This window comes from Mya arenaria, chromosome 17 (genome assembly GCF_026914265.1).
Source record: "Mya arenaria isolate MELC-2E11 chromosome 17, ASM2691426v1".
Lineage (NCBI taxonomy): Eukaryota > Metazoa > Mollusca > Bivalvia > Myida > Myidae > Mya > Mya arenaria.
In genome coordinates, this window is record NC_069138.1 from 9,305,433 (window position 1) to 9,449,611 (window position 144,179).

A 144,179-nucleotide genomic window follows, 5' to 3' on the forward strand; every position below is an offset into this window, starting at 1 on the left:
TATCAATACTGGGCTCTGATTAGCCATTATATATACCATCACAGTACATAGTCAAATAATATCACACACATTTACAAATACGAATTCAACAAGTCACATAATATAAACCTTAGCCTCATCAGTGGACGAGTGTTAAGCCAAAACGATTAATTAAGGTAGAAAAAGCGGTGTACCAATGATGATTGGCATCTTAAACATACACAAACGAGAGGAGAAAAGAAATAGAGTTCACCTTGGATTAAATTAGAGGCTCTGTACACGTCACCTTGGTTCATGTTGCTTGATGCAACATTATCATTATCAACCGCCTCCAATGCCTAGCGGTTAGGGCTTCCCTCTATGGAGCGGGAGATCGACGGTTCGTTTTCTGGTATGGCCGTTGTTGATGGATACCGATAAACTTCCTGCCAGGCGCCCGGCATATATAGGATGGGAAAAGGGAGTAAAGATGTTTATTGATCAAGGCCAGAGGGCTGGCCCTAAATTAAGATGGGTAACTATTGTAACGTGCCAGCTGTATGTTCAATCGGTGTCGTAGAGCCTATATGGATCGCTCTTATATAAATTTTCTCAGGCTACTTTGCCTTATGATTAAAACAAATGATTCGAAAAATGATTGGTAAGTGAAAACATAATCAACCAAATAATCAGGGTTCAAAGATTATGCATTGGTTTATATAAAGTTCAGTCACTTGATGAATGGCTTTCTCTTACGGGAGCTTAATTAATTGCGATGCAAAATACCTTAACCTTTGTCAGCGCGCAGATCGCAATGTTCTGTGGCCAACGCAGATGTCAGGTATGAGGCTTACTTGACTTTCTAGTCACCAGCTCCGTTCACCAGACTAGATCGCAATGCTCTATGTATCTGGCTACTAGATAATCCTATAGATGTCAAGTTCCTGGTGCCTTTTTATCCCACAGATCGCAATGCTCTGTCTTCAATAATAAACAGCCAGAAGGTCAAGACTCTAATTATTTGCCTTCAAAAGACTATTTCCGGTTTACTGTTCGATGTTACCTCGACGGCGGTCAAACACCGTATGAAACTTTCAGCTGAGCGACGCAATTATATTCTCCCCGGGCGGACGAGTTCATTATTAACATGTGTAAAACGGGTATATTCCACTTTGCGAAAACTTGAAGGGAGACAGCTTTAATTTTACTAATACGCTTTATTAAAACAACTCCCGATTAATAAATAACGTTTAACATATTTCCTTGTCGCTAATAAAACATTTGTATGGAATAAATAAGTCTAAAATATAAAACTAATCTTTGAAAAACACCGCGAAACATTTAACTTTGTTAAAGCAAATGGCCAATTTATAACAAAGGGCAGTAATCGTGCAAATATGCGGTTACGCTACACTTACAATAAATAAACTCTTAACTTACTTATTATAACATAGATAGGGTAAGGCTCCGAGCCTTTTTTTGATAATGTTTCTATGATTTCAACATTGTCAAGTGTACTCTCTATAAATACGCTAATATGTTCAATGTTGTTGCTTTAATTCAACCTGAATGTTTTAAGAAATGTGCTTTGAGTTTGTATACGATTTTGTCAATGTTTATGAATACAAACACTTATATTGTCCATCCGGAAATTTAAGATTACGACGGAGCCACTGAGGTGTGTATGTAACCAAACCTTAATGTTTGTCATGCGATCTTTTCAATTTTTTTTAAAAAGAATATTAACATAAATAATTAAAATGACCATTAATGTACATTATATCGAGGATGGTACTCACACAGAATGCAGAAATGTATTTTCTTATATGAATTGCTTTCTATTCAAAGTATCTGATGCTATTTTAATATCACCTAAAAGGGCTTGATATGTGAAAAAAAATATTTTAAGTTATAAATGTATATAACTATATATGAAACACATGCATTTTGATGATTAAAGATTGCAAATCAATTCATTGCCACGTCCATTACTAGTTGATATTCCGAACCAAAAATAAGAATAACTACGAAATACGAAAATTGTCATGATTTAGAGACCATTAACTGCCTTGAAAATGCAAAACTCTGACCTCAATCCGTAAACACATTACTACGGAACTAATACGGAAATTGAGTCCTAACGGCTAGTCGATAACGCTAGTATTATCGAGAAAAAATATAAACAAGCGCCCAGAACACTTTGACGAATCGAGCGTTTGCTGAACCGAACGATCATCACATATTTTGCATATTTTACTAAAATTGGCAATTTTAGCTATGTTTGTTTCCGACACAAATATTTTTCCCTCGTCAGCTTTGAAAATCCGTATATCTTGTCCCGACGGGACTGATATATTTGCAAGTTTCCTCCCGGAATCAACTGTGGACAATCTTAAAGTTGCCATTCTTGGCAATATTTTACAAGATTCAGCGCTAAGCTTGAAGGAATCACTGTATTACAAAGTTGTGTTGGTGAGAACATTGAGGTCTTTAGAAGATGACAAGACTCTTCTTGAACAAGGAGTGGAAGACAATGGTACATAACAATTTTGTAGCCGTTGTCTGTGAAATATTGCTTTGTCCGCACTGGTCATTGACATTTGTCAGCATCATAGTACCACTTAGAGTTAAAAACATCGCATAAATGTGCAAATGCTTGTTATGCACCAGTCAATTACAACCACGGCCACCCTGCCCCAGGTTCGGTAGGAAATAGCGGGGGAAATGGGCTGTGTTTTTACCTTCAAGGTGGCCGCATAGTCTAAAATTAGTCTAAAATAATAGACGTGTTATACGGGATTCTTCCAATACCTAACGTCTAAACGGGAATGTGCAAAAAACGGGGGTGTTTTAAAAATATTGAAATTGATTTAAGTGAAGTATTTTATGGTTGAAATTGATCATAAAGAGTTAAATTCATATTTTACCATGTAAGTGAAATGTTATTTTGCACTAAACAAGCATTTAATGCATTAAAACAAGTTGTTTACCTTTCCAATAAAACGAAAGTTGACTGACACAGACAACAATTATGCGAAGGGGAACAACTCAATACAATCGTAATAACTCGGCCTCCTCCGACAAAGCTTCGAGATAGACCTCATTATACAATCGTAACAACTCGGCCATGACGGAAATGTTCCAAGCGATTTAAAACTGTGCCCTGAAGCCTTGCAGGTGCCCTTCATGTATATGTTTTGACAGAATGAAATGAAGAAAAGCCGTCAAACTCATAATTATAAGTTGGATATTTATTTTTTGTGTACGGAACTATTACCAGATAATGTTATTTTATATTAGTTCCGTACACAAAAAATAACATTATCTGGTAATATTTCTTGTTTTTATGATATTTTATAGACGCTATATGCTTTAACCCGGAATCCTGATCGGAACAACTACCCACTTTTGATACTAAACAATTTGTACATGAAGGATTTGCCATATCAAAAATCTAAAAAAAATCTGCAACGTACAATTATTTGGACTAGGTGGCCGCACAGTGCCAAGTGAATACAATGGGTTTTTTTTCGTGCCAAAAATAGCAGTGAATACCAAGGGCAGTAATGTCAGGTGCGTCCATGCTTCCCGGTTCATTGTTTTGAGTGATAAACGTCCTCAATTCGGTGAGTATTACCACTGTTTTTTATATGTTTCAAGAAACGACCTTGTGCACCGAATGAAGCTCTTACTAGGCTTCCCGACTCACTCAATGCATTTTTTGCTTCAAAACAACTATTTAATATCGTTCTCTTGCGTACAAACCAAACCTGATGCTTTGTTTTGGACAATAACAGTATTGCTATTGTTTTCCGAATGCAGTCAGCCAATTTTGGAGATAAATCGGCTCATTTACGAAATTGCTTGCTGGTTCATTCTGTACTATTTTAGAACCTAGGTTCATCCCAAATCTTGAAGATCTATGGCACATTAAAATGACGAATAAAAGGCGTCGATTGTTTTAAAATTCATGTATATGTTCTAAAGCACGTCTAAGAAGGGTAATTTTGTACAGGCAGTGTGTGTATACCTCGTGATAAATTATGTCATATATGCTACGTCGGAAGGCAACTTTTTGCTTAAAATGAAGACTTAAATCGAAGATAACTTTTCAATCACTACACCATTCTAAATGAAACAAAGGGCAGCCTTCGTTGTTTTACCGGAGTTTGATAAGGTGATTAGTTTCAACAAACCGTGACTTCGACAAACCTGTTTCCAAAATAATGTTTTGACAGTGCTCCGTCAGACGGCCGTATTGTGAAAAGTTTTGTTGAAGTGTTTTAAGAAACTAAACTCTCAATCAAACACTGGTAAACGACCGAAGGCCGGGCTCCGTTAGCGGCGTAGACTGGCAGTCACTGCTTTATATTTCATTTATATTGGTGAAGAAATAGGAAAGTTATCTTTATTTAAAGTCTTCATTCGAGGAAAATTTTTGTTTTCAGACGTAGCGTTTATGACATCATTTATCACGCGTTACACACACTCTGACAGGGCCGTCTACTTAGAGTAGAACTGTCATTAATTTTGGAGGTTATATAGTAAGTCGAGACACGAAGTTTTAAGACCTTAAATTGTTGACTGTTTCCTGCAGGTTGTCTCCCTTTTTATTTGGATTGCCAAAGTAAACATATAGCACACTATTTTAGGTAAACTCTTAGTTCCTTTTCATTACTATTTCCTAAAATGGTAGTTTGAAATAATCCACAATTTTACCTTACATAATTACATAAGCTATTTTTAAAGGGGCTGTACTCCGTATGGTGAAATAGCGAAAAAGAGAGAAAATTGTCGAAACCTGACATAAACTTTGTATCGATTTGTACAATGCATTGAAACTTACTAACCGAAGTACCACATTGTTCAAAAATAAGTTATTTTTTTACAGTTTTTTTCGTATTTTTTTATTAAAAAAGATTATTAGGTATGTCTTCCTAGTGGAATTAATTCCTGTAATGCGTGATTCACTTGTCGATGTCATCACGTGATATAACCAAGTTAGGTACATGTATTTAGCTTTAATATTCCAACCATTTTGGGTAAGCCTTCGTAGCACAGAGGATACCGCAATGGATTGCAATTTTGGCGACACCGGTTCCAACCCGGTCTCCGACTCAATTTGTTTTTCTGCATTAATGATATGAAAGAGTAAAACACATTTTTAAATACTTGTCATGAATTTCTTTACAGAAAAACAACAACCTTTTTTGGTGCCAATCTGGTGTATAGTGCCTTTAATATATAAAGAACCTCTATTTTTATTTTATCATCAAGTATGCAGAGTTCATTTATAATGTCGTTTATATGGGCTACCTTAAAGCGTCTTGTTTTTTGTCTATTTAGATTCAGGTTTGATATCTTCTTTCGTTTCATCTTTTATTCCTTGGAAATATAAATCATATATCTGTACACCCTCTTATTAATAAGATAATTAACAAAATTAATATTTTTGAAAAACTAAAACAAAACGACTGGTAATTCGGGTAAATACAGTGTGCCATCTTCCAGATTTGGGATGAACCTAGGTTCTAAAAATGTACAGAATGAACCAGCAAGCATTTTCGTAAATGAGCCGATTTATCTCCAAAATTGGCTGTCTGCATTCGGAAAACAATAGCAATACTGTTATTGTCCAAAACAAAGCATCGGGTTTGGTTTGTACGCAAGAGAACGATATTAAATAGTTGTTTTGAAGCAAAAAATGCATTGAGTGAGTCGGGAAGCCTAGTAAGAACGTGCATTGTTTTCACGAGATATTTTAAAACAGACATTATTTTGATCTAAAACAAACATTCGGTGCACAAGGGCGTTTCTAAAAAATATCGTTGAAACATATAGAAAACAGTGGTAATACTCACTTAATCGAGGACGTTTATCACTCAAAACAATGAACAGGGAAGCATGGACGCACCTGACATTACTGCCCTTGAATACAATGGGGTTTTTTTCGTGCCAAAAATAGCAGGTATGGGCCTTACCTAGGATGTCCTTGGAATGCGGGGGCAGCAGTCTGTCCTCACAGGGCTGTCATTTTACCAGGCACCTGGGGGGTGGGGGGGGGGGCATAATTACAATTGACTGGTGCATTACATAGAAAAAACACTCATGTTGAATTTTGGAAGGTAATATCAGTAATAAAAAAATCAACTTGCAATGTCCAACTGTCCAACATGCTTTTGTGTACACTGATAATATCTATATGTAACTAAAAATAAAAATTGGTTTCCACCCAATTACTTGTATAGAGTTGATGGATAGTGAAGAAAGTTGGTTGTGTAGAAAGCTTGTGTGAATAGATTGCTTGGGATTGCCTTTGAATGGGAAGGGTAAAGGTCACTGTTACTAAAGATGGAAAAATAGTTTCCAACCAATAACTAGTTAAATTTGATGGATAAATTAATTGGCTATAATTTTTGATTGCTCATATGAAAAAATTGGTTTCGTTGCATTGTGTCGTTTCTAGTTTGTATATTATGTGTGAGGGATATGCCTATTTCGTACTGGTTTCATCTGTTTTTACGAATTTAAGTTGGCATTGCTGATTAGAGGTTCTGTGAAAGGGTGGAATGTTACCCATACTCCATTAATTTCTCGGGCCTTAGATTACTTCAGTTTCTGGTCTTTTGCTGCCCATCTCACGGGTCAGAATATCTTACCCTCCAACCAAAAGCCAAATGTATGTTTTTTCCCTATATTTAAAAAAAACAACCCCAAATAAGATGAAATTGCTTTCACGAAAAGTCTGGCTCGTCAACGTTCTCCTTGCCCCCTTAGCCCGCGTTATAGCCAGGAACAATTCATTCGGAACAATTGTTTATTTACAATTATAAATGCATTTACCAGCACTTTTGAGTGACATTCATACTTATTTTCACTAATTTTAAGTGTTGATGTAGTAATATTTCCCAAAAGCCCTTTGTAAAAGCCGGCTGCCCTGTATTAGACTTTTTTACTTAATGCATGTACATTGTATCTCTCTTTCAGATGAAGTTATTCTGCTGAAAAGAAGGTTGATGCCATCTCAGTTCGAAAAGGGGGGAGATAAAAATGTAAGTAAATGGTAATGAGTGTTGGATAATCAGACGAGTTACATGCATGTAATCAATATTCAAATAAAAAATGACAATTATAATCAATAACATTCTCGTACACCAGAGTGATGATTTATCTTTATCAAACCTCTGATAATGGAGAATGAATCGATAATTGAATTATTATTTTTTTTATTTATTTTTTTTAAATTGTATATTTTTTCATTTATAGTACATGTTTGGACATATGTTGGTATGTTTTATGAAGAAAGGGTTTTCAAATGTTAATGCTGTTAACTGCTATTAAATTCTTGTTTATTATACCCCCGACAAACGATGTTTGAAGGGAGTATATTGGAGTCACCCTGTGGTCGGTCGGTCGGTCGGTCCATCGGTTTGTCGGTCGGTCCATTGCAATTTACCTTGTCTGGAGTATAACTTAAAAACTAAAGGATGGAATTGGATTAAACTTCATACAATGGTAGAGCATAATGAGAGGAAGTGCAGTGTACAATAACCATAACTCTATTCTTGCTTCTTACTGAGTTATTGCCCTTTGTTACTTTTTTTTGTCCGGAGTATAACTTGAAAAGTACTGGATGGAATTCATTGAAACTTCATACAATAGTAAATCACAATGAGAGGAAGTGCAGTGTTCAAGAACCATAACTCTACTTGAGCTTATTACTGAGTTATTGCCCTTTATTTGTTTTTTTTGCTGTCAATTTTTTTTCCAGACATTAACTTGCATTAACTACTAGATGGAATTTACTAAAACTTCATACAATGGTAAAGCACAATGAGAGGAAGTGCAGTGCACAAGAACCATAACTCTATTTCAGCTTATTACAGAGTTACTGCCCTTTGTTACTTTTTTCTTGTCCGGAGCATAACTTGAAAACTATTGGATGGAATTTAATAAAACTTTATACAGTGATAGATCATAATGAGAGGGAGTGCAGTGTACAGGAACCGCAATTCTATTTCAGCTAATTACAGAGTTACTGCCCTTTGTTACTTTTTCTTGTCCGGAGCATAACTTGAAAACTATTGGATGGAATTTAATAAAACTTCATACAGTGATAGATCATAATGAGAGAAAGTGTAGTGTACAGGAACCACAATTCTTTTCAGCCAATTACTGAGTTATTGCCCTTTGTTTCTTTTTTCTTGTCCGGAGCATAACTTGAAAACTACCAGATGAAATGTAATAAAACTTTATAAAATGGTACAGCACAATGAGAAGGAGTTCAGTGTATATGAATCACTACACTATTTTAGCAAATTACAGAGTTATTGCCTTTTTCTGTGTTTTTTTTTTGTCAAAGATTTGTCCGGACAGTAACTTGAAAACTACTAGATGGAATAGCATAAAACTTCATACAATGATAAATCATAATGAGAGGTGGCGTTCGGGGTATTAATAGCCTTCAGTGATAGCTCTAGTTTAATCTAGTTTTAGCTGATCCCACCATTTATCTAATGTTTCAGAAAATCGAGGAAGGCAGGAAGGGTCCTACTTCTTCTGAAATACTGGCAGCAACATCCACCATGCCATTCAAAGACCGGCTTGGTGGCAGTGAGGCGGCTGTCTCCAATTCTGTAGATGTGGGTAATCTTCTTATGTTGTTTTCTTATCTGATTGACATGTTCCCTTAAGCAGTAAAGAACAGTTGCTCCATGCCCATATTAAGCTCAGTTATTTGCTTAGTTCAGTACAGAGTACAGACATGTAGCTGGCTCCATACCAATATTCAGTATAGTTATGTTGTAACTTCCATGCCTACATTCAGGTTTCATGCAGGTCAGTCAAATACCATTTGATTCTTTTATACTATAGGCTGGTTAACCAACTAGTGTTTACTAGTTTGCGTCTAGGCTAGTTAGAAAATAGTTTACGATCAGAAAAATAATAATCAATAATGGTCATCTAAGAACCAGTTAACCTTCATTTTATGGTAAAAACGTTTTAATTCCCTAAAATATGAATGAGCCTTTGGGTGTACGAAAATTAGATACGCAAAATGAATTAACTTTGAAAATAATTATGTTTGTCCGAATTATGAGTGTCAAAACTTTTCGGCTTTTTTTTGTTTTTATTTAGAGGGGGGGGTTGGGATGCTGGTGCGATATGCGCCCAGACAGATTGAGGTTTAACACTTTTAGAACCTCTGGTTCAATGCCTATAATAAGTAGACTGGTGTGGTTGGTTCCATGCCTATTTTCAATACAGCTGTGTGTTTAGTTCCAGGCAGAGCTTCGTAAGATTCTGATCTCCCTGATTGACGTCTCCCAGAAGCTGTTGTGTTTGAACCCAGAGGCCAGCAAGATTTTCCAACAGGCAGAAGGTAAGCAATAATATTAATATGTATGAAAGATTTTTTTTTAAAGATATGACATCTTCAAGAAGTTAGATCTTCCAAGGCTTACTGATCTCAATATCATTTTAAGCTTGTCTGTTTTTGTAAGAAAAAAAGGTCTTTGTAGTGTCATATCATTTGTGTTCTTGCTAAAAGGGCTAAAAATTTAACCTCGGCCATTGCTCAAAACTGTTCAAGATATTAAAACAAAGCTTTGTGCACATGTTGCCGATTAAGTGTTTAGGGAAAGTTGGTATTTTGACTTATAATTCCAATACCCTTCATTCAATTCACCTAATATTTTACACAATTATTGACAAACATCTTACAGTTAGGCCACATAACACCATTTCATCCTAAATACAAAGTATGGCCCCTGATTGACCAAGGAACTTCGGTTAAAGTTTTATGGTCACATTGTTTGCATTGCAATTTGGGATTTTCATTTTTTACTTCTGTACCTTTCATTCAATTGACTTGATACTACACACAGTTGGTTACTGCCAACATACATTACTCCATAGTTCAAATAAAACCAAAATACTAGTTGTTGACCTTGATTGACTTTTTATGCCCCCCTTCGAAGAAGAGGGGTATATTGCTTTGCACAGGCATGTCGGTATGTCGGTCGGTCCGTTGGTAGACCAAAGCTTGTCCAGGTGATAACTCAACAATTCCTGGACGTTTGGTCATCAAACTTCACATGAAGGTTGGGCCTGACCAGTAGATGAACCCTATTGATTTTGGGGGTCATCGGGTCAAAGGTCAAGGTCACAGTGACCTTTAATGGTAAAATAATTTTAAAGCTTGTCCGAGTGATGCCTGCACCCATGGCCCTCAAACTTGACATGGAGGTTGGGCCTGACCAGTAGATGACCCCTATTGTTTTTGGGGATCATCAGGCTAAAGGTCAAGGTCACAGTGACCTTGAATGGTAAAAGGTTGTCCGAGTGATAACGTGGCAATGCCTGCACCCATGGCCCTCAAACTTGACTTGGAGGTTGGGCCTGACCAGTAGCTGACCCCTATTGATTTTAGGGGTCAAAGGTCAAGGTCACAGTGACCTTGAAAGCAAACTCAACAATTCTTGGACCTATGGTCATCAAACTTGACATGAAGGTTGGGCCTGCCCAGTAGATGACCCCTATCGACTTTGGGGGTCATCAGGCCAAGGTCAATGTCACAGTAACCTTTAACGCAAAAAGTTATCAAATCTCCCCCCACTGATATCTCAACAATGCCTGAACCTATGATCATTAAACTTGACATGGATGTTAAGCCTGACCAGTAGATCACCCTTATTGATTTTAGGATTCAAAGAGCCAAAGGTCAAGGTCACAGTGATCTTGAATGGGAAAGGTTGTCTGAGTGATAACTCAACAATGCCTGAACCCATGGCCTTCAAACTTGACTTGGAGTTGCATCTGACTTGTAGATGACCCCTTATGATTTAAGGGGTCATTGGGTCAAAGGTCAAGGTCACAGTGACCTTGAACGGAAAAAACTTGTCTTGTGATAACTTGACAATGCCTGCACCCATGGGCCTTAAACTTGACATTTAGGTTTCAGGTGACCAGCTGATGACTCTGGATTTTGAGTTCATAGAGTCAAAGGTCATGACGGTCATAACACACTTTATCCTCACACTTTAATGGTCATAATCTTAATACAGCAACAAAACAGCTGTCATTTCGGTCCATGCATATTTCATTCAATTGTCCATATAATCCTGACAACATGGCGCTCAGGGGGGGGGGGGGGGGCATAATGTTTGACAAACATCTCTTTTTTAATTACTTTTTTATTGCTTTTGACAGGCACTTTTTTTTATAATTTGACCATATTTTAAACTAAAGAGAAACCTGGTTATTAGAAAGTTAGGGCGGGCCAGCAAACTCACTTACAGTATCGAATACTTTCAGTTAGGTTTGACATATGGTGACCAAACTTGGTATATAGGAAGAATAAATGGTGACATTTCATGGGATGTTGTTTGGGGTTCCTAGGGTCAAGGTCAGGGACAATGTTACTAAAAATAGATAACCGTTTTGGTTTGATACTGAATAACTTTAAGTAGGGTTGACAAATTGTGACCAAACTTGGCTGGATTTATGGATGACTTCTGTGGGATTGCATTTGGGGCCCTAGGGTCAAGATCAAGGTCACTGTTACTAAAAATAGAAAAAGATCCAGTTAAAACTGAATCTCACATTGAAGGTTTTTTTTTTAAGGCGCTTAAGTTCTCCTGACAATCATTGAAAACCTGGTTTCGACGCATTGCGGTGTTTCTCATGTACTTTTTAATTTGTCCTTTTTTATTGCTTATGACAGGCTCATACTTACATCATTATTGTATTCATTTCTAAGACAGTGCAGCACATATACGAGCTTGCAGTCTTGTTTAATTACATTCTGCTAAGGGTGTTTTCGCAGTATTACTCTGTGTCACATAGAGGTTACACTTAACAGGTGTGCTGAAAAACAGAGACAGCCTTGCTTAGAAGTTGATGTTTATTTTATAAGTCCAAAAGCATGAATGATCATAATTACAAACAAGAAACAGTAATAAATCAAATCGTGTATAGACAACAGAGATATGTAATGAATTTCAGGCCCCGATTTCTTGAAACTTCTTAAGTCCCTTATAACAGGATTAAGCTAAGCACACTAATACTGGTTATCATTTAATTGCGTAATGTTAACTTCTTTAAGATTTTTTATACTTTAAATCGGAATAATGATCATCAGAATATACAATTTTTCATTTAACAAAATTCTATTTAAGTATGTATTTTGGCTAATTGAAATAAGCTACTTATGCCTATTAAGCTTATGAAGTTTCGAGAAATTGGGGCCAGATGTTTAAGTACTATTCAAATCAACAATATTTTGGGAATACTCACTTGCAAGTGATAGGTTCAATATAATTTTAAAGTCCAACATAATGAAAGCACAGACATATCTTTCTAAATTGTCTTCTTTAGAAATACTGAAATTGCGAATAGAATGCTACATTAATTTTGTCACATACCATCTTTAAGTAACAAGTTTAGAGAAACATAAACATGGATTTTAGTAATTTACATAACACTAAAGTTATTATTAATAATAATCCTATTATAAAACCCTACACAAGTTATTTGATCATTAGGGTCACTCAAATACAATTGCTATATTTGGACTCTACATTTCAAGACAATTAATTTGATACTAAATTTGACAATATTGCATAAAAAATCACTGGTAACAAAAATAGACTTTGATGATGCTGAAATTATATGATCCTTCATCAAGATTACTCAATAATGAGTAATAGTTAATAATGAAAAAGTAGGATCATAATGCTTATATGAAGATCAATTTATCAGAAAATATACAACAGTTCTAAATTACTACCGGTACTATGGATTTTTTTTTATAGCAAAACTATTTCATAAACCTACAATTTTTATATCTAAACATATCATATTTCATTAAGTGTTACTGGGCTAACCGGAGCTTGACTTTACATTTCAGTTTTAAAACATAGATAAAAGTTTGACATGTATCATAGCAACTCAAAACAAAGTCACCTGCCATAATGTCAAAATTTGCAACAGCCTACACTAGGCCTAAAAAACGATTTGGTTTGGGTTACCCGACCTTACCTATGAAATAGTCGCAGACCGAACTTTATTATAGTCAGTTGGTGAAGAAAGAACTATTTAAAAATGTTGTGTGTTTTATAATGTAGTTAAAACCTTAAAAGCTTTATACAGAATATTACTTAGACACAGTTCTCCTATGATGGCAATAACGTTCTCACATAATGCCATTTATAAAAATAAAGTGAAGAAATAAAAGTCTACCATACATTTATTGAAAATGATGTTACTAACCCTAACAAAATTAATCATGTTTGCCCTACTTGTATACATGAACATGTATGTCTATAACAGTGCATAATAAATTTTTCTTTCCACTATATCTAAAATACCCTCTTTCTGGTACAGTCTCCACAATGGCCAGACTGTGTCATACATCCTCTCTGTCACAGTGATAAAGTATGGATCTTTCTTTAGCAGCTGCTTCCCATCCTCATCCTTATTTGTTACTATGTTTTGCCACTCCAGCCACAGCTTTTCAAGCTTGTCCCTCCAATGGCCTTTCTTTGTCAGCTCAGTTGGAGACATATTATACAGGGCTTCAAGGACTTTAGGACATCTCAGTATTACACGGGGACCTTCCTGTATCAGCGCATCCAGCTTAGCAATTAGCTGCTGTTGTTGTAGCTGGTTGATTCTTTCTATCAGCAGGTTCCTGCCAGGGATCATGTAGTAAGGAAGATGATTATCCCTGATTGCTTGTTGTAGCATTTGCAGACAAGAAAGGAGATGTTCAATCATATTTTCTTTGGAAAATAACTCTTGCTGAGTTGATTCAATAAACCAAAATACGATATTCTTTACAATGTAGGATGACATTTCATCACAGATTGACTTTAGTTCTTCTTTCATAAGAAATTTGAAAATGATGTACAGTTTATACTGGCATTCTGTAAAACTGCTTGTGAGTTTCTGTTCACCTATAAAGCACACTCTCCACTCCATGTGTTTGTTTTTACTGTTCTTACAGCCAACTGGAACAAGGTAGGCTGGTAGCTCGGAAATTTCCTGTATAAGTTCAGGGGATGGCCAGTTGTGGAGCCTTAGTCTGCTGGTCCACTCTGAGAGCATTTGTTGTTGAATGGGAAGAGCAATCACAGTGTCTGAGCTAAGCTATTGACAGGTGTATGTTACAGCTGGACCTGATACTGAGGTAGTGTGTTTAGTTTGGTTTTGTATTTCTTTCAATTTCTGACTTGAGAGATAAGCTTTTCCATTGGTATGAACAAACAAAGTAGCTTTAATATTAGTCTCTTCTACTGTTCCCAAGTGGTCGAGTTCAAGCCAGAAGTGTCCTGGGTGGCAGTGTTCGCCATCCATGATGCAAACAGTGTTGATGTCCGGTAGTTGCAGGCTGGCATATCCAGGTATTCTACACAGGATTGTTTTCATAAGGAAAAGAAAGTCAATGTCACTCTCATAAGGGGTAGATAAACCCTCGCCTTTACTGCCAGTAACGATCATGTTCAGCTCTGAAAAATCATTGTTTCTGTAACTCTCCTGTCGGTATCTGACCATGGCGTCACTGTAGCCTATCTTGTCCATAACCTCACACACGTGCACAGACACAGCATAGATATCTTCTGGTAGCCCTGAATTTTTAATTTTTAATCTGTACATAACCATGAGATAATACAAAATACACATATCGATCAATTTAAGGTATGTTTTCGCATTATGATTAGAAAATAATGCTTTTTCATATTCCAAATGTGAGGTGCCGTTAATTGTGTGAAATCAACCTTGAATATATTATTGAGAATGGAATAAATCAAGTGTTGATTGTTGAGCAAGTTTGACATGGAAGTAATTATGAACATATTTATTTTATCAAACATCATTGCATATAATACGATTACATTGCACTGAATGCACATTTCGTTGTTTCAAGGAAGGGGGGCCTATTAACCCTCGTCTTGACCATGCAGGTGCACAATGTTGCATAAGACTGTATATTTGTTTGTAATATTTCCCTGGATTTGTCACAAGTGACTAAAATTTAGAACAATTAATCATTCTCACCTGACTGATGAACCACACGACTATCATTGCCCGGGTCAGATGATAATGTTTCCTGTAGCGGTTGGCCTTGTTTGGGTCGGGTTTCAGGCTGTGCTGGGGGTAAATTTTCAGTGGTATATTCATTGTCTGGTTGAGATGTTTTTAAAGAAGATTCTCTCGAGGGTTCAGGTGCTGCCATGTTCTGGAGTAGAGGATACAGGAAACTCAAAATGAAATGTCTCATAGATTCAGATTTCATAAAATACAACCATGATACTCCAAGAAAGAGCGTTAAATATAACACCATACAATGTTGTCTGTTTTTAAGAGAATGTTAGGTACTGTTATGGTGCTTGTGCTGTAGTCTATTGCTAAGCTACCCAAACTATAACATTTAATTGATAACTCAGTGAAACCACTGAGTTGATATGAGATGACAGTGCTCCAGCTAGGCCTGAATAGCAGGGTGGGGCACCCCTCTACCCTTTTCCTGCACCCTCTACCCTTTTCCTGCACCCTTATGCCCTTTTCCTGCACCCTCTACCCTTTTCCTGAACCCTTCTGCCCTTTCCTGCACCCTCTGCCCTTTTTCTGCACCCTCTACCCTTTTCCTGCACCCTTCTACCTTTTTCCTGCACCCTCTACCCTTTTCCTGCACCCTTCTGCCCTTTTCCTGCACCCTTCTGCCCTTTTCCTGCACCCTCTACCCTTTTCCTGCACCCTTCTGCCCTTTTCCTGCACCCTCTACCCTTTTCCTGCACCCTCTACCCTTTACCTGCACCCTTCTGCCTTTTTACTACACCCCCTTGTCCTCTCTTGTTTGACAGGGTCAATTTTCAGAAATCAGTTTAAAAAAAATATATTTACATAATTTTGACACTTAAGACAGTACAGTAAATATAAGGGCTAAGGAATACATAACAAACTATTAGTATTGAACCTTGACCTTTGCAAGTGCCCAATTAAGGCTCATTCAATGCAAATCAAAAGTGCCCTTTCTAACCTGGCTCCTTGTCATTCTATAATGCCGTCTAGGTTTTTTATGTTTAATGATGGTTAGCCTGGATGGTCCGGGCTGAACGTCATTTAAAAAGAAGCCCGGACGGCATTTTGAAAGACTAATCTAGCACCCTGCCCTTGTCAAATCCTGTATAGGGCACTGGATGACTTATGCTGATCTCTTTATATATGAAAGTATATTGAAAAATGTGATAACCGCTTTTGACCATCTGAGTTCTCAAGTTTACCTATATCTAATTACATGTATAATGCAATGAACAATAAACTAAATGGCACATTTTTCTTCAATACGTGAGCTTACAAACAGCTATGAACTCCTGATCAAACTCCACTTAACAGAAAAAATCATATGAACTCAAGACACTTTCCATTTGTAATAAAATGATATTGTTACAGTACATGGCACCGTCCAATGTTGTTGTGTTTTTTTAAATGATAAATCCAATGGCACATATACGATGACATTGAATACATGGGAAGCAGGGTGTTTTGTTTTGACACACCCCTATGACCACACCCCTCCCAATTTATTTTAAAATAAAATCACAGGATTATTAATGATAATGGGGTGGGTGGGGGGAGAAGATAATACTTATAAATGTAAACAGAAAATAAAAACATTCAAATGAAACTGCCCACTACATAAATGTTTAAATAAGTCAAAGAAAACTGCATTACACATTTTGCAAAAGTAAGATTAATCCTACCTTTAACGTTGAGTGTTTTATATTTCCCTCCATCTTACCACACGACAGTCATTTTTTGTTCCATGTTCTATTAAAGAATTGGAAAACCCATGGAAATTCCAGTTTATAGAGACAATGCTTTAACAATGCTTACATTGTATTTGGTTTATAAATTTGGAGCTTTCCTTTAAGTAGACATGGTTAACTATTTGAATGAAATATGTATATTGATTGTGTACCTTTACTTAAAACTTTTAAAATCAATAATTGATTCAATTGGCCATATTATTCTAAAAATAACTGCATGCTTTGGCTTACTACGTTTTATAGAATGTCAGCATGTAATCTATTCTGTTTTCATATTTCTGAAAAATGTTATAAAGTGAATACTACATGTAAGACATTGTATAGATTAAAACGTTTAAATGATAAACATGTATACAATATCTGTTTAGTTTAAGGAAAGTCCACAATTGATGACAATATTATTAGTCATTTTAAATAGGGATAGCAACGAGTAGTAAAATTGGTACTCAAGTACTCGGACAATCTTTTGATCGAGTACTCTGGTACTCGATTACTCGGAAAAAATGATTTTGTTTTTGGGAAAGACAAGATCATGTATACATGTATCGTTCATGGCGTATATTATGCGTTGGTCGTATTATTGGTCATTTTCATCTTTAAATTAGACTTTCATTATTTACTTTAACAGGAAATTAAATAAAAGGAAAACAAATGCTGTTTCATGTTTTAATTTTGTCGCTTTTTTCATTTCACTTTAATGATTTTACATATAAGTATGCACTGCAAATTAGCTACAATAAAGCTGGATTTTATTTGAGTGTCTAGATAGTTGAGATTTATACTGAACATCAATCAGAATTACAATAAACGAAAATTAATAGCTTACATAAAAAATAAAGAACGAATAACTTTGTACTGTATTATTGTTGTTTACCTCATTAATATTCATAATTCTTGATTTAAGATATCAACCAATCAATTGTGATAATCTTTGCAAAAATAGTTAAAATACGCCCATTAAGAAATCAATGCTCGTAACGGTCACTACTCGTTTGCTTGTAAGCGTCCATTGTAGTGAACAGACTCTAATTGGTAAACAATAGAATTGTGTAGGTGAAAGTTCTATAAAAACTTCGCTAATTGACATCAGTGCTAATTGAAAATAGGGGCCCTTTGCTGACAGTTTGCAACTCTCAACTAATTTATTAGGGTCAATTGTGTACACTGTGGGGATTAGAGGGACCGTAAATTGTCCTCTTGGCAACTAACCAGATCCATTACTTTGTCTGTTAATCGTCAAACAATGGATTAAGATGAGGCAAATGTGAACCATTTAACATTTAAGAAAACAAGATTCCAACTACGCTCACCTAAATTTCTTGCCCATAATAAGCGGAACTCAGTACCTTTAAAGCTGCACTGTCACAAATTTACTGTTTAAACAACTTTTTTTTTGTCTTGGAACATGCCATTTTTGCGTATATATCTGAAAACCGGTGATATGAGACTGCTGACAAAAGATCAGATTGCAGATTTTCACATTTCTTTTAAAAAAAATTAAATTAATGTTTTTGGCTAAAAGCGTTACTAATGGTTAAAGAAAAATGCATAAAACTTCAATTTTAAGCAGGATTTAGACCCACAGCAGGGTTAAGGGGTTTAGCCACCTGTTGAAATTGTTTCGAAAGTTATTAAATTGATGCTAATATCATAGTACTCCTTACTTGTTCTTATGCAAATGTCCATCAAAAAGTTTTAACAATTACAATAGTCTCAAATTATAGGCTCTCAATTCTGAATTCAGAAATTATCCTGAACTTTAAATACCCTGACTGAGCATTGCACACAAGAGCTGTCTTATTTGATGGCACCACCATAGTTCAAGATTCCCTTCCCCTTTCAAGAATTACAAAGTACACATGTAACTAGTGTCCCGACAAAGGTCTGGTCTATTCAATATAACTTCCCTATTTGAATTTACATGCCCCCGAAGGTGGGCATATTAAAATCGCACTGTCCGTCCGTCCGTCCGTCTGTCTGAGCGTCCGTCCGTCCGTCTCTGTAACTTTCCCTTGTATGGACAGATTTTAAAATAACTTGCCACATGTGTTCCACATACCAAGACAACGTGTCGCGTGCAAGACCCGTGTCCCTACCTCAAAAGTCAAGGTCACACTTAGTGTTTATTCACAATGGAGTGCTGCATATAAGGACATAGAGTATAGGTTGTCGTGTCCGGGCTGTAACTTTCCCTTGTATGGACAGATTTTAAAATAACTTGCCACATGTGTTTCACATACCAAGACGACGTGTCGCGTGCAAAACCCGTGTCCCTACCTCAAAGGTCAAGGTCACACTTAGTGTTTATTCACAATGGAGTGCTGCATATAAGGACTTAGAGTATAGGTTGTCGTGTCAGGGCTGTAACTTTCTCTTGTATGGACATATTTTAAAATAACTTGCCACATGTGTTCCACATACCAAGACAATGTGTCGCGTGCAAGACCCGTGTCCCTACCTCAAAGGTCAAGGTCACACTTAGTGTTTATTTACAATGGAGTGCTGCATATAAGGACATAGAGTATAGGTTGTCGTGTCCGGGCTGTAACTTTCCCTTGTATGGACAGATTTAAAAATAACTTGCCACATGTGTTCCACATACCAAGACGACGTGTCGCCTGCAAGACCCGTGTCCCTACCTTAAAGGTCAAGGTCACACTTAGTGTTTATTCACAATGGAGTGCTGCATATAAGGACATAGAGTACAAGTTGTCGTGTCCGGGCTGTAACATTCCCTTGTATGGACAGATTTTAAAATAATTTGCCACATGTGTTCCACATACCAAGACGACGTGTCGCGTGCAAGACCCGTGTCCCTGCCTCAAAGGTCAAGGTCACACATAGTGTTTATTCACAATGGAGTGCTGCATATAAGGACATAGAGTATAGGTTGTCGTGTCCGGGCTGTAACTTTCCCTTGTATGGACAGATTTTAAAATAACTTGCCACATGTGTTCCACATACCAAGACAACGTGTCGCGTGCAAGACCCGTGTCCCTACCTCAAAAGTCAAGGTCACACTTAGTGTTTATTCACAATGGAGTGCTGCATATAAGGACATAGAGTATAGGTTGTCGTTGTGTTCCACATACGAAGACGACGTCGTGTGCAAGACCCATGTCCCTACCTCTAAGGTGAAAGATACACTAAGTGTTTATTCACAAGGGAATTCTGAAGATAAGGACATAACAGTGTAGGTTGTCAAGTATGGGTGGTATTTTTTTATGTTCAGAGGCAATTTAAAATAACTTGCCATATGTATTTGACACGTAAAGGAAAGATCAACTTTTCATGTACTGACCTTGTTCGTAGGTCAATGTCACATTCGGGGGCATTCGTCACATACTGTGACAGCTCTTGTTTTTTTTCAATATCAAAAAGTGTGTTTCAAACTGTTTTAGTTCAAAGGCAATATAATTAGTTTTAATAAATTTAAAAAACATCATTAGCATCCTTTGAAATTCTACAATTATCAAAGGTTTTTTCAACGTTTACTTTAACACTCTAACATATTAAAGGCTGTAAATAATCCGTAAACAAGGTGTAAACAACATAATACCAATTGACTTTTCATAGGCACGCCTCCTTTCAAAAGTAGGCGGAAAAGGACTAGTCTGATTTGGACAAGACAAGAATAGGTAATTGGGCCGAGTTGACCCGACATCGGTTACAGAACACCATTTCATCCGAAATACAAATTATTACCACTGATTGACCAAGGAACTTAGGTAAAAGTTTCATGGCATATTGTATTCAGTTAAAATTAAAGGGCAATTTGGGATTTTCATTTTTTACTTCTGTACATTTCATTCAATTGACTTGATACTTCACACAGTTGGTAACTGCCAACATACATAACTCCATAGTTCATATTAACCAAATTTTAAACCAAAGTGAAACCTGGTCACTAGAATGTTAGGGGCAGGCCAGCAATGAGGGCGGCGTCAAATGCACTTATGGTATCAAATTATTTTAGTTAGGTTTGACATGGTGACCAAACTTTGTACACTGAGAAATATATATAGGAAAAATAAATGGTGACATTTCATGGGATTTTGTTTGGAGTTCCTAGGGTCAAGGTCAAGGTCAATGTTACTAAAAATAGATAACCGTTTGGCACTGAATAACGTTATGTAGGGTTGTCATATTGTGACCAAACTTGGCATGAATGAATAGTTGATGGAGGACTTCCTTGGGATTGCATTTGGGGCCACTAGGGTCAAGGTCAAGGTCAATGTTACTAAAAATAGATAACCGTTTGGCACTGAATAACGTTATGTAGGGTTGACATATTGTGACCAAACTTGGAATGAATGAATAGTTTATGGAGGACTTCCTTGGGATTGCATTTGGGGCCACTAGGGTCAAGATCAAGGTCACTGTTACTAAGAATAGAAGAAAAAGATAAAACAGAATTTCACAATGAAGGCTTTTTTAAGGCGCTTAAGTTCTCCTGACAATCATTGAAAACTTGGTTTCAACCCATTGTGGTGGTTCTCGTGTACTTTTTAATTTGTCCATTTTTATTGCTTTGGACAGGCACATTCTACATCATTATTGTATTCATTTCTAAGACAGAGCGGCACACATTTGAGCCTGCAGTCCTACGATAGCTCTTGTTTAATTACATTCTACAAAATTAATTTATTTATTTGGATCTAGTGAATTAGTACATGTAGTTAATGGCATCTTGAAGAACAAATTAAAGAATATTTTGTTACTTGTTTTATATTTGGCTGACGCAACCCAGAAACTGTGAAAGCGTACACCAAGGACCAGGCGTTCTATATATCGGAACTGTTGAGGATGTTTTTACAGTATTACATTGTGTCGCATAGAGGTTACGCTTAACATGTGTGCTAAAAAAACAGAGTCAAGCTTGTTAAAAAGTTGATGTTTATTTTAAAAGTCCAAAAGCATGAATGATCATAATTACAAACAAGAAACAACAATAATAAATCAAATCGTGTATAGACAACAGGGATATGTAATGACTTTCAGATGTTTAAGTTCTATTCAAATCAAAATATTTGGGGAATACTCGTTTGCAATGAGAGGTACAATATATATAATTTTAAAGTACAACATAATGAAAGCACAGATTCATCTTTCTAAATTGTCTTCTTTTGAAATACTGAAATTGTGAATAGAATGCTACATTAATTTAGTCAGTGAGTGAGTCACATACCATCTTTAAGTAGTCAATTTAGAGAAACATATAAAGATTGATTTGAGTAATTTACATAACACTGAAGTAATTATCAATTATAAGCCTATTATAAAACCCTACACAAGTAATCATATTTCACATTGAAATGCAGCACATCTTGTTCCTAAGCTTTTAACAATAATAGCATTTATTCATATAAAGATACCAGTAGTCAAAATATCTTATGTGAAGAAACAATCTTACAAAATCAATAAGAAATAAAGAATACGCTTGGATATGTTAATTATATTAATGCAATCAAGAAATTACTTGAACATTATAACAAAAGTCATGAACTTGTTAACTATTGAAAAGTGATTATAAGTCACATACCAGGAAAACTGTGAAAAGCTTATTAAATAGTTGATGTTTATTTTAAAAGTCCAAAATCATGAATGATTCTTGGACTTGTTGTTTATTTGAGTTTATCAAGGTCTGCCTGCGCCCATTGGCTGCATTATGGCTTGACCCCGCCGTGACGCCATCACGACTTAAATTGTGTTTTTAAATGCCATAAGTGACATGAGATAGAAGTGACAGCAATTCGCAGTCAAATCCAGACATTGGAAGACTTGAAGAAACGGAGCGAGATACAAGAGATCCGGGTGCGATACCCTAGCTCTTTGCGAAGAGATCTCTTGGTTCTTTAACGTGCTCGGTGTAAAGCACCGATACACGGGATACAACTTTCCTGGGTTGAACCAGTACTGAGTAGACCACTTTTCCAAGCTTTTCGATATGATGCGACCCGGGATCGAACCCACGACCTCCCGCTCCGTAGGCGGACGCTTAACCACAAGGCCACGGAGACGGTATGATGCTTGGACACTGAAAACAAAAGTCTAAATTGTCCCTGATTGCAGAGGTGGACCTTACTGACAAGCTATTGGTCAACCTGGAATTTGAGGGTGGCCATGCCAAACAAACTTCCAGACAGTTTCAGTTGCTCAATCTTTGAAATGTTATAGCCTGAAGCTTAATTTTTCATATCTTGTCAGCCTACAAAGATACAATGCTGTTATACAGATACTTAACTAACCTAATGTGTTTTGATTAAGAATTTAAATCTGCACTCTCATAGATTTGCTGTTTTTACAACTTTTTTTGTTTTGGAATGAGCCAATTTTTGCATAATTATCTGCAAACCAGTGATAAAAGACTGTTGACAAAAAATAAGATCCCAGATGTTTTTAAAATTTTGTTTGAAAATAATATTTTATGGCTAAAAGCGTTACTAACAGTTTAAGAAACATGCATAAAACATCAATTTTTGAACTTAAATATAAAAATCTCTGATCTAATTTTAGTCAGCAGTCTTATGTGACTGGTTTACTTGCATTCTTGCATAAATTGGCTCGTTCCAAGACCAAAAAAATCAAAACTTTTCATCTGTGCGAGTGCATCTTTAATAACAAGATGTTGAATTTGCACCATTTTCAAAAATATTATAGGTACTACAGGGCTCGAATTTAACTTTTTTTCTACTTGCAATTTTTCACAAGTGGGTTAATTTTTTACTCACATTTTCAAAAAGTTACTTGCTTTTTTACCAAACTAGGATAATTTAGTATATTTTTTATGAGGTCGCTATCCGAAAAACTGACTCGCATTTAGCGAGTATGCATGCTTAAATTCGAGCCCTGTACTAAAATTGAGTGAGTATTGAAATGAATTTACAGTCACTCAAATAAATTGCTATATTTGGACATTTCAAGACAAGTAATTTGATACTAAATTTGATATTATTGCATAAACAATTAACAAAAATAGACTTTGATGGTGCTGAAATTATGATCCTTAAGCAAGATTACCCAATAATGAGTAATATTTAAAAATGAAAAAGAATGATCATAATAATTTTCTGATAAGAACAATTTATCAGAAAATATACTACAGTTTTAAATTACTACTGATACTGTCATACATGGATTTTCTAATAGCAGAACTATTTCATAAACCTACAGTGATAACTCAACAATGCCTGCACCCATGGCCCTCAAACTTGACCTGAAGGTCAAAGGTCAAGGTCACAGTGACCCATGGTCCTCAAACTTGACTTTGGTTGTGTCTGACCTGTAGATGACCCCTTATGATTTTAGGTATCATTGGATCAAAGGTCAAAGTCACAGTGACCTTGAATGAAAAAAGCTTGTCTGTGTGATAACTTGACAATGCCTGCACCCATGGTCCTCAAACTTGACAGTTTAGGTTCTTGGTAACCAGCTGATGACTTATGGATTTTGAGATCATAGAGTCAAAGGTCATGGTTATAACACACTCTATCCTCACACTTAGAATGGTCATAATAGTACAACTGCCTCAACAGCATCCAATGTCAGTGATACATTAGCTGTCATTTTGGTCCATGCATATTTCATTCAATTGTCCATATAATCCTGACAACTTGGTGCCCAGGGGGCATTATGTTTGACAAACATCTCTTGTTATTAAAGTGTTGCTGGGCTAACCCGATGCTGGACTTAACATTTCAGTTTTAAAGCAAAATATCCAAGTTTGACATGCATCCAATTAACACATAACAAAGTCACCTGCCCAGGCTACATAATTCAGTTAATCTTTCATTATGGCAATCTGTATCAAAATAAGCATCAGTCTACATTCGGCATAAAAAATTATTTGGTTTAGGTTACCCCACCCTACATGTATACGGAATAGGCTTCGTTCCTACTGTTTTTAGTGTCAGTTGCTAAAGAAAGAAATATTTAAAAACAGTTGTGTGCTTTAAGTTGTAGTTTAAACACTTCAGGCAGAAGATTTCTTTAACAATTCCCCAATGATGACAATAACTTTGAACATAAAGCTTTATAAAAAAAAATACCCTACGTTTTTTTAATGATGTAACCCTAACCAAATCATTTCTTTGGGCCTTCTTGTATACATGTACATTTGTGTCTATGACAGTGCATCCTTATTTTTTTTGTTCAATATTTTAAAAATTCTCTCAAATGGATACAGCCTCCACAATGGCCAGAGTATGTCAAAAATCCTCTCTTTCACAGTGATTATGTCTGGATCTTTCTCTTCCTGCTGCCACCCATCCTTAAGATCTATGTACTTCATCATTATGTACCTCCACTCCAGGCCCAGCTTTTCAATCTCCTCCCTCCTTTGGCTTTTTTCTGTCAGCTCAGTTGGAGACATATTATACAGGGCTTCTAGCACTTTAGGGCATCTCAGTATCACACGGGGACCTTCCTGTATCAGCTCATTTAGCTTAGCAATTAGCTGCTGTTGTTGTGACTGGTTGATTCTTCCTATCAGCAGGTTCCTGCCAGGGAACATATAGTAAGAAAGATGATGATCCATGATTGCTTGTTGTAGCATTTGAAGACAAGAAAGGAGACATTTAAACATAGTTTCTTTGTAAAATAACTCTTGCTGAGTTGATTCAATAAACCAAAATACGATATTTTTTACAATGTAAGATGACATTTCATTACAAATTGGCTTTAGTTCTTCTTTCATAAGAAATTTCAGAATGATGTACAGTTTAAACTGGCACTCTGTAAAACTGTTTGTGAGTTTCTGTTCACCTAAAAAGCACAATCTCCACTCCATGTGTTTGGTTTCACTGCCCTTACAGCCAACTGGAACAAGGTAGGCTTGTAGCTTAGAAATTTCCTGTATAAGTTCAGGGGAAGGCCAGCTGTGGTGCCTTGGTCTACTGATCCACTCCGAGAGCATTGCTTGTTGAATGGGAAGGGCAACCACAGAGTCCATCCTTTCCGATTCAAATTCATGTTTTACAGCTGGACCTGATACTGTATAAGTTGGACCTGGTACTGACTGTACAATTTCTTTGAGTCTTTCAGTAAGTTTCTGACTTGAGAAATAAGTTTTTCCATTGGTATGAACAAACAAAGGAGCTGTAATATTAGCATTTCCCAAGTGGTCGAGTTCAAGCCAGAAGTGTCCCGGGTGGCAGTGTTCGCCATCCATGATGAAAACAGTGATGATGTCTGGTAGTTGCAGGCTGGCATGTCCAGGTAGTTTACACAGGATGTTTTTCTTAAGTAATAGGACGTCAGTATCACTCTCACAGGGGGAAGATAAACCCTCGCCTTTACTGCCAGTGGTTACCCATTTCAGCCTAATATCACGTTTTCTGTATGCCTCCTGTCGGTATCTGACCATGGCCTCACTGTAGCCTAGCTTGTCCATAACCTCACACACGTGCACAGATGCGGCATGGACATCTTCTGGTAGCCCTGAATTTTTAATTTAATCTGTACTTAACCATGAGAATGATAGAATGGACACACATTGATCAGTTTAATAAGGTATGTTTTCATATTATTATTAGAAAATAATGCTTAACTTTTTTTGATATTCCAAATTTGAAGTGCTGTTGATTGTGTGAAATCAACCTTGAATATGTTATTGAGAATTGAATAAATCAAGTATTGATTGTTGAGAAAGTTAGAAATGGAAGTAATTATGTCTCCCCCTCTCTGGGGGAGACATATTGTTTTTGCCCTGTCCGTCAGTCCGGTAGTCCGTCAGTCCGTCAGTCCGTCCGTACGTCACACTTCGTTTCCGATCGATAACTGGAAAACCGCATGACCTAGGATCACCAAACTTGGTAGGGAGGTTGGTCGTGAGGTGTAGAGGATCCCTATTGTTTTTGGGGTCACTAGGTCAAAGGTCAAGGTCGCGGCGACCCCCAATATAAAAAACATTTCTGCTCAAAATCTTGAGAACGGTTTGACCTAGGTTCACCAAACTTGGTAGGGAGGTTGGTCATGAGGTGTAGAAGATCCCTATTGTTTTTGGGGTCACTAGGTCAAAGGTCAAGGTCGCGGCGACCCCCAATGTAAAAAACATTTCCGCTCAATATCTTGAGAATGGTTTGACCTAGGTTCACCAAACTTGGAAGGGAGGTTGATCATGAGGTTTAGAAAACTCCTATATTTTGGGGGGTCACAAGGTCAAAGGTCAACGTCGCTGTGACCTCTAATGTAAAAAAATATTTCTGTGCAATATCAGGAGAATGCTTTGATCTAGGTTCACCAAACTTTGAAGTGAGGTTGGTCATGATGTCTAGATGATCCCAATTGTTTTGGGGGTAACAAGGTCAATAGTCAAGGTCGTGGTGACCTTCCATGTAAAAATCATTTGCGTGTAATATCTTTATGTCTCCCCCATTCATGGGGAGACATATTGTTTTTGCCCTGTCCGTCAGTCAGTCCATCAGTCTGTCAGTCAGTCAGTCAGTACGTCACACTTCGTTTCCGCCCAATAACTATAGAACTCTTAGACCCAGGAACTTCATACTTGGTATGCTAGTTGGTCATGACAAGTGGATGACCCTTATTGAATTTGGGGTCACTAGGTCAAAGATCAGGGTCAACGTGACCTTGAGGTGAAGAAACGGTTTCCACTCAATAACTAAAGATCCTTTGGGTCCAGGAACTTCATACTTGGTATGCTAGTTGTTCATGACTATTAGATGACTCCTATTGATTTTGAGATCAAAAGGTCAAAGGTCAAGGTTACCTTCAGGTAAAAAATGTTATGTTGGCAGTGACCTTAAGCTTAAAAATGGTTTCTGCTCAATAACTAAAGAAAGCTTGTACCCAGGAACTTCATAGTTGTTCATGACTAGTAGATGACTCCTATTGATTTTGAGATCAGTAGGTCAATGGTCAAGGTCACCGTGACCTTGAGGTGAAGAAACTGTTTCCGCTCAATAACTAGAGAACGCTTGCAACCAGGAATTTCATACTTGGTATGCTAGTTGGTCATGACTAGAAGATGACCCATATTGATTTTGAGATCACTAGGTCAAAGGTCAAGGTTGCCATGACCTTGAAGTGAAGAAAAAGTTTCCGCTCAATAACTAAAGATCCTTTGGTTTCAGGAACTTCATACTTGGTAAGCTAGTTGTTCATGACTAGAAGATGACCCCTATTGATTTTCAGATCAAAAGGTCAAAGGTCAAGGTTACCTTCAGGTAAAAAATGATACGTTGGCGGTGACCTTAAGCTTAAAAATGGTTTCTGCTCAATAACTTAAGAACGCTTGTACCCAGGAACTTCATTCTTGGTACGCTAGTCGGTCATGACTAGTAGATGACCCCTATTGATTTTGAGATCAGTAGGTCAAAGGTCAAGGTTGCCATGACCTTGAGTTGAAGAAATGGTTACCGCTCAGTAACTAAAGAACACTTGCACCCAAGAACTTAATACTTGGTATGCAAGTTGGTTATGTAAATGATCCCTATTGATGTTGTGATCAGTAGGTAAAAGGTCATGGTCACGATGACTGTGAGCTGAAAAATGGTTTCCGATCAATAATTGAATAACGCTTGCGCCCAGGAACTTCATACAATGCAAACTTCGTTTACATTTTCCATGATTAATCAACAACACTTTCTTCTCTTCACTATTTAATATAATCGAATAAACCAAACTTCACTGTTGGTTTGTCTCCAGTCCAAAGTTACAAATTTCATGTCCATCATTTATTTTTTCTCAGCTACGACCACACAATAGGGGAGACAAGCGCTTTTTCAAAAAAGCAATCTCTAGTTATAAAAATGTTTATTTTTTAACAAACATCATTGCATATAATACATTTCCTTAGCATTGAATGGACATTTTGTTGTTTCCATGGCCCTTAACCTTCGCATTGACCATATGCGTACGATGTTGCTTAAGACGGTATTTTTGTTTGAAATATTTCCCTGGATTTGTCACAAGTGACAAAAATTTAGAACAATTAATCATTCTCACCTGCCTGATGAACCACACGACTACCATTGCCCGGGTCAGATGATAATGTTTCCTGAAGCAGTTGGCCTTGTTCAGTTCGGTTTTCAGGCTGTGCTGGGGGTAAATGTTCAGTGGTATATTCATTGTCTGGTTCAGATGCTTTTAAATGGGAATTGCCCGCTGGTTCACATGCTGCCATGTCCTGGAGTAGAGGATACAGGAAACCCAAAATGAAATGTCTCATAGATGCATATTTCGTAAAATACAACTAGGATTTTCCAAGGAAGAATGTTAAATATAACACCATACCATGTTGATTGTTTTTAAGAGAAGGTTAGGTACTGTTATGGTGCTTGTGCTGTAGTCTATTGCTGAGTTATCCCAACTTTAACATTTGAATATTATTCAGTGATTCCACTGAGTTGATATGAGATGACAGTGCTCCAGCTTATGGCCTAAATAGCAGGGTGGGGCACCACTCTGCCCTTTTCCTGCACCCTTCTGCCTTTTTACTACACCCCCTTGTGCTCTTTTGTTTGACAGGGTCAGTTGTCAGAAATCAGTTTTAAAAAAATATATAGTTTTGACACTTACGACAGTATAGTAAATATAGGGGCTGAGAAATTCATACCAAACTATTAGCATTGATGGTTAAGTTACAACACCTACACAATGAGAATAGAATCTTGACCACTGCAAGTGCTCAATTATGGCCCTTTTAAATGCAAATCAAAAGTGCCCTTTCTGACCTAAGCACCTTGTCATTCTAAAATGCTGTCCAGGTTTTTTTGTTGAATGATGTTTAGCCTTGACATGGTCCGGGCTGAACATCATTAAAAAAGAAGCCTGGGCGGGATTTTAGAATGACTTACCTAGCACCCTGCCCTTTTCAAATCCTGTCTAGGGCACTGGATGACTTAATGCTGATCTCTATACATGTATATGAAAGTATTGAAAAATGTGTAACCACTTTTGACCATCTGAGCTCTCAAGTTTACCTATAATTATCTTATTATGGTACATGTATAATGTATTGAACTTTAAACTAATTTACACCTTTTTTCAATATGTCAGCTTACAAACAGCTATAAACTCCTGATCAAACTCCACTTAACAGAAACAAATCATATAAACTCAAGCCACTTTGCATTCTAAATAAAATGATTACTGTAACACTACATGCACTGTCCTTATATCAATGTTGTTGTGTTATTTTAAATGATATATCCAATGGCGGATATAGGATGACATTGAATACATGGGAAGCAGGGTGTTTTGTTTTGACACGCCTCTATGACCACACCCCTCCCTATTTATTTTTTAAAAAAATCACTGGATTATTAATGAAGATAGGGTGGGGGGAGGAGTAGATAATACTTGTAAATGTAAATAGAAAATAAAAACATTCAAGTGTAACTGCCCACTACATTCATGTTTAGATAAGTAAAAAAAAACTGCATCACACATTTTGCAAAAGTTAGATCAATCCTACCTTTAGGCCACAACAAATTGATCATTTGCTCGTCGGATTTGCCGCACCTAAAATTCGAAAAACGAAAACAAAACAAAAAAACAACTTTTTTTGCGCCTGCACATACTATTTGGCCGCGCATATTATTTTTTTTTAAATTCTGAATTTCCTCTATTTTCTTAAGTTCTTTTACTTAAATTTAAACTTGCAACGTTGACTTCGCCTTTTTTTTTTGAAGGTATTTCCATGCTTGACATTCTCCGCGAGCAAACTTTCCTCGTGTCAGGACAAAATCAGGTCCGGGTAACTGCAAAACAGCCGATATTTGTTGACAATCTTTTTTGTCGGGAATATTTTGCAGGACGCACCGTTGTTATTTATTTCTGGTATTAATTTTCAGGATACTTTCAGTTTTCGTAAATGTAAAATACACATTTTTAATTGAAAATCAGTGTCATAGTCAATGGATTATAGTCTTCAGTAAACAACAACAGTTTCACAGCGTCAAAAGCAATAATTATTTGTGTGTGTTTTAAGTAATTCATTGTTTTGTACTCAAAATTTAGTGTTAAATAATAACTTAATCAGATTTTGAGTCCAAAACTTATATTAAAATACACGGACACTCGACTTACAACAAATGAACATGTTTTCGTGAGTTATTTTTTAAATTCTATTAAGCATTTCTCAGTTTTCATATACTCATAATTGTTATAAACAGATAAAAATAGTAGGACTTGTAAATGTTTTAGAAACAGCCTGTATTTATGCACTAGTCAATTGTAACCTTGCCTCCCCCCCAGGACCGGGGGTATACCGGAGATAGCCGGGGAAATGGGCCGTGTTTTCACTTTCCAGGTGGCCCCGCAGTCCGGTGGATTTACCCGGGGTTGGCTGGACCGAAAGTCAAAGTCCCTGCTATTCCCCAGACCTAATGGGGGCTGTGGTTACAATTGACTAGTGCACTACACATACAAGTACATGTACAGTATAAAAATAACATTAGTAAATTCAGAAAATAAAACCTTTTATAAGTAAAATGACCGTTTTAATTTTCTCAATTCTTTGTTCTTGTTTTCTTTGATCAATTTGTAGTGAAGTGGCCTGTTATTAAAGAGGCCTGTTTCGTACGGGCATTGAAGCTATGGAGGTTGTCATGATATTTTTTTTCAAGGCACGGACCTATAAACCATAGGTTCGTGGTAAAGGCGAGGTCTTGAACAGAAAACATCTTTATTCCACCACCTGCTCTTATATAATGACCGGTGCCGCATTTGCAGATTTGTTTAATACTGCTTCAATTATGTTGTCCCGCAATTTAATCCGCAGTGTCTTTTTTAGAGATGTTCTCTGTGCTTTTTACGTTTTCGATCTTCTGCAATGTCAAAGTCACTACAGTTTTATCATTTGCTTCAAGAGGTTCAAATATACACCTGACCCAATATTTGGAAATGCTCAAATGATGAATTACTCTTACTAGTCTAAAATGTTGTTTTTTGTGTGAAAGTAAGTTACGGAATGAATGCAATACCGCATTATATCATGCAAAGGACGCACTTTTTTACCCCCAATTCTCGTCTTAAAAATTGCCTGCGTCCTTTCTATGCTATTAGAATTTCATCTGTTTTTTCCAAGTCCATTTCAGGTCGAAAATATCGGTCTGGGGAAGAACGCGGTAATAGTAAGTATCTGTACTGCGTCACCGAAGAGAACAACTGACGTCTAGGTAAAATCACGCAAGTTAGCACAGGCAAAATATATTGAATGTTTACTATAAAATGATTTATTGAGAAATAAATTGAAAACAAACACGAGTGTTTACTTTTTTATAAAAGGGACCCTACTCACAAAAACTCGATGCTAGCGTCCTATACATGATATAATACGGTAGTTTTCTTTTTGGTCTTCGAATAATTGCACGTTACTATGAGGAATGTTGTCTTTAATACATATCTATGCTTAAATTCAAGTTAATAGTAAAGCACTGGATCTTATTGCCATTTGTTAAATATTGAGACAGATTTTCATGTGATACAATCAAAACCTTTTCATTTATATTTAAAAAAAGCATTTCTTGACATATTGCATAAATATAAAAAAAAAGTATTTTTTTTTTCGCTCGCTCGCTCCTACTTTTGGGCAAAATCCGTAGAACAAATGATCAATTTGTTGTGGCCTTAACGTTGAGTGTTTTATATTTCTCTCCATCTAAGCACACCACAGTCATTTCCTGTTTACTCTTATATTAAAACATGGGGAAAACCCATGGAAATTCCTATTTATCGAGACAATGCTTTAAACATGTTTACATTATATTTGGTTTATAAATTTAGAGCTTTCCTTTAAGTAGACATGGTTAACTATTTAAAATGTATATTTATTGTGTACCTTTAATTAAAACTATTAAAATCAATTGGCCATATTCTTCTAAAATAACTGCATCCTTTGTCCTGCGACTATATATATTTATAGAATGTCGGCATGTAATCTATAGTCATTCTCATATATTTCAGGACATTGTTATAAAGTGAATACTACATGTTAAAATGTTTAAATGATAAACATGTATACAAAATCTATTGAGTTTAAAGCTGCATTCTCACAGATATACCGTTTTTACAACTTTTTTTTATTTTTAGCTCACCTTGAGCACTTTGTGATCGGTCTATGTCCAGAGTCTGTCGTCCGTCATTCGTCGTCCGGCGTCAACAATTGGTTAAAATCATCTTCTTCTCCTAAACCGCTTGGACAATTTTGATTAAACGTCATAGGAATGATCCTTGGTTAGTGCTTTTTTCAAAATTGTTCAAAGAAATGAATTCCATGCAGAACTCTGGTTGCCATGGTGAACTAAAGGAAAATGTCAACAATTGGTTATAATCATCTTCTTGTCCTAAACCGCTTGGACAATTTTGATGAAACTTCATAGGAATGATCCTTGGTTGGTGCTTTTTCAAAATTGTGCAGTACTCTGGTTGCCATGGCAACCTAAATGAAAAATTACAAAACTTTTTTTGGCAAAAACTATCAGGCCTAGTGCTTAAATATTTGGTTTGTAACATTGTCTATAGGTTATCTACCATGTTTATTCAAAATATGCCCCTGAAGAAAAATTGGCCTCACCCAGTGGGTTACAAGTTCATAATAAATACATTTTGTTAAAATTTGATTGTTATGTAAAGTTTACCCTTGAAACAAGGACAGCAAGTCTTGCAAAATGGTCTCCCTTTTTGTTAACCAGGTTTTCACATAGTGAAACCTGGTTATTAGAAAGACAAACGTCGTTGACATATCTTGACTAAACTTGGTCTATAGAAAGAGTTTATGGATACCTTTTAATGGGATTGGGTTTGGAGGTCCCTAGATACAAGGTCAAGTTCTTTGATGGTTAGAGCCTAGGGCAGTTTATTGATTTTATTGAATGGTGCACTGTTTGTTGTTTATGTATCTTTATTAAAAATTATTTTAATGTGCAAGCAATTTAACATAGTTTTGTCAGTGTGCAGGCAATTGAATGAATTCCTGTCAGTTGTTTGTGTATCTATACTAAAAGTTCTTTCAGTGTGCAAGCAATTTAACATAGTTTTGTCAGTGTGCAGCCAATTGACCAAGTCCTGTCAGTGTACCGGCAACTGAAAAAGTCCTGTAAGTGCGCAGGTATCTGTACCAAGTGCTGTCAGTGTGCAGTCAATAATCAAGTCCTGTCAGTGTGCAGGCAACTGAACAAAGTCCTGTCAGTGTGCAGGTATGAGAATCAAATTCTGTCAGTGTGCATTCAATCTTCAAGTCCTGTCAGTGTGCAGGCAACTTAACAAAATCCTGTCAGTGTGCAGTCAATTACCAAGTCCTGTCAGTGTGCAGGCAACTGTGACAAGTCCTGTCAGTGATTATCCAGGGAATATGTTTGACCAGTATGTTTTTAATATTCTTTGACAACGAATATCAAGCTATATTGATTACAAACTTTAAAGGTTAAACTCTTTTACTCAGGTGAATGGTTTAGAGCCATTATGATCCTCTTGTTTGTCTTGGAATGAGCCAATTTTTGCGTAAATATCTGCAAACCAATGATATAAGACTTCTGACAAAAGATCAGATCGCAGATTTTTACATTTTCTTTCGAAAATTAATGTTTTATGATTAAAAGCGTTACTAAGGGTTTAAGAAAAATGCATAAAACATCATTTTTTTAACTTAAATATAAAAATCTGTGGTCTTAATTTTTGTCAGCTGTCTCATATGACTGCTTAACATGCATTTCGCATAATTTGGCTTGTTCCATGACAAAAGCTAAAAAAGTGGTCTATAGGTTCAATCTGTGAGAATGCAGCTTTAAAACGAAATAAATGGGAGGGAAAATCCACATGAAATTAACCTTCAACGCAGACGATGGAAACATCTGAAAGATATTTTTTGCAGACTGCTTATCAAACTTCCTAAATACGTTTTCTATGTTTAAGAATCTAATTTAGAAGGTGAATTTTTATGACACAGTAAACATTGTTGTTGTTTTGATCACATTACATATTCATAACAAAAACAAAGGGGTGAAAAAAATACTGGGAGACAACTTCATATTTTGTGATTTGGCGTTGGCGTTGGAAAAATTTGCTAGTACAATTGTTTCCTAAATTCAAGCCCTGAATATATAAGAAGCATCTAACATTTGACCAAAAGGTAAATTAAAATCAATCCTACCTGTAAGAAAAATGTTTTATATTACTCTGTGTCACACTCTATAAAGATCCATTAATCCACATCTATGTTTTTTCTGGTCAATATATATATGTTATTACAACATGGAAAACCCCAAAGGAATTTCCCTTTTAAAGAGGCAATGCTTATAAACATTAAACTTGTTTAGTTACTTTCTGTCAAACGTATACAATTTTCTGGTGAACGTTTCTTTTAATATACATTGTTATCAACTGAATATGTATATATGTTAATATGTATGTATATGAATATGTATATTGATTGTGTACATTAAAAAAAGTCATTTACTTATTAATTACTTATAAATATTGTAAATATCAATGAGCAAAGTGAACTTGAAAACAACTTAATGCCTTGGCCTACTAGAGATGCCAGTTATCTAATCTTGAGTCAGTTTCATATTAGACATTAAGAATCTTGTCATGTCTCTATAGTTTAACCATGTGCATGCATGTAATGAATATCAGTGTGTAATGTGAGTTAAGTGAGTAATGTATGTACTTGTAAATGAAGATGTAGGGATTTTAATGTTTCAATGATCTTTCATGAAATTATCTTTTTGAGAAAAGTTTACAATTGCTGACAATTGGCCATTTTAATACTTCTTGCAATTTTATTGCTGCAAGTTGTCTTTTAACTTCATGGATGTACACAGAGAGCAAAAACAAGATTAAGATAAGGCAAGTGTGAATAGTTTCATATTGAACAAAACTAAGATCCAACTACGCTCTCCCAAATTTATAGCGCATCTCTTGGGGTTCAGTACCTTTCAAAAAATACGCAAGAGAGATTAAAAGGTTATTTTAAAGTACATTTGTAATTTCAAAATAGAATTCCAACTGCTCAAGCAAAAAAAGAAACAGTAGAAAATGAGAGAGAACACAAAACAACCACACACAACTGTTGATTAAAGGCCTAGTTTAAGCCTTCTATAAGTGACCCCCACCCCCGATCCCCCGGATTAATAAATACATTGGCTATGCTTATTGTTTATATGTATGGGTGTGACAATGAGATGATCCACTCTAAATATGTCAACCCTAAATGGCCCTGAGCCAATAAGCAAATACACAGGAAATTGCCCCCTTCTGTGACACCAGTGCAGGAGACACACAGCACGGGATTATCATGCCAAACATTCCTTAAGATAGGCAATTCTTTGGTCTTGAAGAAGTTTTAGAATGTAAATAGTGAGGCAACTCGAAATTCGACAACAAAGAGGTCAGTTCACATAATTATATATGTATGCAGACTGGATGAAACGTCCTAGAACACTTTCTTGCTAATGAACTGTCCGTGAGTCTTGCTCATCCGTTGATAGTGGGAGTGCAGTGTACAGAAACTGCAATTCTATTTCAGCTACTGCCCTTTGTTACTTTTTCTTGTCTGGAGCATAACGTGAGTCTTGCTCATCCGTTGATAGTGGGAGTGCAGTGTACAGAAACTGCAATTCTATTTCAGCTACTGCCCTTTGTTACTTTTTCTTGTCTGGAGCATAACTTGAAAACTATTAGATGGAATTTAATAAAACTTCATACAGTGATAGATCATAATGAGAGGGAGTGCAGTGTACAGGAACAGCAATTCTTTTTCAGCTAATTGCAGAGTTACTGCCCTTTGTTACTTTTTTCTTGTCCGGAGCATAACTTGAAAAGTATTGGATGGAATTTAATCCAAATTCATACAGTGATAGATCATAATGAGATGGAGTGCAATGTACAGGGACCGCGATTCTATTTCAGCTAATTACAGAGTTACTGCCCTTTGTTACTTTTTCTTGTCCGGAGCATGACTTGAAAACTATTGGATGGAATTTAATAAATCTTCATACAGTGCTAGATCATAATGAGAGGAAGTGAAGTGTACAGGAACCGCAATTCTATTTCAGCCAGTTACAGAGTTATTGCCTCTTTGTTACTTTTTTCTTGTTCGGAGCATAACTTGAAAACTACCAGATGGAATGTAATAAAACTTTATACAATGGTACAGCACAATGAGAAGGAGTTCAGTGTACATGAATTACTACACTTTTTTAGCAAATTTCAGAGTTATTGCCTTTTTCTGTTGTTGTTTTTTGTCAAACTTTTGTCCGAACAGTAACTTGAAAACTACTAGTTGGAATAGCATAAAACTTCATACAATGATAAATCATAATGAGAGGCGGCGTTCGGGGTATTAATCACCTTCAGTGATAGCTCTAGTTAATTTTATTGCTTTTGATTGGCACATTTTTACATTATCTTTAACCAAAGTGAAACCTGGTTACTGGAATGTTAGGTGCGGGCCAGCATGAGGGCGGCTTCAAACTCACTTACATATGTATGGTATCGCATAATTTTAGTTAGGTTTGACATATGGTGACCAATCATGGTTTATATGAAGAGTAAATGGAGATTTTTCATGGGATTGCATTTGGGCCCCTAGGGTCAAGGTCAAGGTCACCATTACAAAAAATTTAAACAGAAAAATGGTTGGTACTGAATAACTTTTGTTAGGGTTGAAATTTTGCAACCAAACATGTTAACAGGAAGAGTTCACAGAGACCTTGAAATCATGAGATTGTGTTTAATCATGAGATTGTGTTTCTGGCTACGAAAGTCATGGTTATGGTCAGAGTCACTGTTACTAAAAATAGAAAAATGGTCAGTACTAAAGAACTTAAGTTATGGTTGACACATTTTCACCTAACTTGGAAGAGATTATGAAGACTTTTCATGTGATTGTGTTTTGGGCCCTCATGGTCAAAGTCACTGTAACAAAAATAAAATAATAAAACGGTTGACACTTTAGTAAGGGTTGAAATACGCGACCAAACTTGTTATATAGAAAGAGTTTATAGAGACCTTTCATGGGATAATGTTTGGGGCCCTTAAGGTCAAGGTCAAGGTCACTGTTACAATTAATAGATAATCGGTGGTACTGAATAACTTTAGCTAGAGTTGACATACTGTGACCAGTATGAATAGTTTATAGAATACTTCAATTGGATTGCATTTGGGAGCCCTAGGGTCACTGTTACTAAAAATAGAAAAAACAACAACAGTTAAAACTGAATCTAACAACGAAAGCTAATAATTTAGTTCTTCTGACAATCATTGAAAACTTGGTGTCGTTGCATTGCAGGTTTCTTGTTAACTTTTTTAATTTGTCAGTGTTTTATTTCTTTTGGCAGGCACATATTACATCATTATTGTATTCATTTCTAAAATAGAGCAGCATATAGCCGAGCTTGCTGTCCTATGACATCTCTTGTTTATATACATTGTACAAAATTAATTGATTTATTTTGATCCAATGAATAAGAACATGTAGTAGATGGCCGCTTGAAGAACCAAGTCCTTGGATAACCCGAGCTTGACTGTACATTTCAGTTTTAAAGCAAAATTTTAAAGTTTGACATGTATCCAATTAACACATAACCAGGTCACCTGCTCAGGTGTTTACTTATTCTGTCATTACGGCAATCTGTAGCAGGGCTTCTTAAACTGACAATTTGCCGGTCTGGACCAATTTTTACTTTGCTAGACAGACTGCTGTAAATGAAATGGCTAAAAAATTGGTCTGAATTTAAAAAAAAAAAATTCAATTTTGGTTCAAAATGGCATAGTCAGTGAAAAAAACCCAGGAAATTGTAACACACAAAGAGTGTTTGTCATACCACATCCTTAACTACCAGGGGACATCCAGTGGTAGCTAGGGGACAACCTTGAGGGCAATAATTGACTTAGGTGTTTCCATTACATCAAAGTAATGTAAGATTCGCCAGATTTTTTTAAGGAAATAATTGTCACACTTTTGCCCCGAAAATCAATTGATTAGTCCCCTACCGGTTTCACCGGAGGGGACTTAAGGTTTACCGTCCATCCTTCTGTCCACAAAAATCTCGGTCCTGCGATAACTCAAAAAGTTTCAAAGCTAGGTTTGTTCAAAGAGGGCTATATGGAGATTATGCATGTTAGTTTATTTTTTATTTTTTCGTCAGACAAGATAATGCAGAGTTATGGCCCTTGCCTTATTAAAAATATAGCCAATTTGGTCCTGTGATAACTCAAAAAGTATCAAAGCTAGGTTAATGAAACTCAGTATGGGAAAAGAGGGCAAGATGGAGATTATGCACATTAGTTGTTGTTTTTTCGTCAGGCAAAGTAATGCAGAGTTATGGCCCTTGCCTTATTAAAAATATAAATGTTGACTGTAAAAAAATCTCGGTCCTGGGATAACTAAAAAAGTATCCAAGCTAGATTTATGAAACTTAGTATGTGGAGAGAAGGGAATATGGAGATTATGCACGTTAGTTTATTTTTTTTCGTCAGACAAAGTAATGCAGAGTTATGGCCCTTGACTTATTAAAAATATAAATGTTAACTGAAAAAAAATCTCGGTCCTGATAACTCAAAATGTATTAAAGCTAGGTTAATGAAATTTAATATGTGGAGGGAGGGCAATATGGAGATTATGTTAGTAGATATGGTTGATCTGGTAGGTTTTACGATTAAAACTGTTGCATTTTGATGGATAAAGTTTACTGTAAATGCCATAAGTTCACTATCACATGGGTTCGGTGCCTTAAACAACTTTATTTATTGGTAGGATCTGTTTTCATGGAGATTTTCATGAGACACGCTCATCTTTTTCACAAGGCTTTAAACAGGTAGGGGGCACTTGGCACCCACTGCGCGGCGCTTTTGTTAACCTAGTCGTGCCCTAATTCTATAGGATATCAACAGCGACACACATAATTCTGAAAGTTTAGAGTGCCGCTTAAGTCATTTTAAGAAAATGTAATGAAAAAGTCTCTGTCGATATCAAACTTAAAGAAGACTTGATTATGCATATTATAGTTATCTCTGTTTATTAAAGATTTTCAGTTGAATGTTGATCTGCTGAAGTAGCATTAAGCAAATAAATAACAACACTGTTTCACTTTTTAAACTGACTGCTTATTGCCACAGGCGTCTGGCTCATTGTTTGTGTCTTAAATGTTGATTAATACCATTTTGGATACAAATAATGAGATAAACAACACATCTGTAGATATTTAATGCCTTTGATATACAAGATTCCATAGTGTATCAAAATTTGTATCAGCCTACACTACGCCTCAAACAAATAATTTGGTTCGGGTTACCTGACCCTACCTACGAAATAGGGGCAAATCCTACTGTTTTGATTGTCACTTGCTTTTATTTTCAGTTGCTTAAGTTGCTAAATTAAGAAATTGTGTGTTTTAATTTGTAGTTTAAAAACTTTAGACAGCAGTCATCAAAATTACACTTTTGATCAACAAGCCCGAATTATTATACTATTGCTTGGCATAAAAATTTTGAACAAGCCCTGCTATATAAAATTTAAAATTTGAGCAAGCCCAAAAGACATTTTACCAGTGCAGGGCTTGTGGGCTTGTGCTAATTTCAACCACCGAGACAGAATATTTAACTCAATTCTCCAATGATGACAATAAAGTTCTAACATAAAGCCCTAAAAAATGAAAAAAAATAAACCATACCCACCCTTCATTTTTTGAAAAAGGATGTAACCCTAACCAAATTATTTTTTGGCCATACTTGTATACATTAACATGTGTGCCTAACACAGTGCATCCTCAATTTTTCTGTCCAATATATCAGCAATTCTCTCTAATGGGTACAACTTCCACAAAGGCCAGACTATGTCATACATCCTCTCTTTCACAGTGGTTATGTGTTGATATATCACTGCATGCTGCAGACCATCCTTCTCATTCATGTAGGACATTCCTAGGTTGTTCAACAATATCCACTGCTTTTCAAGCTCATCCCTCGTGTGGCCTTTTTCTGTCAGCTCAGTTGGAGACATATTATACAGGGCTTCAAGCACTTTGGGGCATCTCAGTATCACACGGGGACCTTCCTGTATCAGCTCATCTAGCTTAGCAATTAGCTGCTGTTGTTGTGACTGGCTGATTCTTCCTATCAGCAGGTTTCTGCCAGGGATCATGAAGTAAGAAAGACAATCATCCCTGATTGCTTTTTGTAGCTTTTGCAGACAAGAAAGGAGATGTTCAGCATATTTTCTTTGGAAAATAACTCTTGCTGAGTTAATTCAATAAACCAAAATACAATATTCTTTACAATGTAGGATGACATTTCATCACAGATTGGTTTTAGTTCTGTTTTCATAAGAAATTTCAGAACATTGTACAGTTTATACTGGCACTCTGTGAAACTGTCTGTGAGTTTCTGTTCACCTATAAAGCCCACTCTCCACTCCATGTGTTTGGTTTCACTGCCCTTACAGCCAACTGGAACAAGGTAGGCTCCTAGTTTGGATATTTCTTGTTTCAGTTCAGGGGATGGCCAGCTGTGGTGCCTTGGTCTGCTAATCCACTCTGAGAGCATTTGTTGTTGAATGGGAAGGGCAATCACAGTGTCAGTGTTTATCGATTGATGGGTTAGTGTTAAAGCTGGACCTGATACTTTTCCATGGGTCATATTTTTGCCTTCTTCAGTAAATGTATGACTTGAGAGATATTTTTGTCCATTTGTATGAACAAACAAAGCATCTTTAATAACAGTACGTCCTTCTGCTCCCAAGTGGTCAAGTTTAAGCCAGAAGTGTCCAGGGTGGCAGTGTTCGCCATCCATTATGAAAACAGCGTTGATGTCCCGTCGTTGCAGGCTGGCATATCCATGTTCTCTACACAGGATTTCATTCATAAGGCAAAAACAGTCAGTGTCACTCTCATAGGGGGTAGAGAAACCCTCGCCTTTACTGCCAGTAATGGTTATAATACCACTCTTTTTGTAATTCTCCTGTCGGTGTCTGACCATGGCCTCATTGTAGCCTATTTTGTCCATAACCTCACACACACGCACAGACGCGGCATGGACATCTTCTGGTAGCCCTGAATTTTTAATTTAATCTGTACATAACCATGAGAATAATAGAAACGAGACAATCAAACAATTTAAGCTGCACTCTCACAGATTGAATGTTTTTACAACTTTTTTATTTTTTGTCTCGATACGAGCAGTTTTTGCGTAATTATCTGAAAACCAGCGATAAAAGACTGGTGACAAGAGATTAGACCACAGATTTTCATATTTCCTCTCCAAAATTGATGTTTTATGCATTTTTTTTAAACCATTAGTAACGGTTTAAGCCATAAAACAGAAAATTTCGAAATATGAAAATCTGTGATATGATCTTTTGTCAACAGTCTTTATTCACTAGTTTGCAGATATTTAAGCAAAAATTTGCTAATTCCAAGACAAAAAATTAAAAAGTTGGTAAAACGGTAAATTTGTGAGAGTGCAGCTTTAAAGTTTGTTTTCGCATTATGATTAGAAAATAATGCTAAACTTTTTTCAATATTCCAAATGTTAAGTGCTGTAGATTGTGTGAAATCAACCATGAATATATTATTAAGAATTGAATAAATCAAAACTTGATTGCTGAGCAAGTTACTAGGAAGACATGGAAGTAATTATGAACATACTTATTTTATCAAACATCATTGTATATGATACATTTCCATAGCGTTGAATGGGCATTTCGTCGTTTCAAGGAAGGGGGGGCCTGCTTACCCTCGCATTGACCATGTAGGTGCACAATGTTGCATAAGACTGTACATTTGTTTGAAATATTTCCCTGGATTTGTCACAAGTGATCAAAATTTAGAACAATTAATCATTTTCACCTGAGTGATGAACCACAAGACTATCATGGCCCAAGTCAGATGCTAATGTTTCCTGTAGCGGGTGCCCTTGTTCGGGTCGGGTTTCAGGCTGTGCTGGGGGTAAATTTTCAGTGTTTGGTTCAGATGCTTTTAAATGGGAATTGCCCGCGGGTTCACGTGCTGCCATGTCCTGGAGTAGAGGATACAGGAAACTCAAAATGAAATGTCTCATAGATGCATATTTCATAAAATACAACCATTAAATTCCAAGAAGAAACATTAAATATTACAGTAATCAGTGAATCCACTGAGCTGATATGAGATGACAGTGCTCCAGCTTGGCCTAAATAGAATGGTTGGTCACCCCTCTGCCCTTTTCCTGCACCCTTCTGCCTTTTTACTACACCCCCTTGTGCTCTCTTGTTTGACAGGGTCAATTTTTAGAAATCAGTTTTTGAAAAATACATAATTTTGACACTAAAGACAGTACTGTAAATATAAGGGCTAAGGAATACATACAAACTATTAGTATTGATCCTTGACCCTTGCAAGTGCCCAATTAAGTGCCCTTTCTGACCTGGCTCCTTGTCTTTCTCAAATGCTGTCTAGTTTTTTTTTTCATTATCAATTTTACTGGATGACATTTCTGGGGCATTCCTCACTTACAGTGACAGCTCTGTTTGTTTTTAAAATGATGTACACTAATAAACACTGCTATTCCAAACACTGTTTATCCAAAATTATCGCTATTTTTCAGTCCCAATGTTATTCCTTCTTGCTATTTCCAAGTAAAAATTATGTTCCTGATTTGGCATTTCACACCAATTTATCAATCCTTGTTTCGATCTCAAATATTTCATAGTTTTGCACACCTTACTCAATGGTCGAAATGAGCACAAGCCCGCAAGCCCTGCACTGGTAAAATGTCTTCCGGGCTTGCTCAAATTCTGAATTTTATATAGCAGGGCTTGTTCAAAAATATGACTCCATGCGATAGTATAAGAATTCGGGCTTGTTCATCCAAAAGTCTAATTTCAATAACTGCTTACTGCAATAGCACTCCGGCATCAGCTTGAGGTGCTAATGAAGCACAATTAACGTTTGCTAAAAATGACATCACACACGTGTATGTGACAAACATCTGTGTCAAATAATGAACATTTTTGGGGGTGGTATAGTGTGTATTTTATGGCTGGTTTACTTAATCTGAATATCATTTGACATGTCTATCTCATCAAATTTCGATCACCACATTTCTCACTCAACCCACTACCAAGCAATCAGGAAAAGAGGCCCGGTAACTTTTTTATACTGATACAAATGCATACATGCGCTGTCTTTTTGTTTAACATGCATAATTTTGTTTGAATAAAAAAAATACTAAAAAAATATTTTCACAAATTAACTCTTTTATTAAACACTAGATTAACAAAACCTGTATACTGAACGATCACTCAAACAAAATGCAACATGTTGATAATGTGTAGCCGACATTGCAATCTGCACAACTTAATATTTTACACTACCAATAATTCGTGAACGTTGTCATGTTTTACCCAAAAAATGTTAATCCGAAATATCGTCTTCGGATTAACAGCATTTAAATGTATTCAATGATGCACAAAGGATGACATTGAATACATTCTGAGTGTACTGAATGTCTAAAAGGAAAGTAATTTCCTTATGAAAATAAAAACTGTTACGACCCGTTCCATACATGTATATATAATATAAATTATAAGAAGCATCTAACATTGGACCAAAAGGTAAATTAAAATCGATCCTACCTTTAAGAAAGTTGTTTTATATTACTCTGTGTCACACCCTCCAATGATCAAATTGATCCACATGTCTGTTATTTCTTGTTTATATCTAATATTGAAATAGGGAAAAATCTAAGGATTTTTTTCTTTTTAAGAAGCAATGCTTATATACATTAAACTTGTTTAATTAATTTCTGTCGATTGCCAATTTTCTGGTGAGCGTTTCTTTTAATAGTCATAGTCGTTAACATCTGATTATGTATATTGATTGTGTACAATTGCTTATTATTTAATTATAAATGTGGTTAATTTCTATAAGGGAAGTGAACCTGAAAATGACTTATGCCTCGGCCTACTTATACTTACAGAATATCAGCCGAAAAGGTTATCTTTTGTCTTTTTCTTATCAAGACATTGAGAACCTTTGCATGTCTGATACTTAAACCACATGCATGAATGTAATGAATATTATGTTGGACAAGTAATTAGTAAGTAATAAATGTACTTGTAAATGAAGATGTATTGGTTGTACTGTTAAAATGATCTTTCATGCAAATATCTCTTTATGTTTGAAAAAAGTTTACAATTGCTGACAATTGGTCACTTAAATACCTGGTACTTATTGCATTTTTTTTGGCCGCAAGTTGACTTTTAACTTCATTGATTTACACAGAGAGCAAAAACAAGATAAAAGATTAAGATAAGGCAAGTGTGAATAGTTTCAAAATTGAACATTACCAAGATCCAACCACGCTCACCCAAATTTATAGCACATCTCTTAGGGTTCAGTACCTTTTGAAAAAAAAACCAAGTGAGATTAAAAGGTTATTTTAAATTACGTTTGTAATTTCAAAATAGAATTCCAACTGCTCAAGCAAAAATGAAACAGTAGAAAATGACAGATAACACAAAACAACCACACATAACTGTTGATTAAAGGCCTAGTTTAAGCCTTCTATAAGTGAATAAGTGACCCCCCTCAAAAACTAGGTCAGTAGGTTAAATCTTAGAAAAATCTTTGGAACATACTAGAGGCATTATATTCATGAAACTTAATCAGAATGTTTTCCTTGACGAACTCTTGGTCATGAATAAGAATGGGTCACATATGATAAAAAATTAGGTCATTATGTCAAATCTTAGAAAAATTGTCCGGAACCATACCATGGTAATGATTGGTCAAGTTATGTTCAAAATTGGTCATAATGTAAACCTTGATGAAATATGGACCACTTAAAAAAGCGGGTCACATGGGGTCAAAAACTAGGTCAGTAGGTCAAATCTTAGAAAAATCTTTGAAACATACTAGAGGCATTATACATGGCCAAATATTCATAAAACTAAATAATAATGGTTTCCTTGATGAAATCTTGGACTTATTTAAAACTGGGTCACATATGATTAAAAATTAGGTCAAATCTTAGAATTTTTTGTCCTGAATGGAAATGTTTGGTCAGATTATGTTCAAACTTGGTCATGACGTACCCCTTGATAAAATATGGACCGCTTGTAAAAGTGAGGCATATTGGGTCAAAAATTAGGTCACTAGGTCAAATTTTAGAAAAATCTTTGAAACACATTAGAGGCAAATGTATGGTTTTATATTCATCAAACTTGATCTGAATGTTCTCCTTTATGAACTCTTGGACATGTTTTAAACTGGGTCAAATGTGATAAGAAATTAGGTCACTAAGTCAAATCTTTCAAAAATCTTGTCCGAAACTATTTTATGGTGGTGATCGGTCTGATTTAGATCAAACATGGTCAGAATGATCTCTTAGGTTAAATTTCTACTGAGTTTTAAAAGTGGGTCATATGGGTAAAAAACTAGTCACTAGGTCATATCTTATAGAAATTTTGGGAACACTCTAGAGGCAATACATCTGCTCTAATGTCCATGGAACTTAATCAGAATGCCTGGATGAAATCTTGGAATAGTTTTAAACTCATGAAGGTCATGTGGGGTCAAAAATGAGGTCACTGATTCAAATCTTAAAAAAACCTTGTGGACACTCTAGAGGCTATATTGTTTGCATATTTCTTGACCAATCTTCATGAAACTTGATCAGAGTGTTTGCCTTGATGAAATATTAGATTGGTTTGGAACTGGGTAACATGGAGTCATAAACTAGGTTTCTTGGTTAATTCTAAATGTTACATTATATACATTTTTTTTATTTCAAACAGTTGCAATTAAACTCAAACTCATATATATATATATGTATATTTCATCAACAATTGATTTCCATTACTTGACATAGCCCAATCAGGCGGGGGATATCAATTCAACAAATTTGCTTGTTGTTTATATGTATTAATGTGACAATGAGATGATCCACTCTAAACATGTCAACCCTAAATGGCCCTGAGCCAATAAGCAAATACACAAGAAATTGTCTCCTACAGTGATACCCGTGCAGGAGACACACAGCAGGGGATTATCATGCCAAACATTCCTTAAAATAGGCACTTCTTTGGTCTTGAAGTTTTAGAATCTAAATAGTGAGGCAACTCGGAATTCGACAACAAAGAGGTCTGTTCACATAATTTTATAATATGTATGCAGACTGGATGAAACGTCCTGATCTCAGAACACTTTTTTGCTAATGAACTGTCCGCAAGTCTTGCTCATTCCGAACTTACATTTGTTAAAGATTTTTAAGATACGCATGCTATCCAATTTCAGTCACACATGGAAATGTGACGGGGTCAAGCCATAATGCAGCAATTATAGGGCGCTGGCAGAATCTGAAACACAATCAACATATTTCCTTATTGTTAACACTTTTTACAATGTATTATTGTATACAAGCTGATCGGGATAATAAAAGACTGAAAATCCCAATCCTGAGTTTGAATTTCAGTAAGAGGGATTTAGACCCAAAGTAGGGTTAATAGGGGGTTGGGGGAACCTCTCCATTCTGATGATTTCAGGATAATATTCCTGAACTTTTACAAACTTATATATCCTGGCTGAGCATGCAGTCACAAGCTGTCTTTGTGATGTGATTTGATTGGTGTGACGAAAGTTCAAGATTCCCTTCCCCTTTCAAGAATTACAACGTACACGTGTAACTAGTGTCCCGACAAAGATCTGGGCTATAAAATATTTAAACTTCTTTTTAGCTCACCTTAGCCAAATGCTGAGGGTGTGCTAATAGGATGAATGAATGTCCATCGTCCATCTACACTTACTTTGTTAACACTCTAGTGGTCACATTTTTGCCTCAATTGTCACAAAACTTGGTCAGGATGTTTGTCCCAGTAATTCCTCAGATGTGTTTGAATATGGATCATCTGGGATGAAAAACTTTGTTACATGACCCAAAAATAGAAAAATCTTGTTAACACTCTAGAGGCTACTTTTTCAATCCAAATATCCTGTCAGAAAGGTTGTCACGTTGATTTCTAGCTGAAGTTCGAATATGGGTCATCTGGGGTCAAAAACTAGGGTCAGAGCTCAAATATGGAAAAACCTTGTTAACACTCTAGAGGTAACATTTTTCTGTCCAAATATCCTGGAAATTTGTCAGAAAGGTTGTTTTTTTAGGTCAAGTTCAAATATGGGTCATCTGGGGTCAAAAACTAGATAACAGAGCCCAAATATGGAAAAACCTTTTTAACTTTCTAGAGGTATTAGTTTCCTCCAAATCCTGACCCTTGTGTCAATTTTATCCCTGCCCAACAGTTTAGACTGTTTAACAGGTGAGCGATCTAGGGCTATCATGGCTCTCTTGTTTATTTATTTATTATGCCCCCCTTCGAAGAATGGTCATCAAACTTGATAATGGAAGTTGGGCCTGACCAGTAGATGACCCCTATTATTTTTAGGGGTCATCGGGCCAGAAGTCAAAGTGACCTTCAATGATAAAAGTTGTCCGAGTGATAACACGACAATGCCTGCACCCATGGCCCTCAAACTTGACATGGAGGTTGGACCTGACCAGTAGATGACCCCTATTGCTTTTATGAGTCATTTGGTCAAAGGTCAAGGTCACAGTGACCTTGACTGATAAAAGGTTGTCCTTGTGATAACTCAACAATGCCTGCACCCATGGCCCTCAAACTTGACTTGGAGGTTGGGCCTGACCAGTAGGTGACCCCTATTGATTTTAGGGGTCAAAGGTCAAGGTCACAGTGCCATTGAAATCAATCTTGACAATTCCTCGACCTATGGTCCTCAAACTTGATATGAAGGTTGGGCCTGAGCAGTAGATGACCCCTTATGACTTTGGGGGTCATTGGGCCAAAGGGCAAGGTCACAGTAACCTTTAACACAAAAAAGTTAAGAAATTTTCTCCCAGTGATATCTCAACAATGCCTGAATCTATGATCATCAAACTTGACATGGAAGTTGGGCCTGACTAGTAGATGACCCTTATTGATTTTAGGAGTCATCGGGTCAAAGGTCTGACAAACATCTCTTGTTTTTATTGCTTTTGATTGGCACATTTTTATATATATCTTTAACCAAGGTGAAACCTGGTTACTGGAATGTTAGGTGCCAGCAAGAGGGTGACATCAAACTCACTTACGGTATCGAATAATTTTAGTTAGGTTTGACATATGGTGAGTAAACTTGGTATAGAGGAAGAATAAATGGTGACATTTCATGGGATTTTGTTTGGGGCCCCTAGCAACATGATCAAGGTCAACGTTACTAAAAATAGATAACCATTTGGTACTGAATAACTTTTAGTAGGGTTGACATATTGTGACCAAACTTTGCATGTATGAAGAGTTTATGAAGGACTTCCTTGGGACTGCATTTGGGGCCAAGATAAAGGTCACTGTTACTAAAAATAGACAAAAAAACACATTTAAAACTGAATCGCACAATGAAGGTTTTTATTCCCCCTTCAGTTCTGTCAATCATTGAAAACCTGGTTTTAAAGCATTGCAGTTTTTCTCGTGTACTTTTTAATTTGTCCTTTTTTATTGCTTTTGACAGGCAGATACTACATCATTATTGTATTCATTTCTAAGACAGATACGCACATATTCGAGCTTGCAGTCCTACGACATCTCTTGTTTATTTACATTCTACAAAATTAATTTATTTATTCTGATCCAATGAATAAGTACATGTAGTTAATGGCCTCTTGAAGAACAAATTAAAGAATATTTTGTTACTTGTTTTATATTTTGCTGATGCAGCCTAGAAACTGTGAAAGCGTACACCAAGGACCAGGCGTTCTATATATCGGAACTGTTGAGGATGTTTTCGCAGTATTACACTGTTACACTTAACAGGTGTGCTGGAAAACAGAGACAAGCTTGCTTTGAAAATTAATGTTTATTTAAAACTCCAAAAGCATGAATGATCATAATTACAAACAAGAAACAATTATAAATCAAATCAAGTATAGACAATAGAGGTATGTAATGCATTTCAGGCCCCGATTTCTTGAAACTTCTTAAGTCCCTTATAACAGGATTAAGCTAAGCACACTTATACTGGGTATCATTTAATTGCGTAATGTTAACTTCTTTAAGATTTTTTATACTTTAGATAGGAATAATGATCATGATTATCAGAATATACAATGTTTCATTTAACAAAATTCTATTTAAGTATGTATTTTGGCTAATTGAAATAAGCTAATTAAGCTTAAGAAGTTTCGAGAAATTGGGGCCAGATGTACTATTTAAATTAACATACTCACTTGCAGGAAGAGGTACAATATCATTTCAAAGTACAACATAATGAAAGCACAGATTCATCTTTCTAAATTGTCTTCTTTAGAAATACTGAAATTGTGAATAGAATGCTACATTAATTTAGTCAGTGAGTGAGTCACATACTTTCTTTAAGTAGCCAATTTAGAGAAACATATAAACATAGATTTTAGTAGTTTACATAACACTGAAGTAATTATCAATTATAAGCCTATTATAAAACCCTACACAAGTAATCATATTTCACATTGAAATGCAGTATATTTTGTTTTTTAGCTTTTAACAATAATAAAATAATTATATGAAGATACGGGAAGTCAAAATATCTTATGTGAAGAAACAATCTTACAAAATCAATTTAAGAAATCAAGCATTTGCTTGAACATTTTAACAAAAGTCATGAATTTGTTAACTATTGAACATAAGGAGTAAGTCAAATACCAGGAAAACAGCGAGAAGCTTATTTAATAGTTGATGTTTATTAAAGTACAAAAGTATGAATGATGCTTGGACACTGAAAACAAAGCTCTAAATAGTCCCTGATCGCAGTTGCGGACCTTACTGCCAGGCTGTTGGTCAACATGGAATTTGAAGGTGGCCATGCCAAACAAACTTCCAGACAGTTTTAGTTGCTTAAATAACTCAATAATTATTCAAATGGCTTCTCTTTGAAATGTTATAGCCTGAAGCTTAAATTGTAATATGTTGTAAGCCTACATAGATACTATGCTGTAAAAGAGATACTTAACTAAGCTTGTGTTTTACTTTTGAATAAGAATTTAAAGCTGCACTCTCACAGATTTGCTGTTTTTACAACTTTAAAAAAAAAAAATGTCTTCGAATGAGCCATTTTTTGCATAAGTATCTGCAAACCAGTGATAAAAGACTGCTGACAAAAGATTATATTGAAGATTTTCATATTTCCATTAAAATATGAAAATTAATGTTTTATGGCTAAAAGCGTTACTAACAATTTAAGAAAAAAGCATAAAATAACAATTTTTGAACTTAAATATATACTATAAATTCTGATCTAAATTTTAGTCAGCAGTCTTATATGACTGGTTTCCATTTCACAGTTACTAAAAATAGAAAAACGGTTTCCGGACGATAACTCATGAAAGGCTAGACAGATTTGAAAAAATTTTGGTACACAGGTGTAACATCAGAAGATACAGGTCAAGTTCGATATTGGGGCTGGTGGGGCCAAGGTCAAGGTCACTGTTACTAAAAATAGAAAAATGGTTTCCGGACGATAACTCATGAAAGGCTTGACAGATTTGAAAATTTTTGGGTACACAGGTGTAACATCAGAAGATACAGGTCAAGTTCGATATTGGGGCTGGTGGGGCCAAGGTCAAGGTCACTGTTACTAAAAATAGAAAAACGGTTTCTGGACGATAACTCATGAAAGGCTTGACAGATTTGAAAGATTTTTGGTACACAGGTGTAACATCAGAAGATATAGGTCAAGTTCGATATTGGGGCTGGTGGGGCCAAGGTCAAGGTCACTGTTACTAAAAATAGAAAAACGGTTTCTGGACGATAACTCATGAAAGGCTAAACGGATTTGAACAATATTTGGTACACAGGTGTAACATCAGAAGATACAGATCAAGTTCGATATTGGGGCTGGTGGGGTCAAGGTCACTGTTACTAAAAATAGAAAAATGGTTTCCGGACGATAACTCATGAAAGGCTTGACAGATTTGAACATTTTTTGGTACACAGGTGTACATTTCAGAAGATACAGGTCAAGTTCGATATTGGGGCTGGTGGGGCCAAGGTCAAGGTCACTGTTACTAAAAATAGAAAAATGGTTTCTGCTTCATAACTTTAATTACCGGTAGGCATGAGATACTGTGATGAAACTTGCTGTATAGGCAGCCTCTGTGAAGACAATGCTTGTGATTGAAAATGGGGCCAGTGGAGTAAAGGTTTTTGTGCACTGTTACGAAAATAGAAAAACGGTTTCCGGACAAACAATACATGCATGATAAAAGAAGATGCAGTGTGCAGTAACCTTGCAGTTATGGCCTCTTTTCAAAGGAATGGTTTGCCATTCCTGTGTCCAGGCGGCATTTGGGGGTATTCGTCACTCCTGTGACAGCTCTAGTTATATCTAAACATATCTTATTATGCCCCCCTTCGAAGAAGAGGGGTATATTGCTTTGCACAGGCATGTCGGTATGTCGGTCGGTCGGTCGGTCAGTCGGTCCGTCGGTAGACCAAAGCTTGTCCGAGTGATAACTCAACAATTCCTGGACGTATGGTCATCAAACTTCACATGAAGGTTGGGTCTTACCAGTAGATGACCCCTATTGATTTTGGGGTCATCGGGTCAAAGGTCAAGGTCACAGTGACCTTTAATGGTAAAATAATTCTAAAGCTTGTCCGAGTGATAACTCAACAATGCCTGCACCCATGGCCCTCAAACTTGACATGGAGGTTGGGCCTGACCAGTAGATGACCCCTATTGTTTTGGGGGGTCATCAGGCCAAATGTCAAGGTCACAGTGACCTTGAATGGTAAAAGGTCATCCGAGTGATAACTTGACAATGCCTGCACCCATGGCCCTCAAACTTGACTTGGGGGTTTGGCCTGACCAGTAGCTGACCCCTATTGTTTTTGGGGCTCATCGGGTCAAAGGTCAAGTTCACAGTGACCTTGAATGGTAAAAGGTTGTCCGAGTGATAACTCAACAATGCCGGCACCCATGGCCCTCATTATTGAATTGGAGGTTGGGCCTGACCAGTAGATGACCCCTATTGTTTTTGGGGGTCATCGGGCCAAAGGTCAAGGTCACAGTGACCTTGAAAGGTAAAAGGTTGTCCGAGTGATAACTCGACAATGCCTGCACCCATGGCCCTCAAACTTGACTTGGAGGTTGGGCTTGGCCAGAAGATGGTCCCTATTGATTTAAGGGGTCATTGGGCTAAAGGTCAAGGTCACAGTGACCTGGAATGGTAAAAGGTTATCCGAGTGATAACTCGACAATGCCTGCACCCATGGCCCTCAAACTTGACTTGGAGGTTGGGCCTGGCCGGAAGATGGTCCCTGATTTATGGGTCATTGGGCCAAAGGTCAAGGTCACAGTGACCTTGAATGATAAAAGGTTGTCTGAGTGATAACTCAACAATGCCTGCACCCATGGCCCTCAAACTTGACATGGAGGTTGGGCCTGACCAGTAGATGACCCCTATTGATTTTAGGGGTCAAAGGTCAAGGTCACAGTGACCTTGAAAGCGAACTCGACATTTCCTGGACCTATGGTCATCAAACTTGACATGAAGGTTGGGCCTGCCCAGTAGATGACTCCTATCGACTTTGGGGGTCATCAGGCCAAGGTCAATGTCACAGTAACCTTTAACGCAAAAAAGTTAACAAATCTTCTCCCACTGATATCTCAACAATGCCTGAACCTATGATCATTAAACTTGACATGGATGTTAAGCCTGACCAGTTGATCACCATTATTGATTTTAGGATTCATAGAGCCAAAGGTCAAGGTCACAGTGATCTTGAATGGTAAAAGGTTGTCCGAGTGATAACTCAACAATGCCTGAACCCATGGCCTTCAAACTTGACTTGGAGTTGCATCTGACTTGTAGATGACCCCTTATGATTTAAGGGGTCATTGGGTCAAAGGTCAAGGTCACAGTGACCTTGAACGAAAAAAACTTGTCTGTGTGATAACTTGACAATGCCTGCACCCATGGCCCTCGAACTTGACATTTAGGTTTCTGGTGACCAGCTGATGACTCTGGATTTTGAGTTCATAGAGTCAAAGGTCATGGTCATAACACACTCTATCCTCACACTTTAATGGTCATAATCTGAAAACTGCCTTAATGGCAACAAATCAGCTGTCATTTCGGTCCATGCATATTTCATTCAATTGTCCATATAATCCTGACAACATGGCGGTCAGGGGGGGGGGGCATAATGTTTGACAAACATCTCTTGTTTCATTAATTGTTGGAGGGCAAACCCGAGCTTGACTTTACATTTCAGTTTTAAAACGAAATATATAAAAGTTTGACATGTATCAAATAAACACAAAACAAAGTCACCTGCCCAGGTATTCAGTTATTCTTTCATTACAGCAATCTGTAGCAATCAAAATAAGCATCAGCCTATATTAGGCATAAAAAAACATTTGGTTTAGGTTACCCCACCCTATGTATGGAATAGGCTTCGATCCTACTGTTTTTATTGTCAGTTGCTAAAGAAAGAAATATTTTAAAAAGTTGTGTGTTTTTAGTTGTAGTTTAAAAGTTTCAGGCAGAATATTCTTTAACACAATTCCCCAATGATGACAATAACTTTGAACATAGTCTTACAAAAATATAATTTGAAAAAAAAACACACAAAAAAACTACCTACCCTACGTTTTTTTTTAAATGATGTAGCCCTAACCAAATCATTTTTTTGGGCCCTACTTGTATACATGTACATGTGTGTCTATAACAGTACATTCTGAATTTTTCTGTCCAATATATCTAAAACACCCTCTTTCGGGTACAGTCTCCACAATGGCCAGACTTTGTCATACATCATATCTGTCACATTGTTGCAGTAAGGATCTCCCCATCCCAGCATCATCCACTCCCTTATCTCTATGCCAGGTCTCCAGTAGGTCATATATCTGCTATACCTCTCTAAAAACAGCTTTTCAAGCTCATCCCTCGTGTGGCCTTTTTCTGTCAGCTCAGTTGGAGACATATTATACAGGGCTTCAAGCACTTTAGGGCACCTCAGTATCACACGGGGACCTTCCTGTATCAGCTCATCTAGCTTAGCAATTAGCTGCTGTTGTTGTGACTGGTTGATTCTTCCTATCAGCAGGTTCCTGCCAGGGATCATGTAGTAAGAAAGACGATCATCCCTGATTGCTTGTTGTAGCTTTTGCAGACAAGAAAGGAGATTTTTAAGGATATTTTCTTTAGAAAATAATTCTTGCTGATTTGATTCAATAAACCAAAATACAATATTCTTCACAATGTAGGATGACATTTCATCACATAATGGTTTTAGTTCTGTTTTCATAAGAATTTTCAGAATGATGTACAGTTTATACTGGCACTCTGTGAAACTGTTTGTGAGTTTCTGTTCACCTAAAAAGCCCACTCTCCACTCCATGTGTTTGGTTTCACTGCCCTTACAGCCAACTGGAACAAGGTAGACTGGTAGCTCGGAAAATTCTTGTATGAGTTCAGGGGAAGGCCAGCTGTGGTGCCTGGGTCTGTTGATCCACTCCGAGAGCATTGCTTGTTGAATGAGAAGGGCAACCACAGTGTCACAGCTTAGTGATTGAAAGGTGTGTGTTACAGCTGGACCTGATAATGAGGTAGTGTGTTCAATTGTGCTTTGTCGTTTTGTAAATTTCTGACTTGAGAGATAAGTTTTTCCATTGGTATGAACAAACAAAGAAGCTTTAATATTAGTATCTTCTTCTGTTCCCATGTGGTTGAGTTCAAGCCAGAAGTGTCCCGGGTGGCAGTGTTCGCCATCCATGATGAATACACTGTGGGTGTCTGGCAGTTGCTTACAGGCATGTCCCAGTAGTCGACACTTTGTGTATTTAAAAAGACAAAGATAGTCAGTGTCACTCTCAAAGGGGGTAGATAAACCCTCGCCATTACTGCCAGTAATGGTCATGCAACGGTCCTGCATGTTAAATGTAGTGTTTCTGTACACTCCCTTTCGGTGTCTGACCATCGCCTTACTGTAGCCTATCTTGTCCATAACCTCACACACATGCACAGATGCAGCATGGATATCTTCTGGTAGCCCTGTACATAACCATGAGAATGATAGAAACGGATTGAACGTTTTAACAACTTTTTTATTTTTTGTCTTGATACGAGCAGTTTTTGCGTAAATATGTGATAAAAGACTGATGACAAAAGATCAGATCGCAGATTTTCATATTTTCTCTTCAAATTAATGTTTTACGCATTTTTCTTAAACTGTTAGTAACGGTAACGGTTATAGCCATAAAACATTAAATTTGAGCATGTTTCTGTAGCTTTTTACATAAATATTGGAATGGAAATCTGAAAATCTTAAATATCATCTTTTGTCAACAGTCTTTCATCAATGGTTTGCAGATATTAACGCAAAAAATTGCTAATTCCTGGACAAAAAATAAAAAAGTTGGAAAAGCGGTAAATCTGTGAGAATGCAGCTTTAAGGTATATTTTCGCATTATGATTAGAAAATAATGCTTATTTTTTTATATTCGAAATGTGAAGTGCTGTTGATTATGTAAAATCAGACTGGAATATATTATTGAGAATTGAATGAATCAAGTGTTGATTGCTGAGGAAGTTACTAGTTAGACATGGAAGTAATTATGAACATGTTAATTTTATCAAACATCATTGTTTATGATACATTTCCATAGCATTGATAAATTCGCAATTTTTTTTGTTTCCCTGGGGGGGGGGGGCTATTAACTTCGCATTGACCATGTACATGCACAATGTTGCTTAAGACTGTATATTTGATTGAAATATTTCCTTGGATTTGTCTCAAGAGACCAAAATTTAGAACAATTATTAATTCTCACCTGACTGATGAACCACACAACTACCACTGCCTGGGTCAGATGCAAATGTTTCAGTGGTATATTCATTGTCTGGTTTAGATGTTTTTAAATGAGAATGAAGAAAAAGATACAGGAAACTCAAAATGAAATGTCTCATAGATGCATATTTCGTAAAATACAACGAGGATTTTCCAAGGAAGAATGTCAAATATAACACCATACCATGTTGTCTGTTTATAAGAGAAGGTTAGGTACTGTTATGGTGCTTGTGCTGTAGCCTATTGCTGAGTTATCCCAACTTTAACATTTGAATATTATTCAGTGATTCCACTGAGTTGATATGAGATGACAGTGCTCCAGCTAGGCCTAAATAGAATGGTTGGTCACCCCTCTGCCCTTTTCCTGCACCCTTCTACCTTTTTACTACACCCCCTTGTCCTCTCTTGTTTGACAGGGTCAATTTTCAGGAATCAGTTTAAAAAAAATATATTTACATAATTTTGACACTTAAGACAGTACAGTAAATATAAGGGCTAAGGAATACATAACAAACTATTAGTATTGAACCTTGACCTTTGCAAGTGCCCAATTAAGGCTCATTTAATGCAAATCAAAAGTGCCCTTTCTAACCTGGCTCCTTGTCATTCTATAATGTCGTCTAGGTTTTTTTTGTTTAATGATGGTTAGCCTGGATGGTCCGGGCTGAACGTCATTTAAAAAGAAGCCCGGACGGCATTTTGAAAGACTAATCTAGCACCCTGCCCTTGTCAAATCCTGTATAGGGCACTGGATGACTTATGCTGATCTCTTTATATATGAAAGTATATTGAAAAATGTGATAACCGCTTTTGACCATCTGAGTTCTCAAGTTTACCTATATCTAATTACATGTATAATGCAATGAACAATAAACTAAATGGCACATTTTTCTTCAATACGAAAGCTTACAAACAGCTATGAACTCCTGATCAAACTCCACTTAACAGAAAAAAATCATATGAACTCAAGACACTTTTAATTTGTAATAAAATGATATTGTTACAGTACATGGCACCATCCTTATATCAATGTTGTTGTGTTTTTTTAAATGCTATATCCAAAGGTGCATATAGGATGACATTGAATACATGGGAAGCAGGGTCTTTTGTTTTGACACACCCCTATGACCACACCCCTCCCCATTTATTTTTTTTAAAAAATCACAGGATTAGTAATGATGATGGGGTGGGTGGGGAGGAGTAGATAATACTTATAAATGTAAATAGAAAATAAAAAACATTCAAGTGTAACTGCCCACTACATCCATGTGTAAATAAGTCAAAGACAACTATATCACACATTATGCAAAAGTAAGATCAATCCTACCTTTAACGTTGAGTGTTTTATATTTTCCCACATCTAACAACACGACAGTCATCTCTTGTTCTATCTTGTATTAAAACATGGTGGAAACCCATGGAAATTCCCGTGTATAGAGATAATGCTTTAACAATGCTTACATTATATTTGGTTTATAAATTTGGAGCTTTTCTTAAAGTAGACATGGTTAACTATTTGAAATGTATAATAACTGTGTACCTTAACTTAAAAATGTTGATACCAATTAGCCATATGAATCTAAAAATAACTGCATGCTTTGTCCTGCTACTATTTATATTAATAGAATGTCCACATGTAGTCTGTAGTCTTTTTCATATTTCTGAAAAGTTGTTAAAAAGTGAATACATCATGTTAAAAGACATTGTAAAGATTAAAATGTTTAAATGAAAAACATGTATACTATATCTGTTAAATTTAAGGAAAGTCCACAATTGATGACAATTGGTCATTTCAATACATCTGTTACGTGCGACGTCAAACAAACAAACACCAGATAGCCGAGCTTTCTGGCGTAATGAAACAAACACCAACAGATCCCTTCAGGGAAAAGCATGCTCGACCCTGATGGGGTCCACTGGTCTTTAAATACCCTACTTCTCTATTCTCACATAGCCCGGGATTTGCTAATTTGCATATTACCAACCAAGTTTACATCCGGTATGAACGTACTTCTGTTTTATACGGAATATTATTATGAACGCACCTCCGCTGCTTAAAGGGGACCGTTACACTTCAATTATCAGGAAAGCAGAGCTTTAAAGATTGTTGAAGTTCCAACTTACTATACCTCACAGGACAGCTGAGCTTTCTAGCAAGTGCATAGAAGTGGAGACTATGAACGCACATCCGCCGCATACAGCGGACCATTACACATCTTGCAAAATTTATAATCATCAGTTGACTTTTAACTTCATTCATGTACAACATAGATAGCAACACAAGATAAAGATGAGGAAAATGTGAACCATTTAACATTTAAGAAAACAAAAATCCAACTACGCTGGTCTTAATTTCTTGCCCATCACTAGCAGGGCTCAGTACCTTTAAAGCTGCACTCTCACAGATTTACCATTTCAACAACTTTTATAATTTTTTGTCTTGGAAAGAGCCAATTTTTTCGTAAATATCTGCAAACCAGTGATTTAAAACTGCTGACAAAAGATCAGATCGCAGATTTTTACATTTCCTTTCGAAAATTAATGTTTTATGGTTAAATCTGCAAACTGATTTTAGCGTTAGGGTTTGTACATTAGGGTTAGGGTTTGTACATTAGGGTTAGGGTTTGTACATTAGGGTTAGGGTTTGTACATTAGGGTTAGGGTTAGTACATAAGGGTTAGGGTTGTACATTTTATTGGATGCTCTTCTGTTATATGGCAGCTTTAATTCGGCCAACTTCCTTTCGTTCAACATATCATTATTTTAACAACTGATACAAAACTTCTGATTTTTAAAAAAAAAAACATGTATAAGATGCAAGTCAAAATACCAATTTCGCATTAATTATTGATTTAAAATTGCAACAACGCTTTTTAAAAGAAATAATGCTGTAAGATTCTATGGTGAAGTTAAAAAAATAGATGCATTAAAACTTGAGTGTCAATACGTAGTTATAGCATTACTTATTAACAATGCCTTCTTTCCCAACTTAACACTCAATGCAGTTTCTATTTTACAAAATAATCACTGCCCTGGGGAAAAGGCAAGGACTGGTTTGTGTTAGTTGCTGTGGTTAAATTTGTAGCCGTGTTAGGTACTCGTGTCATATCAAAATGTGTCAAGGCTCTATTTGATCAATTTAAGAAAATTCCACATTGAATGACTGGCGAGGGGGCAACTTGGGCGAAGTGGTCGACTAAAATTTCCTGACTTTGCCCATTTGTATCATCAAAGCGACATTGACACTTCGCTGACAATTTTAGCACATTGTAAATCTGTCAATCAGCGGGTATTTGGCCGCTGTCCCATCAGTCAAAACATCGCAATTAGTAAATCATAATTGGTAATCTCATAATTCAATATTTGGGCCATGTATCATCCAATTATCAAAACATCGCCAGTAGGCGGAGCTACTGACAGACGACTCCTGTAATATCATCTTTATTAACTTGTGTCCATTTCAGAGATCTAGAGTTCTTGATAAATTATACATATATACATGTATATTTCCCATAATGAGGACTTTCCACATACATTATTATGTATAATTAGTTACCCCTGTGTCCTTATTAGAGGTTCTGTGCAAGGTATCCCAATCAAGCATTTACCCTGCGTCCATTTCAGAGATCAAAGAGTTCCCCATCCCTAATATACAAACATCCTCGCTGTGTTCATTTCAGAGATTCTAAATGAGGGTTCCCCGCCTGAGCGAGTGGACGAGGACTCTGTTCGCCAGCTTACTGACATGGGATTCTCCGCGTCTAGGGCCAGAAAGGCTCTGTCTGTAAACAAGTAGGTTTTCTCTTAAATAGTAGGACATATGCAATGCAGTCTTGTACTGGAAGTGGAAATGTCATTGGCAGACGTTACATGGCTCTCTCTTTCAACTAGGTATTTCATAGGTTACAGGCTACATTCATGGTGTCTTAATGTGAAAATGAACAGCAATAGTAGTTTTGACTTGCATTAAAGCTTCCTCAAGAAACATGATTGTAATTCTTAGATGTAAGCTATAAATCTGCAATAGTAGGGCACAGCAACATATACTTGCTAGTAAATTATGACCCCTTACATTGTGGCCACTAACCCTTACCTATGACTTATGCCCCTTCCCTTGCTCTGTATGAACACCACTGACTTATACCCCTTGCATTTTCCCATATGAACACCTCTTACTTATGCCCCTTGCATTGCCCCGTATGAACACCACTTAGTTATGGCCCTTGCATTGCCCCGTATGAACACCACTTAGTTATGCCCCTTGCATTGCCCTGTATGAAGACCACTTAGTTATGCCCCTAGCATTGCCATGTATGAAGACCACTTAGTTATGCCCCTTGCATTGCCCCGTATGAACACCACTTAGTTATGCCCCTTGCATTGCCCCGTATGAACACCACTTAGTTATGCCCCTTGCATTGCTCTGTATGAACACCACTTAGTTATGCCCCTTGCATTGCTCCGTATGAACACCACTTAGTTATGCCCCTTGCATTGCCCCATATGAACACCACTTACTTATGCCCCTTGCATTGCCCCATATGAACACCACTTAGTTATGCCCCTTGCATTGCTCTATATGAACACCACTTAGTTATGCCCCTTGCATTGCTCTGTATGAACACCACTTAGTTATGCCCCTTGCATTGCTCTGTATGAACACCACTTAGTTATGCCCCTTGCATTGCTCTATATGAACACCACTTAGTTATGCCCCTTGCATTGCTCTATATGAACACCACTTAGTTATGCCCCTTGCATTGCCCCGTATGAACACCACTTAGTTATGCCCCTTGCATTGCCCTGTATGAACACCACTTAGTTATGCCCCTTGCATTGCCCCGTATGAACACCACTTAGTTATGCCCCTTGCATTGCCCTGTATGAACACCACTTAGTTTTGCCCCTTGCATTGCCCCGTATGAACACCACTTAGTTTTGCCTCTTGCATTGCTCTGTATGAACACCACTGAGTTATGCCCCTTGCATTGCTCTGTATGAACACCACTGAGTTATGCCCCTTGCATTGCTCTGTATGAACACCACTAGGTTATGCCCATTGCATTGTTCTGTATGAACACCACTGAGTTATGCCCCTTGCATTGCTCTGTATGAACACCACTGAGTTATGCCCCTTGCATTGCTCTGTATGAACACCACTGAGTTATGCCCCTTGCATTGCTCTATAAACAGTACTGAGTTATGCCCCTTGCATTTCTCTGTATAAACACCTATTGGTTTTGCCTCTTGCATTGCATTGTAATGAACACCACTTAGTTTTGCCTTTTGCAATACCCCGTATGAACACCTCTTCCTTATGGCCCTTGCATTGCCCCGTATGAACACCTCTTAGTTATGCCCCTTGCATTGCCCCGTATGAACACCACTTAGTAATGCCCCTTGCATTGCCCTGTATGAACACCACTTAGTTATGCCCCTTGCATTGCCCCGTATGAACACCACTTAGTAATGCCCCTTGCATTGCCCTGTATGAACACCACTTAGTTATGCCCCTTGCATTGCTCTGTATGAACACCACTTAGTTTTGCCCCTTGCATTGCCCTGTATGAACACCACTGAGTTATGCCCCTTGCATTGCCCTGTATGAACACCACTTAGTTATGCCCCTTGCATTCCTCTGTATGAACACCACTTAGTAATGCCCCTTGCATTGCCCCGTATGAACACCACTTAGTTATGCCCCTTGCATTGCCCCGTATGAACACCACTTAGTTATGCCCCTTGCATTCCTCTGTATGAACACCACTTAGTTATGCCCCTTGCATTCCTCTGTATGAACACCACTTAGTTATGCCCCTTGCATTGCCCCGTATGAACACCACTTAGTTATGCCCCTTGCATTCCTCTGTATGAACACCACTTAGTAATGCCCCTTGCATTGCCCTGTATGAACACCACTTAGTTATGCCCCTTGCATTGCCCTGTATGAACACCACTTAGTTATGCCCCTTGCATTGCCCCGTATGAACACCACTTAGTAATGCCCCTTGCATTGCCCCGTATGAACACCACTTAGTTATGCCCCTTGCATTGCCCCGTATGAACACCACTTAGTTATGCCCCTTGAATTGCCCCGTATGAACACCACTTAGTTATGCCCCTTGAATTGCCCCGTATGAACACCACTTAGTAATGCCCCTTGCATTGCCCCGTATGAACACCACTTAGTTATGCCCCTTGCATTGCTCCGTATGAACACCACTTACTTATGCCCCTTGCATTGCCCCGTATGAACACCACTTAGTTATGCCCCTTGCATTGCCCTGTATGAACACCACTTAGTTATGCCCCTTGCATTGCCCTGTATGAACACCACTTAGTTATGCCCCTTGCATTGCTCTGTATGAACACCACTAGGTTATGCCCCTTGCATTGCCCTGTATGAACACCACTTAGTTTTGCCTCTTGCATTCCTCTGTATGAACACCACTTAGTTATGTCTCTTGCATTCCTCTGTATGAACACCACTTAGTTATGCCTCTTGCATTGCCCTGTATGAACACCACTTAGTTATGCCCCTTGCATTGCCCTGTATGAACACCACTTAGTTATGCCTCTTGCATTCCTCTGTATGAACACCACTTAGTTATGTCTCTTGCATTCCTCTGTATGAACACCACTTAGTTATGCCTCTTGCATTGCCCTGTATGAACACCACTTAGTTATGCCCCTTGCATTGCCCTGTATGAACACCACTTAGTTATGCCCCTTGCATTGCCCCGTATGAACACCACTTAGTAATGCCCCTTGCATTGCCCTGTATGAACACCACTTAGTTATGCCCCTTGCATTGCTCTGTATGAACACCACTTAGTTTTGCCCCTTGCATTGCCCTGTATGAACACCACTGAGTTATGCCCCTTGCATTGCCCTGTATGAACACCACTTAGTTATGCCCCTTGCATTCCTCTGTATGAACACCACTTAGTAATGCCCCTTGCATTGCCCCGTATGAACACCACTTAGTTATGCCCCTTGCATTCCTCTGTATGAACACCACTTAGTTATGCCCCTTGCATTCCTCTGTATGAACACCACTTAGTAATGCCCCTTGCATTGCCCCGTATGAACACCACTTAGTTATGCCCCTTGCATTCCTCTGTATGAACACCACTTAGTTATGCCCCTTGCATTCCTCTGTATGAACACCACTTAGTAATGCCCCTTGCATTGCCCTGTATGAACACCACTTAGTTATGCCCCTTGCATTGCCCCGTATGAACACCACTTAGTAATGCCCCTTGCATTGCCCCGTATGAACACCACTTAGTTATGCCCCTTGCATTGCTCTGTATGAACACCACTTAGTTATGCCCCTTGCATTGCCCCGTATGAACACCACTTAGTTATGCCCCTTGCATTGCCCCGTATGAACACCACTTAGTTATGCCCCTTGCATTGCCCCGTATGAACACCACTTAGTTATGCCCCTTGCATTGCTCTGTATGAACACCACTTACTTATGCCCCTTGCATTGCCCCGTATGAACACCACTTAGTTATGCCCCTTGCATTGCCCTGTATGAACACCACTTAGTTATGCCCCTTGCATTGCTCTGTATGAACACCACTAGGTTATGCCCATTGCATTGCCCTGTATGAACACCACTTAGTTTTGCCCCTTGCATTGCCCTGTATGAACACCACTTAGTTATGCCCCTTGCATTCCTCTGTATGAACACCACTTAGTTATGTCTCTTGCATTCCTCTGTATGAACACCACTTAGTTATGCCTCTTGCATTGCCCTGTATGAACACCACTTAGTTATGCCCCTTGCATTGCCCTGTATGAACACCACTTAGTTATGCCTCTTGCATTCCTCTGTATGAACACCACTTAGTTATGTCTCTTGCATTCCTCTGTATGAACACCACTTAGTTATGCCTCTTGCATTGCCCTGTATGAACACCACTTAGTTATGCCCCTTGCATTGCCCTGTATGAACACCACTTAGTTATGCCCCTTGCATTGCCCTGTATGAACACCACTTAGTAATGCCCCTTGCATTGCCCCGTATGAACACCACTTAGTTATGCCCCTTGCATTGCCCCGTATGAACACCACTTAGTTATGTCTCTTGCATTCCTCTGTATGAACACCACTTAGTTATGCCTCTTGCATTGCCCCGTATGAACACCACTTAGTTATGCCCCTTGCATTGCCCCGTATGAACACCACTTAGTTATGCCTCTTGCATTGCCCTGTATGAACACCACTTAGTTATGCCTCTTGCATTCCTCTGTATGAACACCACTTAGTTATGCCCCTTGCATTCCTCTGTATGAACACCACTTAGTTATGTCCCTTGCATTCCTCTGTATGAACACCACTTAGTTATGCCCCTTGCATTCCTCTGTATGAACACCACTTAGTAATGCCCCTTGCATTCCTCTGTATGAACACCACTTAGTTATGCCCCTTGCATTCCTCTGTATGAACACCACTTAGTTATGCCCCTTGCATTCCTCTGTATGAACACCACTTAGTTATGCCTCTTGCATTCCTCTGTATGAACACCACTTAGTTATGCCCCTTGCATTCCTCTGTATGAACACCACTTAGTTATGCCCCTTGCATTCCTCTGTATGAACACCACTTAGTTATGCCCCTTGCATTCCTCTGTATGAACACCACTTAGTTATGCCCCTTGCATTCCTCTGTATGAACACCACTTAGTTATGCCCCTTGCATTGCCCTGTATGAACACCACTTAGTTATGCCCCTTGCATTCCTCTGTATGAACACCACTTAGTTATGTCTCTTGCATTCCTCTGTATGAACACCACTTAGTTATGTCTCTTGCATTCCTCTGTATGAACACCACTTAGTTATGCCTCTTGCATTCCTCTGTATGAACACCACTTAGTTATGCCCCTTGCATTGCCCTGTATGAACACCACTTAGTTATGCCCCTTGCATTGCTCTGTATGAACACCACTTAGTTATGCCCCTTGCATTGCCCTGTATGAACACCACTTAGTTATGCCCCTTGCATTGCCCCGTATGAACACCACTTAGTTATGCCCCTTGCATTGCCCCGTATGAACACCACTTAGTTATGCCCCTTGCATTGCCCCGTATGAACACCACTTAGTTATGCCCCTTGCATTGCCCCGTATGAACACCACTTAGTTATGCCCCTTGCATTGCCCCGTATGAACACCACTTAGTTATGCCCCTTGCATTGCCCCGTATGAACACCACTTAGTTATGCCCCTTGCATTGCCCCGTATGAACACCACTTAGTTATGCCCCTTGCATTGCCCTGTATGAACACCACTTAGTTATGCCCCTTGCATTCCTCTGTATGAACACCACTTAGTTATGTCCCTTGCATTCCTCTGTATGAACACCACTTAGTTATGCCCCTTGCATTCCTCTGTATGAACACCACTTAGTAATGCCTCTTGCATTCCTCTGTATGAACACCACTTAGTTATGCCCCTTGCATTCCTCTGTATGAACACCACTTAGTTATGCCCCTTGCATTCCTCTGTATGAACACCACTTAGTTATGCCCCTTGCATTCCTCTGTATGAACACCACTTAGTTATGCCTCTTGCATTCCTCTGTATGAACACCACTTAGTTATGCCCCTTGCATTCCTCTGTATGAACACCACTTAGTTATGCCCCTTGCATTCCTCTGTATGAACACCACTTAGTTATGCCCCTTGCATTCCTCTGTATGAACACCACTTAGTTATGCCCCTTGCATTCCTCTGTATGAACACCACTTAGTTATGCCCCTTGCATTGCCCTGTATGAACACCACTTAGTTATGTCTCTTGCATTCCTCTGTATGAACACCACTTAGTTATGTCTCTTGCATTCCTCTGTATGAACACCACTTAGTTATGCCTCTTGCATTCCTCTGTATGAACACCACTGAGTTATGCCCCTTGCATTGCCCTGTATGAACACCACTTAGTTATGCCCCTTGCATTGCTCTGTATGAACACCACTTAGTTATGCCCCTTGCATTGCTCCGTATGAACACCACTTAGTTATGCCCCTTGCATTGCCCCGTATGAACACCACTTAGTTATGCCCCTTGCATTGCCCCGTATGAACACCACTTAGTTATGCCCCTTGCATTGCCCCGTATGAACACCACTTAGTTATGCCCCTTGCATTGCCCCGTATGAACACCACTTAGTAATGCCCCTTGCATTGCCCCGTATGAACACCACTTAGTTATGCCCCTTGCATTGCCCCGTATGAACACCACTTAGTTATGCCCCTTGCATTGCCCCGTATGAACACCACTTAGTTATGCCCCTTGCATTGCCCCGTATGAACACCACTTAGTTATGCCCCTTGCATTGCCCTGTATGAACACCACTTAGTTATGCCCCTTGCATTCCTCTGTATGAACACCACTTAGTAATGCCCCTTGCATTGCCCTGTATGAACACCACTTAGTTATGCCCCTTGCATTGCCCTGTATGAACACCACTTAGTTATGCCCCTTGCATTGCCCTGTATGAACACCACTTAGTTATGCCCCTTGCATTGCCCCGTATGAACACCACTTAGTTATGCCCCTTGCATTGCCCTGTATGAACACCACTTAGTTATGCCCCTTGCATTGCCCCGTATGAACACCACTTAGTTATGCCCCTTGCATTGCTCTGTATGAACACCACTTAGTTATGCCCCTTGCATTGCCCCGTATGAACACCACTTAGTTATGCCCCTTGCATTGCCCCGTATGAACACCACTTAGTTATGCCCCTTGCATTGCCCCGTATGAACACCACTTAGTTATGCCCCTTGCATTGCCCCGTATGAACACCACTTAGTTATGCCCCTTGCATTGCTCTGTATGAACACCACTTAGTTATGCCCCTTGCATTGCCCCGTATGAACACCACTTAGTTATGCCCCTTGCATTGCCCTGTATGAACACCACTTAGTTATGCCCCTTGCATTGCCCCGTATGAACACCACTTAGTTATGCCCCTTGCATTGCCCCGTATGAACACCACTTAGTTATGCCCCTTGCATTGCCCCGTATGAACACCACTTAGTTATGCCCCTTGCATTGCCCCGTATGAACACCACTTAGTTATGCCCCTTGCATTGCCCCGTATGAACACCACTTAGTTATGCCCCTTGCATTGCCCCGTATGAACACCACTTAGTTATGCCCCTTGCATTGCCCCGTATGAACACCACTTAGTTATGTCCCTTGCATTGCCCCCGTATGAACACCACCGTCAGAGTTATGCCCCTTGGATTGCCTGTATAAACACCACTGTGTTATGCCTCTTGCATTGCATTGTAATGAACACCAATGCATTGTGTACATTATCAGGATGTCAGTGATGTCAGCCATGGAGTGGCTACTGCAGCACTCTGAGGATTCAGACATTGACAGTCCTGCTGAGGACCAGGGGGAGGTAACTGGTTTTGGACATGCTGGCTTTTTGCATATTCGATACATATACCAATAATTGTTAATAATAGTTAATAAGTATATTCAATTCATATAATGAAAAGGAAACTATTTTAAACTCATTTATTTTATTAGAGTCCAAGCACAAACATTCGTTCACTTCAGACATGTCCAGAGCTTGGTGCAGAAGGAGGCAGTCAAGTGGACCGCGTTTCAGAAGACGAGAACAGCACGGAATCCCGTGTGTCTGAGGGCAGAGCGCACACAGAATCTGGCTTGTTAGAAGGTGGTGCACACACAGAATCCCCGTGCAAGGTTTCTAACATCCTACAGTCACTGCGGGCCTACAGGAAGAGGGAGTTTAAGCCCAACCAGAAGGTGAATAGTATTCTTTAGTTGATAAGTGGACATAAAACATAAACATGCTTTATAAACAAATTATTATCAGTACTGGGGTACTCCCAAAATTTACTTGCTATAATTCGAAGCAATGCTGCAATAACTCTAGAAAAATGCAAGCTAGGTTAGATTTTTTTAATGTTGATAGAGAGCTATTAGAAACTTATGCACGTCATTTTGACAAAAAAATGATATGGCAATAAATAAATAAATATACCACTTTTTGACTGGACCTTGTAACTCAAATGGTATAAAAGTTACTTTCATGAAAGTTTAAATGCCATTAAGTTATCAAGCAGGGAATTTTATATTTTTCGTCAGACAAAAAAATGTGGTTACTATGGCAATGAAAATACCACTTTTTGACTGGATCTTGGCGTTTTTCAAAATGAATGTAGACAGAAGGCTATGAGGAGATTGTTCACGTCTTTTTATTTGTGGAATAAATAATATGGTATCTATGACAAGGAATGTCTCAATCAATCGAGAAAAATGGACTCTGTGATGACTCAAAAAGTATGTAAGCTTGGTGTACAAGTGGTTATGGGCCATGAAAATAATTATGGACATCATTTCACGAAAAAAAAAAAAGCAGTAGTGGACTACTGTTTAAGAGACTTGTTATAGACTAGGGTAACCACCAAACTACCTTCCAAATTTATCAATTTAATGTGAAATACACTCATAAAACTTACTTACTGACGCCATTTATTAATAATGAAGAAATATACAATAATATATAATTAATCAATGCTGAAGTTACACTCACAAAGCTTACCAACTCTCAATTTAATCAATACTGGGGATATACAAATTATTAAATAATGGGGATAGACACCAAACTTACTAATTTGCCAATTATTTAATAATGGGGTTATACACAAATGAAAAAAAAGCTAGAGTTCCACTTACAATGCGTGTTAACTCGCAATTCAAATAATACAGGGGTTATAAATTACAGTAATAAAAAACTGGGGTTAGACACCAAAACTAACTTACCCATTAATTATTTCAGAGGTAGTATACTATTGTTATACCCAAAAATTTATTAATACCACGGTTAAACCCACTGAACATACAAGCATATAAAAACATACAGCAGTAACACTCACCATATATATTGTTTGTTGTCCAGACATTGCAGTCGCTGGTTGAGATGGGGTTTGAGGAGACTGACTGTATCAATGCTTTGCGGTCAACCAGGAATGACGGGGATGCGGCGGTTAGTTTTAAAGTGCTTATCTTTTCATATATGGCAGTACATGTATTTAGTCTCTGTGACATCTTAAATAAATGTCACAAAATTTTATCTGTGACATACTTATATAATATTAGGTCACCTGGGATAAAAACTAGATCAAGTAAAATCATGAAAGACGACCTTGTTTACCTACTGGTGTCCTCATTTTTTGCCTTGACGAAACTTGGTCACAAGGATAATATTAATAAAGTCTTAGGATTGGCACTAGGTCATTTGAAATGAATACTTATCACTAGATCAAATAACTAGTATAAACATGAAAATAACAAAAAACCACCAGTCTGTTCATTTGTTTGTTATGGTGTTATGTTCTTGTGTAGATATACCTAAAAAATAATTCAGGATTATGTTCCCTTTTTGACTTAGAATTTGCTTAAAAATGGTTAGTGGGTGATAACTTGACAGGTACAATGGATTAACATATTTTTTGGAACACAGGTTTAATTCTCTTAAATTCAGGTCAAGTTAGAATATGGGTTACCATCCACAAGTTTCTTACAGAGTTATGGCCCCTTTTACTAAATTAATTGGCAAAAAAATGACCATGAAAGGGTCCAACGGTTTGAGATATTAGCTGGATCTTGGATTTAACACCGTAAATTCATATGTCATATACCTAACCCATCATAGTAATTCATTTGTAAAGTACACTTAATAAATATATTATAGAAAACAGCTGTTAAGACAATTGTGTAATATTGTTTAGGAAATTTTCTTAATTTATTGAGAACTTCTATTGAATATCTTTGTTTTCTCAAAATCTCTTATATTCTATTTGAACTTTGCTACATGTATCTCTGTAGTGTGAGATGTTGATCAACAACAAGAAACCAGCCCCAGAGGAGGTGGATGAAGGCATGGACCGGGAGAGTCCATTGTTCAGGGCTATAATGTCAAACCCTGCCGTCCAACTAGGCCTCAATAACCCCCGTTGCCTGCTAGGTAAGGTTTATAGACAGGGAGTGTCCAAGATGGTTATTATGTTTAACTCTGCTGTCCATCTTGTCCTCAACCAACTTAGCTGCATGCTTTTAAGGCTAATGGAACACAAGGGTTCACTGTTATGGCACTCTTTTGTCAAACCCCACTGTCCAACTCAGCGTTTACAGCCTATTAGGCTTTCAGACTGATAATCAACTCTACTTGCCATCATGTCCAACCCCCCAGTGAATCATCTGTTCTGTTAAGGGAGATCATTGCTAACTAAACCTCAGTAAAGCCGGTGGACCAGGAATATCCACCACATGCCATTAATATCCACCTACATGCCATTGATATCCACCTACATGCCATTGATATCCACCTACATGCCATTGATATCCACCTACATGCCATTGATATCCACCTACATGCCATTGATATCCACCTTTTTGCCATTAATATCTACCACATGCCATTAATATCCACCTACATGCCTTTGATATCCACCTTTGTGCCATTAATATCTACCACATGCCATTGATATCCACCTACATGCCATTCATATCCACCTTTGTGCCATTAATATCTACCACATGCCATTAATATCCACCTACATGCCTTTGATATCCACCTTTGTGCCATTAATATCTACCACATGCCATTGATATCCACCTACATGCCATTGATATCCACCTACATGCCATTGATATCCACCTTCGTGCCATTAATAATTAATAATATCTACCTCATTGCCATAATAACAAAACCAGTCCATTAAATGCAATCAAAAGGTTAAATGTTTTATACAGGCACAAGACAGTTATGTAGCAGTATTTAATTATTAAGGGTGCAAAGGGCAATAAATGGTACCTGTATGATGTTGGTAATTATTTCTTCCCCCATAATGGAGAGACATATTGATTTTGCTCAAGTTGAGACTTGTCTGTCTGTCTGTCCTAAATCATGTCTGCTCCATATTGCATGAACAGCATGATTCTTGAATATTTTTAAATTTCTTGCAACATTGAGACAATGTGCAGAGCGTGAATGTTACGACCAGCTCGGTTCAAGCTCAAGGTCACACTTAGAGGTCAAATGTCTTTTTTGTAGGCTCCAAATGTCTAAAACGGTTAGAAGGATTTTGAAATAACTCGCCCCAAATGTTTAACTTACTGAATCAACATCCGGAGGGCATATTACAAGTTTGGTTCAAGGTCAATTTCACACATTTGAGGTCAAAGGTCAAGACTATATTTAGTGAAAGCTCCATAACTCCTGAACAGCTTAAAGAATTTTTAAATAACTTTCCACAAATGTTCACCATATTGAGATGATGTGCTGAGCCCACGTTACAACCAGCTCAGTGCAAATTCAGACATAGAGGTCAAAGGTCATATGACTACATTTTGTGTCTGCTACAACCATAGTGGGAGACATTTGTTTGTTGTTATTTTATTATAAAATCAACCATCTAGATTATAAATGCTCTTGGGTCTTTTTCAGCATTTATTCAGATGTTGGAGCATCCACACACAGCGAACCAGTGGCTGAGTGACCCGGAGACAGCACCACTCCTCGTGCACATCTCCCGCATCTACCACGCCGAGAAACACTCCAAACAGCAGCAGCAGCATGAGGAAATGGTGCACAAACAGTCTTCATAACAAAAGCAACAGCAGCACATGGAAAGGGCGGTCAAACAGTCTACATAAAAACAGCAGCAGCAGCACAAAGAAAGGACGTTCAAACAGTCTTCATAACAACAGCAGCAGCAGCTGCGGCATGACAAAAAGGAAGCACAACAGCAGCATCAGTACATAGAAAGGGCACTCAAAAAGTTTTCATAACAACAGCAGCAACAGCATGACAAAAAGGATGCAAAAACTGGCTTCATAACAATAGCAAAATCAACACATTGAAAAGTTGCACAAGCAGTCTTCATAACAAAAGCAGCATCAACATGAGAAAAGGACGTACAAACAGGCTTCGTAACAACAGCAACATCAGCACATGAAAAGGGCGCACAAGCAGTCTTCATAGCAACAGCAGGAAAAAAAGGCCAACAACCAGGCTTCCTAACAAAAGCAGCAGCACAAGGTTCCTCAAACAGGCTTCCTCACAACAGCAGCGTCATCAGCAGCAAAAGGGTGCACATACAGGCTTCATAACAACAGCATCATCATCAGCAGCAAAAGGGTGCACATACAGGCTTCATAACAGCATCATCATCAGCAGCAAAAGGGTGCACATACAGGCTTCATAACAACAGCAGCAGTAGCAGCAGCAATACAAAGCTGCATAATAATAGGTTGGTTATTCATGTGATGGGAACAAGTTGAGAACCAACTAGAGTAGCATCTGAAATTTATGTGTGTAATGTTGCCTGATGGTTTTTTTTATGTATGTAGTGAAGCTTCTTGGTAAGGTGGCACCCATCATCCATAAAAATATAACTAATTTTACCAAACAATTGTATGTTTGTCAAGTCTTCTATATTTATCAAATGTTTGATCACTTCTCTTATTTGAGATACCTTTGATTCATTATTCAACAGAATCATATACAGTTTTTGATGGGTTTTTTAATCAATATAATGTTGTTTGAATACATGATCATATATACTGGATATCCTAACTAACCTCACAGATGCCTGTTCATGCCAAACATGCCAATGTCATGGTTTTACTTGCGTGTTAATATAATGGTTCATTTGTTATAGATTTTATTGTTACCCATTATACAGCTAGTGCAATGAAATAAAATATCATGTTATATTTTTCTTAATGCCCAGTATGATTCCAAAGCTAATAGGAAGAAGGTGCCCTTTGCATGTGACCTTGACCTTGGTCTAACAGCAGGCACACCCTTCATGGGACCTAGACCCATGTCTAACAGCAGGTACCCTCTGCATGTGACCTTGACCTTACAGCAAGCTACCTCTGCATGTGACCTTGACCGTACAGCAGGCACCCTCTGCATGTGACCTTGACCTTACAGCAGGCCACCTCTGCATGTGACCTTGACCTTACAGTAGGCACCCTCTGCATGTGACCTTGACCTTACAGCAGGCACCCTCTGCATGTGACCTTGACCTTACAGCAGGCAACCTCTGCATGTGACCTTGACCTTACAGCAGGCACCCTCTGCATGTGACCTTGACCTTACAGCAGGCACCCTCTGCATGTGACCTTGACCTTACAGCAGGCACCCTCTGCATGTGACATTGAACAACATTTGGGCACAATTGTTAAAAAAGCCAGAGTGGGCCTTCCTGTCCATGTGGGTATTGTCTCTGGCAGCACGCATATCCAGTGTTTGCACAACGACGCCAAAGACATATCCAGACTTTCTTCAAACTTGAGGGCCTAAGTGGCCCTTAATGCTACTAGAGTTCATGGTTTGCTCAAGCCTTTCTGTTTTGGAGAACATTTTAAGTGGCTGGAAATAAATCTTCAAAAGGCAACAGATGGTAATTCAAGTTTTAATAATTTATGTACACCTTCAAACATTACCTGAAAGTTTCATGATCATTTTATGAGGATCAGGATAACTTTATTATATACAATTCCATACCATAATATACATCCTATATAGGAGATGTTTGCATAACATTATGCTCCCTTGAGCATTATCCTGTCATAACATGTACGTATTGTACCCAAGTTGTCACGTATTGACATACTAGTAGCTTTCAGAAAAACAGTTTGCTGTAAACTGACTCAAAACCCAGTGGGAGTCAACTGCCTGGTAAGAGAACCTCACCAGTGAAGTTTCAAAGTTGTTCCAACACTGCTGGTCATTACCTTGACCTTCTAATCTCAAAAACATAACAGACCTCTGCTGGTCAAGGGTTACCTACAAGTAAAGTTTCATGATTGTTGGACAAATTCTTCTCAAATTAACAAGGGCAAATCATTTTTCAACAGCATATTAGGTAACCTTATTGTCAAAGGTAACAAGTTTCATGGTTAACCCATTGTTGAGATATTGTGTAAAAAAATTACATTAATTCATGGGTCCAGAAATTAAGAGGGGGTGGGGGTCATCTTAAGGTCAAGAGCAACCAAGTGGTGAAGTTTCATGATCCCCCTTTTTTCAATAAACAAATTATCACTTGAACTTGATAATAAAACTGACAATGATTTTGCCATTAAAAATACTGACTTGCAGCATATAACGGTCAACAACAGTAATTAATATTGATAATGGAGTTTTGCTTAAATCTGCGTCACTCTCATGTCATTTCCACATCACTGTCACGAGTGCCTTCTGTCGCCATGGAAACCTCGTCTTTCTGTTTTTTCTTCTTATCCTTGCTTTGGGTTGGCACCTCGACTGAAAATGGGAAAAAAATATCACATGCAATCCGAAACATTTAGCCTAGCTAAAGCTATGAAACAGTTGCTATTTCACAGGGCCATTCACATTCAGCCATTATACACCAACACAAGATTGTAGAAAAGCACTGTGATTTTATTCCAATATTAAGGGAATGGTGGTGGGGCAGGTGATAGTGGGAAATAGCGTTGTTTGGGCATTAAGGGGGAAAATATTTAAATAATTCATTTAATGTTCAACTTGAAATCAAACCTTTTAATTAACAAGCATAACAACATAATTATTCATGAACCACACTATATTTCTACATCTGCTAATTGTTTAAAGATTGATGCTCCTCTTTTTGAAAGGGGATTTTTTTTTCCTAGGTCGGAAAAAATATATATGCTTTTTAAGGAGGGGAATGGGGCTGAATTTTGACAACCACAAAAAAACAATGAAGCATGACTTCAAAAGAACTGTCTAAGCAGGTGCCAACAGTCATGTGTTCTTCAGTTGATGGGTGAAACTGTTCTCCAGATATTGTGCGGACCAGAAATGGTCTGCAGACAGACTGATGGACTTACCAACATTTGCAATTCTATAAGCCGTTTTCTTCAAAAGAAACATCACAAAATAACTTCTTAGGATGTATTACCATGGTTTGTTTGTTCATATTAACACAATTTTTAACATAAATGGTGTGTGATCCTATCAAGCATAAAACAGTTCATTTATCAGCTAATACACGAAATTCCATACCATCCATCTGCTTTTGAATCTTCTCGCTGTGGCGCAGTCTCTTCAGTACTTTATGTTTTCGCTTCCCTGACACTCTGATATTATTGGTGGGTTGTTCCCTGTAAATGATTAATATCAAGTTAGTAATACTAGCTAACTGCTTTATTTCAGATATTGATCAAGCAAAGAATATTGTTCAGTGGCAACACATATATGACTCAAAGTTTGCTAAGAATCAACTGTCATTACTTTGGTTTCAAAATATATGGCTGCTAAAAGAAATATTAACATCTGAATTATACATTATCAGCAGTATTTAGACAATTCAATAGTTTTCTAAAACATTTTTTGTATCAAGTCAGCTGATCTAAAAAATGATGGAAAGTTCAATAAAATGAAAATATTCCAAAAAGAAGACATTCATTTCTTATAAGCATTAATCAGATATAAATGTGATTTAAAACAAGAGCGACGCCAAGTGTCCCCTTCCGGTTTAAAGCCTTGTGAAAAGGATGAGCGTGTCTCAAGAGAATCTCCATGAAAACTTTAACAAATCCTACCAATAAATCAAAGTTGTTTAAGTCACCCCAGCCCATGTGGTAGTGAACTAATGGCATTTACAGTAAACTTTATCCATCAAAATGCAAAAGTTTTAGTCGTAAAACCTACCAGATCACCCATGTCTACTTTTGACATATTGCCCTCTATCCACATACTGAGTTTCATTAACCTAGCTTTGATTCTTTTGGAGTTATCACAGGACCAAATAAAATGAAATTGGCTTTATTTTTAATAATTCAAGGGCCATAACTATGCATAACTTTGACTGACGAAAAAACAAACTAACATGCATAATCTCCATGTTGCCTCCTTTCCACATACTAAGTTTCAACCTAGCTTGGACACTTTTTTAGTTATAATTCCAGGACAGAGAATTTTTTCCTGTCAACAGCAATATTTTTAATAAGTCAAAGGCCATAACTCTGCATAACTTTGCCTGACGAAATAAATAAACTAATGTGCATAATCACCATTTTACCCTCCATCCACATACTAAGTTTCATTAACCTAGCTTGGATACTTTTTTAGTTATCCCAGGACCGAGATTTTTGTGGACGGACAGACGGACGGAGGGTAAACCTTATGTCCCCTCTGGTGAAACCGGTAGGAGACTAATAAAGCTTCATGTATTAGTCATACTTGAGTTATGGCCCATAGCATTTTCTAGGCATTTTCATGTGGTAAACTCATTTTTGGTGATATTCTGAACAAATCTTTTTATTCTGTTACAGTATATCTTTTGAATGGACATATTGAATAAAAAAATTATGCGTATCACTAGATGATTATTTCTCTAAAAATAAAGGCTTATATAATATATGAGCTCATTTTAGTGGTACTTTTAGATCTGTAGCGAATTTGAGCAAATATTTATTCTTAGCAGGAAACTTTCAATTGCAACTCAAAATCAGCAGAATTCTTACGATAATTTCTTCAACTGTTCTCTGCTCATTAGCTCCGTGTCTTCGACAACGATGTTTTTGGCATGCGCTTCCTTCTTCAACTTCCTTGCATTCCGTTTTCGTCCCTTGGAAATCTTCCGACCTTTTTTCTATAAACATTCAATTCAGATATATATTATCATTAATCTTTCATAGCAAAACAAGTGTACCACATTTTAATTGTTCTTTATAACTTTCATGAAACGATCAAAATATTTCTGTTAGTGTTGTTCCTTTGACCCCTGCAGTACTTGGTAGGCTACATGTAGATATAGATTTTAATAGCAGGTATATACATGTAACTGATAGCATTTATATACATGTAACTAAGCTTCAGATAAAGATTTAGATCAAAGGGTAATTAGCCTCTTTTTCTCAAAACAGTATTTCTATCAACAAAATTAAAAAAAATCATCCATTATTCTGTGGATGTTGTTGCGTTTGAAATAAATGTTTTTGGTCCAAATTTGGTTGTTTACTCATGAGCCTAATACACAAGATGCTATCAATTGACAATGACCAGGCACCAGTGTTCATAGGGCAGAATAAATAGCAGCACTGTGTTTTACTAGTCCATATAATCAGCCCTTCAGAGTCTTTGACAATTTTTAATTTGGCAACTCTACCTGTCCATATCCCTATTGTTGTTATCCTAGGCAAGAATGACAGATCCTAGTCCAAATAATTGTACGATGACGGATTTTTTTAGATTTTTGATATGGCAAATCCTTCACGTACAAATTGTTTAGTATCAAAAGTGGGTAGTTGTTCCGATCAGGATTCCGGGTTAAAGCACATAGCGTCTATAAATTATCATAAAAACAAGAAATATTACCAGATTATGTTATTTTATATTAGTTCCTTACACAAAAAATAAATATCCAACTTATAATTATGAGTTTGACGGCTTTTCTTCATTTCATTCTGTCAAAACATAACGATATATATGAAGGGCACCTGCAAGGCTTCAGGGCACAGTTTTAAATCGCTCGGAACATTTCGGCCATGGCCGAGTTATTACGATTGTGTAACGAGGTCTATCTCGAAGCTTTGTCGGAGGAGGCCGAGTTATTACAATTGTATCGAGTTGTTCCCCATTTTAGACTAGACAGATCCCAGCGCTAAGTATATTGAGCGGAAAGATAATGGGCACCTGCTAGACAGTGAAGTGTGACAGCACTCTTACTCCTAAATACGATTTACACCAAATAATAATATTTTTTTAATATGAACATTTCACATAAATAATCTGTCATTTGCATTTTTATTGAATATTCATATCCGAAATTATCTTGTCCGAACATCAATCCAAAAGTATAATACATTTCATAACAAATTATTTTTAGTTTTGATATCATTCCCCGTACATCAATTATTTTATCTAGGTATTTTCCATTTATTGACCAAAAGATTCTTACACTGCTTCGATTACAGAGACTGTAAACCATCTTTTCAATTACGTCTTCGTTGTCAGATAAGTTAAAAGTGTTCAGTTTTACACTTCTCGTGGCGTTGCAGACAACAGTTTAAAAAAGCTCGTAGCAGACAACACGGGCTCATTTGAGTTTGGTATCTGTAGTGACACAGTGTATTATGTTATCTGGGACAAACAATTTGTACTCCCAGATGTTATTAAAAGATCAATTAAAATGTTGAAATTTAATGATGAACAAAAATCAAACTTATTCTTTAAAACTGCACTAACTTTTCTAACAGATTGATCTGTTAAATTCCTTAACCAAAGTACTTATTGTTTATAGATTGTATAAGGAACACCTTGATATAAATCCTTGAAATTATATTTTACATTACCTTAAGACTTAAGTTGACAGATTATGCACTTCAAGAGCACTATGGTAAGACAATGACTGAACAACCTAGTGCATTATGGTTAAAAAGGACAGCACAACCTAGTGCACAGGGGTAAGACAAGGACTGAACTACTGAGCTATATTGTACAAGGGTAAGACAAGGAATGAACTACTGAGCTATATTGCACAAGGGTAAGACAAGGAATGAACTACTGAGCTATATTGCACAAGGGTAAGACAAGGAATGAACTACTGAGCTATATTGCACAAGGGTAAGACAAGGAATGAACTACTGAGCTATATTGCACAAGAGTAAGACAAGGAATGAACTACCGAATGCGGTTGGGTCAAAAAATGATTGAACTACCTAATGCACAGGATGATACAAAATCTGAACTACATGGTAAATAAGGGAAAGAAAAGAACTACTAAGTCCACTAGGGGAAGACAAGGACTGCACTACATAATACATTAGGGTAGATTAAGGAATAAAATACTTATAGTGATATAGGGTTAGGCATGGACTGAACTATTTTTTTGAACAAGAGTAAGACAAGGACTGATCTATCTTGTGCACTAGGGTAAGACAATGACTGAACTATCTTCTGACCTAGGGAAAGACAAGGACTGAACTATGTTGTGCACTAGGGTTAGACAATGACTGAACTGTCTTGTGCACTAGGGTTTGACAAGGATCGACTGAACTATCTTGAGCACTAGGGTAAGACAAGAACTGAACTATCTTTTGCCCTAGGGTAAGACAAGGACTGAACTATCTTGTGCACTAAGGTAAGACAAGGACTGAACTATCTTGAGAACTAAGGTAAGACAATGACTGAACTATCTTGTGCACTAGGGTAAGACAATGACTGAACTATCTTTTGCACTAGGGTAAGACAAGGACTGAACTATCGTGTGTACTAGGGTTAGACAAAGACTGAACTATCGTGTGTACAAGGACTGATATATCTTGTGTACTAGGGTTAGACAAGGACTGAACTATCTTGTGCACTAGGGTAAGACAATGACTGAACTATCTTGTGTACTAGGGTTAGACAATGACTGAACTATCTTGTGTACTAGGACTGAACTATCTTGTGCACTAGGGTCAGACAAGGACTGAACTATCTTGTGTACTAGGGTAAGACAATGACTGAACTATCTTGTGTGAAAGAGTGAAACAAAGGACTGAACTATCTTTTGCACTAGGGTAAGACAAGGACTGAACTATCTTGTGTACTAGGGTTAGACAAAGACTGAACTATCGTGTGTACAAGGACTGAAATATCTTGTGTACTAGTGTTAGACAAGGACTGAACTATCTTGTTCACTAGGGTAAGACAAGGACTGAACTATCTTGTGTACTAGGGTTAGACAAAGACTGAACTATCGTGTGTACAAGGACTGAAATATCTTGTGCACTAGGGTAAGACAAGGACTGAACTATCTTGTTAACTAGGGTTAGACAATGACTGAACTATCTTGTGCACTAAGGTAAGAAAAAGGCTGATCTATCTTGTGTAAGGCTGATCTATCTTGTGTAAGGCATATACTGAACTACCTTGTGTACAAGGGTAAGACAATAACTGAACTATCTTGTGTGAAAGAGTGAAAAAAGGACTGAACTATCTTGTGTACTAGGGTCAGACAATGACTGAACTATCTTGTGTACTAGGGTCAGACAAGGACTGAACTATCTTGTGTACTAGGGTAAGACAATGACTGAACTATCTTGTGCACTAGGGTCAGACAAGAACTCAACTATCTTTTGCACTAGGGTAAGACAAGGACTGAACTATCGTGTGTACAAGGGTTAGACAAAGACTGAACTATCGTGTGTACAAGGACTGAAATATCTTGTGCACTAGGGTAAGACAAGGACTGAACTATCTTGTGTTCTAGGGTAAGACAATGACTGAATTATCTTGTTTACTAGGGTTAGACAAGGACTGAACTATCTTGTGCACTAAGGTAAGAAAAAGGCTAATCTATCTTGTGTAAGGCTGATCTATCTTGTGTAAGGCATATACTGAACTATCTTGTGTACAAGGGTAAGACAATAACTGAACTATCTTGTGTACAAGGGTAAGATAAGGACTGAACTATCTTGTGCACTAGGGTCAGACAAGGACTGAACTATCTTGTGCACTAGGGTCAGACAAGGACTGAACTATCTTGTGTACTAGGGTAAGACAATGACTGAACTATCTTGTGTACTAGGGTCAGACAATGACTGAACTATCTTGTGTACTAGGGTAAGACAATGACTGAACTATCTTGTGTACTAGGGTAAGACAATGACTGAACTATCTTGTGTACTAGGGTAAGACAAGGACTGAACTATCTTGTGCACTAGGGTAAGACAAGGACTGAACTATCTTGTGTACTAGGGTAAGACAAGGACTGAACTATCGTGTGTACTAGGGTTAGACAAAGACTGAACTATCGTGTGTACAAGGACTGAAATATCTTGTGCACTAGGGTAAGACAAGGACTGAACTATCTTGTGTACGAGGGTAAGACAAGGACTGAACTATCATATGTACTAGGGTTAGACAAAGACTGAACTATCGTGTGTACAAGGACTGAACTATCTTGTGCACTAGGGTAAGACAAGGACTGAACTATCGTGTGTACTAGGGTTAGACAAAGACTGAACTATCGTGTGTACAAGGACTGAACTATCTTTTGCACTAGGGTAAGACAAGGACTGAACTATCGTGTGTACTAGGGTTAGACAAAGACTGAACTATCTTGTGTACTAGGACTGAACTATCTTGTGCACTAGGGTAAGACAAGGACTGAACTATCTTGTGTACTAGGGTTAGACAAAGACTGAACTATCGTGTGTACAAGGACTGAACTATCTTTTGCACTAGGGTAAGACAAGGACTGAACTATCTTGTTTACTAGGGTTAGACAAGGGCTGAACTATCTTGTGCACCAAGGTAAGAAAAAGGCTAATCTATCTTGTGGTAGGCTGATCTATCTTGTGTAAGGCATATACTGAACTATCTTGTGTACAAGGGTAAGACAATAACTGAACTATCTTGTGTACAAGGGTAAGATAAGGACTGAACTATCTTGTGTACTACGGTAAGACAAGGACTGAACTATCTTGTGTACTACGGTAAGACAAGGACTGAACTATCTTGTGTACTAGGGTAAGACAAGGACTGAACTATCTTGTGTACTAGGGTCAGACAAGGACTGAACTATCTTTTGCACTAGGGTAAGACAAGGACTGAACTATCTTGTGTACAACGGTAAGACAAGGACTGAACTATCTTGTGTACAAGGACTGAGCTATCTTGTGTACTAGGGTAAGACAAGGACTGAACTATCTTGTGTACTACGGTAAGACAAGGACTGAACTATCTTGTGTACTAGGACTGAACTATCTTGTGTACTAGGACTGAACTATCTTGTGTACAAGGACTGAACTATCTTGTGTACTAGGGTCAGACAAGGACTGAACTATCTTGTTTACTAGGATTAGACAAGGACTGAACTATCTTATGCACTAAGGTAAGACAAAGGCTGATCTATCTTGTGCATTAGGGTAAGACGAGGACTGAACTATCTTGTGCACTAGGGTAAGACAAGAACTGAACTATTTTGTGTACAAGGGTTAGACAAGGACTGAACTATCTTGTGCACTAGGGTTGGACAAGGTCTGAACTTTCTTGTGCTCTGAGCTATACCTATTACAGCTAAACCCTAAAAACGCAAATCTAAAGAGAACATGCAGAAATTATAAAGTTGATGTTGAAAACTTTGCTGAAATCGAGAGTGATTTATAAGCTGTTTTCTATCAAGCGCTGTTAACTGACTCCTTTGTTACAGTATGTTAGCCGACAGCGCCATCTAGGTCTATCTCCTTTTTTGTTCCAGGTCGTTGTTAAAGAAAGGAGCTTTCTGACATATCCTTGTCTATTGCCTATGGCTACGTGGAACTGTGTGACACTCTCAGCTTAAGCATCTGATAATATGTTAAGTTTGCAAATGTGGTAATATCAGTGAAGTCAAACAAAAAAGAGCAAAAACTTTCAATAATTTTTATTTTTTAACCCAAATCTTTGTTTTTCTTGCATATATGAAGAAACTAAATGTACTAAATATCAATCCATTTCTGCAGTAGTTTTCAGCTCTGAAGCATGTCTTTGAAATTTCCTTAGCTGTACAATACAACTTCGAAATCTGTAATTTAAATTGTTTCCTCAAACCAAAATCAAGTTCTTATGGTAAGACTGTTTTAATAATCACATCAACCAAAAAGCATACTCTATGAATACAAGATGATAAAAATTTGCATACTGAGTGTAGTATTTCCATATATAGTACATAAAGGGTTTTAGCTAAAGGGTTATGAGAGGGCGCTGCACCCTGTCCTTTTTTGGAAGCATCCTTCTGCCCTCATGGAGATCAGATTGTGCACCCTCCTGCCTTCAAACCATTAAATGCTTAAGATAATCAAATATGTTTTAGTTTTGAATAAAACCGGAAATATTATTATAAATTGAAATAAACTACATATTTAGTACTTAAAACCTGATATTTCTTCAAATAAGCACTATTTCCAATATTTTCTAAGCAATTCATAATGCTTTAAATGCCTGATACAATGTGCCCTTTTGTGCCTAGCACCCTGTCCCTTTTCTGCAGCACCCTGTCCCTTTTCTGCAGCACACTGTCGTTTTAAAAACCTGGCTAAAACCGTACTACAGTCCATCGATCGATAACAAAACATTTTTAAAAATACGTAAATGTTTAATAATCATCATAATAATCATTAGAAACTCAAGAACAGTACTTTGTACATAGACTCTACAAGAATTTCCTGGGGGGAAACCAGAACTACTTGGTGTAGGTTATTTATTTTTTCAGAAACAATCAATCTTACAAGTTTTAAGGTACATGTATACAGGCCACAACAAGGCAAATTTTTATTGCTCGTAACACCTTAATATTCAGATATCATATAAAGAATTTTAAGAGTAGAAATGTAAAATGAATGAACTAAATAATTTAATAAAAAAGTATTTTGGCCTGGAGAAAATGCCCAAGAAAGAAATGAATAATAGGTTCTTCCATTTCCAATTCCATTTCAAATATAGAAAAAATGTATGTACCCATAAGACAGATTCATAATCTTATCCGCGAAGAGCTCCATTTAAATGATACCAATATTATGTAAGGTGAACAGGCATCAAAAATTTAACATTACCGTATGTAAATGGGAACAATCAGAAAATTAGCTTATTTCTGGGTTGTTTCTATTGTCACACAATAATTTTTAAAAAAATATATTACAAAAAAACAACTTATATTTACACAATCATAGAATTTGTAAATGACAACAAGGGAAATGCCAGCATTTTTGTAAATAATTGTCAGTACTTTAAGCAAACTGCTGGCCCCAATTTCTCTTAAACAACCTAGAGTCCATATTAACATAATCAAGCTTAGCTCGCTATTTTTGTTAGGTACTATTTGAAAATATTCTGATTTTAACAGAATTTTAAGACTTTAAACAGATTATCTTTGCAATTCCCGGTAATCATGATAAAGTATTTTTTTATTTCGTAAAATCAAGTTTAAATAAGTACTTACTTAAGAGAATTATGAGACTTACTGGTAAGCTGTTCAGTTCAAGATTTTTTGAAAATTGGGGCCTGCTGCTCATCGATAAATGTTTTAATATTAAAAAATTGAAAACAAAAAGGCAAAATATACAAAGTGCATTATTTTTGTGCTATACACTTTACACGAATAAACGCAGTTCTTAATCTGACACAGAATTATACCATTATTAAATTATATTTCTTAACCAATTCAATGGATAAAAACACCAGAATTCTTTCCCAAACCAGTCTTTCCTATGAAAACACAAGTTTACAAGGTTCTATAAAGCTTGACTGAGATTGTATACAAGGTTCTATTTTCACCCTTCATACAAATTAACAAAAACATTTTGAAAAATTGCTATATATATGTAAATTAATAGCTTTTATTTCAATATTTCTTCAAAATGACACTTACTATTATTAATTTGCAAGCTTTATCTTTGAAAATATACATCCAATTAAAAGAAAGTACTTTATCTGGGCGTTCAATGTCTCTATGACAGTGATCCAACGGTATGTGAATATTATGGCAAATTCAAATCATGACATAATTTCATAAACCCAACTTAATAATGTTCGATATGCTTAAAACAATTTTTAGTGCGACTTTTTTATACACATGGTTAGACTGTGTGTTTCGAATAGTCGAGCTAAGAACTGCAATTCACATCTGAACAGAAAAACTGGAAATGGTATATAGCACTTATCAGGAATGTAAAGGTAACAGTAAATATTTACACAGGAATGAAATAGTTCATTTTAATGCCTGAACAAGGGACTAGGTTCCTAAATTCAACCATGCCACAGTGAATAAACAATCACACATCAATGAAACATCACAATCATAATCATAGAATTTTACTGCAGATAATAGGAAGAAAATGATAAAGATTATTACAAGATAGTCATACTATGGAATAACCTGATTTTTCTCACTATTTTTCCCTGTAAATTATCTGCAGTAAAATTCAGTAAACGCTACAACCTTTGAAAAGTAAACTGTAGCAATCAAAAGTTTATATATATATATAAACAAACAAACATGTACAATAACATATATAAAGGTACAAACATGTACAATAACATATATAAACATACAAACATGTACAATAACATATATAAACATACAAACGTGTACAATAAACATGAAATACTATCACATAGCTAAAATGTATAAAAGTTAAACATTATGCTAACAAAAAAAACAAATTTATATGAACACAATGTACAATTTAACGTCATAATTGCTGTATACTTTTGGCATATATCATATCAGCAGTATACCGGTACCAACCTATTACTCTAGGAAGAACAGAATTTTCACTCACATATTAAAATCATTGCCTGCATACTATAGTTCCCATTATTGTATAAAGTCTTTGGCAGTGCCTTTTAGTCTGATTTTAGAAAGTTATTATAATTAATTTTTTGAACATGAAAATGAAATCAGATTTCACTAATTCCCACTGTATATGATCTATCCCAGTAACTGTTGTATAATTTGAGAAGAAATTCTTCTTTCATTTTTATGGCAAAGGTTTTGCTGCGGCCTTAGGCTTTACAGCAACTTTTGGAGGAGATTTAACCTTGGAGACTTTGGGTGAGTTACTCCCAAACTTCTTAAGCTCAATACTTTCAGATTGGCTTTTTGACACATTCTGAGATTCCAGCACTCCAACAGCACCATTGATATATTGTCCCCTTGTTCCCACACTGTCAGAGTGATGTCCCTTGGCATCATTATGATCAGAGTGAACTCCCATGGATTGGTACATACTTGAATGGTTGTCAGGTCTTGGCAATGTTGGGCTAGCATCATTCCCTGCAGTATCATTCTCCTGATGTTTCTGCTTCCTGAATGACCTACTTTTCCTTGTAATGTTTATTCCTCTAACACTTGTTGTGGCCACTATTTCCTCCTTTGGTGTTTTGTTCTTCCTCGGCAGACTGTTGTAAGGGCTAGGGTGTCCACTGCTGGCGCGGCTGCTGGCCTTACTGCTTGGGTGGGATGCTGTACCAGCCGACAGCGCCCCATGGGACCCTGGATGGTGTGAATCCTTGTGTAACTTCTTCCTCAGTGCGTCTGGTAGAATTTCTAACAATGAGGATGACCTGCTATGACTAGGACTTGAATGTGACGACACTATTCCCAAGTCGATGCGAGCTTCATTCAATCGTTCAACCTTAAGAGACCCGATGAAATTTGGATTTGAGATAGATCTTCGTATTCTAGACAGGGAGCGCTTAGAGAATCTTCTCCTGGCCTCAGCCACAGTGAGACCTGGGGCATCGTAAATCTTCCCCTTCAGGCCCTCAATGTTGTAGTAGTTTTCTGGTAAAAATTGATTTTCTGTTGTATTTGCAGCCCCAGAGAAAGAGTGAAGCCGAGGAAACGGTTCAGGTCCTAAATACGGGTCTTCGCCTTCAAAGCTTTTGTCATCTAACAAGTCATTCATACTTTTTGAGACAGGATCGTAAACAAGCTGACGTAAATAGTCACTTAAGTCTTCACAGCTGGCCGACCGCAGCCTTCGTGCACGCACTTTTGGAGACGGTTTAGGAGAAGGCACAACATGGTCTAAACTCAAGTTTCTGTGATTGTGGTTGATCTTTGGACTTACAGTTTTATGTTTAATGAACCGCTGGCCTAGGTAAGTATCCTTAGGTCGAACATCATTGTTTGTATTGAGTTCTGGGCTGCCTCCCCTGGTGTTTGATAATGGGGTGAGATACTGGTCTCTGTATTGGTTCCCTGCATTCTTGTTTGCTGGTGTGGAAGTTCCCAATGGGCTTGAAGATGGGTGCAAGTATGAGTCTGGCTGGTACGGTCCATTCTCATTGATGGGGGAAGTTGATGTCTGCCTCATTGCAGCACTGAAATAGCAAAGATTTTTTTTCTCAAAATTTTCCTCATTAAGCATTTAATTACAGTTTTAAAATTCTCTTTGAAAATACAGTAATAATCATGTAAGGATCAATATTTTCATTTCAAATATTGTATGCTACATCAATTAAGCTTGTAAACTGCTCTATAAAACTGAGCTTAAAGGAGATAAACGTCTTGTCTTACTGGGCCTTGTTGCAAAAATCTGATACTTTGTTATATGGTTATAATTGTTTAACAATGAGAAAAAAATCTAATTAACATTTTAATACTGGTCTATTATATGAAATTTCATATGCTGTGTTAATGTCAAGCCTGACAGCTCATACATAAGCAAGCCTATGAGTTTGAAATAATGGTTTAAATCTTTTTTTGCTGTACCCTACATAACCTTTTTAAGGTTATTTCTATTTTCGGAGAGAGAATGAAAATGAAACATAGGTATAAGCTGGGCACCTGAATGATGGAGGTGGGTACCAGTCAGCAGGAGAGGGTGTGAACGGGGAACCAGGACTGCTGGCTGAGCGCAACGCTGTAACATGAACACCAAGACATAACTCTTTAAGCGCAACACTGTAACATATTCACCAAGACATAACTCTCTAAGCGCAACACTGTAACATGAACACCAAGACATAACTCTTTAAGGACAACACTGTAACATGTACACCAAGACATAACTCTTTAAGCACAACACTGTAACATGTTCACCAAAACATAACTCTTTATGCGCAACACTGTAACATGTACACCAAAACATAACTCTTTAAGCGCAACACTGTAACATGTACACCAAGACATAACTCTTTGAGAGCAACACTGTAACATGTACACCAAAACATATCTCTTTGAGCACAACAATGTAACATGTACACCAAGACATAACTCTTTATGGGCAACACTGTAACATGTACACCAAAACATAACTCTTTGAGGGCAACACTGTAACATGTACACCAAGACATAACTCTTTGAGAGCAACACTGTAACATGTACACCAAAACATAACTCTTTGAGGGCAACACTGTAACATGTACACCAAAACATAACTCTTTGAGCGCAACACTGTAACATGTACACCAAAACATAACTCTTTGAGCACAACAATGAAACATGTACACCAAGACATAACTCTTTGAGGGCAACACTGTAACATGTACACCAAAACATAACTCTTTGAGAGCAACACTGTAACATGTACACCAAGACATAACTCTTTGAGGGCAACACTGTAACATGTACACCAAAACATAACTCTTTGAGGGCAACACTGTAACATGTACACCAAAACATAACTCTATGAGAGCAACACTGTAACATGTACACCAAAACATAACTCTATGAGGGCAACACTGTAACATGTACACCAAAACATAACTCTTTGAGGGCAACACTGTAACATGTACACCAAAACATAACTCTATGAGAGCAACACTGTAACATGTACACCAAGACATAACTCTTTGAGGGCAACACTGTAACATGTACACCAAAACATAACTCTATGAGAGCAACACTGTAACATGTACACCAAAACATAACTCTATGAGAGCAACACAGTAACATGTACACCAAGACATAACTCTTTATGGGCAACAATGTAACATGTACACCAAGACATAACTCTTTATGGGCAACACTGTAACATGTACACCAAAACATAACTCTATGAGAGCAACACTGTAACATGTACACCAAAACATAACTCTATGAGGGCAACACTGTAACATGTACACCAAGACATAACTCTATGAGAGCAACACTGTAACATGTACACCAAAACATAACTCTTTGAGCACAACAATGAAACATGTACACCAAGACATAACTCTTTATGGGCAACAATGTAACATGTACACCAAAACATAACTCTATGAGGGCAACACTGTAACATGTACACCAAAACATAACTCTATGAGAGCAACACTGTAACATGTACACCAAAACATAACTCTATGAGGGCAACACTGTAACATGTACACCAAAACATAACTCTTTGAGCGCAACACTAACATGTACACCAAAACATAACTCTTTGAGCACAACAATGTAACATGTACACCAAAACATAACTCTATGAGAGCAACACTGTAACATGTACACCAAAACATAACTCTATGAGGGCAACACTGTAACATGTACACCAAGACATAACTCTATGAGGGCAACACTGTAACATGTACACCAAAACATAACTCTATGAGGGCAACACTGTAACATGTACACCAAAACATAACTCTATGAGAGCAACACTGTAACATGTACACCAAAACATAACTCTATGAGGGCAACACTGTAACATGTACACCAAAACATAACTCTATGAGGGCAACACAGTAACATGTACACCAAAACATAACTCTATGAGAGCAACACTGTAACATGTACACCAAAACATAACTCTATGAGAGCAACACTGTAACATGTACACCAAAACATAACTCTATGAGAGCAACACTGTAACATGTACACCAAAACATAACTCTATGAGAGCAACACTGTAACATGTACACCAAAACATAACTCTATGAGAGCAACACTGTAACATGTACACCAAAACATAAAACTTTGAGGACAACACTGAAACATGTAGATCAAAACCATACAGTTTGAGCCCAACCCTTAACTATGCAATACTGTTTGAGTGTTACACTGAACTATGTACACCAATACAATTATGTTTGAGTACAACACTTAACTACGTAAGTGCAAGTTAATTAATAACTTTACATATGAACATTTTCATAACTGCACACTTGAGATTGATGCAATAATTTTATCATGACATATCAAGAGGTCTATTCTATGTTTCATGTATTTTAGAACCAAAGTGTAAGTGATCTATTTTTCTTGCCAAAAACATTGTACTTTAATAAATGAGTTTACTATGGTAAATCTAGTCTCATTTTAAATTAAGAAACTTTCAGGATATATTAGTATGGGTTTTTCACAATTATTTCTTGTCAATAAATTATTGCATCTTTATTAAAAGTAATTTCAAATTTTCTTAAAAGTTAACTTGCATCTAAAACCCTTTCAAAATCAACATTTTGCTTAAAAGTCTTAATTTTAGAATTGGTACAAAAATATGAAATGTGTCAGATGCAAGATCCCCAAATACATTAATGTTTAAGAACTGATCAATATTAAGGGAGAAAGTCAGGAAAACCTTTGTTCTACAGTGGGTAAATCATACAATTATTACCTTGTCTTAAACTCATGGTCAGATAAAAAAAATATATTTTTACCCATCCCCTGCATGTGAAGGTAGGAACCCTGTGTTGTTGAAGGCAAAGTCTTTGTTGGGATGCCTGAGGCTCCGGGTGGGGGTGCTGGCGGACGGTCAGCCAGGCTGCTCTGACTCTGATTGGACCCCCGGCGGGGCCCCACCAAGGGAGAGTTCTGATTCGTTGCCCGGTTGGGGGTTCCCTGTGGGGAGTTCTGGAATGCTGGGAGAGATCGAGGCACCTGCGGGGAACCACGGGAAGACTCAGCAGTGTGAAGGATCCTTGCAGGGACAGAACGAGACGTGCTTACACTGAGAAAGAACACAAACATTCTGTGATTGGTCTTATTTGTCAAATAGGCTTTAAATCTTATTGGTTTAACTTTCAATAAGATCTTCGATATAATTAAAGGCACAAAAATGCTTATTATTACTAATAAGCCTAACAGTAAGCATTTAAACTAGTGATATCCAGATGATCGATAATAATTAATATTTGATAAAATATATTGTGATTTAAATATGTCCTACATTGTTGTTTCCTGAGCTTAAGAGATATCTGCCAAACTGATAGTCAACTTTTGATACTTTAATTTCAACTCAGGGTAAACAAGGCTTGATGAATGAAAATTACATAAAAGACAAGTAAGAAAATTCATAAGAGAAATATATAGTTATAAAACCCAAATGCAAATTAGCAGTGTACTTTATCCATAAAAAGATCATTAATGATCATCGTAGATTGATTCTAAGTAACAAATTTGGTGAACAACTGGGCACCATTTTCAAACTCATTTTATTATTGTGATTGAAAATGTAGCCAACATAACATGCTGACCTGTTCTGAGTGGTAATGCTGGCAGTGGATCTGCTGTGTACCACCGGCCGCGGCCTCCCACTTTCTGTACACAGAAGATATCATGTATGATTATCATATATGGCTGAACTTACTAAAACTAAAATCAATCAACTGTCGTACAGTTGATACAGGGATCTCACTTCTGTATATTTCACAGTCGCTGGATTCACACTTTGGCTTTGAAAATCACATTCTTTTTAAAATAAAAAATGGATTTAAATTTGCCTGTCAGACTCACAGTTTTCAAATCCAAGTGAGAACTTATTTTCAGCATGAATGTATTGACAATTCTAGTAGAATGATTTCTTATAATTTATGTATTATTATTTTTACATTTTACTTTCCATTCATAATAACTGTGTAAATGCATACACAAAAAGTGCAATTAAATGCAGAATTTTATTTGTTTTATTAACCCTTTGCATGCTGGGTAAATTGTCGTCTGCTAACTCGGCGCCTGGTCAGGTTCCAAGCTGTTTGCAAAGCCTTTAAAATCGCCATCAGCAGCTTAAGGATTAAATCCAGAGACAATGCATTGATTGAATGGGTGTATTAAAACTCTCTACTGTGATACAATCATTCAAAGATTTGAGGCATGACTAAAACAGCAAGTCAACTGCTCCTTGATAGTTATCTCAACATGTAAATCTTTCTGTTTCTTTTTGATGATTCAAATTTATGTACCGTACGCTATAAACTACATAACCAAATGCTACTTAATCGTGTCTATGAAAACTCATGGATTTTGGACATATATTTTTACACCAGCCTTACCATGACCATTCAGCGAGGGCACGTCAAAGCACCAGTTCTCCTGTAGGGTGTGGCGGATGTCAAGGCTATCTGGGGTGCACGCGGACACAACAGTGAGCCCTAGAAGACGTTCAGCCTCAATCACATAGTCCTCAACCTCCTCTGGCCCGCCACGCTGGCCCGGCTGGTGATGAGAAACATTACCAAAGTTTAAGACTTAAGTTCAGGTTTAATTGTGAAGAGAGTAATACGATGATGTGTATCACAAACATGTCAAATCCCGGGACAGACACTAGTACTGGGTGCTATTTCAAAAAAGAATCTGTGGACTGATTTTACATCACAGGGATGTGATTGACCTGGCAGCTGGAGAGCTGAAACATTTTGGGCCATGGTTTATGGGGCGCTCTTGGGGTCAAAAGTGCACTGCTGTAGAAGAAAAAATGGCTTTTAAGAAGCTCTTTGGAGGGCTCTCCTGACTTTAAATTTGAAGCAAACTTGAATATTAAATATTAACTAAGACAACTGAAAGCAACCAAATAATTTTTTTCAGGTAAAAACAAAAACAAAAAATATATTTTTTCATTTTTTTGGGGGGGGTGGGGGGACTCTGTGGCCATTATATCCGCGGAATTCCGCTATTCCGCGGCCAAATCGCATCCCTGCATCAAGAAGTGATTTAAGAAAAAATTATGCTCTGTTAAAAATGTCTCAAAGGAATTATTTTAAACCACATTCTAGTGTCTTTTTTTGGAGACCAATGCTTGGCTCAAACCTATGATATATTGAGTGAAAGGAGGACACCTATACCAGTAACTAGATCAATTACACCATTTAAACATTCTGTCCACATATTGGCTACGAAATGGTATTAAAAATGTAACAAGAGATTTTAGTGAATCATTTATGCCCCCTTGGGAGCCAAATTGTTAGTAGGATTTGGACACTTAAATAAAATATGGACAATCAGAAAACCTTTTTTCAGCTTACAGTCACACTGACCTTGACCTTTGACCCACTGACCTCAAAATCAATAGGGTTCATCTGCTGGTCATGACCAATAAGCCTACCTAGTATGAGGTCCCTGGGTCAAAGCGTTCTCAAGTTATTGATCGGAAACCGTTTTTCATGTTAAGGTCACACTGACCTTGACCTTTGACCCACTGACCTCAAAATCAATAGGGTTCATCTGCTGGTCATGACCAATACACCTACCAAGTATGAGGTTCCTGGGTCAAAGCGTTCTCAAGTTATTGATCGGAAACCGTTTTTCATGTAAAGGTCACACTGACCTTGACCTTTGACCCACTGACCTCAAAATCAATAGGGTTCATCTGCTGGTGATGACCAATACACATACCAAGTATGAGGTCCCTCGGTCAAAGCGTTCTCAAGTTATTGATCGGAAACCATTTGGTATTCCGACCGACCGACAGACAGACAGACCGACCGACCGACATGTGCAAAACAATATACCCCACTTTTTTCAAAAGGGGGCATAAAAATAATCAAATCTTATCTCCTACACATAAACTGCTGGTATCCAATGTTAAATGTGCTGTTGAAAAAAGTCACAGTTTAACATTTTTGATTTCAGTCATATTTGCCACAGTGCATGTTTAGTTATTTGCTGGAAAGAATTTAAGTCAAGAACAAAAATACTCTTTATTTTAAAAGCAGTGAAACACAGCTTTAATTAAATGACTCCAGCAGAAGAAAAAAGATAGCAACAAGAGCTCCTACCTGTATCTGTTCAAGGGCATCAAGGACATATCTGTCAATGAGGTCATAGAGCGTGTTGTCGACGCCATGCTCGGTATGGAACACGTAGACCCCATCTCCCATAGGTGCGACTCTCCCAGCCTCCAGGGACAGCTGGCCCCGCTCTGAACTCTCATACGACCGCACACTCTTCAAAGGCCACTGGGCTAACACTGACCTGTTGGACTGGTGCACAAAATATAATAGTGATTATAAACCTGTATGATAAACAAAAAAATAGCAAACCATTGTGATATTAGCTGTAGTATTGATTAAAGAAACTGAATAGCTTTTACTCATTGTGGACTCATTGAACCAAACTGTTATTGGCTAGTAATTACCATATAAGTTAAATTTGTCTACTGTCTATAGCTAAAACTTCCAGGGACACAAGAGTTATAAAAAGTCCTTGAAATATAGATAGCCACTTGATTTACAACTTTAAATAGTAGTTTGATTGAAATAATTATCATTAATTAAAAGGTTTGAATTCTATATAGCGCATGTCTAAACGCCCATTTTTTTCGAATAAAAGTTACCCTGACTCTTACCTACTGACAATGTTCAAGTTAAAAGACTCTACAACAAGTCTTTTAAAAGGTATTGATTGAATAACAAAAGTGTGATGCCGAGGGAAAATGCCGGTGGCATTACAGGACAAAGAAATCTCTATGTGTCAAACTTGAAAGGTAACACAAAAGAAGCCTTATAAGTATCGACTACGTGGATTGAGGGTAGAAATGAGTTACCTGGAGGGCGAGAGTTAGGCCGTATGGGGACACATGCAGGAAGCAGCTGGTTCCCTTCCCTCCGATACGACGCTGGGACTCAGAATTCTCTGGCTGCACAATGTATACATCATCTGGAAATACAGCCAGTGAGTACTTGTAGCCTCACTATGGGAAACTCTCCCATTAAAACTAGTTTATTTTTGTTAAAGTCATTCGACCCAAAACGTGGATAAGAAGCTTAGTCACATGCAATAATTTAATTTCAAAATTGTATTTGTATTTAAAATTTTGATATTATTTTATTAGATGTGATAACAATTCATCAATGTTATTTTCTTCTTTTTTTCCATGAACAGTATTTTGACTTAATATGACAGTGTCAAACTGGAAATTGTTACATTGTTACAGATTGAATGTTTTGACAACTTTTTTATTTTTTGTCTTGGAACGAGCCAATTTATTTGCAAATGCATGGAAACCAGTGATATAAGACTGCTGACAAAAATTCAGATCGCAGATTTTCACATTAATTATCAGACAGAAATAGGAAAATCTACAATCTGATCTTTTGTCAGCAGTCATATACCACTAGTTTGAAGATATTTACGCAAAAATAAGAAGTTGTCAAAACGGTATATCTGTGAGAGTAAAGCTTTAAGGGTTTATCTAGACAGTCTGAAAAGAATGCTGTACTCTATCCTGTAATGCTTATTCCCTCATGGCAATCTGCATGAGCACTTTTCTGCCTGTACAGAATACAGTGCTTTTGATGTTTGAGTATTAGTTTTGTTTTGTATGAAATTTCGTAATAATGATCATATAGATAGAAATTTGGCAGTTGAAACACAAGATTTATTAAAATGAACACAATTTCTTTGACAATAATTTTCTCTTATTGTAGTCTGTCCTTTTTTAAAAGCTTGCTTAAGCCTTAAATGATTACTATACAGCTATTCATTGTTTGTAAAACTTGCGTTTTTTAGCACTGATAAAGGACTGAAAGAAACCCTCCCGTCATATCTGGTAAACAAAACTAAATTCCTTATATCTTAGATATTCATTACATATGTGTAAATGTGTAGACTGATCTGTGGTGTGTTTTGTTTATCCTATGCATCAACATTTATTTAATGTACAGACTACTTTAAAAAGTGAACTTAAAATGTGTATAAACATGTAAATGTGTAGACTGATATGTGGTGTGTTTTGTTTATGCCTTGTATCAACTTTTATCTAATGTGTTTTATTTATAAAATTGAAGTAAAGTTTTTTTAACTGTACAAATGCATTTGTATTCAACCTTCTTCAATAATATTGATACAGATGTTATTGATTGTGGTGTGGGGTGGTGGTTAAGATACATACTCCATCTCTGAATATAGCTAAAGTGGTGGAAATGTCGAACCTGGATTAAGTGGCCACCTGTCTTAAGCAGCCACTTTGATCATTTCCCAAGGGTGGCCACTTAATACAGGTTTGACTGTATTCAATTTATAACATATAAGACATTCAATCAATTCCAACCTCTTATTTGATCTTTCAATCTAGTTTGGATTTGCAGGAAGAACACAAAAATGTCCATATTCCTCTGTTCATCTGTGGACAGACAAACAGTCTCGTTCGGGGTCGTGATCTGGAACACATACGCACGGTTCTTCATGTTGGCAATCTTCTCCACTCGAAAACTTGGCCATAACTCGACCTTGCCTGAAGTAAGCAGTTAAACAAAGTATCAAAATATAATTTAAGCCCATCTCTAGGGAGTAATATACATTAAATGGAAAAACTATGATAGCATAAATTTTACTGACAGATGATGAGCATTGCTTATATATATATACAATATACAGTAGAAACTCACTAAACCGGAACTCCACAAAACCGGAATCCTCGGGATACCGGACTTTTTTCAGAGTCCCGGTTTTCCCCTTCTATTTTCAGTGTAAAAAAATCCTTACAAAACTGGAACCCTGGAATTCCGGATACCGGACAAAAAATCGAGAAAATTTGTTAGTTGTCAACGTAATTTTACCTCACAAAACCGGACATATATTTGTTCCAACATGTCAAAATTATTTTGTGTATTAGGAATTCGCGAATCGCATGTCACTTTGTTTTGACAGCCAGTGCGTCGTTAAATATTGCACCTGTGATGTTGTGTTAACTCGATAATCGATAATGATGATTGCGCTGTGGATTGACTGCCGCACGATAATCAAAGACTTCTATGATTGAATCAAATTAGAGCAGTGCGTTAATTAAACTATCAAACATACTTAACAAGCATTAAATTACAGATAATCGGATAATTTGTTTTTGTTACTCAAATCAAGAACTGTGATTGGTGATGAAGTGGTCATTTTCGCGAGTTGTTTTATTTTAAGACTTGGAAAAAAAGATGATTATAAAAACGCAATAAATTTTATCTTTACTGGTTGGAGAGCAGTAGCCGGCAGTTTTTGCATGTTTTTGAAGATTTTCTCGGTAAATCGAAATGTAACGGAAATAATACTTACATTTTATTAAACTAGGGGTCAAAGTCTACTAACTTTACAATATTAAAATTTGTGTCGTCATGAAGCGCCTGCCTAATTGGGGCCACAAAGGGGGTAATCATTTAGTGCCAATTTACGGATTATGAGAAGCAGTACCTGGCAGTTTTATTTCAGTACCGCTCCTTGACTAAAACCGATAATTATCGGCTTATTAAGTATAATTTCCCCATGGGGCCCCTCTATTGAACAGGAAAGTAATACTGGTAACCAAGCGCTGGAGTAGTCTCGCTTTAACAACGCGTCTAAAACCACACCATGGATACATACAATTTTGAATATGTCTCAATATTGTTTGAAAGCGATTGACCGGCAATATGAAAATATAATTTCAATAGGCTTTTTTATAAATACATTTTGCTGTGATTCATCGATGAATAATCATTCATAACCAACACCTGACTGTCGGTAAATGCTAGTGCTATAATTAGATATGCAAATTTATTCAATTGCGCATGCGCAGTAACATTCACGTGAGCATCCCCCACGAGAAAGTTGGAGAACTTTTTGACATTTCCAATACTTTTTGTAAATAAAATGTTTAAACGTATGCTTTGTGTTGGATTCGATGCAAATGGTGTTGCTTGGATACGGTTCTTTTTTACCATTCTCACCTTTTTTAAGAAGATTTAAAAAAACACGAATAAAAAGCGATTGCCTACTACTGCTTTCCGCCGGCTACTGCTCTCCAACCAGTATGTGTTTTCATTTTATTCCAGTTTTCAACTTCCCTTTAAAGTTTAACTCAGTTAATATTTTGAGTAAACTTACTCTGTACATCAAATCCTCAATAAACCGGAATCCTCACTAAACCGGAAATTTTGCCCAGTCCGGACCTTGTTCCAGTTTAGAGTTTCTACTGTATTAACTTCCTCTGATACTCCAGAGGTTTTACAAGTGAATCGTGGAATTCTGCCAAGTATGTTACTTTTTTAACTTTTTGGGGCTAAAATTTGCCAAGTTACACATTGCTAGTTTTCCGAGGAGGGTTTTATCGCCTGTGATTGCAAATGTTTTGATTTATTGACCTCGAACTGGAACTCCATACTTTGTGCATTGCTACTCCATTGCTCATAGTTGGCGACGTTACTGGTTTGTACTGTGTTGTCAATGGCAATGTTCAATAACTGGCTTTAGACTTTATTTTAATAGTCACTTGAGTGTATTGGAGAACTGGAACTTCACAACCCAAACTTAAAGGTTACTAACACTTCCATGATAAATCTTTTTACGACTTTCACAATGAATCATGAGCAATTACCTTTAGGTAGCGCATTCTTATTCTTCGGTTTCTTGTTGAACAACTCCAGGACCGGTTTGTTTCCAACTCTCTTCAAGATGAAGTACTTTTCCCTCCAAGGATTCCCTTTACCCCATAATATAGACCGACTCTTCCCAGTAAACTTGTATAAGTAATCCTGAAAGTATCACATGTAATATGATATATGAACATTTAACTGATTTAGAACTGTTCAAAGTTCTAGTCTGGACACAGAAAAGCATAGCACACCTTTTTTAATGTACAAGTGTATATTATAGAGAGATAGATAGAAAGATATATAGATACTTAAGTTTGCAGTTGCCCGTGTATTTTAATAAACGGAAAATAACACCACTACACTGTATCAGAACAGGTAAACAGTAGCATTATCAATACAACTTCCGGGTAATAATAACCAAATAAAAGTTTGAGTCTACAAATTTTTTAATGATAAACGAAAAACAATGTTAAAAATGTAATTTCTTTTCTATGTAAGTCATCCATAGTACACCACACTTTAATCTGAAATCGTAAATATACGCAAAATATAATGTTAAACTTATAAAACGAATTTTTAAAAACCTCATATATGACTTCGCCAATGAAAGCCATTTTATAAACAAATGGCAAGTTCGTTTCGCTACATCCTTAAAGGTTATTCTACACTAATTAATGATCATTTAATTATAACAATTCCAGTCTACCAATGATTCTTGCAAATGTCCGGGTGTATTTCTTTTGGAAAAAATGTGTACCGATTTTTCAATAATTGTATAATAATCCAACATACCAGGTAAAATTAAAATAAAAATATATTCAGGGGCGGTACAATATTTTGCCATTGGAGGGGCGCATTTGGAACGCTTTTTTAAGTGTGTAATTTATACATACTTTTTCTAGCGACATATTGACGTATTACGCTTCTACAATTTGGTGATGGTGCTTGCGCACTAACGTGCACTTATCCATGTGATCTTCCCAGTCTGCCATACAGGTGCATATACCACTTTCCGGATGGTAAAAAAAGCGCCAACTTAAATACATTTGCTGTAATTGGCCGTCGGGAATACAAAAAACAAACAAACTCGCAGATGCACGGTAAGAGCTAGGGCAGCAGGGTGGCGGCAGCCGTTCCAATGTTTCCAGGAGCGGTAAAAAATAATTTCACCCTTTTATGAAAGAATTAACGACCTAGTGTAAGGCATGTTTGGCCTGATAATCCCCTGGCCCCAATTTCTCGAAACTTCTTAAGCTTAACAATCGCTTATTTCAAATAGCCAAAATACATACTGAAAATGGACTTTGATCAATGAAGAATGGTTTATTCTGATAATCATACACCTTATTCTTACATAATTTCTAAAAATTCTTGAAGAAGTAAATATAGCACATTTTATAGAACAACAAAAATAGTGAGATTAGCTTAAATTAATACTGTTATAAGGGACTTAAGAAGTTTCGAGAAATTGGGGCCAGTTGTTCAACTCCTGTGTATTGACTGGTGTCACAATAGGGACTAATTTCCTGTGTATGTGTTATGATTGGCTCAGGGCCATTTCGGGTTGACACTTTTAAAGTAGATAATCTCATTGTCTCATTAATACATATAAACAATATGCATAACTAATGTATTTATTAATTAAACCAATTGGAAGCAAGTTATGAACAAAGATGATAGTGATAAGTTTTAAAAGTTACATGACATATAAATTTGTATGGATGAGAAACAATATGTTTAAATCCAAATAAATCATATTTCTGTTCTTTTCTTTCTATATATTTAAATCCAGTTTAAATGCATGGTCACCATTGTAATATCCATATTGTGAAGCACCATGGTAAAATCATATTAATGGGCTATTACTCTTATTCTAAGGCATTGTAACAATAAAATTATCATTTGATTTTTTTTAAATAAAAAAATGCAGTATTGTTCATTTCAATAACAAAACATTCAGAACTGCACAGCGGGACGCTCGGATAGGAGATCTGATAGACAGCACAAAGAAATAAAAATCAGTACACAGAAGTTGTGTACTATACACGAATTTTTATTGGGGGGGGGGGGGGGGTAATTATAGAAGGCTAAAATAGAAACTATAGTGGCGAAATAGTGTTGCGATCCTTGGTGCAATACAATTTTCACCAATTACGGTCATATAACCGGCGTCGGGTGTCGGTCACATTGGTAACAGAATACTGTACACCATCGATAATCCGTAACACCCTGCACTCTTCTCAGGTTAAAAGCCTAGTTTAAGGAATGTTTGGCATGATTACCCCCTGTTGTGCATTTCCTTCTAATTGCACTGGTGTCACAGTAGGGGCCAATTTCCTGTATCCAATATCCAGCAGGATACCTCAGATCGGATAAGAGGGATCAAGGCAAGTAGATAAAGATCAATTTTTTTTTTTTTTTTTTTTTTTTGGGGGGGGGGGGGGGGTCACTGATAGATGGCTTAAATTAGGCCTTTAAAGACCGTCTCCGTGGCCTTGTGGTTAAGCGTCCGCCCCGGGCCGCGTCATACCGAAAGACGTTAAAAGCTGGTACAAGTTGCTCCCTTGCCTGGCGTCACGGCGGGTCAAGCCATAATGCAGCCAAATGGGCGCTCGGCATTTAAAGGGTACAGCTTGGAAAAGTGGTGTACTCAGTACAGGAAAGTTGTATCCCGTGTATCGGTGCTTTACACCGAGCACGTTAAAGAACCAAGAGGTCTCTTCGCAAAGAGCTAGGGTGTCGCAACCGGATTTCTTGTATCTCACTCTGTTTCTTCAAGTCTTCCAATGTCTGGATTTGACTGCGAATTGCTGTCACTTCTATCTCATGTCACTTATGTCACTCACAATTTAAGTCGTGATGGCGTCACGGCGGGGTCAAGCCATAATGCAGCCAAATGGGCGCGGGCAGACCTTGATAAACTCAAATAAACAAAGGCCTTTAAAGATCAGGAGGCTCGGATTAATGGCCATAATTGCCAAACATGACCGTGAATGGGTTAATTGCTGACGAATATTTATAAATTTTAGTGCCTCATACTTTACATTAAATTTAAGGTATGAAAGAACACAATTCGGTGTCTTTAGTAAATAGTACATTTAATTGAATATTTTCACAATTATTTTTCATGTTTAAAAAAAACACCAATGAAAACAAACATTATGCTCTTTTAATAAAACATAATCGAGACTATCCCCATATCTATATCTATGTAGATCTAGATACTTAAGCAAGGAAGTCAGCTTCTGTTTAAGAATGGGAGAGCCAAAGCAGCTTAGCATTTTTTCATTCCCAAAACGACCGTTGGGTATGAAAGAACACAATTCGGTGTCTTTAGTAAATAGTACATTTAATTGAATATTTTCACAATTATTTTTCATGTTTAAAAAAACACCAATGAAAACAGTTTTTTGCTTAAGAATGGGAGAGCCAAATCAGCCTGGCATTTTTCATCCCCAAAACGACCGTTGTGGTTAAGCACATTTCCATTGAAACAATTGTTAACTGTGTAATTTCGTGTCAACAAAACTTATATACATGCATTTAACGTTGTGTTTAGAGTGTTTTAAGTATACCTTTTACAAATGTTTACAATGGCAATGAGAGAAGTTAGGATTAAAATGTACACAATATCTCTGTTTATTTCACCAAGTCAAGATGCTTGTTTCATCTATCACTGTCCTCAGAAAAGGAAACAAAACACTGCCATTTATGGTAGTGACTATAATGTCACAAGAATTCGGCCAGCAACAGTTAATCGTACCCAGAAATGCACCAGATCACACCATTTATAATACGTGTTCGTTTTTTCCTGGACCCAAACCCATCAACTTCCACCGATTCTCAACTGAGCTGATATGTATATTTTGCCGCATTTTTTATATTTTAAACATTTTTTTTCCGGTCCTTTGGCCATCGCGATAATTTCATGCAAGTTATGTCCCAATAGTCAATTAAAACAAAATGTAATGTCTTCCATTGGAACAACCTCCCACCCAACTTGTCCTGCCCTACCCTGGGGCAGTTCAATCAGGCCAAAAATCAGTCAGACTGAACATGTCTCGCCATAGGGATTTATCGAACTTTTTACTTTTTAACCTAATCTGTTTTTCCTTATTTTAACACGTCTTCTGATAGTTCTGTTTCTTTCAAAAACTTTACTAACATTCTTGCAGTTTGACGCGCAAATGTCTAGGTCCCCAGTAGGGGTTTGACATTAATGGAAGATAGATAGAAAGGTTCGTCTTTCAGCGTTCCCGTTATTCCAGACTCTGGAGTCCCGAGGGGGTCAGGTCAACGCGGCCAAATCACCTTTATGGCCTTGTCCTTTTTGGCCAACTTCTGAAAGGACGCGTGTCTATGGAAAACGAAATTCATTTGGTCTAATTAAAGTGTAGGGGTTACTCCCCCAATAGAATGTTAATAATTTTTAGTCCAAAGTGGTGCATTTTGGGCGTATTTTATTTCCTTTTCACTTCAAATTGAAATAATAAGTTCACTTTGACGATTGGATCCGCAAGTGATATTTAAAGCCTTTTTTCAGCGTACCTCATTTCAGCACGAGTACTGTACTTGGAAAAAAGTTCCCCAAAATCGCTTACAGTAGGGGGTGGGGGATAATTCAGCAACTGCTAAAGTATTCTAATGTTTATGAAACTGGTGTACTTAATGTTTGTATTTTATTTATTTTTTGTTAACTTAATGTTACGTATCACTGAATAGTGTGGATATTTAATATGAAACTTGACTGACATATCAACAGGCCGCCCGGAGTTTCGCAACGAGTGCATCTCATTTAGACTGCGTCATTCGTTGTTGCTCGTATAGGCACCTAATCTCATTTTTCGAAAAAGCAGTCCACTTCATTCATTGACGTCAACAAACAAATGAGGATCAATATGGAAGTTGTTTCTAAAGGAGATAAAATGTAGAAAATTAAAGGAATTAACGGTTAATAACGATGTATTTCTTTCCAGTGTTAGTAGGAATTCTCTTTTATGTTCAAGGTCCGCATTGTTACGTCGCTGGAACGAGAAATGGTAGGTTTTTTGGAACACCATCTTGATGGACCATTATTTTTGTTTAAAATTATGTCAATATTTATTGATTTATTTATTGACGGCCAAAAGGAATGTTATATTTGGAACTATTATGCTATGTGTATATTATCCTTGAATGTCAAAGTGACCCAATTTTAAAAAGCAGTGTAGAGTGAAAATTGATCATGACCAAAGTTTATAAAGTGATTATTAAATAAGATTTACCTCCGTTTACTATTTATAATGCACCAGTCAATTGTAACGACGGCCTCCCAAGGTCGGGGGTATACCGTGGATAGCCGGGGAAATGGTCGTGTTTTTACCTTCCCGGTGGTCCAGCAGTGCCGGGTGAATGAGGTGGTTTTGTATTCGCGCCAAATATAGCGGAGGAATGTGCCTTACTTAGGGTCCCTGGGGTGCGGGGCATTTGTTGGGGATTTTACCATCAGTTTGTCCACACAGGGCGGGATTTTACCCGGGCTTGGCTGGACCGAAAGTCAAAGTCCTCGCTATGCTGCGGACCTGAAGGGCCGGGGTTACAATTGACTGGTGCATAAGCAATGAACATTATCTGGAATGATACAGACATAACTGATTAATGCTATAACAAATACTGGCACAATGATTTGTAAGGATGTCATTAATACATGTATAATAAATTACTAGATAAAGATCTATAGCAATACGTGTATGTTTGAAAGTGGAACTGAAAATACAAGATAAAAAATGATAATGTTGGACTAAATCACTAATGCATTGTCAATTTACTTGATATTGACATTATGGAGTGATGTAACAATTATCGAGCACAGTTGAATAACTGTTACTGTCAACGTCCCGCACATGAAAATGGATGTTATATATGTCTCAATTCTATGACGCTACTTATATTTAAGATATGCAGCGCATTTGTGAAGTATATATATAATTCAAATTAAAAGCATATCTTTGGTATGTAAGATAACAATACATGTCATTTGTGTTTAAATATTTCCTAATTGTCTTCATCTTGTATCTTTAAAGTCCCAGGCACTCAACGTCATTATGAAATTTGCATATCAAGTGACTTTCTGAATCCAATGTCCCTTTTTGTAGAACTAATGATTATCATTTTTTACCTAAATTAAGTTTTTTATTTTAATATTTTTTTTACAACAATATAGTCATACTTACACTGTTATTTTTATAAGATATTACACTTGAAAGATAAATTACATTCAACTGGTGGAAGGAAAAAGACAATTAGTATTGACACAGTACATGATCATGTTTTTTGGATCAAAATAAGTTTTCCCAGTAATGCATCTGAATGCACTTATTTTATCCTTATTTTACTCTTTATCATATTAGCATTACAGAAACAATACAGTTATATTGTACAAACATATTTTGGTTTTAGGGTGGTGCAAATGCAGGCCGGTAAAGTCAAGAACGCATTTAAAAATCAAGGCCTAAACCACTAGGCCACCAGCAACAGTGGTTGATATTTTTACCTTTAATAGTGCTAACATTGATAACATCACATGATTATGTCAATCAACCAATCACGCAACAAAAAAGCTGAAATTAAGTGATTATTAGCATAATTAACGCTAATATGATGATTGTTGTCTTCAAAGACGATATATGAGCAAATATTAACATTTGCTGAAGGGCCACAGCTTTTGGTATTTTAGTTATAGCACTCTAATCATATGCCACACTTTATTTTGTCATACACATATTTTACAGAAGTATGAGTGAGTACCTATCTGCGATTTTTCACTCAACAACTTCATTGAAAAATACTTGCATCTTATACGGTATATTTAAAAAAATAGGAGCTTTATTTTCTTCATGTGAAATTTCATTTAAAAATGTTCAGTATTTCTCTAGTTATTTCACCAGTCTGCAGTGGTCAAAATTAGCACAAGCCCACAAGCCCTGCACTGGTAAAATGTCGTCCGGGCTTGGTCAAATTCTGAATTTTATATAACAGGGCTTGTTAAAAAATTTGATGCCAAGCAATAGTATAAGAATTCGGGCTTGTTCATTTAAGAGTCTAATTTTGATGACTGTCAGTCTGATCAGCCAAATGCTCAGGTACTGTTTACAAAGCGCTATCTACCTCAATAGCTTATAGTGAGTCCGTGGTCCAGTAAGGGATTTCATTGCTACAGGTATTTCCCATTCATTTCTTTTTAATAAAGCATCGTGTGGACCTCGGGATTTTATCAGAAATTATATGAGACTCTATCATAGTTATATACTCACTTCTATTTTTAACTGTTTATTTATTTAATCCCAAGTGGAACTGGGACTTCAAGACAAATTCTCACCAAAATACTTGAGCTAGTGAATTCCCACTTGGGCTAGAAAAATAAGAGGTAAATGAATTGCCCGCCTTGCTTGTCAGTTAACAGGGTCGTTTCTTCCCCCACAAAATGGAAAAATATATTTCCCAGACACAATATCGGAAGATTAAAATTGATGCAGAAAACATTAATTTAAAATAAATCGCATACGTCATGTACGCCAATAAATATTTAGGATGCAATTTTTCTCAGATATAAGGTATCAAAATGTGATTCCAATTCAAAATGTGAATCAAAACATTCCTTCTTATTAAAGTTATCAATTATAATAAATTTCGTTTTGGGCCTTTATATCTTGCAACACTGGTGAAATGTCGACCAGGTACATTTGGCCAACATCCTCTTGAATTATATATTATATTATAAAATTGGCCCAAAAGTCATAGGTGATAAAGTATTCATTAATTGCTGATTGTTTCAGGGACTAAATGTTGCAAATGATTACCCTCAGAGTATACTATATCAAACATAGGTTGTTTTTTTATTGAGGAAAACCAGTACAAAAAAGCATAAATCCTGTCTAATTTTATCTATGTTTGCAGCATTATTGGTGACTATAAATTGTGATTTTGTCATGATTTTATTATTGAAAATGTAATATGTAATAAATAAAATAGCTGTTCATTGATAATTTTTAGATAATTTCTCATCTTTCAAAAAACCCCATCCCTTTGAGTTTGCATGTTCCTCGATATGCTTTATTTAATAGCTAATTTTATTTAAATCATCAAGGCTATATCAGTAAAAATAATATTGCATTTCAGAAAATGAATATATTACATAATTCAGTTATTATGGAATAATTATAAATGAAATTGTAAAATGGGAAGTGTTAAACGTACATAAATGAAAATATTTGATTATTTATTGCAGTATTGTCCCGATGAACAATTAATATATAAAAATGAATAAAGAGATTGACATCAGTGACTATAGATGTTAATTTTTATCATGATTAATTTTAAGATATATATTCTTGAATCCTTGTCTTTCAAGTAGTTTTGGATAATTTTAGCCCATGTGCCTTCTTTTAAACCATAAATAATATGAAAATGAATCCTCCCTCTATGTCTGACAATTTTTTTTTAATTGATTAATGCTCGTTGAATGAAAATGTATTATTTACATGTAGAACTTGGAAGGGTTTGTTCTCTCAAGAAAAGTTCAATGATAAATGAAATTGATCTTTGATAATGTTTAATTAGGATTTGGTCTGATTCCCAACACTTAAATAATTATGTGGCAATGGAACTTATGTACTAATGTTCCAGCAGGAGCAGCAGACCTAGAGGATGTGATACAGGATGAGAGTCTGTTCCGGGAGATCGAGCAGCGCATCCTGGCTGAGCAGAGATACAGGCAGATGCAGAGACAGGGTGGGTACAGTACTGCAAGTACTAGAAAACCTTGCTCTATCTTTATCCACCCCTCCTTCCCTTTCCTCTCCATACAGATCCTTGATATGCAGAGATACAGGCAGATACACAAGTGTGTTCAGTTCTGCAAGTATACGTTTGCACCCCTCTTCACCCCTCCTCTCCCAACTTCTTCCATTCTCTACCTTTATCAATCTGCCCTCCTTTTTTCTTTGGTGGGTAAACACCACCGAACAGAGATGCAGGCAGATGCAGAGACAAAGTTCCTACTGTCCCTTTGCTTACTTCTCCCTCTCCAAAGCCCATTCTTTCTATTTCCTTGCTTGTATGTCTCTCCGCAAGTCCTTATTTAGAAGCTACACATTGACCCAGAGGCCAGATCTTTACAGCCATTGGTAGCCTTTTTTTTTTGTATGCCTCCCTACCAACCCCTTGACCACACACTGATTATGATTCATTAGTAAATTGCATCTGCCATCTTAATATTTTACTTTATACACATACAGTAATTTATATATAAAGATCATTATGTGAAGTTCTTGTACGTAACACAGACAGGAAACCCTGATACTCAATAGATGCTTATTATATCATGTACTGTATAAATAATGAAGCATGTCTGTATATTTACAGCTATGGAGAGTGGTTTGTACAGGCCTGCAGGGAAATCTGGCAGTTCTTTCAAGTACCGTACCAATAGTAACGGCAATGACCTCGCAGTTGAGGACACAAACCTTGAAGATCAGGGTGATAACTTCAAAGTTGAGGACACAAACCTTGCAGATGAGGGGACAAACTTTGCCGAAGAGTTTCCAACTGGCGCCAACAAAGGTCAAATATTGTTAAAGTGACACTCTTATTCAAAATCAATACATACATGTACACGTGTAAAACAAACATAACTTTTGAGTGATACACCCTCAACTACTTACTAAATAATGCATATGTGGAGAATATCAATTACTATTTACAATATTATAACTGTGAATTTAATAGCTGAAAATGCAAAAATATTAAATGATTGGTGAATGCCAAAAGATTTACTGCGATTTACTATGGTCACATCAGGTGGAAAAACATTGTTTTCTGCGCATTTCTTTTAAATTAATCTTGGTATCCTTCTTAAGAACCATTGTTTTCGACATTTGTTCATCATTTTGGGCATATTAAAACAATTGTATTAAATGTGTTAAATCTTATCTGGGAGTAATAGTGCATCTTCTGAGAATTTTAGACTTAAAATCTTTCATTGTAAAATCACACTGTAATGACACAGATATATTTCGGATTTGTGAAAAGCTATTTAATGAATTGTTATGTCCTTTCTGATCAGTGCCTTTCTGATCAGTGCCTTTAATCAATTTATGACTTTAAAGGAAGAATTATTGAGAACAAAAATAGTTATATATTATATTCACATCACATTAGTAAAAAAAGGAGAACAAAACACTAAGCATATTTGCAGCAGTGTTAAACCAAAATATTAAGTCCAAAATAATGAAATAATATATAGTTACAAGTAATATGCTAATACATCAACTTGGACATTATGTTTTTTATTGCCTATAGAACAAGATCCTGTGAAGGATCAAGATCCTGTAAAGGAGGACCCGACCCCAGCCACGCCAAAGAAGGAGGGGGATAACCCCCCTGTCCCTTCAACCCAGAACTACTCCAACCCCCTCCCCCCACAGCACCACCGCCAGGACGCCACCGTCATGAACAAGGAAAGCTTTGTCTTCTTTGGTATGTAGTTTGGATTGCGCCGACTAAATCTTTTCATACACAGATGAACCACAATTCTGCAATGTTCAATGTTTATATTTATCCCCATTTTATTGCAATTTTTTTTACGGTAATAAAAGTACAACATTGAAAAAATACCTCTTAAAAAAACATTGAATGGAATATGAATTCAACATTTGCACAGCGGCAGTTTCTTCATTAATGACATGGCTTGTTGCACTCACATGATTGCAATTGAAAATAAATTTGTTCTTCTAAGGATTAATCACACTGGTGTAGAACTGCATCACAGCTATACCATGCAAAACATGTCAGCATCAATGTTAGATTGATCAAGCACATTCTATAAATTTTTCAAATGAGCAGATGAGCTTTAATTTTTGACATGTGTCACATGTTGCTAATAAATCTTGAATACTCCCATCTACATGTACGCATTTTGTTGTATTTTCAGTGCTGGTGACAGCGTGCAGTGTGGTCGGGCTGGTTGGCATCATCATGGCCGGAGTCTGCTGGTACAAGTGAGTAGCCTCCATGTATATAGTGTGTACATTGATTAATAGTCTCCTTTGAGGAAAGCAGCTCCATATGAGGAAAGGGGTTCCATATGAGGAAAGGGGTTCTATATGAGGAAAGGGGTTCCATATGAGGAAAGGGGTTCTATATGAGGAAAGGGGTTCCATATGAGGAAAGGGGTTCTATATGAGGAAAGCGACTCTATATGAGGAAAGTGGTTCCATATGAGGAAAGCGACTTTATATGAGGAAAGCGACACCATATGAGGAAAGCGACTCCATATGAGGAAAGCGACTCCATATGAGGAAAGGGGTTCTATATAAGGAAAGGGGTTCTATATAAGGAAAGCGACTCCATATGAGGAAAGCGACTCCATATGAGGAAAGGGGTTCTATATGAGGAAAGGGGTTCCATATGAGGAAAGCGACTCCATATGAGGAAAGGGGTTCCATATGAGGAAAGCGGTTCCATATGAGGAAAGGGGCTCCATATGAGGAAAGGGGCTCCATATGAGGAAAGGGGTTCCATATGAGGAAAGGGGCTCCATATGAGGAAAGGGGTTCCATATGAGGAAAGGGGCTCCATATGAGGAAAGGGGTTCCATATGAGGAAAGGGGTTCCATATGAGGAAAGGGGCTCCATATGAGGAAAGGGGTTCCATATGAGGAAAGCGGCTCCATATGAGGAAAGGGGTTCTATATGAGGAAAGCGGCTCCATATGAGGAAAGCGGCTCCATATGAGGAAAGCGGCTCCATATGAGGAAAGCGGTTCCATATGAGGAAAGCGGCTCCATATGAGGAAAGGGGTTCCATATGAGGAAAGCGGCTCCATATGAGGAAAGCGGCTCCATATGAGGAAAGCGGCTCCATATGAGGAAAGGGGTTCCATATGAGGAAAGGGGTTCCATATGAGGAAAGGGGTTCCATATGAGGAAAGGGGCTCCATATGAGGAAAGGGGTTCCATATGAGGAAAGCGGCTCCATATGAGGAAAGCGGCTCCATATGAGGAAAGGGGCTCCATATGAGGAAAGGGGTTCCATATGAGGAAAGCGGCTCCATATGAGGAAAGGGGTTCCATATGAGGAAAGCGGCTCCATATGAGGAAAGCGGCTCCATATGAGGAAAGCGGCTCCATATGAGGAAAGCGGCTCCATATGAGGAAAGGGGTTCCATATGAGGAAAGCGGCTCCATATGAGGAAAGGGGTTCTATATGAGGAAAGCGGCTCCATATGAGGAAAGGGGTTCCATATGAGGAAAGGGGTTCCATATGAGGAAAGCGGCTCCATATGAGGAAAGGGGTTCCATATGAGGAAAGGGGTTCCATATGAGGAAAGGGGTTCCATATGAGGAAAGGGGCTCCATATGAGGAAAGGGGTTCCATATGAGGAAAGGGGCTCCATATGAGGAAAGGGGTTCCATATGAGGAAAGGGGTTCCATATGAGGAAAGGGGTTCCATATGAGGAAAGGGGTTCCATATGAGGAAAGGGGAAAGGGGTTCCATATGAGGAAAGCGGCTCCATATGAGGAAAGGGGTTCCATATGAGGAAAGCAGCTCCATATAAGGAAAGGGATTTCATATAAGCCTTTGGCTTTCTCCTCAATCCTTTACTTGTATGTACTGTTGTATAAATATATATACAAATTAAATACTATTTAAACCAAATAGTCTCCAGAAATTCTCAAGCTGCCATTTGCCTTATCAGAAGCTGTTATAAATCTTTGAATGGAAACACTAGTGGTTTTGATCCTCAAAAGTAAGGATGGCATAGGATGACAATATATGAGTCTGCTGTATTCATTATTTGTTTACACCTTACATTTTGATGTCAATGAATAAAGCAGACATGGCCCATTTTTGTCACCATGATTACTTTGTTTTGCAAAGATGTCTGAGCTGATGATATGATGGCTTAAATCCCAGTGATGAAAAGGCATAAAGAAAAGCCATCAACAGAAAATGTCTAGAGCTGTAAAGGGTTGATAGTGCATCTGTTGTAAGAAATTGTGAAGAAATGGGTGGCTATCTTATCAGTGGAAGTCCAGGCCTCCACCATCTGTCACAACCAGTAGATTTACTGTAGAAATATCCTGAAAGGAAGAAGATAAACGTTCTATATATGGAAAGCAGCCATATTAGGTCGTTTGACAGATAAAAACTATGGATTTTTGACCCAGATTCTTTGAGGGACTCTGAATAAAATTTATAAAAGATTTCCAGAATAAATCCTTGTTTTTATTACTACATTTTTATGAAGTTATGGGTATACCAATATGAACACCTCGTTTTCTTCCAAAAAGAAATCAAAATGTGAAATTTTCTTGAAAGCCCAACTTTGAAAGGTTAGTTCAAGAATATCTGAGTTAAATAAACAGTTGTTGCCATAATGGGTCAACTATTCCTCAGAATGAGGTTGACCAGCGTGTTGGTCATATGAGACAGAACATGACTTATGCTTGTGTTGACATATGAGACAGACCATGACTTATGCTCATGTTGACATATGAGGCAGACCATGACTTATGCTCGTGTTGACATATGAGACAGACCATGACTTATGCTCGTGTTGACATATGAGACAGACCATGACTTATGCTCGTGTTGACATATGAGGCAGACCATGACTTATGCTCGTGAGGCAGACCATGACTTATGCTCGTGTTGACATATGAGGCAGATCATGACTTGTGCTCGTGTTGACATATGAGGCAGATCATGACTTGTGCTCGTGTTGACACATGAGGCAGACCATGACTTGTGCTCGTGTTGACACATGAGGCAGACCATGACTTGTGCTCGTGTTGACACATGAGGCAGACCATGACTTATGCTCGTGTTGACATATGACATATGAGGCAGACCATGACTTATGCTCGTGTTGACATATGAGGCAGACCATGACTTATGCTCGTGTTGACATATGAGGCAGACCATGACTTGTGCTCGTGTTGACATATGAGGCAGACCATGACTTGTGCTCGTGTTGACATATGAGGCAGACCATGACTTGTGCTCGTGTTGACATATGAGGCAGACCATGACTTATGCTCGTGTTGACATATGAGGCAGACCATGACTTATGCTCGTGTTGACATATGAGGCAGACCATGACTTGTGCTCGTGTTGACATATGAGGCAGACCATGACTTGTGCTCGTGTTGACACATGAGGCAGACCATGACTTGTGCTCGTGTTGACACATGAGGCAGACCATGACTTGTGCTCGTGTTGACATACATGTATGAGGCAGACCATGACTTGTGCTCGTGTTGACATATGAGGCAGACCATGACTTGTGCTCGTGTTGACATATGAGACAGACCATGACTTATGCTCGTGTTGACATATGAGACAGACCATGACTTATGCTCATGTTGACATATGATTATGATTTCCAATGTCATGTGTGAAACGATTTCCTACCTCAGTCACCTGTTGTGTCTAGCAATGTGACATTAGGCTCATTAACGCTAGACTAGGTTGGGTTTCTAGTAGATTTCTGTACTGTATATTGTCTTCCAATGTGTTATTATATACACAACTATTTTGTTTTTCAAGATTTCAGCCAACATCATTAGAATCTGTTATACACGGAATGTCTGCACTTTCTATAATTATATTACAAAGCTCCACTTTGATTGGAGCTGCTTAGATTGCCTTTTAATTTCTCCTATAAAATGTATTATTTTAAATATAACATCTTATTTGGATGATGAAAAATTCTAGTTATTTTCAGTTGGTAAAAACATTTTTAGACATAAGAGGATTTTTGAATGTAATGAATTTGCAAACAATTGTACCAATTGTGTTTTTTTTAGTCTTCACTAAACTTCCCAGTCGGACATTTGATCTAACTAACGAGGAAGTCCTGTCAGATCTACATGTATATACTAACTCTGTATATGTATTCACTAGTATTCAGCTATTATGAGGACCAATTTTATGACGGAAATATTACAACCTCATTAATTCGCTTCAAAGGCAGATTTTCAGGACTGTTGTTGGTTCTTGTGCTATTTCTATGAAAGGAAATATTGACATTAGAAGGGAATAATCAATGCTCCTATAAAAGATGTTGAAATAATTGGAGCGACTGAATGTAGCCGTGTTCAATGTCAAATCATAAGGGCACTCCCTATATATCAGAATTTGTGCTACAGGTAGAGAACAGTACAGGGTGACAAATCACATTACATGGCACAATGCTGATTACACATATTGTGGTCATATTTGGCTGTTGGCAATAACACCTGCTGGTCACTTCTGACTTCTGTCATATATGTAAGTAGCGTGATAATTATGTTGATTGCACTCATTGATACAGAGTTGGTCTTGATAGAAAGATTTTTTTGGCAGTGAGTGCATAACATGGACAATCAAAACAACATGTTAAATAAAAATATTACATACAATACATGCATACATGAATCGTCCATGCCCTGCACACCAGCACCAAGGATACAGAGTTCTCAATAATTTTTGGTTGAACCGTCTCAAATATGAAAGTAAACAAGCAGCTTCTACTTATTCTACTGAAAATTCATTTAGTTTTCCAAATTTGAACCGGCCCTTTTGCCATTTGAACCGTCCATTTTGGCCGGCAGCCGGTTCTTATTGAGAACACTGAGGATAACTAAAAAAAAGTCACAGAGAACTCTGTATTTCCATTATTACCATTGGTAAGACACACCTGTGACAAAATGTGTGATATATTTTTATATAATGTATATTCTGATACAACTATTTGCTTGTCAAGGACTGGCTACATATGTCACCTAAAAGCTGCCTCTGTCTGGTTAATTAAGTGGTTAACGCCTTCACCTATAATCAAGGTATCCTGGGTTTGATTCCTGGTCTTTGAGTTAAGTTTATTAAGCAATTTTAATTTTGTTATCAAGCTGGACTTGTAAGTGAATTACCTCCATATTATTCAAGACTACATTCTAATTTTACTTCATGCCAAACTAACGTCATAAAGATAATGTTGTAAATTACATGAATTGAAACCATAAAACTTCTTTGGCAAACTGTTTCTGTTAAATGACGACCCTAATTAAGCTTTTTCATAATGTACCTATGAATCTAGGCCATGAACATTACATTTCTAAAACCGCGGCTAATACTCCTGTCATTGATAATAGACTGAAGAATGTGATTGTGTCTTTGTCATGGTTACAGTTTAGGACTTGATCATTATTTGGAGGAAGTTTGTATTGATTATTTCTCCTCTCCCATGACCAAAATGCCCGCTGTTTCTGTCGTTTTGCTTCTGTAATGTATCGCTATGACGTTGATGCACGCAAGGGGTAACTAGGTTTGACAGCCAGGAGATTGATAACAGCGTCAGGTTATTTTACATGTATCAAACAGGAATTTAAAGAAGAAAAAAACCCAGAAGTTTGAAAATTTAACATGTAGCTATTTTTGTATCAGTCTAATATTTATAACATACATATATCTTATATTAAGTCCACCTCTATCAAGAACCATTTCATCGACAGTATGCATATCATGTGATTCATGGCCTGTAACTCAGGCTTTAAAAATTGCGGAGTTGTGCCCCTTGATTGTCGTAAGAAAATGAACGAGAGTTTGCATCTACTTGTGGACTCTTGTTAAATTTTTGTGTCAGAATTTTGTAAACATTGGAAAACAAATTTGTCTCTTTCAAAATCAGACAATTCTTCATTTTGAAAGTAATCATGAAATTTGAATAATCTAAGAACAGATGATTAAAGAATAATGGAATTTATTTTCTAGAAAGCTATTGTAATTTTAAGATAAAATTGGATTAGATTGTTTTCCCAGCAGTAATCCAATTTTGTGATGATTATCGCGTGTCTCCTGTAATTCTGTTTGCAACATTTTTAATCACTGCAACAGTGAAAACTAATGTTCACGGACCAATCAATACCTATAATGTGGAGATCGGTAGGGTAGGTTCACCCACGCAATGTGATTATGCATGACAGAACAAGGTTGTATTAAATGGACATGTGGCCGTGTTAAATGTATGCGATCCAAAGGTCTCTTGGTGTAGTTTTGCTTTTTTTATTTAGAAAGCCATCTTGTCTGTGTTTGCCATCTTGTCTGTGTTTTAAAATTGATTGTACCATTAAAGATCTAAGCCATGAAGTGATCTAAATGCTGTATTTTCAATATTTTGCTTTATATTTGTGAGAAGTGACATTTATTAGCATGTTTTAAAGTTGAAAATGCATTTTTCAGAGGAAACAAAATAAAAAAATTCTGCTATCTGTGAAGATTTGTAAAATGAATTGGGCTTCAGTTGTTTCATTATGTTGTTGTATAAATTGCTCTATATATATATATATATACATTAATATTCAGCAAGAATAAAGTTCAGAGTTGGTATTCATGAAACAATTATGTCATTTCCTTTACTTAATCATTTTCACAATTTTAGTATCTCTTTAGGCATGTCAAATAAGAAATACAGAATTTCCAAAATTTTCATTGACTTTATTGAAAAAAAAACACTTTAATGTTAAGAACTCATAAACATTTCTTTTAATTTGACTTATGAACAAATTAAGAAATCTACTTCAGTTAGGAAATGGCTTTAGAAGCTTTATGAATACAGAACAAAGTTGAATAAAGGGTTTGAACATTTTTGTTGTTACATAGGTTCTTGTGTGAAGCTTTCATAGAAATGGATATATTATATTGAATCTTGCCTTTCCACCCCCCTCTAGTAGCTATTGTATATTCTTGAGTTACGAAACGTTTAAAATGACAAAAACCCGGCTGCCGAATTTATAGTTAAGTAACACAAAAATACATAATTTCCTTCTTTATTGTTTTCGCATGAATGTCTCTATACATGTGCACATCTGTGAATTGCTTTATAACCCATTTTATGAAACTGACTTTAAATGATTGCATAAATTTTGTGGTTGTTTTCATTACACACAGGTCCTTTAAGTAATCGGTCCAGCAAACCATTTATTTAAGACATGAGCAAAGACATTAAATTCATGTAAATAGCACATTTCACAAGACTGCATTAGCCTTATTGTACTGTCGCTATTTTTTGGATGTAAACATTTAAGGCGACAGTTTCGCTGGATTGTTTCCTGGGTCAATAACTTCCATTCTCCCAATTTGCTGGTGTGTCAGATTCCTTCTGTTACTTCTGTAATTACATCACGGTGATCAATAACCTGTAGCTGAGCCCGGTTCCAGGCCGGTTCCAGGCAGGACTGGCAGACCTTACAGACCATCACTCTTCTGTGTCCCACACCTCCCCAACTTCCTTAACAAATTGCTGTCAGTGAATAATTAATTATGGGGGTCTAAAACAGGATATTGTACTGAGTTCGCACTCTGTAAATCAGCTATTATGGGTAAGGTGATGACAGATGGAACCATTACTTCAGGACAGTTCTGATTACAGCCAGGGATGTCCTCTCACTTTTATTACGGACACATTTAGTCTTGCAGTAAAAAAAAATGTCATATGTCGATTGCTTTGTTCAGATTTCGTCATTTTATTCTTTAATTCTACTCTAATTTAGCCTCATATTTAATGGAATCAAATTGTCTGCGTGTTAGTGCAACACATCATGCCATTTTATCATTACACTTATTTATTACTCAATCACATGTTTGTGTTCATAAATGAAAAATATCAACAACTGACCAACAACACATGTATCTGAGAAGTTTCTCCTGGTATTTCAATATATAATATCATGACATCTTCTAGAGAAATTATGGCACAGTTCTTTATAATTTACATAAAGTGGTTTAAAAATCTCCTTTAGGAAGAGCTTATATTGATTCTGCCTGAACTGCCACCAACGCAAATAATCTTACATGGCTGTTGAAAATTATCACATAATCTCAGGGGGACTTTATAGGAGGAAGGAGAAATGAGAAGGCAAGAATTCTTTGAGGAATGCCGATCTTTTTGCCCTGTACGGCTGATAGATAAGTCTGACATATGGACTTACAACGCCTCCAGGTTATATGATATATGAAGGACGTCCTGCTCTTGAATGCACTTGTAGAGTCCTCAAATCGGCAGAATATCTATAAATTCGTACTTTTTCTCGAATTCATGATTCATTCAAATCAGCACAGTTTGATGATTTTATTTTTGTTTTCACAAGGGAGCTATATCAAAAACATGATGGAAAAACTGACAGTAGGTAACTGAATTTGTTATAACAGGACAATCCATTCACCTAAAACAATCTGGTGTTTCCTTTTCTGGCTGGACTGAGCTGGATAAATGAATGATTTAATGTAGCATTTTCCTTTTCTGGCTGGACTGAGCTGGATAAATGAATGATTTAATGTAGCATTTTCCTTTTCTGGCTGGACTAAGCTGGATAAATGAATGATTTAATGTAGCATTTTCCTTTTCTGGCTGGACTGAGCTGGATAAATGAATGATTAAATGTAGCATTTTCCTTTTCTGGCTGGACTGAGCTGGATAAATGAATGATTTAATGTAGCATTTTCCTTTTCTGGTTGGACTGAGCTGGATAAATGAATGATTTAATGTAGCATTTTCCTTTTCTGGTTGGACTGAGCTGGATAAATGAATGATTTAATGTAGCATTTTCCTTTTCTGGCTGGACTGAGCTGGATAAATGAATGATTTAATGTAGCATTTTCCTTTTCTGGCTGGACTGAGCTGGATAAATGAATGATTTAATGTAGCATTTTCCTTTTCTTGCTGGACTGAGCTGGATAAATGAATGATTTAATGTAGCATTTTCCTTTTCTGGCTGGACTGAGCTGGATAAATGAATGATTTAATGTAGCATTTTCCTTTTCTGGCTGGACTGAGCTGGATAAATGAATGATTTAATGTAGCAGTCAGCCTTATACAAAAGAACCTGATCATGAAATTACTTTTCTTTCTCCTCATTTTTTACTGCATTCTGAGGTTATTGTACATTTTCTTAGAAACACTGTAATATTTTGTAGCTATTCTGAGAACATTTAAAGGCACATACTTTATTTTGACCTATTTATGGTATGTATATATTAAGAATAAAGTTGCATAAGATCTCTTGAACACTTCTTATTAACTTTCTGACTTTAAGCGAAAAGGAGAAATTTGTTTATTAACCTACAGATCTTAAACATAAATGTTTGAATACAAACACCTTTCGCTCAAATGTTTACAAATTGTCCCTGAACTACAAATTGTGTTTATATCCATTACTTTGGTGTAGAGGATAATAACTATGTTCCCTGCTTTTCGACCAAAGAGAAACAGGTTCAATCCCTGCTGCTGGCGATACTTTATAATGAAACCCTTTGAAGAAGTGGTGGTATATTACTTTGAATATGTCTGTTGGTTGGTATATAGACCAAACCTTGTCTGATTGAGAACTAGAGTACACTTGGGCCTAAGGTCCTAAAACTTGGTTTGGAGGTTAGTCATTACCAGCAGATGACCATTATTGATTTTGAAGTCAGTAAGTCGAAGGTCATGGTTACACAAAAAGCTTGTCCGATTGACAACTAGAGTATGATTGATCCAACTTGGCAGGTAGGTTAGTCATACACTTTAATTACCATTAAATGAAATATGACTAATTGGCAGTAATTAGGAGGACACAGATGTTTTTGTTAATATCTTGTGCATTATAAATGGCTATCTGTTATCAAGGCGCAATTGGGGGTATTTGCCGCATAACTGTGACCACTCTTTCAGATGTCTTTACATCAAAATTACAGCAAGTTGGCCTTTAAGTATTGAATGTTTATGACATTTTTTTTCTCAATTGAAATGCTGTCATTTAAGTGTCACCATTTGCTGTGTACCTGACTTTAATGCCACCAATCCCCTTAACACACTCTTTGGACAAAGTCATAAAACACCAGACCTTCACATGCAACAGTAGTGGCTGAGAGCACATTTCTATAAGTTGTTTGTGCTCTGAAAAAATGCCATATTTCCATGACAGCCTTGTAACCTGGTAACTGTTATTCGCACATGTGTGGTTATTGTTAAACATGTTGTCATAATGTTCTGTACCAGACAACGGTTTGTCAGTTATGTTCTAATCCAGACTGAAGTTGTTCCTGGAATTCTAGAAATTATATGGCTTGAGTTTAGGTGGTTTATTATGCAATAAGTTTGGCCAGTATTGAATATGTTGGCACAGAAGTTATTGAAATGAACAAAAATAGTTTTGTGTTATCAATAATATTGAATATTTAGTACTGAAATGCACTTCAGATTATTTCCAATCCAATGATCAATTTTGGTTTGGCCATTTTCATTCGATTGTCTTCATGCATGAAATTTGTCCGTTTATCGAACGCTAGCTCATGTAAAAATAAACTTTAGTTATGATTAATTTAAATATCCAGAGAACTGGAAAAGCTGATTTATTCCTTATAACAACTGCAATGATCTTGGGGAGGTTTTGTGGAAGAAAAATCTACAACAATACTGCTTATTATGATCTATCATTCCAGTCAAAGTAACGTGGATTATCTCACCATCTTGTAAATCTCATCATGATTGCGCAATATTTTGAATCAGTTTATTAAAAAAATCTGGTCAAAATGTTGTTATCTAACATATATCAAAGGCATATAATTACTTGATATTTGAATATGCCCCTCTATGTTGATATTACTATGGAAATAATTGATCCTATTTCTGGACTGTGTGTCAGTGTTATCGAGGTTTAGTTATAGGTAAGTTAATGAGATTATATAATGTGCTATGCATCTGTTCCATCGCCATGTGTTGTAACCTTTCCTGGAAGGTCTTCGCTAATATGAATCACTATGCATATATACTTACATTTTTGTATTTTTGTCTGACCTGTAAATTTTTTTTAAATTATTATATATATTAGCCTTTAATTTAACATTGTAATGTTGCTGTGTTTCAGGTTGCGTCGGAAGGTGAAGGCGGCCAGTGATGTTGACTACCCAGCATACGGGGTTACCGGGCCAACCAAGGAACGTCTTCCATCCCCCGGGGACAGGAAGCTGGCACAGAGCGCCCAAATGTACCACTACCAGCATCAGAAACAGCAGATGATAGCCATGGAGAGGTATGTGATAGCAATATGGGGTAGATGATAGCAGTGTGCAAAATTAAACTTTTTTACGTGGTAGCCAACAGGGCTACAGACTTTGAGATTCTGTAGCCCAAGCAGTCTACAGAAAAACACGGAAAGTCTTTATGAGTAATTAATATGGTTAAGGACAAGGAATGATCTCAAAAACTGTATTCAGTTAGAGATGAATAGTATGTGGTGTGTGTGTAGGGGGGGAGGCGGGGCGGGGTCTGCTGTCAACATGTATGCAAGGGGATGGAGTGTTGGTGTATGTGGGTGGGGCTGGGAGGGAGGACATGTCAACATATGCTGAGTAACAGGATTTTACTAACATCTTGTTCATATTTGTCAATGACTACATAAATATTTATAAACATCAAAGTTTATTTGAAAAAAACACACCAGCAAACTTTAATATATTGTTAAAAGAGTCTCGACAGTCTGAAATATGATTTTCTATCCGGAAGTCGGTAAATGGTGTAGAGATTAACATCAAACTAATAACAAGCCCTCTGATTTCATCGCCAGTTGGCTATCTTAAAGGATTTTTTCGGGCATCGCCCAGGTAATTTTTTTGTCGCCTTGGGCGATTGGTCTATGGTTAATTTTGCACACTGTGATAGAGAGTATTAGATATCAATGCAGAGTAGGTGAAAGCATCGGAGAGCTAGATGATAGAAATGTTGAGGAGGTGATATTATTGGTCAGGGGTAGATTCTTTTCATGAGATGTTCGTGATATTAATTTATAAGTAGGTGATATGATTAATTATTCATGCAGGGGTATTTGATTTCCTTGTTTATTTAGGTGAGATCCTTGGAATGGTACATGATATTCATGGAGGTGTACTTTATAGCTGTGTGGGGTATATATGATATCTGTGAAATATGTGATATCCTTTAATGATACGATAGTAAGGTGAGAGAGATGTGTGATATAGGTAAAATATATGAACTTGAAGAGTAAATGCTTACAACATTTTATATTTACAAAATGCTGGCTATTAGCAAGCTAAAGGCATCATGTAAGTGGTTGTACATCTAACCAACATTGTTAGGACACAACCAACCTATGTGAGACTGTACTTCACATCTTTATTGGCCATAAAACTCCTTATAAAGACATAGAACTTATAATTAGATAAGGAGACTGATTTGTCTGGCAGTTTAATTGTGGCACCGATACAGAGTTATTCCCAGGCTGAATCCTACAAACAATTGAAAATTTCTGATGATACCCGTGTTGGTTGTTTTCAGGGCGAATGGTGAGATGAAGCATGATGCGTCCGAGGACGAGTCAGAGGAGGAGAATGAGGAAGGGGACTACACTGTGTATGAGTGTCCTGGACTAGCCCCTGTGAGTTAACTCCCTTTGACCTTAGAATCATTCAGCATTACCCCCATGTAGCATTATAAAATGAGATTTTGTGAAATGTTCACTCTTCACTGATGAAAGGGCAGTAATCTGTACAGAGTTAAAAAAATGTTCCTGAATAGTTACCTCCCCTATGATAAGAAAAATCTCGTCAGATAAGGACAAATCACAATTTTGCAAGGAATTAATTTTATTATACAAGAATATATTGAAATTCTTGGCATCTGAAGATAAATCATCATGTCAACAATGTCTGGAAACGTTTGCTTTATTAGATGCAAGGAGGTAATTTTATTATTGAAATAAAGATTGAATACCATGCATATGGAGATATAATCATGTTAACAACATCTGGCTATAAAGGTTGGCTTTATCTACAATCATATTGTTTCCCATTTAAAGTAAGGGGGCAGATTCAAATACTTAAACTAAGCCTCATTTTGCATGAGACCCTGCATCTTCCTGAGATACTTATGCACCAGGCAATTGTACCCCCCCCCCCCCCCCCCCCCCAGGTCCGGGGGTATACCGGGGAAATGGGCCATGTTTTTACCTTTCAGGTGGCCCGGCAGTGCCGGGTGAATATGGTGGTTTTGTCTTCGCTTTAAATAAATCGGGGAATGGGCCTTCCCTGGGGTGTGGGGTTATTTGGCGGGGATTTTACCATCTGTTCGTGTCCGCAGGGCGGGGATTTTAGCCGGGGTTGGCTGGACCGAAAGTCAAAGTCCCCGATATTCCCAGGACCTGGGGGGGGGGGGGGCGTGCTTACAATTGACTGGTGCATTATAAAACATAATTACTTATTTGTCAGTCAAAAGCAAAAATAAAAAAATAAAAACATGGCATTTTGATGATCTTTTCAAAATATCTTCAATGGCATAAGCAATACTAAGATTAAGAAATACAGTTGGGATACTATTATAAAATATAATAACGATTTTAACTTGTAAATTCAAATAAACATTTCCTGTCTACAACAAAGAAAACATAATTGAAAAAAATGAATGTATGATACATTGGTTGATAATATGTATACTTGACCGACATGTTTGTTTTATTTACCATTTTAAATGTTACAGACAGGGGAGATGGAAGTCCGGAACCCGCTGTTCACCGGTGATGCCCAGACCCCTGTAAATGGAGAGACACCCGCCAACCTTCCCCACCCACCACAACAACAGGAAGAATAGAATGACTCAGCAATATCTGTTTTTAAAAAAAAATGATGCACAGAAATATTAAGTATGATGCACACATAATTTTTATTGATGTTAAAAAATCCTTGATATTCTTTTTTTTTAATAAGAATGTTAGATTTTATGTGTAGATACTTGCAACTATTTGCAGAGTTTTAACATAGAATTATACTTAAAAAGAAAGACATGCTATAGAGATAAAAAGTATTTATTTTTGTAATAAAATGCTGGGACCAATGAATTGTAATGCATAAAGACACTATTTATCAACATTGATAGTTTAAATCTTTTGTCAGGTAGTGACAATACATCTTTCAGATCCTCTTAATTAAATTTTGGCATTTGGCATTGTTACTTTGTGTTCAGATACAATGTTTTGTTCCATGTTATATGAATGAACATTGTTTTACCTTGACAGCAAACAAACAAGTGTCATGTGCAATATGTGTACTGTTACGATGTAAGAGTAATTGAAGAAGTTGCTTGAAAGATTATGCTGTATGTTAACTGTTGGCAGTATCTGCTATCAATCATTTATGTTAATGTGTTTATGGAATGAAATAAAAGAAATATAATGATACATAAATAGCTTAAACCTACATAATTATATTTATGCACTGCAATGAAGATTTATGAGGAAATATTATCCCTGTTTCAATCAGGAAGAAGGATAATCTTATGGATTAGCTGCATTTCATCCAATTGCTTATACAAATATTCAAGGTCCTCACAGTTGATTTATCCAGATATATTGTATTAATCAATGAACGCAGCTTATTACCAATTACTTTTGAACAAGTTAAAACATAAATAGATTTTAAATGGGCCTCATTAAAGTGTGACACAATAATGACCTTGTAACTTGTGCACAATGTAAACACTGATTTTATTAGAAATAGAGGAAAAAAGAAAACCATTACAGGGGATATTTCCGTTTAAATCTGTCAGATAAATAATGTTTATCAAATGAGGAACAAACCATTGTATACATGTGTTACTTCATCCACAGAAAAACTAATTTAACAGTTTTTCATTCACAATATATGACTCCTATTTGCATTTGAAATTATATATAAATTGCTCCTGTTTAACTCATTATTTTTTATCCAAATATAAGAAATCCCTCAGTGTATGAAATCCATTGCCAAAAATGCTGACAATATTATCTCACCATTGGTTTACATGCCGTTCACACTTATATAGTCGGATTATAATATGGTATATGAATAATTGATGTATTAGCCTTGCGTTGTGCTTGTTTTCTGTTTGTTATGGTTTTATTGAAGTAAAATATTCTCCTCCAGAGTTGTGAAAATTTGATATATACATGACCAATATAATTTTTTGTGAAAGTTTTTAAAGATAGTGAAAAAAATAATTTTTTAATGCATAATGAAAAACTATCAGTTCTCACGAACTACCTTCACATGTTTTTTTTTTCTCCAAGGATTATATTGCGATTAATGTAGCCTGATACTTGTGGTTTTCCTTCATTTAGCTACCTCATTGTGTGATAAAATCTCATGTTGCTTTGTTTATCTCATTTACATAGGATATACATTGGTGTATTTGAGTTGACAGAATGTCCATGTATGAATTGTTGTCAAGAGTGATATGTATGCTTGTTACTTTTATACTACAAAAATTACACATGTGTTATTTTGAAACTAAGAATCATATTGAATTATTGATGCTTATTTATTTTACTTCTTCAACTTATTTCTAAATGAAAAGTTTCACATAAAAAATATTGAGTTATTTTTTATCTTTATTTCCTACGCAAAAGTAATTAAATGTTATTTCCTACGTGAAAGTTATTAAAAGTTATTTTTAGTATGTCTGGGTCTCCTATTATTGATGTGCTAGGATACTAGTGTAATTTAGTTTGCTTACAAAAATAACAGTTTGGTTTGTGAATGTCTTACACGTGTGTTGATCTTGGAATTGTTTAATTGATGATCATGAAAATCACAACAAGAAATATGAACATGTTATCATCTTTTAGCGGTCATATTTACTTGATACAGAAAGTCATATGACTTTGGTTTAGGGATCAGATTGGCCTAAACTTATATGGAATATTTATAGTTTGATTGTATTTTATGTATTTTTCATGTTTGTACTGTAAATACATTTCATACAAACTATGAAAGAGTCCAATTTATAACTTCACTACATCGTTATTTGAGATAAACTGTCATGGTATTGAACCATGCCTTTTTTTACTTTGTTGATCATATAATTTAAATATGATGCAAATTTTACCACAGGGACATGCACCCACAAAAACTCTTGAATCTTGTCTATTGGCGTTCTGAGGAAATTGTCAAAACACAATTCACACATTAAAATATCTGAACTGATTTGTATGAAACTTGTAAATTAATTCATCCAAAATGTTAATTGATTGGACAATATTTATACAAATATTATGATTGACCAATCAAATTACAAACTAAATTTTTAGTAAATGAAAAGTGTTGTTACAGTACACACATGAATGAGTAGTTGTTTCCATTTCATTGGAATGAAATGTGCAATACGAGATGTGACAGCGATTATGTTCTTCGTTAGATTCAATTAAAAACGATAGAACCTTTTTCGCTTTCACGCCTCAAATAGTTCTTCACCATGATTGAATGTGTTATCAGAGCTGTGTTCTGTTATATGTTGGAAGGTAGAAACTTCATGCTCAAGAATCCTAACAGTTGAGTAATCACACACTATCTTTACTCTGACTATATTCTTAAGTCCATGTATATGTTAAGACATTAAGTGTTTTTTAAGCCGATTTTTTGTTGTTGAGAATATCCAGTTTGAATCAAAAGAAAAGTGTTTCTAGTAAATTATGGTGACACAAATTTTGTGCATAAATGTGTTATATTTTTGTAATTACATGGGGTGTAAAGTTATAAAAACTGGTATGCTTAAAAAGTTTCTTGTGAGCTTGAAAAAATAACTCATATTTTTCAAAGTGAATCTCCAGTAAAAACCATACAATAAGTTTTTGTCTTTGGGATACTTCGGCATGAAGATTTTGCCTCCCGAGTGTTATGATGAGGTAGGCAGGCCTTCACAGCCTGTAGTGGTGAGGGTTTAAACATGTCCGGTGAGTCTTCAACAAGTATGGGGACTTAGGCCACATCATTCCAAAAAATACAAAAACTGCAGATGTACAAATGGGACCATTATTTAAAGTTGTTAAGTTGTTTTACATAGATGTGAGGTCAATAGATTTGGCTTTGGAATATGTTTATTCATTTCTAAATCTATTGATTTTGATACCTGTTTTTATTATTGTTATTGTCTTGTTTTCAACAGTCGTTCCATTATTAGAAAAAATATATAAAAAATATCAAAACATTACTTTTTACACGCGTTGAAAAGTGATGAAAGTCAATTAAAAAACAAACAATTTTGAAAAAAATAGAAATTTTATAATTATAATATTTTTTGGTACTAACTTGTCATCCACTCATTTAGTTCAATATAGTTTTGTTTCATATTGACGAAAATGGCTGTACCATTGCTTCAGAATTATGCATTTATATTTACTTCAGTTTTTTTCTGAATTGTGTTTATTATTAATTTGCATGAAAATTTATTTCTACAAAATCTTTGCATGTAAATTAGATATCTTTTTTTCTCCACAAAATGTATCACCTGATTTATTTGTATTATTTTACATGATTTCAAAGTTCTCGAGCTATCTCGCACATATCTATTTTTATTTTAAACGATTCTGGAAAAAATGATCTTTCATGTATTTTCTTTACAGCTGTTAATCATTCTGTCTTTCGATTGTTAATTAGCTTTCAAATTTTTAAGTCAATTTGAAATAAAACTGTTGTAGCCCGACTGTTTGTTCTTCATTACGTGGACGAGAGTCAGAATGCATAATGATTTGCAAGGTTAGAAGAAAAGGATTTCTGTAATGCAGGGAGTATCACATGCTAAGAGTGATCTAGCAGTATAGGCATCCGCCTCCTACACAAGAGGTCGTGTGTTCGAACCCCACCTACTATACTTGGCCTCTCTGTGGCCTCTCTGGATACCAGAAGTGTTATACCCAGGGAACGAACTCGAGAGCAATTCATATCAGCGTACAGTTGCCTTCACAATACTTTTGTAAGCTAAAGGGAAGTAACTGAAGTTTGAATCAGAGGGACATAAAACATTGTTACTAAGATACAGTACACAAATGTGAAGCAACGAGCTTTACCGAACGAGTACAGTATGTAACAAACGGCAATATGGTTTCGCCTGCAACAACAACAATGATTATGTTTAGAGTCACAAGGCTCAAGCCCAACGTCCACTTAAAGATGCACTCTTACTCCAAAATAACATGCACAACTATAAAAACAATTGTTTTAATTTATCCAAAAGGATAAATAGATAGTGAAAACAATGGTTATGAATGATACTGTGTTTAATTTGAAAGAAAGGTGCAGAAAACACGGTATGTCTACCTTATGGCACGATAGTTGATCACTGTAAACCTTTAGCATTTACCAGCCATTTAATATTTGAACGTTCTCAGCTATTAAATACACGGATACAATCTTGTCATCAGTAATTAATATTTTCCATAAATGCATTATTTCGTAAGTAGTGAAAGGTTTACGCCTCGAAATTTATGTTTGTTATACATGTGTATGTATTAATTTTAAATACGAGGGTCACTTTAAATGAGAATCATCAAAATATATTTATTGACAAATGTTTGAGTTCCCGCCGGACAGCGAAACAGGCGCTCACCGGGAGATAAAACTTTATTATAAGCGCCCATCTCTCCTAATGACGAACAACAATCTACTGGTAATCCCCGTGACCTTCCCTTGTCATACCCGTGACCTTGACCTTGCCTGGTAATCCCCTTGACCTTGCCTGGTAATACCCGTGACCTTCCCTGGTAGTCCAAGTGCCCTTGCCCGGTTATTTATGTGACCTTGCCTGGTAATCCCCGTGACCTTGCCTGGTAGTCCTTCTGACCTTGCCTAGTTATCTCCGTGACCATGCCTGGTAATCCCCGTGACCTTGCCTGGTAGTCCAAGTGCCCTTGCCCGGTTATTTATGTGACCTTGCCTGGTAATCCCCGTGACCTTGCCTGGTAGTCCCTCTGACCTTGCCTAGTTATCTCCGTGACCATGCCTGGTAATCCCCGTGACCTTGCCTGGTAGTCCAAGTGCCCTTGTCCGGTTATTTATGTGACCTTGCCTGGTAATCCCCGTGACCTTGCCTGGTAGTCCCTCTGACCTTGCCTAGTTATCTCCGTGACCATGCCTGGTAATTCCCGTTACCTTGCATAGTAATCCCCGTGACCTTGCCTAGTAATTGGCGTGACCTTGTCTAGTAATCCCCGTGACCTTGCCTTGTAATCCCCGTGACCTTGCCTTGTAATCCCCGTGACCTTGCCTTGTAATCCCCGTGACCTTGCCTGGTAGTCCAAGTGCCCTTGCCCGGTTATTTATGTGACCTTGCCTGGTAATCCCCGTGACCTTGCCTGGTAGTCCCTCTGACCTTGCCTAGTTATCTCCGTGACCATGCCTGGTAATTCCCGTTACCTTGCATAGTAATCCCCGTGACCTTGCCTAGTAATTGGCGTGACCTTGTCTAGTAATCCCCGTGACCTTGCCTTGTCATCCCCGTGACCTTGCCTTGTAATCCCCGTGACCTTTCCGGAAACAGAAAAGAACAACCCGTACTGCATTGTATTACTGTTGCATTGTTCTGTGAAAAGTGCTGTCGGGAATTAGAAACAAAACATTTCTCCAAAAGTACATGTTATTGTGTTCCTATAATGGCGATCTCAAACACTGAGTTTAAAAGCCCCTTTAATTATTCTAGCGCTCTAACGATCCTGCCAAATGAATTATAGGCAATTTGATTGTCTTTGAGTTGCATCAAATATCAAAAGTATTGTACATTTCATGAGGCCGCCAGTCCTTTGGTTGATACTGTCCCCGCTATGGTAATATTGCAAACCGAATGCCCAAGACAACACTTTGGTTACAAAAAAAGACTCAGTCAAGTTAAGCTTCAGCAACGCTGTTAAATATTGAATGCTTTTAAGGTTGGAATTACACAATTCTGTTGATGTTGCCATCATTAGATACATGAGCGAGTCCCTATGAGTCAACGTCTCAGGTTGAATTAGAATGTCGTTTGGTTACATTTCACGGCTCGGCAGCGGCGACAGTGTTTCCACTAACCCTAACCCTATAGGCAAGAAACACAGCCGTTGCTAAAATGCAAGCGTTATGATTACACAATGATCTCCCTTAATGGTTAAACACTATAAGGGTCAAGGCGAATACCAAATGTACCATTATCGTCCTTTGGTGAGTTTAGGCTGACCTAAAGGTAAATAATCCGTATGCCCCGTATTGTAAAACACATTCATACGTTTCTGCCAGTAATGGACCATTGCCGGGCCAGCATAATGGCTCTATGTGAAAAACTGCTTTCACGTACTTTTGAGTAATGGGTCTTTGCCGGGCCTGCATTATGGCTCTATGGGTATACACGATCACACGTATTTACACGTATTTGCCAGTAATGGACCATTGCCGGGCCAGCGTAATGGTTAAATGTGAATGCACGATTACACGTACTTGTCAGTAATGGGCAATTGCCGAGCCAGCGTAATGACTGTGGGAATAAACGATTACACGTAGTTGCCAGTAGTGGACCATTTCAGGGCCAGCGTAATGACTCTGTGGGAATACACGATTACACGTACTTGCCAGTAGTGGACCATTGCAGGGCCAGCGTAATGACTCTGTGGGAATACACGATTACACGTACTTGCCAGTAGTGGACCATTGCAGGGCCAGCGTAATAACTCTGTGGGAATACACGATTACATGTACTTGCCAGTAGTGGACCATTGCAGGGCCAGCGTAATGGCTCTGTGGGAATACACGATTACACGAACTTGCCAGTAGTGGACCATTTCAGGGCCAGCGTAATGACTCTGTGGGAATACACGATTACACGTACTTGCCAGTAGTGGACTATTGCAGGGCCAGCGTAATGGCTCTGTGGGAATACACGATTACACGTACTTGCCAGTAGTGGACCATTGCAGGGCCAGCGTAATGACTCTGTGGGAATACACGATTACACGTACTTGCCAGTAGTGGACCATTGCAGGGCCAGCGTAATGACTCTGTGGGAATACACGATTACACGTACTTGCCAGTAATGGGCGATTGCCGGGCCAGCGTAATGACTCTGTGGGAATACACGATTACACGTACTTGCCAGTAGTGGACCATTGCAGGGCCAGCGTAATGACTCTGTGGGAATACACGATTACACGTACTTGCCAGTAGTGGACCATTGCAGGGCCAGCGTAATGACTCTGTGGGAATACACGATTACACGTACTTGCCAGTAGTGGACCATTGCAGGGCCAGCGTAATGATTCTGTGGGAATACACGATTACACGTACTTGCCAGTAGTGGACCATTGCAGGGCCAGCGTAATGACTCTGTGGGAATACACGATTACACGTAGTTGCCAGTAGTGGACCATTGTAGGGCCAGCGTAATGGCTCTGTGGGAATACACGATTACACGTAGTTGCCAGTAGTGGACCATTGCAGGGACAGCGTAATTACTCTGTGGGAATACACGATTACACGTAGTTGCCAGTAGTGGACCATTGCAGGGCCAGCGTAATGACTCTGTGGAAATACACGATTACACGTAGTTGCCAGAAGTGGACCATTGCAGGGCCAGCGTAATGACTATGTGGAAATACACGATTACACGTAGTTGCCAGAAGTGGACCATTGCAGGGCCAGCGTAATGGCTCTGTGGGAATACACGATTACACGTACTTGCCAGTAGTGGACCATTGCAGGGCCAGCGTAATGACTCTGTGGGAATACACGATTACACGTAGTTGCCAGTAATGGACCATTGCAGGGCCAGCGTAATGACTCTGTGGGAATACACGATTACACGTACTTGCCAGTAATGGGCGATTGCAGGGCCAGCGTAATGACTCTGTGGGAATACACGATTACACGTACTTGCCAGTAGTGGACCATTGCAGGGCCAGCGTAATGGCTCTGTGGGAATACACGATTACACGTACTTGCCAGTAGTGGACCATTGCAGGGCCAGCGTAATGGCTCTGTGGGAATACACGATTACACGTACTTGCCAGTAGTGGACCATTGCAGGGCCAGCGTAATGACTCTGTGGGAATACACGATTACACGTAGTTGCCAGTAGTGGACCATTGCAGGGCCAGCGTAATGACTCTGTGGGAATACACGATTACACGTAGTTGCCAGTAGTGGACCATTGCAGGGCCAGCGTAATGGCTGTGTGGGAATACAAGATTACACGTAGTTGCCAGTAATGGGCCATTGCAGGGCCAGCGTAATGACTCTGTGGGAATACACGATTACACGTACTTGCCAGTAGTGGACCATTGCAGGGCCAGCGTAATGACTCTGTGGGAATACACGATTACACGTACTTGCCAGTAGTGGACCATTGCAGGGCCAGCGTAATGACTCTGTGGGAATACATGATTACACGTACTTGCCAGTAGTGGACCATTGCAGGGCCAGCGTAATGGCTCTGTGGGAATACACGATTACAAGTTGTTGCCAGTAGTGGACCATTGTAGGGCCAGCGTAATGGCTCTGTGGGAATACACGATTACACGTACTTGCCAGTAGTGGACCATTGCAGGGCCAGCGTAATGGCTCTGTAGTTATACACGATCACACGTACTTGCCAGTAGTGGACCATTGCAGGGCCAGCGTAATGACTCTGTGGGAATACATGATTACACGTACTTGCCAGTAGTGGACCATATCAGGGCGAGCGTAATTACTCTGTGGGAATACACGATTACACGTACTTGCCATTAGTGGACCATTTCAGGGCCAGCGTAATGGCTCTGTGGGAATACACGATTACACGTACTTGCCAGTAGTGGACCATTGTAGGGCCAGCGTAATGGCTCTGTGGGTATACACGATTACACGTACTTGCCAGTAGTGGACTATTGCAGGGCCAGCGTAATGACTCTGTGGGAATACACGATTACACGTACTTGCCAGTAGTGGACCATTGCAGGGCCAGCGTAATGACTCTGTGGGAATACACGATTACACGTACTTGCCAGTAGTGGACCATTGCAGGGCCAGCGTAATGGCTCTGTGGGAATACACGATTACACGTACTTGCCAGTAGTGGACCATTTCAGGGCCAGCGTAATGGGTCTGTGGGAATACACGATTACACGTAGTTGCCAGTAGTGGACCATTGCAGGGCCAGCGTAATGACTCTGTGGGTATACACGATAACACGTACTTGCCAGTAGTGGACCATTATAGGGCCAGCGTAATGGCTCTGTGGGAATACACGATTACACGTACTTGCCAGTAGTGGACTATTGCAGGGCCAGCGTAATGGCTCTGTGGGAATACACGATTACACGTACTTGCCAGTAGTGGACCATTGCAGGGCCAGCGAAATGGCTCTGTGGGAATACACGATTACACGTACTTGCCAGTAGTGGACCATTTCAGGGCCAGCGTAATGGCTCTGTGGGAATACACGATTACACGTGCTTGCCAGTAGTGGACCATTTCAGGGCCAGCGTAATGGCTCTGTGGGAATACACGATTACACGTACTTGCCAGTAGTGGACCATTTCAGGGCCAGCGTAATGGCTCTGTGGGAATACACGATTACACGTACTTGCCAGTAGTGGACCATTGCAGGGCCAGCGTAATGGCTCTGTGGGTATACACGATTACACGTACTTGCCAGTAGTGGACCATTGCAGGGCCAGCGTAATGGCTCTGTGGGTATACACGATTACACGTACTTGCCAGTAGTGGACCATTTCAGGGCCAGCGTAATGGCTCTGTGGGAATACACGATTACACGTACTTGCCAGTAGTGGACCATTTCAGGGCCAGCGTAATGGCTCTGTGGGAATACACGATTACACGTACTTGCCAGTAGTGGACCATTTCAGGGCCAGCGTAATGGCTCTGTGGGTATACACGATTACACGTACTTGCCAGTAGTGGACCATTGCAGGGCCAGCGTAATGGCTCTGTGGGAATACACGATTACACGTACTTGCCAGTAGTGGACCATTGCAGGGCCAGCGTAATGGCTCTGTGGGAATAAACGATTACACGTACTTGCCAGTAGTGGACCATTTCAGGGCCAGCGTAATGACTCTGTGGGAATACACGATTACACGCACTTGCCAGTAGTGGACCATTGCAGGGCCAGCGTAATGACTCTGTGGGAATACACGATTACACGCACTTGCCAGTAGTGGACCATTGCAGGGCCAGCGTAATGACTCTGTGGGAATACACGATTACACGTAGTTGCCAGTAGTGGACCATTGCAGGGCCAGCGAAATGGCTCTGTGGGAATACACGATTACACGTACTTGCCAGTAGTGGACCATTTCAGGGCCAGCGTAATGGCTCTGTGGGAATACACGATTACACGTAGTTGCCAGTAGTGGACCATTTCAGGGCCAGCGTAATGACTCTGTGGGAATACACGATTACACGTACTTGCCAGTAGTGGAGCATTTCAGGGCCAGCGTAATGGCTCTGTGGGAATACACGATTACACGTACTTGCCAGTAGTGGACCATTTCAGGGCCAGCGTAATGGCTCTGTGGGAATACACGATTACACGTACTTGCCAGTAGTGGACCATTTCAGGGCCAGCGTAATGGCTCTGTGGGAATACACGATTACACGTACTTGCCAGTAGTGGACCATTGCCGGGCCAGCATAATGGCTCTATGGGTATACACGATTACACGTACTTGCCAATAATGGACCATTGCCGGGCCAGCATAATGGCTCTATGAGTATACACGATTACACGTACTTGCCAATAATGGACCTTTGCCGGGCCAGCATAATGGCTAAATGGGTATACACGATTACACGTACTTGCCAGTAATGGGCGATTTCCGGGCCAGCATAATGGCTAAATGGGTATACACGATTTCATGTACTTGCCAGTAATGAGCCATCGCCGGGCCAGCATAATGGCTAAATTGTAACACACGATTACACGTACTTGCCAGTAATGGAGCGTTGCCGGGCCAGCATAATGGCTAAATGGGTATACACGATTACACGTACTTGCCAGTAATGGGCCATTGCCGGGCCAGCATAATGGCTAAATGGGTATACACGATTACACGTACTTGCCAATAATGGGCCATTGCCGGGCCAGCATAACGGCTAAATAGGACTACACGATTATACGTACTTGCCGGTAATGAACCACTCTCGGGCCAGCATAATGGCTCTGTGGGAATATACGATTATACGTACTTGCCGGTAATAGGCCATAGCCGGGCCAACATAATGAGCCAGTCAATATATTATTTCACGTAAGTTTCTATCTGTTATGAACATTACTGGAATACTGGACCAACGTCGCTCTGCTAACTTGTTTGTAAGACAATCATCTAATTTTATTGAATGCAAAGACGTGCGGACTTTGTAGTTTGCCTATAATGTTGTCCGGTGTCTGTACTCTAGGAGAAAGTAGCTTACTCGGTGAACCCTAAGTGGTTCGCGTCTAGATTGGTAGCCCTACTTTTCTTTTCTAATTATTTTATTTCCAACATTTCTTGATGAAAGTATTTTCAGTTACACTCATCACTCTACCAGTCACGCTATTATATTTAAGTTTGATTTGCAGAAACAATATTTTCAAATGAGTGTCTGCATTGCAGTTGCCGCTTGGTGCGTGTAAGCACAGTGGCATGGTGTGTGGTTATGCCACACCGCTAATGCCCCCCCCCCCCCACACACCTCCAGACCCATTTCAATTACGATTACGACTTAATTTGTGGGACTACTTTGGACTTCCGATTTACAGGTACCGTGATTGTTAAGGCACATTTGTTGATTTGATGATGTCGTAGGGTGATAATATTTTTTTAGTCTGGAAAATCTGGATCAAATTAGCTAAATCCTGGAATGGCATGCAGGTGCTATGCAATTTGGCTTTTAAATGATATAAAACTTCGGTATATGTGTAAAAGTAACTCTCCAAGTAAAGTCCGAAATGTATTGAGATTGACATAGTTATGGACCCTTGAACATGGTGGTCGTTGGGCAAAAAGGGGAAATAAAGAGACCAGTCGCCACCATTTAAAAATATTAAAGATTAATAGAACTAAAACTATCATTGCTGTGGTTTAATTATGAGGTAACAGTACACCTCCCCATGACTGTTTATAAATATGGGATAACATTTGCTTTATTTGTAATTGACAGTGTGTGTGTGTGGGGGGGGGAGTGTGTGTGTTGGGGGGGGGGGGGGGGGGGGCTTGCATAACGACACACTCTGCCCACGTGCTTGCAAGAATAACATCGTCATGAACTTATGGGTTTTTGAAATTATTTGAAAGAGAATCCCTTCTACCTGTTCAAATTGTTAACTATGTACTGGGATAGTTTTCTACGAAAGAATTTGAAAGTTGATTTTCTGATTCAATTTAATGAAAATCCATCTTGCCGGAAACAAGAGTTTGGTTGCACAATGTCTATTGTCCTCGAATACAACGTTCTGCTTCAGTTGATGTGATATGAGCTTGGATGGTACAATAAAGGATTTGTAATAAAATCAGGCCCTTGAAGATTTGTTAAGCTCGTGTTTTTTGCTGGATATTTCCATAGAAATAGTAAGAACTACGTAAGTCTCGAGCCTTCTCTTGCTGTGATGGCCAACCAAATATGACCATCCAAATGAGGTCCCTCTCTGTCCTATAGCTAAGCCTCGAGCCTTCTCTTGCTGTGATGGCCAACCAAATATGACCATCCAAATGAGGTCCCTCTCTGTCCTATAGGTAAGCCTCGAGCCTTCTCTTGCTGTGATGGCCAACCAAATACGACCATCCAAATGAGATTCCTTTCTGTCCTATAGGTAAGCCTCGAGCCTTCTCTTGCTGTGATGGCCAACCAAATATGACCAACCAAATGAAGTCCCTTTCTGTCCTATAGGTAAGCCTCGAGCCTTCTCTTGCTGTGATGGCCAAACAAATATGACCATCCAAATGAGGTCCCTCTCTGTCCTATAGGTAAGCCTTGAGCCTTCTCTCCTTCTCTTACTGTGATGGCCAACCAAATACGACCATCCAAATGAGGTCTCTCTCTGTCCTAAAGGTAAGCCTCGAACCTTCTCTTGCTGTGATGGCCAACCAAATACGACCATCCAAATGAGGTCCCTCTCTGTCCTATAGGTAAGCCTCGAGCCTTCTCTTGCAGTGATAGCCAACCAAATATGACCATCCAAATGAGGTCCCTCTCTGTCCTATAGGTAAGCCTCGAGCCTTCTCTTGCTCTGATGGCCAACCAAATACGACCATCCAAATGAGGTCCCTCTCTGTCCTATAGGTAAGCCTCGAGCCTTCTCTTGCAGTGATGGCCAACCAAACACGACCATCCAAATGAGGTCCCTCTCTGTCCTATAGGTAAGCCTCGAGCCTTCTCTTGCTGTGATGGCCAACCAAATATGACCAACCAAATGAAGTCCCTTTCTGTCCTATAGGTAAGCCTCGAGCCTTCTCTTGCTGTGATGGCCAAACAAATATGACCATCCAAATGAGGTCCCTCTCTGTCCTATAGGTAAGCCTTGAGCCTGCTCTCCTTCTCTTACTGTGATGGCCCACCAAATACGACCATCCAAATGAGGTCTCTCTCTGTCCTAAAGGTAAGCCTCGAACATTCTCTTGCTGTGATGGCCAACCAAATACGACCATCCAAATGAGGTATCTCTCTCTGTCCTATAGGTAAGCCTCGAGCCTTCTCTTGCAGTGATAGCCAACCAAATATGACCATCCAAATGAGGTCCCTCTCTGTCCTATAGGTAAGCCTCGAGCCTTCTCTTGCTCTGATGGCCAACCAAATACGACCATCCAAATGAGGTCCCTCTCTGTCCTATAGGTAAGCCTCGAGCCTTCTCTTGCAGTGATGGCCAACCAAACACGACCATCCAAATGAGGTCCCTCTCTGTCCTATAGGTAAGCCTCGAGCCTTCTCTTGCTGTGATGGCCAACCAAATATGACCAACCAAATGAAGTCCCTTTCTGTCCTATAGGTAAGCCTCGAGCCTTCTCTTGCTGTGATGGCCAAACAAATATGACCATCCAAATGAGGTCCCTCTCTGTCCTATAGGTAAGCCTTGAGCCTGCTCTCCTTCTCTTACTGTGATGGCCCACCAAATACGACCATCCAAATGAGGTCTCTCTCTGTCCTAAAGGTAAGCCTCGAACATTCTCTTGCTGTGATGGCCAACCAAATACGACCATCCAAATGAGGTATCTCTCTCTGTCCTATAGGTAAGCCTCGAGCCTTCTCTTGCTGTGATGGTCAACCAAATACGACCGTCCAAATGAGGTCTCTCTCTCTGTCCTAAAGGTAAGCTTCGAGCCTTCTCTTGCAGTGATGGCCAACCAAATACAACCGTCCAAATGAGGTCTCTCTCTGTCCTAAAGGTAAGCTTCGAGCCTTCTCTTGCAGTGATGGCCAACCAAATACAACCGTCCAAATGAGGTCTCTCTCTGTCCTATAGGTAAGCCTCGAGCCTTCTCTTGCTGTGATTGCCAACCAAATACGACCGTCCAAATAATGTCCCTCTCTGTCCTATAGGTAAGCCTTGAGCCTTCTCTTGCAGTGATGGCCAACCAAACACGACCATCCAAGTGAGGCTTATCTCTGTCCTATAGGTAGGCCTCGAACCTTCCAGCAACACCAAAAGTCTGTTTTTTCAAAAAATCAGCAAGGTTAACAATTGGAATGGCTTGCTTTTCCATATATGCAATGTGCATTAATCATGTCTCTGTACGCGCAAGTTATGATTTATAAATGATTCGATGCGCACGAAAGCACATACAACATGTATCTGAATAAAATGGTTTTGAGTTTCAAAAATATATTGTGTAGGTTTAAATTGACCTCCATACTATAAATGACAAATCTCTTTTGTACTAATTGTCAATATCGTCATCAGAGCGACCAAGTAACCTCACACTAATATATTTGATTATATATATTCAGTGAGGTACAAAAAAAACATCATAAAACATCGTAACCCAATACTTTAATTGCTTTTAGCGGGCTGACTTGCTGTCAATCCGGGTACAAATGCGAGTCAGAATGCATGAACGAGCTGTCTGATTGGTTGCAATGTGGGAGGATGGGGGCATAGTGCGGGTAAATCAACCGTGAACACCCGGATGGTACCATTGTTGATGTCATTTACCGCACATTGTCATCTTGACAGCACGTCAAACCTGTCTATAATCTAGTTTATAGATTTCATGTTACACTTAATTTGTCTAATAATGCATGGTAGTTTAAACAAAATACAACGCGGTTTTTATAACTTAATTTTTGAATGCCTTGAATCTACAATCATCGACATGAATACATAATCGTGTCATGCTTGGCACTTGTTCTGGCGTCTACGGCTGCTCATGTTGGGAGATTGGTAGAATGGGGGTGTTTAAGGGGGTGTTATTGCAAATGACAACCGCTGTGAGTACTTTTATATTCAACAGTATTATCAGATCTCTGATCTAAGTATCCTGCTGTGCAGTTTTGAAGGTTTTTATTAAAGAAATTGACCCTAAAAAAATGGCAAACAAATACACGGGAAATTGGCCCCTATTGTGACAACATAACAATTAGCAGGAGATGCACAACATGGGATTGTCATGCCAATCATTCTTTAAACTAGGCCTTTAAGTACTATGCATACACACCATAAGCTTTTTATGCACGCATAAAATCCTTACCATGTACGCACACACTCCTAACAATCGTATTCGCATACCATCACCTTCAATGTATACTTAGTATAACCGTACACTCACAGAATAGCCATAGCATGGACGCTAACAATCCTTACCATGTACATATACCGTCACCTTCAATGTATACCTAACCCTTAGGCTGCTGATGGCGATTTTAAAGACTTTGCAAACAGCTTGGAACCAGACCAGACACCGAGTAACTCGGCGCCTGGTCAGGTTCCAAGCTGTTTGCCACTCAGTCAATATATCCCCAAAGTTTTAAGTAAATTGAAAGATATTTAGAATAAACCAGACAACATTTTTGAGCAGACGACAACTTACCCAGCATGCAAAGGGTTAACATAACATTACCATGCAAGAATTTTTAACTAAGTTTTAACTATTTATTTGATACGAATTATGACTTTCCAAATTTTACAAATGACACAGCATAATTACGCTTCTGCTTCTGGGATTCTTAATAGGGAAGGGTATACTTTTAATACCAAAAAAGGTTTGCGGTTTATGATCGGTATAATAAACTCGTTTATCAAAATTACTTTTATTATTTCGACGAAAATATGTTGCAATTGTATCTTGACACATTCAGCCATTCCCAGCGACCAATCAGAAACTGTGTAACTCGACACATTCAGCCATCCCAGTGACCAATCAGAAACTGTGTAACTTGACACATTCAGCCATTCCCAGCGACCAATCAGAAACTGTATATCGCAAAGGAAAACAAAACAAACCATTTGACTCATATTTTAAGATGATTTTTTACAGCTAACGTACTCGATTGTAGAAATTGAGTTACTGATTTACAGTTAAATAATGTAAATAAGTTCCATAAGCATCGCCCATCACCCGAAAGCAAAAACGTACTTTCTAATTAAAAAAAATCCCGCCTTCTTTCTCCAAGATGAAATTAATCAAAGTCAAGTCACCTTTATAAGGCTTTAATTAGTTTTTACGAATGCTATAGCAGAATTGTCGTTATAACGCTGTCGCAGAAAACACGGATATAAAGTCAATCGTTATGAATCGGTTCATTAGCGATGATTCATTTAATAATGTATATATCACTGACATACACTATTAGGATAAAAGCAATACCGCGTCAATGTAAATTATAACCTTAAAATTGACTTAAATTAGAATGGGTATCATTAGACCACTGAATTACCATATTGGTTAAATATATGGCCTGAATAACTAACAGGATACTGTCGGTATGATTTGCACAATTTTTATTTCATAATTGTATTATCACAGTTACTAAATAGAAAGCATTATATACATACAGTGTTTAAACACATTCTTTATGAACAATTTGCAGCTAGCCATTTAGAGCCAGCTTCAATACGATGGCGAGAATGAAGACTAACAGGCAATATTGACGAGACAAGAGAGGACAGGGCCGCTATTGTCAGTGTTGCCATTGAAACACGACGCCTGCCTCGCGCTCATGCTCGTACATTCGCCAATTATCCCGTCATCTCATCATCAATATCGCGGGCTTGTTTAGGGGAGGGTCGACCCAAAAGTCGCCAAGCCATAATGCACGTAAATGCTGACCATGAAAGTAATAATCATAACCACAAGGCGACCCAAGACAAGCTATATTTGGTCATAAATGGCTGACGCTTTAAATGACCAAAAGTAGATTACATTTGATGGTGTCCAGTACGTTACATTTACTCATTCCCAGCACATAGCATTTCTTGTGCCCATTACATAACCGTTACTGGTTCTCAGTACAGTACATTTGTTGGTTCCCAGTAAATTACTTTGATGGTTTCCAGTACATTACATTTATGGTACCCAGTACCCTATACCTATACTTCATCCTACGTAAATAATAAAAACAACAACATATGAACGTGTAAAAAATGATTTAGTAACACAATGATGCATAGCTGAATTAAATAATGAATCCGTTTAAATATAAAATTGTAAGCAACAGGGGCGAATTTAAACTTGAAGATCACAAAACTAATGAACTTATTTAGCTAAAAAAGCTGTACTCTCACAGATGGAAAGTTTTGACTTTTTAAAAAAAATAATTGTGCCTTCTATTCAGTTAAAAAATGAAACTCACAATCTCACTTGTTTGGAAAACTACAGAAAATTTCATTTTTCTTAAAGCGTTAGTAATGATAAGACATCATTTTCCGAACGTAAATATGAAAAAAACACTGTGATCTTATCTTATAAGCAGTTAACCATGTTTCATCTGTAAAAGTGCTATCCAGTTAATCCTAGGCTTACAAAATATTATTTTTTTTATAATTGTACGACAAGGGCCGATGCGATTATTTTTGGAGAAGTGCGACATTCTGATCGTACTCCAACAGCCGAATACCGAGATCATTTGACAATTTGATCGTACTACAACAGCCGAAACCGAGATCATTTGACAATTTGATCGTACTACAAGAGTCGAGTACCGAGATCATTGGACAAGTGCGACATTTTGATCGTACTACAAGAGTCGAGTACCGAGATCATTTGACATTTTGATCGTACTACAAGAGTCGAGTACCGAGATCATTTGACATTTTGGTCGTACTACAAGAGTCGAGTACCGAGATCATTTGACATTTTGATCGTACTACAAGAGTCGAGTACCGAGATCATTTGACATTTTGGTCGTACTACAAGAGTCGAGTACCGAGATCATTTGACATTTTGGTCGTATACAAGAGTCGAGTACCGAGATCATTTGACATTTTGGTCGTACTACAAAAGTCGAGTACCGAGATCATTGGACAAGTGCGACATTTTGATCGTACTACAAAAGTCGAGTACCGAGATCATTTGACATTTTGGTCGTACTACAAGAGTCGAGTACCGAGATCATTTGACATTTTGATCGTACTACAAGAGTCGAGTACCGAGATCATTTGACATTTTGGTCGTACTACAAGAGTCGAGTACCGAGATCATTTGACATTTTGGTCGTATACAAGAGTCGAGTACCGAGATCATTTGACATTTTGGTCGTACTATAAGAGTCGAGTACCGAGATCATTTGACATTTTGGTCGTACTACAAGAGTCGAGTACCGAGATCATTTGACATTTTGGTCGTACTACAAGAGTCGAGTACCGAGATCATTTGACATTTTGGTCGTACTACAAGAGTCGAGTACCGAGATCATTTGACATTTTGGTCGTACTACAAGAGTCGAGTACCGAGATCATTTGACATTTTGGTCGTACTACAAGAGTCGAGTACCGAGATCATTTGACATTTTGGTCGTACTACAAGAGTCGAGTACCGAGATCATTTGACATTTTGGTCGTACTACAAGAGTCGAGTACCGAGATCATTTGACATTTTGGTCGTACTACAAGAGTCGAGTACCGAGATCATTTGACATTTTGGTCGTACTACAAGAGTCGAGTACCGAGATCATTTGACATTTTGATCGTACTACAAGAGTCGAGTACCGAGATCATTTGACATTTTGGTCGTATACAAGAGTCGAGTACCGAGATCATTTGACATTTTGGTCGTACTATAAGAGTCGAGTACCGAGATCATTTGACATTTTGGTCGTACTACAAAAGTCGAGTACCGAGATCATTTGACATTTTGGTCGTACTACAAGAGTCGAGTACCGAGATCATTTGACATTTTGGTCGTACTACAAGAGTCGAGTACCGAGATCATTTGACATTTTGATCGTACTACAAGAGTCGAGTACCGAGATCATTTGACATTTTGGTCGTACTACAAGAGTCGAGTACCGAGATCATTTGACATTTTGATCGTACTACAAGAGTCGAGTACCGAGATCATTTGACATTTTGATCGTACTACAAGAGTCGAGTACCGAGATCATTTGACATTTTGATCGTACTACAAGAGTCGAGTACCGAGATCATTGGACAAGTCCGACATTTTGATCGTACTACAAAATTCGAATACGACCAATCCCGACATGTACAGGATACAAACAATCCAATCGCTGGTTAGAAGACTGTTTACGACCATGTGAAACATTCCCGCGACCCCTTCGTTCGCAGGTCGTTCAGCCAGCGAACTTTGAACATGAGCGACCTTTTTCGGTCGAGGGACTGTACTGAATTTACCGAAAATCATTGCGCCGGTTTTTTGGTGTATATAGGTCGAAAGACAATGCAGTCACAGTAAGTGTGACCGAAATAACCAACATCCGTGTGTTCGGTAATGGTTTGTCATCACGCAATTTCTGTACCCCAACACCTGACACTGTACCATAACAAATCATTAGACAATACTATCATGTACCCCTTATTTTGAAATCTAGTAATCAATATAAGATTACTATCAAGAACATTTTACAAACGCAAAATCAGGATGGGTTTTGTGATAATGTAAGCTTTATTACACCTTCGCACCTTAAAATTTAGCTATGACGTCAGATACATCTGTAAAAACGTTACGTAAGGTATACTTTGGCATAATATTCATACAATTTGAAATTCATCGTACTAATATAAATATGTATTTGAAATATTTTGTTTGTGTTTCTGCAGGAATAAATTTCCCTGGTTACGCTTCGAATACAACATAACTGCCTCCATTGTTTTTAACGTCTTCCGTTTGCGACAAAGTCTCGCGATCCGTCGTATATTCCTGGCCATGAGCTTAGCACAACTGTAATTGCGCAAGTGAACTTGCCATTTCTTCATGTTATGAAAGTTATTGAACAACCCTCGTTGACATTCGTATTTGCATTGTTGAAAATGAAAACGACATGATAATCCCTTCGTTTCCTGACGTTAATACACATAATGGATAATGTCCGGGAGATTCCCAATTACGCGTGACGTCACTGAGCCACATTCGTCACGTGACACTGTGTATGTAGGCTGGTTCCGGTTCAAGATTTCCTTTATAAGGTACCCGAACTCTGCAGATGTCGCAAAGTAACATTCGAGAAAACAAACACTTACTTTAGAAGTTTTCGATTTGAAGAAACATTACTTTAAAAAGGTTTACGGAAAAGGATCTCATACCGAAACAGAAACAGTACCTTTAATTTACGCCAAAA

At 37.6% G+C, this 144,179-nt stretch overlaps 8 protein-coding genes across 23 annotated transcripts in view; 3 read left to right on the forward strand and 5 right to left on the reverse strand.

Annotated features, from left to right (window-relative positions):
• Positions 1-2,163: 2,163 nt before the first annotated feature.
• On the forward strand, positions 2,164-73,386 carry LOC128223668 (ubiquitin-associated domain-containing protein 1-like). The gene is made up of 10 exons (XM_052932947.1): positions 2,164-2,494; positions 6,946-7,010; positions 8,484-8,600; positions 9,238-9,340; positions 60,291-60,402; positions 67,951-68,035; positions 68,197-68,409; positions 69,566-69,652; positions 70,495-70,633; positions 72,116-73,386. Exons 1-10 carry the CDS (start codon positions 2,236-2,238, stop codon positions 72,274-72,276), a joined length of 1,341 nt encoding a protein of 446 aa, XP_052788907.1. The 5' UTR covers positions 2,164-2,235; the 3' UTR covers positions 72,277-73,386.
• On the reverse strand, positions 11,850-58,477 carry LOC128223670 (uncharacterized). 4 transcript variants are annotated; one of them, XM_052932958.1, is made up of 3 exons: positions 58,353-58,477; positions 15,019-15,199; positions 11,850-14,588 (listed from the first exon to the last, which is right to left on the reverse strand). In XM_052932958.1, the coding sequence occupies exon 3, from the start codon at positions 14,065-14,067 to the stop codon at positions 13,282-13,284; it is 786 nt and encodes a 261-aa protein (XP_052788918.1). In that variant the 5' UTR covers positions 14,068-14,588; positions 15,019-15,199; positions 58,353-58,477; the 3' UTR covers positions 11,850-13,281. The 4 variants fall into 4 exon arrangements, with proteins under 4 accessions (XP_052788918.1, XP_052788917.1, XP_052788920.1 ...); XM_052932957.1 differs by lacking the exon at positions 58,353-58,477 and adding an exon at positions 16,725-16,967; XM_052932960.1 differs by having other exon boundaries at positions 14,077-14,588.
• LOC128223666 (uncharacterized) lies at positions 21,670-35,012 on the reverse strand. 5 transcript variants are annotated; one of them, XM_052932943.1, is made up of 4 exons: positions 34,903-34,975; positions 30,226-30,272; positions 28,755-28,935; positions 21,670-26,228 (listed from the first exon to the last, which is right to left on the reverse strand). In XM_052932943.1, exons 3-4 carry the CDS (start codon positions 28,930-28,932, stop codon positions 24,913-24,915), a joined length of 1,494 nt encoding a protein of 497 aa, XP_052788903.1. In that variant the 5' UTR covers positions 28,933-28,935; positions 30,226-30,272; positions 34,903-34,975; the 3' UTR covers positions 21,670-24,912. The 5 variants fall into 5 exon arrangements, with proteins under 5 accessions (XP_052788903.1, XP_052788904.1, XP_052788902.1 ...); XM_052932944.1 differs by lacking the exon at positions 34,903-34,975 and adding an exon at positions 32,849-32,866; XM_052932946.1 differs by lacking the exon at positions 30,226-30,272 and having other exon boundaries at positions 25,182-25,288; positions 25,554-26,228; positions 34,903-35,012.
• LOC128223669 (uncharacterized) lies at positions 40,754-58,155 on the reverse strand. 8 transcript variants are annotated; one of them, XM_052932952.1, is made up of 6 exons: positions 57,938-57,995; positions 50,007-50,091; positions 49,474-49,598; positions 46,984-47,088; positions 42,599-42,767; positions 40,754-41,803 (listed from the first exon to the last, which is right to left on the reverse strand). In XM_052932952.1, exons 5-6 carry the CDS (start codon positions 42,762-42,764, stop codon positions 40,893-40,895), a joined length of 1,077 nt encoding a protein of 358 aa, XP_052788912.1. In that variant the 5' UTR covers positions 42,765-42,767; positions 46,984-47,088; positions 49,474-49,598; positions 50,007-50,091; positions 57,938-57,995; the 3' UTR covers positions 40,754-40,892. The 8 variants fall into 8 exon arrangements, with proteins under 8 accessions (XP_052788912.1, XP_052788913.1, XP_052788914.1 ...); XM_052932953.1 differs by lacking the exon at positions 49,474-49,598; XM_052932954.1 differs by lacking the exon at positions 50,007-50,091 and having other exon boundaries at positions 57,938-57,988.
• A 691-nt stretch (positions 73,387-74,077) lies between the features above and the next one.
• LOC128223672 (uncharacterized) lies at positions 74,078-78,707 on the reverse strand. Its single transcript, XM_052932961.1, has 4 exons — positions 78,591-78,707; positions 77,155-77,282; positions 75,692-75,789; positions 74,078-74,947 (listed from the first exon to the last, which is right to left on the reverse strand). Exons 1-4 carry the CDS (start codon positions 78,618-78,620, stop codon positions 74,847-74,849), a joined length of 357 nt encoding a protein of 118 aa, XP_052788921.1. The 5' UTR covers positions 78,621-78,707; the 3' UTR covers positions 74,078-74,846.
• A 5,134-nt stretch (positions 78,708-83,841) lies between these two features.
• On the reverse strand, positions 83,842-99,254 carry LOC128224466 (uncharacterized). The gene is made up of 10 exons (XM_052934305.1): positions 99,220-99,254; positions 98,638-98,794; positions 96,349-96,531; positions 94,843-94,955; positions 94,076-94,279; positions 92,354-92,516; positions 91,559-91,622; positions 90,743-91,032; positions 87,951-88,026; positions 83,842-87,484 (listed from the first exon to the last, which is right to left on the reverse strand). The coding sequence occupies exons 1-10, from the start codon at positions 99,247-99,249 to the stop codon at positions 86,137-86,139; spliced, it is 2,628 nt and encodes an 875-aa protein (XP_052790265.1). The 5' UTR covers positions 99,250-99,254; the 3' UTR covers positions 83,842-86,136.
• A 4,238-nt stretch (positions 99,255-103,492) lies between these two features.
• LOC128224177 (neural proliferation differentiation and control protein 1-like) lies at positions 103,493-127,158 on the forward strand. 2 transcript variants are annotated; one of them, XM_052933921.1, is made up of 8 exons: positions 103,493-103,674; positions 107,300-107,404; positions 108,038-108,235; positions 108,974-109,150; positions 109,605-109,671; positions 120,560-120,724; positions 121,987-122,086; positions 123,184-127,158. In XM_052933921.1, the coding sequence occupies exons 1-8, from the start codon at positions 103,596-103,598 to the stop codon at positions 123,292-123,294; spliced, it is 1,002 nt and encodes a 333-aa protein (XP_052789881.1). In that variant the 5' UTR covers positions 103,493-103,595; the 3' UTR covers positions 123,295-127,158. The 2 variants fall into 2 exon arrangements, with proteins under 2 accessions (XP_052789881.1, XP_052789883.1); XM_052933923.1 differs by having other exon boundaries at positions 107,303-107,404.
• A 16,757-nt stretch (positions 127,159-143,915) lies between these two features.
• The window catches only part of LOC128224471 (uncharacterized), a 6,457-nt gene continuing 6,193 nt past the window's right edge, over positions 143,916-144,179 (forward strand). Inside the window, exon 1 of the mRNA XM_052934315.1 lies at positions 143,916-144,179. This exon is cut by the window's right edge and continues 1 nt beyond it. The gene's annotated coding sequence lies outside the window, so the exon portion shown is untranslated.

What these genes read in the sequence shown, in the direction of transcription:
- LOC128223668 (XM_052932947.1), top strand. Translation starts at nt 2,236, where the DNA reads ATGTTTGTTTCCGACACAAATATTTTTCCCTCGTCAGCTTTGAAAATC. An exon ending in CTGTCTCCAATTCTGTAGAT is followed by an intron (nt 8,601 to 9,237) that starts GTGGGTAATCTT and finishes CTGTGTGTTTAG; the next exon opens with TTCCAGGCAGAGCTTCGTAA. An exon ending in AAGGCTCTGTCTGTAAACAA is followed by an intron (nt 60,403 to 67,950) that starts GTAGGTTTTCTC and finishes GTACATTATCAG; the next exon opens with GATGTCAGTGATGTCAGCCA.
- LOC128224466 (XM_052934305.1), bottom strand. Translation starts at nt 99,249, where the DNA reads ATGGCTTTCATTGGCGAAGTCATATATGAG. An exon ending in TAAGAATGCGCTACCTAAAG is followed by an intron (nt 96,532 to 98,637) that starts GTAATTGCTCAT and finishes TGCTTACTTCAG; the next exon opens with GCAAGGTCGAGTTATGGCCA. An exon ending in GCCCTCGCTGAATGGTCATG is followed by an intron (nt 91,623 to 92,353) that starts GTAAGGCTGGTG and finishes TTCTGTGTACAG; the next exon opens with AAAGTGGGAGGCCGCGGCCG.
- LOC128224177 (XM_052933921.1), top strand. Translation starts at nt 103,596, where the DNA reads ATGTATTTCTTTCCAGTGTTAGTAGGAATTCTCTTTTATGTTCAAGGT. An exon ending in GGAAAGCTTTGTCTTCTTTG is followed by an intron (nt 109,151 to 109,604) that starts GTATGTAGTTTG and finishes TTGTATTTTCAG; the next exon opens with TGCTGGTGACAGCGTGCAGT. An exon ending in GCCGGAGTCTGCTGGTACAA is followed by an intron (nt 109,672 to 120,559) that starts GTGAGTAGCCTC and finishes GCTGTGTTTCAG; the next exon opens with GTTGCGTCGGAAGGTGAAGG.
- LOC128223670 (XM_052932958.1), bottom strand. Translation starts at nt 14,067, where the DNA reads ATGCTCTCAGAGTGGACCAGCAGACTAAGGCTCCACAACTGGCCATCC.
- LOC128223666 (XM_052932942.1), bottom strand. Translation starts at nt 28,932, where the DNA reads ATGGCAGCATGTGAACCAGCGGGCAATTCCCATTTAAAAGCATCTGAA. An exon ending in TCGTGTGGTTCATCAGGCAG is followed by an intron (nt 26,229 to 28,754) that starts GTGAGAATGATT and finishes TTAAAAATTCAG; the next exon opens with GGCTACCAGAAGATGTCCAT.
- LOC128223669 (XM_052932948.1), bottom strand. Translation starts at nt 50,045, where the DNA reads ATGTTGTACTTTGAAATGATATTGTACCTCTTCCTGCAA. An exon ending in TATTGTACCTCTTCCTGCAA is followed by an intron (nt 42,768 to 50,006) that starts GTGAGTATGTTA and finishes CCTCTACTCCAG; the next exon opens with GACATGGCAGCACGTGAACC. An exon ending in TCTTGTGGTTCATCACTCAG is followed by an intron (nt 41,804 to 42,598) that starts GTGAAAATGATT and finishes TTAAAAATTCAG; the next exon opens with GGCTACCAGAAGATGTCCAT.
- LOC128223672 (XM_052932961.1), bottom strand. Translation starts at nt 78,620, where the DNA reads ATGGTTTACAGTCTCTGTAATCGAAGCAGT. An exon ending in GTCTCTGTAATCGAAGCAGT is followed by an intron (nt 77,283 to 78,590) that starts GTAAGAATCTTT and finishes GAATGTTTATAG; the next exon opens with AAAAAAGGTCGGAAGATTTC. An exon ending in GATTCAAAAGCAGATGGATG is followed by an intron (nt 74,948 to 75,691) that starts GTATGGAATTTC and finishes TCCCATTTTCAG; the next exon opens with TCGAGGTGCCAACCCAAAGC.